General features: G+C 46.7%; 2 protein-coding genes and 1 pseudogene across 8 annotated transcripts; 2 read left to right on the top strand and 1 right to left on the bottom strand.

Annotated features, from left to right (window-relative positions):
• Positions 1–55479: 55479 nt before the first annotated feature.
• On the top strand, positions 55480–55597 carry LOC123928507 (annotated as a pseudogene).
• Positions 55598–71629: 16032 nt separating this feature from the next.
• WDR26 (WD repeat domain 26) lies at positions 71630–116957 on the top strand. 4 transcript variants are annotated; one of them, XM_045983672.1, is made up of 14 exons: positions 71630–72740; positions 74570–74669; positions 74766–74822; positions 80824–80960; positions 84798–84895; positions 85991–86147; positions 92900–93038; positions 99223–99363; positions 102580–102699; positions 104636–104781; positions 105126–105204; positions 105472–105601; positions 109884–110069; positions 112432–116957. In XM_045983672.1, exons 1-14 carry the CDS (start codon positions 72340–72342, stop codon positions 112455–112457), a joined length of 1917 nt encoding a protein of 638 aa, XP_045839628.1. In that variant the 5' UTR covers positions 71630–72339; the 3' UTR covers positions 112458–116957. The 4 variants fall into 4 exon arrangements, with proteins under 4 accessions (XP_045839628.1, XP_045839627.1, XP_045839626.1 ...); XM_045983671.1 differs by having other exon boundaries at positions 105108–105204; XM_045983670.1 differs by having other exon boundaries at positions 74766–74870.
• A 6373-nt stretch (positions 116958–123330) lies between these two features.
• On the bottom strand, positions 123331–142163 carry CNIH4 (cornichon family AMPA receptor auxiliary protein 4). 4 transcript variants are annotated; one of them, XM_045983517.1, is made up of 5 exons: positions 142011–142161; positions 138468–138536; positions 132638–132750; positions 126621–126761; positions 123331–123522 (listed from the first exon to the last, which is right to left on the bottom strand). In XM_045983517.1, the coding sequence occupies exons 1-5, from the start codon at positions 142077–142079 to the stop codon at positions 123495–123497; spliced, it is 420 nt and encodes a 139-aa protein (XP_045839473.1). In that variant the 5' UTR covers positions 142080–142161; the 3' UTR covers positions 123331–123494. The 4 variants fall into 4 exon arrangements, with proteins under 4 accessions (XP_045839473.1, XP_045839474.1, XP_045839475.1 ...); XM_045983520.1 differs by lacking the exon at positions 123331–123522 and adding an exon at positions 131788–131789 and having other exon boundaries at positions 126621–126712; positions 142011–142163; XM_045983518.1 differs by lacking the exon at positions 126621–126761 and having other exon boundaries at positions 142011–142162.
• Positions 142164–144179: the final 2016 nt, after the last annotated feature.

Below are 144179 nucleotides of genomic sequence, written 5' to 3'. Positions count from 1 at the left end.
CATGCCCCTGGTCAGGATTTTCCTCTGGCAATCCTTGCCTTCGAGCCAACAAGACCACAATGATCTGCCTCATTTTTGTAAGGTTGCTCTCCCTCCATCTCTGCCCCATGATCCTTGAGCATTCGAAGAGTCTACATGACAAAGAGTCCACCATATGCGCCACGTTCTGGTGACTTACACCAACAGAACTGTGTTCTCCTCCCGTCCGCCAGCCAGGGGTGTGAAATCGAGGTGTCAGCAGGGTTGTGCTCCACCTGAAGGAACAGGGATCTACCCTGGCCTCTTCTGGCCACTGGCATTTGTTGGCTTGAGCTTCAGTGCGTGGGTGTCCACGCCTCTTGTCACATGGCCTTCTCTGCGTGTGTCTCTGCTTTCACGGGGCCCGTGGAATCACCTCTTCTTACAGGGACACCAGCCATGCTGAATTAAGGCCCAGCATGGTGACCCTGTCTTAACTCTTATCACATCTACAAAGAGCCTATTTCCAGATAAGGTCCCATTCTTTTTTTTGGCCCTAGGGGCTGGAATTTCAACGTTATCTTTGTGGGGGGCACAGTTTGACCAATAGCAGATGTGTTCCGAAGAACAGGCTTGTGGGTGTCTCTGATTGCCTCATTTCTGAGAAGGCCGAATCCCCAAAGCACGTGAGGAACTGCCAGCACAGTAGCCGTGCCTGCCACCGAGGGATCCGCACGGGGAGTTCTGAAGAAACCAGCCTCCCGGACCTTTCCATTGCAGATTCTCTCCTATCTGGGGGGCAAAATTCCAGCCTCTCTACTAGCTGTGAGAAGGTGAGAAACGTGACAGATCATGTCTGTGCAAGGCTTCACGAGGCTCAGGGGGAGGACACTGCCTACGGTGATGACGAGTTGTCATGGAAGCTGTATTTAGCCTCTGTCATTCCAGAAGATGACACCACACTCATGCTGCTCTTACCGCTGGCCTTTTCCAGGTCTGCTCTCTTGAGTCCGCTACTGCTTCTAAAGACTTCCATGCAGGAAAACTCATCTCTGTTCTGAGACCGCAGACTCGTTACTTGGGTATTCCAAGCTGGCAACTGGTATTTTTAACAGTCCTTTTTTTTTTTTTTTCATAGAATAAAGGGACAAAATCTGGTGACATCTGTAGACAGATTGAAGATCTAAAATTCTTAAATCTCCAACTCTAAGCTATAACTCTCTACTGCCTGGCCTCATCAAATCAACTCAGTATTTGAGTTAATGAGCCCTACCCCCCCCCCCAGAGACAAACTGTCCCGACTCCTCCATGAGCACGTGAGATCCTCGGTCACCCGGCTTAACTGTGCCCACGCCTCAGATCCAATCCCAAGTCACTCATCCGTTTATTCATTCAACAAGTAATAATGAACCACCTACTATCTGCTTAGCAGGTGTTACAGGTTGAACTGCGTCCCCCCAAAAGATATATACCTATAAGAAACTGTGCCCGGTACCTGGAAATGGCACCTTGTTAGGAAATGGGATCTTCCCAGGTGGGATAGAGTTAAGCTGAAGTCATACTGAATTAGAGTGGGCCCTAATCCCATCTGACTGGTGTCCCTATCTGAAGAGAAGAGTCAGATCAGACATGGTAGAACACACCTGACAACCAGGAGGCAGGACCACAGCGAGATGCCTGCAGGTGAGGGGACACGCCAGGGACGGTGGGCAACACCCAGCGCTAAGAGGAAGGCATGAGGCAGTTCTCCCCTGGAGCGGGCGTGGCCCTGCCAACACCTTGACTTTGGACTTCTACATCCAGAACCAGGAGAGAATTTCTGTGGTGTTAAGCCACCCAGCTTGAGTATTTGCTAGGGCAGGCACAGGAAGCAAACTGCAGGTGAACCCCTTGGTGTAGGCCGATGAGGGCCCTTTTCTCCTCTAATACTTTAATCTCTGTCCCAACTCCGTGACTTTGCAAGAGCATCTCCCTCCGTTTGGAATGTCCTCTTCTCTACTCTCCTATCTGGAAAGTGGTGAGATCTAACCTTTGCTTGGAACCTAATTCAGGTCCCTCTGCTCCTTGAAGTTCCCTGGATGATTCCAGCCCACGTAAAGCTCCCCTGGATAGGCTAGGATCATATTCACTATGCAATAATACCGCATAGTCCTTAATTATTCCCTGTGCTTCCACCACGTACGATCCACGTATCTTCCTGAGCCTCAACTCTCTCCTCTGTAAATAAGAATAAAGGCACTCAAAAAAAAAAAAAAAAAAAAAAAAAGAATAATGGCACTCAATGCCCAAGGTGTTTGCGATGATCACATTTAGATGTTCAACTGAGTCCCCTAAAACCGCGAAACAGTGCACCGAGTACCTGTGAAGTCTCCGACAGAGCACTCAGCACACAACAGGTACAATTTGGTGGTGGTATTCTTGCTCCTCCTACTATTACTGGCTCGAATATTTTAGTTTTATCTCCAAAACCAGGTCATTTGAGAGGTTTTTAAAACACAAATACTTCTCTTATCTGCCTCTGTGACCAGGATAGGTGGATTCCAGTCCATTTAATTTAGCAAGCCATAACTCTATAAACACCTGCCAGTTGCCTTGGGCTCCAGGCTACACATCAGGCCCAGAGTCCGAGTCTCACCCCACCTCCGCTGCCACCACCCAGGTGAGAGGTTCTGTCCCCTCTCCCCCGGACAACTGCCTGCCCATTCCCAGCACAGCAGGCAGGGGGACCCTTCTAACTTGTCACGCCATGTCACCCCTCCTCCTTGGATTTTCCATCGGTGCCCATTTCCAAGGAAGATCCGAAGCCCTTTCAGCTGTCCCAGACCCTCTGTGCTCAGATCTCTTCTGGTCTGTCTGAGCTGCCCTCCAGCTGCAGCCACGGAGTCTCTGTCTGCACGTTCCCCACTCAGAGGTGTTCTCCCAGGGCCCTGGTCACTGTTCCTACAGGAGATGCTGTTCGTGTCCATGCCGGTCCGTGGTCCCAACCCCAGTTGGGACCTGAAACATACCTTAAAAGCACAGGTTCTCATCTTGTGTCTATTATTGGTTGTGTGACACCCCCTCCCCACTTTCCCTTATAGGCCCCAGGAGCCGGTTTCTTTGCTTTTTTCATTCTGCTGCCCAAGTACCTTTGGCACACAGTGGGCAACAGGCGTTTGTGGAAGGAATGAACTCCTTCTCCCCCAATGGGCTCTAACCACTCTTTTGGTTTCATTCACACCGAACCCTCTCCCTGCTGCCCCTCAGTCATCTGATCATCTCCCCATCCAAACCTCACATGTGTATTCTCCTCAGTGTGGCTAGAAGAATACTTGGAAATTTTCATTCTGATCAAAGTCACACTCCTGCTAAAAATCCTCCAACTGTTTCTCGTTACTTTCAGGATAAAAACCAAAGTTCTCACTTGGCCTTTACAACCTGGTCCCAACCCACCCTCCTCCTCTCTTTACTCACTCAGCTGGACTAGACTTTGAGTTCTTCGAAAGTACCACATTCTACCTGGAGCTTGGCTAATGTCCACTCTCTCCGGGAAGCCCTAACAGATCCCCAGGAGGGGGTCTTCCTGTGCTGGACCCCATGCCTCCTGAGGGAGCATGGCACATCTGTTCCCCAACATTCAGTAGAGCGGAGAGGGACCTTTCATTCCCGTCTTCCCTGCGAGGCCCCAGGCTGCACGAGGGCGGGATCCACCCCCCACCTTATTCCCCACTGTACCCCTGCGACTAGATCAGAGCTTGGCGTCGAATAGACATTTAGTAAGAGCTTGTTAAACTAATGGGGAAACTGGTGTGCCTTCCACTCCACTCCTGCTACCCTCAGTCTTCCTCCCTGCTCTCTGAAAATCATCTTCATAAGAAGAAGGAAATGGAAGCCAGAGGCCTGCCCGCTCCAGGTATACAGAGGAGAACGTGTTTGCCCAGAGGGAGAGAGCAGCAGGGGAAGGGCCACCCGGGACCCATGCCAGGTTGCCGGGAGGTCAACATTGCAGCTGAAGAACTGTGTGGTGTTCAGTGTGTCCCACCCTCCAGGCCCCGCTCTGCTTGTCTGCAAAGTGTGGATAACAACTTGCTTCCGGGGCTGGCAGTATCAGGTGAGATGCTGAATGTGAAGCTGATTCATAAGCTTTAACACCTGTAACGCACACTCGTTAACACGGGTAACGGTGACCTTGTGAATCCTTGCATCGGACTGAATAACAGTAGTGCCCGGGAACAGAGGCATAGGTAGAAACTTCGGCAACTAAGTAAAACGATATGTAAACGATCATTCATGTAACCGGATTGTGCCTGGCATCTCCCCACCTCTCCCCGCGCCCTGCCTTCCTCCCTGAATGACCTCACTCCAGGTTGTGGATGACTGCTGAGGATGGGCTTGGCAGAAACTGCCCGAGCTCCAGACAAGCCGAGGGTACCCCAGCAGAGGGACTGCTTTCTGTGGACACACAGGTGCCCGGCATCGCCAGGCTGGCTCCCCTCCACCTCTAAGCCCTCATAAAGCCTATCACAGCTGGAAGGACATGAAGGTAGGGTCTTTATCAGAAAAAAAAAAAAGTCTTACTTTGTGCAGATTAGGCATAACTACGGAGTTAAAAGGACACTTTCTTTTTCACCATGGAGTCCCTTCTCGGCACACACACAAAGCACTCCTTGGATGGGCACTGGGAGGTCATCTTGCCTCTCTGCTCCTACCTCCTAGGCTGTGGAGTCCCCTGTGTCCTCTTCCAGCAAGTGTCCTTCATCGTGTCCAACCTTCCCCTTTCAGGGCAGCGAAGTCCACGGAGGTCCTGTGTGAACCTGGACGAGGCCCAAGGTCCTTCTAATCACTCAGGGTGGAAACAACCATTTCTTCTTGCAAATATCGGGCATGTTGATAGCTCTCTTGTCTTCTTTCAAGTCCCTGGCCTGATACAATGGAACAATAATTATGCATCCCTCTTCTGTTCATAGCTAAATTGATTTACTCTGCCATTCTTTCCTCTGCATTCTTACTTTCTTGTAAACATGCTAATATATAAATACACGGGCAAGTTGACAGACTGATGTGTCAACGTGGAAACGCTGGGTTTCTCTGTGCCAGCGAGCGATGATCATCGGTGACCATCGGATCTCAGCATTAAAACAAGCCAAGTAAGAACAAAATTTTAAAACAAAACACGCTGGTGAGCAATATTCAAGAGCATGGGAGTCTCCAGACTCATCCAGCTCTCCCATCTGGGCGGGAGTGGGAGGGCTGCCTGGGACTTGTTTCCCAGGACCATTGCCCTGCAGTTCCCACCTCCCACCTGCACCAGGCATGGACACCACCAGGCAAGAGACAGCAGCAGTCTGTCTCCCTGGGACCCAAGGACAAGGGCTCTCAGGAGGGAGCAAAGAACCTCAGAATTCTCCAAACCTCGTCTCCAAGCCACCTGCTGGCTTCCTGGGTGACCATGAACTAGGTGAGTAGTCTCTAAGATGCAGGGTATTTGGGACATGACCCACATGTGACAACATCAAATACATTAGTACCATTTCTAGGTTTCAGCTCGTTCTTTTTTAAAAACAATTTTTGTCTCCATATTCTGCTCATAAAATATGTAATCAAGTAGAAATATAATATGTAATCATTATGGAACATTTGGAAACACAAACGAACAAGATCCAAATCACCTATAATTCTATGACATAAAGGAAACCACTATTTACACGGGGCATTTCCTGTTAGCCTTGTGTGTATGTGTGTGTGCATGTGTGTGCATGCATGTGTGCGTGAACATGCCGTGCGCGGTGTGTGTACATGTGCACAGTGTGTGGCACATGCGTGTGTGAATGTGTGGTGTGTGCATGCACATGTGGTATGTGTGCGCCTGTGTATACGTGGGGTGTGTGCATTTGTATGTGTGTGCGTATATGATGAATGTGCTTTGCGTGGTATACATGTAGATACAGATAAGTGTGTACACATGTGTGTGCATACATATATCCATACATAAAATTTTTGTAAACTCTATGTGTTATGACCTGTTTTCATTGCTTAACATTATATCAAGGTCAATTTTCTATGACTTTAAAAGTCTTTTCAGGAATCACTTGGCACGAAATTCCTACTAACCCACCGTCACAGGCCTGCAGGAAAAGCGTTCTGTGCTCTGGCCCAAGTGGCTACTAGCAAGGTGCCCACCAGGCTCTCCTGCTGTCCGCCCCTGTCTCGGCAGAACCATCCCCTCTCCTGGGGCTTGCTGCCTCCGTGACAGCCATCAGGCAGAGTCCACAGTTGTACCCAACAGCTGTTTTGCAGGTGCTCTTGTGACGCCAGGACAGCCAAGTCTCCTCCTGGAAGAAATGGTACTTTCTCTCTGTCAGGATTAGGGAGTCATGTCAGGGGCTCACACAACTCCTGGAACAGACAACAGGGAGTAAGTGCCCTCGTGGTCATGGGGACAGCAGGGCCGAGCCCCTCCCGGTCATTGCCACCACAGGCACAGACCCCAGGGCAGGTCCGCTCTGACTTGCGTCGCCTCCTTCCAGGCTCCTGCCCCATGGACAGTGTGGACATGCACACAGAGAGCTTGCAAGTTCATCAGGCTTTATGAGTACCCACTTTGGTCTACACTGTGCCCAGCGCCAATTTGGTGGGACGATAAAACACAAGCACTCATGATAGGAGAGCAGAGGTAACCATGGCAATGGGAAGTGCTTTGCCCCCAGCCTGTCTCGCCATGTTCCCAGGCACCTGACCACACCTCAGTGGCAGCCTGGAGCTGGGGCAGACCCTTCAAACAGTCTGGAGCAGCACAAATCCCACCCCCGGATATGGCAGGGCTCCCCACTGTCCCCCATCTCCTATGCCTTGCCAGTTTCTGGTGATTCTGCTCCTGTTCTGGTACATCTTGGACTCACCTTCTAGCACCTTCCACCTAGGAACCATCCTTTTCCTCAATCCCACAGTTTACTCCTCATTCCTCAGCCTGGATCTGCAGCCCCAAAACCACACACCCCCCCAAACACCACTGGTCTTCTAGTCTTCCAATCTGCCAACCTAGGTCTATCTAACGCTGATGGCAGCCAAGCCACAACCTTCACCCCTCCTCCACAGAGGGAGCATGCTGCTGACATGTGCGCGTGCAGACCAGAATGGGCCGCCATCGCCATGATGTGCATGCACCATGCACTGACTCAGCTCTAGGTCCGCGAGGACATACTGGCCATCGAGGGTGGGGCATCCATCCTCGGGGCGGGGGGTGCAACAGCACCAGATAATGTGCAGTGAGACAAGTCCTCTCAGGCTTTGGAAGTCAAACAAAAGCACGCATTTGATGAGGCCTTCCCTTTACTATGTTAAGTTCTGACCATCAGGTTTTCAGGAAAGGCTGCTGGCCTCTCATTTACTGAAAGAGAGCTGTTGCGTCAAATGTGCCCAAGGCTCATGGTCCTGATTATGCATTTCTCATAGCTGATCGTGAGCACAAGCTTCTCATCCACAAGTTTCAGGAACCTGACTAACGTGGCCTCAACCAAAATATAAGGGGTTTTTGTTTGGTTGGTTTTTATTTTTTGTTTTTTAGAGAAAGAACACAAGCCAGAGCAGGGTAGGAAGGGGAAGGGAGGTAGAGAGATTGAGAGAGACAGAAAGAGAGAGAGAGAGAAAGAATCCCAAGCAGACTTCATACCCAGCACGGAGCCTGACACAGGGCTGGATCTCACAACCCCGAGATCATGACCTCAGCCAAAACTGAGTCAGATGCTTAAATGAGCCAAAAATATGAGGTCTTTGGGGCTCATGCCACTTGTAAGGACCTATTTAGAAACTGTCCCTGCTCCCCTTCCCCCAGGGGATTTACTTGTCCCGGAAATCAGCTCCAGATAACAAAGCCCAGATACAAGGATGGGTCAGGCCAGGTGGAGACATCCGATCAGTGGGGGGGTTGCATACTGTCTCCTTAGCTACCAAGGAGTAGGGACCCCCGCCCTTTGGGAGCCTTTTTGGCGCCAGTCCTAATCAAGGTGTAATAGGCTGGTTCTAATATCTACTAGGGTAAATTGTAATGCAATTGGTCACCTAGAATCACTGTGGAGTTTCCTGTGTGTGTTACAATTTCATTGGCCATCTGTGTGTGGCCAGGCCCGACCGCATGGCCTCTGTCCTTAAAAGCTAGTCTGTGAAACAGAAGGGTCGCCGATCAGTTAGATTCTTGATGCTTGACCCTCGCTTTATATCAGTCTCGCTCCTTTAATCACGGACCCATTATTGGGGCATAATACCACTAAGAAGTACAGATGTGTAATCATCTGTAATCGGACGTGTAATCTGAGCATGGATGAGGACATCAAACCTGGTCTCTCCGTCTCCTGCCCTGTTTTCAACTTGCCTGGCTACATTTGAGCAGATGCCTCCCATGGTGCCATTTCGGGCTTATGTCCCACCACCCCAACCACTCTCTCCTCCTGGGGGGAATTCTCAAAGGCTCAGAAATGGAATCTCATGGCTGGGGAGCTGGTCTGCATCTGGTGTCTACCCTTGAATCCACCACTGTGGCCAGGGAAGGGAACAAAGCACATGGAAGACAGTTCTCCAAAAGAAAATCAGAGCATGATCACCGTGAGAACAGGAAATTGGCATCCGAAGGCACTGATAAAAGGCACGCCATAATCCACCCCATGGCCTCCTGCGATCTCCTTACACATGGCTTTCCATTCATACAATCTCAGCAAAATCCCTGTAACTATGCCACATACATCCCCAAACTAAATCACTCCCTCTCCAAACAACCTAAAATTACGTCCTCTGTTTGTGTCCAACTCCAAGACCAGAGTCTCTGGGTCACACAGATTCCTCTCAGTAAGGTCTGGCTGCACCCCAGAGTTTGACAGAGTTCAATATTCCCAACACGTACAAGCGCTCTCATGTACCAGAGTGGAGAGAAAATGGGATAATGCAGTAGCATTTCCCATTTGGCAATGAGCAGGGGAACAGCATAGATGATCAGCTGTCCTTTGCCAAATCCTGCTCCACTGGACGAGAATGCCAAAGATGCGTGCTCCAGCAGGCAGTGAGGTCCCTCTCCAGCCTGCAGCCCTGCTTCCCTCTCCACGTGTGTCCCTTTTGCCCCTTGTCCATTTCCACATCCAGGGAAGATCCATTAGTGACCCTCTCTAGGTGGGGCAGGTTTGGGCAAAGAACCCCTCAGAAGCCTCATACTTAGTACTCTGTCAGCCCATTTGCATTTAGTCATTTCATGGGATATTAACCAAAGCAAGAGAAGTTGTCCTTACTGCAGGCTCTGGCCTGGGAGTTCCATCTCCTAGTAACCGCCTGAGGGTTCTACCCTCCCCTCAGCTTGCCAGCCTCCCCCCCCCATACCTGCTACCCAGCTGTGAAATTGGGAATAGACCTGCCTCCCGCCCGCAGCTCAGGGTGAGTGTTCTGTTCATGAACCAGTGATTTGCACTCTCACCCCAGATCTCTCCTTTTCCACAGTTCGCGAGTCACTGGAGGGTTCTCAAAATGTTGTTGACAGACAGTGAAGTGTAGAAGTCACACACCTTGAAGCCCCGTGAAAATCACAAAGTTTGCACACCAGGGTCACCATCGCCAGGCCAGGAAACGACACCAGCATCCTCCCAGTCACCACCCTCCCTTCTGCCCAAGGGCTCCACTCAGCCTACATTAGTTTGGCCTGTTCTTAAAGCTTATATAAGTGGAACTTTACAGTATGTATCCTTTTCTGTCAAGCTTCTTGCACTCACCTTGGACCTATGAGCTCCGTTCTTGAACGTAGCGATAGTTGGCTTCTGTTCATTGGTGTATAGTGTTTTGCACAGTGTACTGTTGATGGACATTGAGTCTTTCCAGTGTGGGACTGTCACAAACAACATCGCTAAAACCACATGTGTACCCAGGAGCGGAATTGCTTGGATATGTGCACATTCAACTCTTCCAGGGAGATATTGCTCTGTTCTGCTAAGTCCCTGCTCATGTCCCACCAGCAGGGGGCAACTGCTCCGGCAGGTGCACCGGAGAAAAGGCCTGGGTTTCTCCCCATAGGGATTCCAGTGGAAGATGTACTGAGGTCTCCTACTGCCGCCATCGTGTTTTCCTGATGACAAGTGAGGCTGAGCATCTTTCCATGTTGATTTTCATATCGCCTCTTGTGAAATGTCCACTTTACTATGGGACTGGTTATCTTCTCTTATTTAGTTACAGGAGTTCCGGACATAAGGTGTTTGTGTGTTACATGGGCTATGGCGTCTTTGGTCCTACAGCTCTTCACCCTGCAGTACGGTCTTTGATGACCAAGAGGACGAGTGGCCTTGGCTCCTTCATTGGTTTGTCTTATCTTCTGCTCTGTTTCTGGTCTTCCTGCTTCTTCCAGAATGACCTTCATCGCAGGACAGAAAACTCACTGCTTCCTGGATCTCAGCTACCAAGGGCAGAAAGGACCTTTTTTAAACCAAAGACAGATGTTTCTTCTTTTTCTCTCCCAAATGGACAAACTTTGAGAGAAGTTTATCTCTTTTTCATAGAAACTCACTGGGAACTTCCAGTAGGAAGTCACTGTTAGGCACTGACTCCCAGTAGGAGTCTTCCATAGCTCAGACGGGCTTACAGATGCAACAGAACACAGGGAATCGGGGAGGGTGGACTAACCAGGTCATGTAACCGAATGGTTCAGGCAGAAGTCTGTCCAGCAATTTCATCTGGACCCATCTCTCACCACCTTCCATTCCCCTCTCCTCCATGTTAGCTTCACTGATTCATTCGGCAGACAGCCATCAGTCAGTCTGGCATGCTACCTTCAAAGACACCCCATGGTGAGGCAAACACATCTCTTCCCAAAACTCAGACAGAAGTCTTGACACTGAGCCCCACCACCTGGCTTGGATCACGTTCCCACCCTTAGAACGATGGGAGCAGAATCCTCTCCCACTATCCTCCACACCCGAAGGAAAGCTGTGTGCATCACTGAAAGAGGCAGAGTGGATGTGGGGCAGGTGCAAACAAAGTCATTTACGAACTGGAAATGTGTTAATAATTTGTGGGGAATGTTATGACTTGCCCACCCCGGGTCCATTCCTTCTACCTCTTCTTCCTGGCTGGTGGAATCTCAATTTTGTTTGTTTGGCAATGTGCCTGGTGTCAGGGCATAAATCACCACATCAAAATTAATAAACACATTCTCTTTTTTCATGTTATTTAATGGATGGGATCATAACAAGCTCTGGTCAATAAGTGAGAGGGAAAATCTGCTGTGACATATGGCTTGGGGAAAGATTTTCTTCTCTGAAAGTAAGAGGTTCGTACAGAGAGCCGACATGCTATTCTGGCCCACTCCCAGTACCTGCCTCTGGGCACAGTTGTATGGGGACATGATGGCTGGAGCTGTTGCAGCCACCTTGTGAACCGAGAGGGGAAGGCCAGGATAAGAGCAGAAATGCCAACCCAGAGCCCTAATGTCCTGGAGCTACTGACCCAGCTCCAGGATGGCCATCCCCGGGTCAGGAAAACCATCTGCACAAAGCAGGCTGTCTTAGAGCTGTACACATCCTAACTATTCCACTACACTCCACGGACACACAGGCACCTCTCCTCATGCAGCAGTGGCACACAAGGAACAAACGGGCTGTCAGTCAACCACCCTTTGCTGAGATCAAACTCTCTCGGTTATCATCAATCCATGGCATTCAAAGACATGACTAAAAGAGGAAAAAGCCACAGATGCTCCTCCTAGCCCTGAATCTCTGTCACTCTTTCCCTTTCCTCTTATATGAAGTTGAGCCTTACAAAACTGATGCCATTCAACCCATTCTAACCTACAAACAAGGCAATTTCATGTGGTTCCACCTAATGCAACCTTGTAACAAGTAGGGATGCCCTGCGTCTCTGCATTAACAAGTGTAGGAGCAGAGACACTATTCCCCTCCTTTCCCAGCCACGGTGGGAAAAGTTCTCCTAGTCATGGTGCAGAGGGGCTGTGACAGGTGCCACTGAGGCTGAGCACCCATGGGAAGAGAGCTTGCCACTCATCAGCTGGGCATGCAGCCCTGGGCTCTGGGCACTCGAGACTAGCAATACCCAATAGAACTTTCCACTGTGACGCACATCTTCCATTCTGCGCCGGCCAGAAGGGGCATCGCTAGCCATGTGTGACTACTTGAGTCCCATGAGCACTTGAGCTCTGGCCTAGTACGAATGCGAAACTGAATTTAAATTGCATTTCATTTTAATTCCTTTCCAATTCTACTGCTGTACACTGGCTTGTGGCTGTCATAAGGGATAGTGCAGCTCTGGACTTGAATGACCGTCCCCACTGCCTCACTGAAATCGCAGCAACTGACCTTGAGGCTGTTCCATCATTCCTGGTAAAAGCGACATCTTACAGCAAATTTGACCCAAGCTGCTGTGGGCGGAGGGCGTGATGACCAGGCTGAAGCCTGAGTGAGGCCTGGGTGGGGAGGCCCGAGTCAAGCGTGTGACGTTGCTGTACGGTCGCTTGGTAGGGCTGGCACCTGCTGCTGATCTGGGAATACTGTATGGAAGCTGGGAAGCTGGAAAGCTGTCAAGCATCTTGGCTGATTTCGCCCCAGAAGCTGACCTTGGGGCAACCTAATATCATCTCTCCAGTTTGGGCATCTACTGAAGGGTGAAGAGGAAGGCTGGTGGCCTTTGGCTCGCAGTTTGCCCACAAGCCTCCCAGCCTCCACTAGGTAGAACCAGCCCCGTCACCAGAAATGACAGTGTCTGGAACATCTGGGGCGCGCTTGCCGGCTCAGAGCTCTGCCTGTTGCAGGACTGCTGGGACGGCGCTAAGAAGCTCAACTACCAACCTAAGGCTCTAAGTGTCTCCCGCCCCCCAGCCAGGCACTGCTGGAAGCCCCCCCGAGATGAGCAAGTTGAGCAAGACAAGGTCCCTCCCTGCGTGCACTTCACCTTCACACGGTCCTAAGAGGGCTCTTTGAGAACGATCGTTGGAACGATCCTGCAAGGTCCATGCCCATTTTGAACAAGGCACCCTGGCAGCTTCCCACTGAAAACTAAGTGCTTTTGGAGAAAAGCTCAGTGTTCCAAGTAGTTTGGCCTACACCCCAGTCCCGTGCAGCCCTTTCCACATGGGAATCTGTCCTGAGCTCCCACAGCAGGCTTCGGGGAATCCTGAGAGAAGCCACACGCACACGTCATGGCTAGGACAGAGGACATGTTGCTGGGCCGGACCCAAGAGCCGTGTGACACTGAGAACGCCCAGGGAGGCCGAGGAATGCCTGGAAGTCTCTTCCTGATGAGAGCTCAGGACTCCAGCGCTCACTTCTGCTCCGTCCAGATTCTTCAAGAAGTCATGCTTCTCAACTCCAATCCCAAGACTCTCGGGACAAACGTCTCCACGACATACATAAGACTGCCGGTTCGTCCTGGGAAGAGTCCTGAAAAAAGAAACCATCAGAACAGATCCAAAAGTATGATTATGGGACTGCCCGACTTGCAAATGGACCACTGTGACTTCTTGGTCAGTTCATTCACCCACTCAACCAACATTGGTGCTTAGTGCCCAGAAATATGCTAAGTATTCAGGGAGTACAGAAATTAAAAATATACCTGGTGCCTGACCTTGGAAAGTTTTTACAGCAGCTAGATTAACAAACAAATCATAACACGGGAGGCCAGTACTAGGAACAAGGCACATAGGGCCGGGGGCACAGCTGTGTGCAGAGAAGAGGCTTGTGGGCAGAGGGTGTCAGAGAAGCTTCCCCAGGGAGAAGCAGCCTAAGCTGGGTCTTATAGATGCTCTGAAAACGGTGTGGGTTTTTGGGTTTTTTGTTTGTTTGTTTTTTTCTTAAGATCTTATTTATTTGAGAGAGAGAGAGAGAGAGCCCATGCATGTGCAAGTGAGAGGATGCACAAGTAGGAGAGGGGCAGAGGGAGACGCAGGCTTCCCACTGAGCAAGGAGCCCAATGCAGGACTTGATCCCATGACCCTGGGATCATGACCTGAGTCGAAGGCAGATGCTTAACCAACCCAGAGGCCCCTAAAAACTGCATGGTTTTAACTCTCACGACACATCAGAACCACCTGAGTCCACTCCAGACCAGTTAAATAAGATCCTTTGAAGGTCAAGCCCAGGCCCTGGCCCAGGGTTTTCTAAGTTCCCAGGTGGTTTGAATGTGCAGCCAGGGCTGTGATCCACTGTTCCTCCAGCTCCAGTGAGAAGCAAGTGGGGCGTCCCTGACCAGTCGCATTCTCAGGTCAACTTGCCACCAACACACAATCCAAGCTAAACCAACCAGCAAGATGTAGCTCATATTTGTTACAATGAACTAGAAATAGACACAGTAATGAAAGCAAGACCCAGGATAATTCAGCTATGGATGCCTTATGTGGGGAAATATGGCAGAAATCAAACAAGTCCAGAAATGACTTCCCTTCCTTTGGAGCGGATGCATCGCGATTAGAGGTACTTCAGGATCAACCCTGACCTGAGCCTCACGTCAGGAATTAAGGCAGCATGGAGGCAGAGAAAGAACCGGAAGCCCTGACCCATCTCCATACACACCACAAGCCCCCACTCTCTGCCCCAAGGGGAGAAGTGACAGTCACACACACACCCCCCAGCAAAATGCCTGTTGTTTCACAGGAGGGACAGCAAGGAAGGAATGAAGAAAGGGGCACGATGAAGTACAGTAAGACATTAAGAGAAGGATCTGCATGTAACCCAGCACAGCCCTCTATTTTCTACCAGGCACCTTTCCAAAAATGGAATTTGCCAGCCGGGGCGGCTGTGGATCATGCTGTTCCGAGCCCCTGCTCCTGTGGTGAGGGCCCCAGCTCGAGTGACGGAGGGAGAGAAAGACAACTGTGCCAGGGAAGATACAGAAGAGCCAGGATCTCAGGCCTCCATGGAGAGCTCCCTCCTGGACAGGTGTCGGTCACACGCAGGTCACCCACCCCCAACCCTAGACGCTAACAGGCCTCCAAGCAGTACTTCCTACCCTGCTGGCCTCTCGGCCTGCCTCTGGTGAACGCTTGTGGCTGGGCTCTGACTAGTCCGCTGCTCTTCTCGGCGACAGTGCCTGGTTGCAAATCACCCGTTTGCCCGTCTTAGTCCCTGCGCTAGGCCTCCTCCATCTCTGGTCAATATGAACCTTACCTTTCTGGGACTTGTCGTCTGCCTCGCAGTGTTCTTGTTGTGGGCCACATTCTATCAGGGAATCAAAATGCCCTCTCAGTGACATAAACTCAGAGACCCTGAATAAAAACATCGGATAAGCCTCCCTTAGTCCTTATTACTTGCGGTAAAGACACGAGCAGCATTCTCGGATCGGTGAGGACGATACCACTGACACGCACAAGGTTGTTCTGCTTTCTCCGTGTAAGTCACAAGCAAGAGCAAGCGATCGATGTCAGCAACGGTGCACATCCTCCAAGTCTGCAGGCTTCCACCCAAGCGTGTGTGGGACAGCAGGCTGGCTTCTAGCCCTCCCTCTCCCACTCGTTGGGCCCTGGGCGGGGTGTTCCCTCCAGGTGAAATGAGGCTTGTCCTCTCACCCTGCCTGGGTCACCCAGTGACCACAACAACTGCATGAGACAGGCTGGCTCTGGGGGCAGGCACCAGATTCCTTGTGCAGCTTTATCCATAAATGTCTGTTAAAGTACTCACTGCAGCCAGAGGGCTGGGAAAGCCGCTGGGCATTGTGCAGCATGGACCTCCCAGCTACAGAGGGCACGGCAGTCAGCGGCCACCTCTGGGAGAGCCACCTCTAGGAGAGCCACCTCTGGGAGGCCGCCGTGGCAGCCTCCTCGAGGGCGAATGCGTTTGCTTCCGTCACGGGTGCACACCTCCCTCCAGCCTACAGGCGGCGACAGAGGGCCATCATCATGCCCAGCAGCCTGCAATGAGCGCTCTGGAGCATGTCCCTCAGCCCTTCCCAAGCCACCAGCGCCCCACCGCTAGCAGTCAAGTCTGCTTCACTGGGGTGCCAGGATTTCTCCCTTGCAAACATTTGCTCCAAAACAGAAAACCAAGAACACACCTCCCATCAGAGAGACATGCCCTAGCCACTGAGCTACCAAACACCAACCCAGGGAGATGAGAAAACCCTCGGGGGGCTGACAAGAGCCCCACCCCAGCCTCGCAGAAGCTCGGGGTCCAACTCCATGCACCCTAGTTTGTGGGACAACTCAGCTAATAAGCTCCCAGCCTGTGGGTCCTGCACACCCCCACGGGCTAACACCCTGAGAACCAAGCATTCCTCCCCAGGAGCTCAGGTCTGTGGGGATAACCCTCCATCAGCTTAAGAGAGCTAAGAGGACTGAGGGAAGTCACTGAGATGCACACACGTGATGCCTGTCCCACATCTGCCCGTCACAATTGGCAGGTGCAGCTGCTCTGGGCCCCACGTGGACTTCTGCCCTGGAAACAAGCCAGGCCTGGGGAGTGGAGAGAGCCATCATGTTGCACAGCCGTGTCTCCGAAAAAACACAGAGGGTGCCCAGGACAGCCCCGCGAGGAGAGGACATGTCATCGTAGCACTGTGGAGGGACAGAACCAGCAGGGACGTGTGGTGGTGGCAGAGGGTAGGCAAGCGGGCCGCAAGGTCCTCAGTCGGTGCGGCCATGCTCTGTCTGTGGCAGTTGCCACACAGCCCATCAGCTTCTGCTGCACAGGACCACGCTGCCATCCATGTGCCCAGGGACAGCTGTGGAGACAGGGCCGGGGGGCCCCACTCTCTGGGGTGGGGGGAGGGCTTGCACCCACCCAACCCAAAAGGCAGAAAGCCCAGGACTCTTCCTGGTGGCACCATGGCTGTGAGGTGTAAGAATTTGCCGTCCGTGGCACTGAGCTGAGCTCTGAAAAGCAGCAGGGAAGAGGATGCCACAGGTGCCCTTGGAGGGCACCATCTTGTAGAAGGAACCATGGCTGTGGCCACAGGGTGGTAGGGTTTATAGTTGAATATGAAGCTGGAGAGATAAAGCAAGGCTGGACCATGAAGGGCTTGGTGTGCCGACCCAAAGTGCCTGCATCATATGTCTGTTTGTGACCTCTCGATCTGGGGGGCAGCAGGAGTTGATCCAGAGGGCGAAGGAGGAAAGTACTAAAATTTCCATATGCAGGTATCCCCCTGATTTTTAGAAGTTCACCATAAGCCGCTTTGCTGTTGCAGAGGACCTCCATTAGTACCTGTTCTTGCTAACTAAAGGACGTCCAAAGAGGATTTTCACCTTTATGAAAAAAGTGAGAACGTAAATCATGTTTGGCATCCCTTTCTCAGCGAGCTGTTACAGGGGCAGCGCCCAAAGCAGCGAGAGGGACCCCCACAGCTCCTTCCCCAGGACCCACACTCAGCATCTCAGCATCAGGCCACCAGAGCTGTGGACTGCGTCTCTGAGCATCAGTTTGTTTTGTGTGTCCATCAGCCAGATGTGCCCTAAGGTGTGTCAGAAAAGCCTAACACAGGTTATTTTTCAGGTCTGGGAATGCTTAAAAAATTTTTCCCTGTAAATTGATGCTAACTGCTTCTTCTCTGTGCCATTTCACCTTCCGGAAGTTTTCACACTCCACTGTCTGATATTGGGGGAAACCTGCAGTTATTTTTATATAATCAGATACAAAATAAATCAAGCTCTCTTAATATTTGCTACAGGCAATGCCTTCACCTGGTGCACACATCAGCAATCCATCGTTGAGGCGTTGAGGGATCGGATCCCGGGTGACAGTGGTGACTTCCTCCCTGGGCTCTCCCTCCACACAGTGTGACCTACAACAGATGAGCCTCTGTAAAATGACATTACAGATCTAGATCTAGATGTTCACTAACCACCCAAAAAATGGGCAAAAGGTTGAAATTTTTTTCTAAAAGGAAACCATGGGTTATATAATAAGGTAAGACAAAGTGAACAAGAGAAGCAGTTGCGGTGAGCGCTCAGTCAGCCACATCGTCGGGGAAACAGCGATAATATAATCAGATTTTACACGTCACCCGGGAAGTGTCCAAATTATCAAGACTATCTGAAATGCATCTTTACATCCGGTGTTGGGAATGAGAAACCGAATCTGAGCATCGGCGGCGCCTCAGATATTAGCTGACGACAGTAATGAAACCGTTGCAATTAACGAGACATCTGAAAGTACTGTTCACGTCCTCTTCACCTTGTGTTTTTTGAATTTTTGTGCATTCCTCATAACGAGCATAACGTACTGGCAGCGTAACATGCGTATGAAATTACACAGGAACGAGCGCACACAGCTGCTGGCGTCCACACTCCGCACTCCCACCGCCTTGGGAGCCACTGCTCCGAGTGCTCAGAGGTGGCCCAGGGCCCCTCTGGTCTGACCCCGTGCTTCCTGAGACTCTGTGGCTTTCGTGGCCCGCCACAGAGCAAACCCTTCCAGAGGGAGGTCGAGCACGGCTGACTTCATGGCTGAGTCAGAGACCACCCCAACCCCAAAGACGTCCAGGCCAGACTAGACTCTCCCCGGCCACAGCCACGGGCCCAGGAGGCAAATGCCCAGCTGAATTCCACGCTGCACACCTGGCTGCAGGGCCCTGGCCTCCGCCTGTCCAGGAACCCCAACAACCTCAGAGCAGCTTTTGGTGTTGGCCTCCAGAAGGAGGGGGTGGGGTTGGTCTGTCTAACCATGAGCTGGGAATCCAACTGTGACTGAAGAAATGATCAGATCCCCGGAAAGAGAGTGAGGAGCAGAGGAAGGAAACGGCAGCCTGAGCCCCTGAGGCTCAGCCAGGCTCCGTCTTCAACCACAAATGTGCGGGTTTGGCGCCCCCTGCTGTCCCCTTCCTGCCTGTGTCTGCATCCTGGGTCCTCTTTGTCCCTGTGACCTGTTCCCTGTGTTCTGTGTCCAGTATTTCCCATGTTCTGCCAGAGACAGACGTCCCAACCATGGTGGGTTGTTCTGGAGGCAAGGGAGGGGGGTACTGCAAACTGAGCATTTAGCAGTGGAATGAGAGCACAACATTGCAAAAATGCCCCCAAATCATCAGCCATGTCACATCCGCGATTTAAGAGTATGAAGGGCACTAAGGTGGTTCCACACCCCTCCCTCACTGCGACACTGGGTTACTATGCGGCTCGAAGAGTGGCTGCAGAGCCTAGTGAGTGTCCTCGGCTCAACTGTCCCCATGCCACCCCAGGTGCACCGGCCCTTGCGTCGGTCTGCATTGAGGTGGGAGTGGGGCTCGGGCATTTCGATCTTTCCAGAACAACTCCTTAGCTTCTACAGTGAGCCAGGAGGCATTGTCAATAATACAGAGGGTATTTAATACAGGCTGGGGCAGGTGCCCTGCTCTCAAAGGGCTTTCCACCCAGGAAAAAAGGGTGAAAAATGGTTGAATCATACCAGTTCCTTTTAGCCTTATCTCCAATGGCAACAGTGCAGTAGACTCATCCACGTCAGATTATAGCAGGGAAACTGAGGCTCGGAGGCCAGAGGACCCAGCCCAGAGGTGGCGAGGTCCACCTGACCCCAAACTCTATGCTCTGTGCACCCATGTCTTTCTGTGGCTGGTTCTGTTGTACGCAGGGGTAGCAGAAGCCACCTGCAGCTGCACACGGGCACATATCCATGACAGCGTCACCTCAGCGGCTACAGGAAGATAAGGGGGGGGATGGAGGGGACATACAAATATTTTCTTTCCTTTATTTTAAAAACAAACTTCTGAGGCATGTGGGTGGCTCAGGCGGTGAAGCATCTGCCTTTGGCTCAAGTCATGGTCCTGGGGTCCTGAAATCGAGCCCCGCATCGGGCTCCCTGCTCCATGGGGAGTCTGCTTCTCTCGCTCCCTGTGCTGCTCCCCCTGCTTGTGCTCTCTCTCTCCCTCTCAAATAAATTTTAAAAATCTTTAAAAAAAAATTTAAAAAAACAAACTTTTAAATCCACATGTAACTCATGAGGCATTGTTAAATAAAAATATTTTCAAATGCTTAAAAATTAATTGTATTCAATTAATACAATTAATTAAACTTAATTAATTTTAATTGCATTTAATTAAAATTAATTTAATTAATTGCATCAAATGCAATTAATTAAAATTAATTGTAGAAAAAAGTCAGTATTTGTTCATTCTGGTTGGGGGGTACATGGCTGTTCAGCTCCGCATTCTCCAGACAGCTCCATATTTTTTAAAATGTTTTCTAGGGGAGCCTGGGTGGCTCAGTGGGTTAAAGCCTCTGCCTTCAGCTCAGGTCATGATCCCCGGGTCCTGGCATCGAGCCCCGCATCGGGCTTTCCGGTCCGCAGGGAGCCTGCTTCCCCTTCTCTCTCTCTGCCTGCCTCTCTGCCTACTTGTGATCTCTGTCTGTCAAATAAATAAATAAATAAGTCTTTAAATAATAAAATAATAAAATAAAATAATAAAAGTGTTTCCTAATATTTTTAAAGAAGAAAAAAAAGAAACTGAAAGGAAGTAAGTATCCTCCGAGAATCCGAATATGAAATCATGGACCTAGTCTATCCGCTTAGCAATCATGCATGAGTATTACTCTAAAGACCCAGGCTCAGTCCTCACGGAGAAAACCCAGCTGTATACACAGCGCTTTCACCCGGGGACCTCTGAGCATGTTGCAAACAGGAATTAATTGCCCCTCCTGTCACCTCCTGAAAGAGAAGGAGTGCTTCACACACTGTTAAATCGCTTCTGGGGAAGGCACAGCATGGATGGGGACTGGAGGCCCTGGGCAGGACTGCAGCTGTGACCATGACCTTGCCAACCCCCCCCCCCCCACTCCCCACACTGAGATGTGCCACGCCTTTAATGGGCAGTTCCTACAAAGGACAGCCTCCTGTCTTCACATGAAGCCCCATCTGAAAATATCCTTCCACATATAAATAGAGCTCTTTTTCAGGGACAACACAAACCACATCCTCTGGCTTTTATTTTACATAATCAGCCAGGCTTTTCCAAGCTCTGGGCCTCCTTCCCTGGGTCCCCTCCCCTCAGCAGACGGGGGCCGGGAGGAGCAGGGACACCTGTCAGCAGCAGCTCCAGAACTCCCTGGACTATGGGTCCTGGCGCCCAACTCCTCCACAGCAACACTCCCTGCCCACCTGCCTCTCATGGCACCCGGGGCCAGTGACCGGCCGAGACACTAACAGGGCTCTCCTTGGTCATCCCCCTCACTGCCTGGCCTCCCTCCAGACTGACTGCCTTCTGCAGTAATCCTAGAACATAGATCTGACCACCCCACCCCCCGCTGAAAACTATGCCTCCCCACCTGCTGGAGGTGGGTCACCTACACATGGCAGCCTGGCCCCCACGAGCCTCCAGCCTGTCCTCCCTTGTCCCTCTTTTCAGAAGCAGGGCACACCATGGGGCACTTCCTGGAGAGCACCTGCAGACTCCCCCAAGCCAGTCCAGGGAAGGAGTCCTGAGCTCGGCTAATTTACTTTACAACAGATACAATATACTATCTATACATACATATCCTGCTTTTCAAGTTTGTTTAGGCAATTTGCTTCTACGAAAGACCTACATTAGTACTTGCTCTCGCCAAACAGAAGGTATCCCAAGAGGATTTTTGCTTTTACAATGAAAGGCTTAAAGTGAAAATCATGTTCAGTGTCCATTTTGCAGCGAGCTGTTGTGGGGGCAGCGCCCAGAGCAGCAAGAGGAGCCCCCCCAGCTCCTTCTCCGGAGCCCACACTCAGCATCTCAGCATCAGGCCGCCAGAGCTGTGGACTGCGTCTCTGAGCATCAGTTTATTTTCTGTGGCCATTAGCCAGATGTGTCCTAAGGTATCAGAAAAGCCTAAGGCAGGTTTTCTTGGGTCTGGGAATGCCCAAATATTTTCTTTTTATTATTATTATTATTTTATTTGACAGACAGAGAGAAAGCATGAGCAGGGGGAGAGGGGAAAGCAGACTCCCTGCTGAGTGGGGTGCCCAATGTGGAACTCGGTCCCAAGCCGAAGGTAGACGCTTTACCATCTGAGCCACTCAGGCGCCCCCAAATATTTTCCATATAAATGAAAGGTAACTGCTTCTTGAATTTACACCTCTTGAGCTTCCAGAAGCTTCCAGAGGAATGCTCCACTTTCAGATAGCGGGGAAAGCCTGCCTCTGCAGCAGAAATGGCAGGTAGACTGAAGTCATGCTTTAGAGGATGCTGAAGTAAGGGTATATTTGTATATTTGATACCATTAGTAATGGGAGTCATTGATGCTTGACGAGGAGAGCCACCTGATCTGAGCTGTACTTGGGAAATTGAACTGGCCCTGTGTGTCCAATGGGTCCGAGCAGGGAGACGTAGGAAGTGAGAGCACCCAGAGCTGTGGAGTCCCTGCCTCACGCAGAGCCCCTGCAGGGAGTGTCCTGAATGGCCCACAGCCCACTTCACAGAGCGCCAGCCACTTCCTGATCCTCATGCTGAGAACCTCAGAGATTAAGACAGACACGGACACAGCACAAGACCCAACTGCACGAGCACCAGCTCCTCTGTCTTTGCTGGGAAACCCTGTGCCTTCCAGGGCCAGAAGCTTCCACAGCACCCCCACCCCACCCCACCAAGGCTGAGCTGGTGCCATCTCACCAGTGTGCACTGGCCCATGTCTGGCTTTAATGACCATTGTCTAAAAGAAACATATCCGGAGAACTGGACAGGAAGGAAAAGCTTGTGTTTGGGGGGAAAGGGAGGAGGATGTGTTTTATCTCAAACCATCTAGCTTCTATTTAATAAAACCCTCCATTGCCAAAGGCATGTCAGGCCAGGATTCTCACAATGCTCATACAGAAGAGAAAACCAGGGCCTGAAATGGAAATGCCTCTGTTGTTGCTCTGGCGTGGCAGATGGCCCTCTCCTGACATTCGGGGAAACAGACTTTGCTTCCAGAGAGAAAAGCCTATAAAACATTGGGTGGCATGTGCGGAAATGCCTAACCCTGGCCACGGGCATCGAGCGTGTCTGTGGCACATGAAGGGCATTCCTGAGCAGGAACCCGGTGTTGTTCCATGGCACCCTTATCACAGGGCACTGCACAGAGCAAATGCCTTCCAAAGATGAGCACACATATAACCAGTCGGATGAAATGTCTCAGTCCCTGGTATAAATATGAATGGGTCCCTCACACTGGGAAGCCTACAAGCTTCTGCAATTCAGCAGGAAGTCGAATGGGAAATAAGATGCCAGGTACTCATTTCTTACAGAGAATGGATGGAGGTGAGTTTTGGTATACCACCGTATGCTGTGGTATACTATAGTACATGTGGTATGCTATAGTACATGTGGTATGCTGTAGTATGCTGTGGTACACTATAGCATGCTGAGGTATATTGTGCTATACTGCAGTATGTTGTGATATATTGTGTTATGTTGTGGTATGCTGTATATACTGTGGTATACTGGGCTATGGTGTGGTATATTGTGCTATGCTATGGTATACTATACTATACTGACATATACTGTGCTGTGCTGTGGCATACTCTGGTATACTATCATACACTGTGGTATGCTGTGCTATACTATAGTATACTGCAGTATACTGCAATATACTCTGGCATATTGTGCTATGCTGTGGTATGCTGTGGTATGTTGTAATAGATCCTGTTATGTCGTGGTATGCTGTGCTATATACTGTAGTATACCGTGGTATACTGCAATATGCTGTGGTATACTGTGCTATACTATGCTATACTGTGCTATACTGTAGTATACTGTGCTAAACTGTGGTATGTTGTGATATATTGTGTTATGGTATGGTATGCTGTATATACTGTGGTATACTGGGCTATGCTGTGGTATATTGTGCTATGTTGTGGTATGCTATGGCATATTGTGCTGTGCTGTGGTATACTATGGTATACTATAGTATATGTGGTATGCTATGTATCCTGTGGTATACTATGGTATACTCTGATAAGCTATGGGACACTGTGGTATCTGTGGTATATGCTGTGGTATGCTGTAGTATGCTGTGGTACACTACAGTATACTTAAGTATATTGTGCTATGCTGTGCTATACTATAATATGTTGTGAGATTGTGTTTTGTTGTGGTATGCTGCATATACTGTGGTATAATGTGGCATATTGTGCTATGCTGTGGTATACTATAGTATACAACATATACTATGCTGTGCTGTGGTATACTGTGGTATACTATCATATACTGTGGTATGCTGTGCTATACTGTAGTATACTGTGATATGCTCTGGTATACTGTGCTATGCTGTGGTATACTGTGGTATCTGTGGTATATCATGCTATGCTGGAGTATGCTGTAGTATACTATGCTGTGCTGTGGTATACCATGATATACAGTAGTATATTATAGTAGTATAGTAGTGTGTGTGTGTATATATATATATATATATATATATATATATATATATAGTAGTATAGTAGTAGCATACTATAGTATGCTGTGGTATACTGGAATATACTGTGCTGTGCTGTGTTATCCTATGGTATACCCAAAGCCTTGGTTTAATGATGGGCTCTAGTGGACAAGTCAGCCTGTAGTATCTCACATTATGGGGATATATATATATGAAAGATTCTAGATATATATATGCATATTTAGCTAACACTTACCCAGAATTTCTCACATGTTGGGCATTATCTTAATCACTTTTAAGATATGAATTCATTTAATTTAATGCTCATAAAAAACCCAAAAGGCAGTTAGTATTATGATCCTCATTTACAGAGGAGAAAACTGAGGCACAGAAAGGGTGCCCAACCTGCCCAGGGTCACAATGTCATGAAGTGACAGAGTTGGCACTTGAACCCAGCCTGTCTGGATCTTTGTTCTGTGAGAACCCCTGGCCTCACACACATCTCTTTTCTGGGTTTCTACAATTCCGAGTGATTCTATCTGGAATGAGAAACACTTGATATTCTAAGAACTGGAGTACACATGGTGTTATGAACAAGAGTACTTCTCACGTAGATGTTGAGCATTACCATGCAATCATCTTCTCCCTAGTCCTGCAGGCCTAGCCTGATGGCTAAACATGCATAAAATTCCAAGAGAAAAAGGGTCTGATGTAAAAACAACTTGCCCATGCCCCAAGGCCGCTAAACACAGTCCCCTTGGGACCCCACATTCCTCCCAAAGGGCTAACTGGGGTTTGACTTCAGGGAAGGCCTCAGACAGAAAGGTGAGGCAGAGCATGGTTGATCCGTCCCCACAGCCGGTGCCCACTAGGAACACAGTCTCTGACACCAGGCCCACGAGCAAGCGGCAGGGCGCTGGCTGCCGCAGGCCCTTTGCTCTGGGGCAGGAAGAGGTGTTGCCAGGAGAGCCAAGCCGGAAGCGGAAGGAGTGGAGACAGTACAGACGGAATGTAGTCGTGGAGCCCTGCCCGCGGCCTTTCACATTCCACTGCTGTTGCGCAAGGAGCAGAGGCCCTGTGTGCTGTGAGCACATGTGTGGGTGACGGGCACGCGGCCCTTGGCCTGGTGACCCACAGCAGCACCACTGGCCGCTGAGTTTTTTTGAATGCCTTCTGTCACTGGGGAGTTTCATTCCTGAGACATGTGCTAGGCCCAAAAGAGTCCTTCCTTAAAAGTTCGATAGAGGGGCGCCTGGGTGGCTCAGTGGTTTGGGCCACTGCCTTTGGCTCAGGTCATGATCTCAGGGTCCTGGGATCGAGTCCCGCATCGGGCTCTCTGCTCGGCAGGGAGCCTGCTTCCCTCTCACTCTCTCTGCTTGCCTCTCTGCCTACTTGTGATCTCTCTCTGTCAAATAAATAAATAAAATCTTTAAAAAAAAAAAAGTTCGATAGAGCTCAAAATTCCAAGAACCAAGATTCCTTAAATTAAGGAAACTGCCTGGGGACCAAGGACACCAAAGTCTCTCTAATGGTCGCAGGAGGGGGTGGAGTGGGGGGTCCTGCAAGCCAGCCGGTTCATGAGAAATCACCGACCTTCTAGTGCCAAGTACTACTTCCAGCTCAAGCTCTGGGCCTGCTCCAAGTACTCCGCTCCTCCAGATTTTTTATAATCAGTGGACGGTTTGCCAAGTTCATGAACACCCAAAGTTTCCACAGTATGGATATAACTGGTAAATAAGATTCAGGTTTCGCATTTGTCGTACCAAGACTGGGACCAACAGGCACAGATGATGGAAATGAAACACAGCGAGGGCCCCAGCCTCAGTCCGGCAGTCGCATACCCTGGATCACATCACTCAGCCCCTCTGAGTCCTTGTTTCCTTATTGGTAAAGTGGGGAGAGTTACGCCCACCCCAGGAACTTGATGTCCTCGCAAAAGTTAACGAGATACCACGAGACAGTGCCGAACACCATACCAGCCAGCTACATAGGCGGCACCTCTGTGCCCCGGGAACTCAGACAAACAGCAGGACTGATTGTGCACAAGCATCAGCCCACGAAATTCGGTTACGAGCTAACCACGGTGGGGGAGAGGGCTATCAAGGTACTTATTGATTATGCGACACATGTATGTCATGATGGGTGATGTGGCGAGAAGGCAGAAGACACAGCCTGCTTTTACAGAGCTAACCCTCAGGACCAGGAAGAAGAAAGAAGGCTCCTTCTTGACAAAATGGACATCTTGACAAACCTCAACTGAGCAGGTTCAAGGTGCCAAGCATGCTGACCACTTCAGGTGCAGGGTCTCCTCAGATGCTCCTAACGACCCCCAGAAGTACTTTCCAGGTTTGGGCCTCGAACTCGAGCAGTCTGGATCTATGAACACCGGCGTGCATGGGCTAGTCACAGCACTGTCTAGGGACAAAGATGGAGGTGTAGTTGGACCAGTGACCCAGACTTCTCGGAGGAGCTGAGCTGGGTCCCAGAGGAAAAATGGAATTTGGACTGGCAGGTGCCGAGGTTGGCAGGTATTTGGCCACAGTGGGCTTTGAACCCAGATCTAACTCTGGAAGGCATCATCAACCAGAGTCCTCAAAGTGGGGCAAGGACTGCTTCCATTTCATAGATGCAGACATGGAGTCTGAACAAGAACGAGTAACTGAGTTAAGTCTGCTCCACTCACGAGCAAGCCAGGCTTTGGGACGTCTATGCCCCCGGCCCCCTTCCCAGACCCTTCCTTCTCCTGTGACCCATGCAACCTGGGGTGTGTCCTCCAGCCTCGCCAGCCCATGGGGCCCCGAGCCCCACCCCAGGGGCCGGTGGCTGCAGCCCAGGGCCACGTTCGTGCTTGCTGGGCTGGGCCTATTCCTTGACTGGCACTCCCACCAGGGCCGCTGCCAGAGGGCCCCGCCGGCTTTCCTATCTCCTCTGCCGCAGCTGTGTTCTCAATAGTGAGAGTCACTCCAGCTCCCCTTATGAATCCCAGGCTCCCTGCGCAGCCACCAGGGTTGTGCGAGGATGAGATTAGGTGGGCGGGCCAGCCCCTGGACCCGGGACAGCCTGCCCATGGTGGGAACCAGGGGACAAGGGTGGGGACTCAGAGACAGGGGTCAGGAAGAAAGAAACACGGGAGAAAAAGACAGAGGGCCGGAGAGTCAGCACAGGCTTTCCAGCTGGCATGGGATCCTGGTCCCAGAGCCTGCTTAATGGAGGTTACCCTTAACCATTCAAAATTCTGTCACAGACAGAAGTTGGCCCCTGTGGACCAAGGGGTATACTGGGGTTTCACCCAAAATCAAGGCGGTCCTCTTGCATAGTCCCTCCCCAGGGTGCTGGCTCCAGCCCTGCAGAGACTCTCAGGGGCCTAAGCGGCTCCTGGCTCCCTGGAGAGCACCCCACCCCACCCCACGCCTCCTCTCCCCCCACCCTCCGCGGTTCCTACTGAGCCTTCTCCACCCGCTCCTGTCTCTCTGGCTCTGTTCCTTCCTCGCCCTTCCCGTGGTTCTTAAATCCACCGCTTCCTTTCGGTGGTTAGAGAAGGGATAAAAGCTTCCCTTTTCAGTCCGCCAGTGTCTAAATTCCTTCTGAAAACATCTAGAAAAGACTTATGTAAAAGGGGAACAGCCTTTTCCTACTGATGGCTCCAGTAGAACTTAGTAGGAAGTACAGGCAGGTGCGGGGGTGCCCAGGCTTGATGGTGCCTCTCAGCCCCCCAGCTCTTGGTGCTGGGGCTGCACCCCCTCCCCACGGCCGCCTAGACCAGGAGCGAGGCTCTGCCCTCCTCACCCCCAAAGCCCAGACTCCGCAGAAGCAGGCAAAGTGGGGTTGGGCTCTGCTGTTTTCAGGGAGCCAGGCTCTCTGCTCCAAAGGAGGCCCCTCTCCCTGCTCCATGGCATCCACAGGGACCTTCTATAAGGAGCGACTCTCCACGGACCTGCTGCCTTCTCAGAGGTCTCTTCTGGCCAACCGAGTAGCCCACACTTCATCTCTACACGCGTGTCCGTTCAGGAGCGCTGGCAGAACAGCCTGATCCCCGTTTCCGAGGACCCCGGGAGACAAGGGCCGCGGTCTCTGGGTGCCACACTCAGCAGCACTCCTGGGCCTAGCCCACAGCAGCATCCTGGAGGAGACTCTTCCCCTGCAAACCACTCTTGGAGTCTCTTGGGGAGCACCACGCTCCTCTGCACCCCAAACCCCCTTCTCCCCACCACTCACTTCGGTGGGACTCGGCTTCCAGGGAAATATCTCCTGGCTCACAAGTCTCGGTACACAACATGGTTGTGCCTAAGAACGTGTACTGTGGCTCCAGAAAAATCTCGGTTCAAGTCTAGAGTACCACCTGGGGACCGCATGGCCAGACTGAACGAGATTAGGTAGAACTTTGTGCGAAGAGATCGTAACAAAGAGCTGTAGATGCAGAAAGCCCAGTAATGATGCCATCGTTGCTCACAACCATTTATTCAACACTCACACTGAGCACACTACGAATCCCCATACCTCAAGGTTCTTCCTGCTAAATTAAGGACTCAGATAAATAAAAAAATATATAAAGCTATATAATAGTAAGAAATAGATGCACGTATATTGGTCTCTGCCGCCTTCCTACTTACATTTTGTCTTTGACCCCAGTTCGTGACACGGAGCTCCTCAGTCCTTCAGAATTTCCTGGGTTATAGGAACCTCTTTTGTTCTAATGAGGTGACTCTAGAGGGGCTCCTGGGGTTGGCGGGGGGCACTGGAAAGTCTAAGCTATGCTTAAAAGCTCAGGACTTCCAGCCCCACCCCCACTCTTGGGGGAGGGGGGAGGTGCTGGGGAATGAATGATTAATGTCACCGACATGTCGAAGCCTCCATGAAAATCCCTGGAGTGCAGGGTTCTGAGAGCTTGTGGGCTGATGAGCACAAGTGTGTGCCGAGAGGGCGGCGCAACCCAGCTCCACACAGACAGACAGACGCTGCTGTGTTGGGGACCCTTCTGGACCTCACCTTATGCACCTCTTCCTCCATATCCTTTATCATAGACTGGTAGATGTAAGTAAGTGTTTCTCTGAACCCTATGAACCATTTTACCAAATTATCAACACAGGGAGGGAGTCATAGGAACCCCAGTTTATAGCCAGTTGGTCAGAAGTACAGACGACAGTTTGGGACTTGTGACTGGCCTCTGACATGGGACAGTCTCGTGGGATGGAGCCCTTAACCTGTGGGATCTGACACCAGCCCCAGGTGGGTGGTGTTGGACCTGAATCGAATTGTGGGACACTCCGCGGGTGTCAGAGGACTGACACCAATGGTATGGGGAAGAAAGCACACATCGGTGTCAGAATGCTGAGTGTGACAATACAAGGAAATGGAGCGTTTTTCCTTGATAAATGAAGAATGAAAAAACGCCGTCACACATGAGACGGAGCTCTGGGGAGTGGTGGAAGGAGACGCATGAATTACAGTGGGAGAACAGCAGGGACGTGTACATGGCAGGAGAGGTGCCACCCGGGCAAGGCCATGAGGCATGAGTGGGACTGTGGTCAGCGGGAGCAGGCAGAGAACTCCAGGAAGCAGTAGGAGGCGGGCATGGAATTGTGAAGGGTGTAGGCAGAGTGTTCCGGGTGAACACACGCTGGATGCTTCCTTAGGTTTGAGCTCTCCTTCCTCCTCCAGCCAGCCCCAGTGGCCTCTTAGGTGCCTACTCAGTTCTGGGAAAACCAGAAAATCTAACATGAAGATGAGGCTTGCAGCAGAGTGATGATGGGCGAGGAGAGCTGGGGCAAGAGAATTCTCTTTCTTTGGAGACATGAACAGAGACGCACAAAGCCCAAGAGCTGTTGGCAACCACCCTGGGACCATGATAATCAGAGAGAAATAAACTTGACTCCTTAAAGAAATTGCTAAGCTGCTGGATCAAGCCTTGCCTGAAGCTCACACTGATAATGGACTTTTTTTTTAAGGAGTAAATAAATCCCTGTTTTATATAAGCCAGTTTGAGTGAAGCTAATGAAATGACCTGAAATCACATACAGCATGAATTGTGGGGGATCGAGGGATGTAAACAACACTGAAACTAGAAGGGTATCCGAGGATTAAACTACGAGAGTCTCTCCTTATTCCTCACTAGGGTGTTGGACTTCATGTAGGCAGCAGGGAGACCCACTGAAAATTGTTGAGAAGGGAGGTGGGTGGGATGGAATCTGCTTTAAGAAATTAGCTTTCATTGCAGAATGAGTGGTAGGCTGGAGGGAAGGGAGATTAGGAGCAAAAAAAAAAAAAAAGTGATTAGTAATGGGGTCTGGGAAAAGGACATTTTATCAAACATCCCCAGATGTCAGCACTGAGCTGGCAAAGTCACTCCTGCAGCAGCCTCCCCTGGTGTCAGCATTCAAGGCCTACCCTTCACCCTGAAGAGCAAACAGTACACAGTGAGTAGGTCCAAATGCTAATATCGCAATGCCTCCCAAAGCTTTCCAGTTGTCTTAGAAATTTCATAAGAACAGGAGAGTCTTTTTATTTTAAAAACTAAAACAAAGTTCCCTTTCATTAACTTTTAGATTAACCATACCTTTACAGAGAGGGGAAAAGAATACACCCAAAACAAGAAGCCGTAAAAAAGCGTCCCCACTCCCAAAAGTTTGTGAGTCACCAATCTAAATCATGGGGCTCCCAGCTCCCCTCCCTGTTGGGAGCACCTGTCCTGGCAGCTGCCAGAGTGCTAGAGCCTTCCAGGGCCTTCCAGAGGCCGGCAAGAGGCCTGCAGAGCTCACGTGGCTCCGTCCCCACATCCACGAGGAAGGTAAGCATCTTCATCTCCTCCTAATGTGCCCAGAGAGTGCTCCGGCTGCCCCACAGGTCACACTGCCTGAGGCTCCACACCCCACACCTCACCCCTGCCTCGCCCTCCCATGGGTACCCCGCACTCCCTGACCTGGCTGTTACCAGTCTCGGCCCCCAGAGCTTCCCAATAGGCAGACTGCCACCTGCGTCCCAGGCCCACTGTTTAATTTACATAATTCCGATGGTTTTCCCTGCCAGCTTCCTGTTTTTGTAAACTCCTGTCCGGTTTTTTTACTCTCCCAAGAGCCCAGCTCACAATAGCCTTCTGCCAATCTGGTTCTTCTGCATCGAAGGAAGACAGAGGGAGCTTCTATCTGATGATTTCCCTTTTTGTTGTAGAAACAGGAGCTTAAAAACAGCCAGTGGTTTCCAATCCAGAGTTTCCTACAAGCTTTTGACTCTGCTGGTTACTGGCTTCCTGTTAGCAGAACAAAGTTTCAGGCTGAGTCACAACCGAGAGCCAAGCCCAGCAGTGATTCACGAGTGTGGCTCATGGCACCCCTGCCACCATCAGCGACCACCATCAGCGAACCCTCTGCTAGTGCTGCGGCAGCCCCCAGTTCTTCTGATCCTCAGAGCACAAGAGCCTGAGGCCATGTTCCTGATTTTCTCTTCGGGGTGGTAGAGGAGCGCCAGCAGCCGGCACAGGCCCAGCAAGGCTGGCCTGGAGATCAGGGACGAGATTGGGGACCTGAATCAGGGCAGTTCCAGGGACACTGGGGAAGGTACCACTGCTTCAAAATAACGCCCACCCCCGTCCACCCTCCCCTGCACAGGGCTGAGGGTTCCTCCCTCTGAGCTTTTTTGGTCCTTCTTCAAGGCACAATCAGGCCTCTCACACCCTAATATAATTAACGTGATGAGCTCACTTAGGAAAACACTCATTGCTGCAGAGAAGCAGATGGGAGAGAAGCAGAAAAAAACCCGAAGCACGAGCAAGCCGGAGACACAGACAATCTCGCCCAGGACCAGGCTTGGCTGCAAGGTCAGCGGCGGGGAAACCCGGTAACCTTTGCCAGGACTCAGTTTGGGGGTATCTTCCTATTCCAAGGTTCTCTTGACAGGACTCAACACTTCGCAAGCCACACAGAAGCTGCACTCCAAACACAGGGGTGAAACCCAGAGGCTGCAGACCGTGCCCAAACCACTGCAACAAGGAGCAGTCCGTGGGGCGGGGGAGTCAAGCACATTGTCCTCCTTGATCTTCACAGACATGTGGGAAGGGCGGCTCCTCCTGATTCCAGAGAGGAGGGTGAAGAGGGTTTCTGACCCAAAGTCGTGATGAATTCCTAGACTTATGAAAACTCAAGACCTCGTCCCCTACCATGCAATGCACCATTTAAACATCTGCAGCGGGCTGTAGCAGGTTCACAGTGCGTGTGATCCCCAGGACTTCGTGGCTCCGCATCCCCGGGGTAGGTGACCAGGGCAGGCGTGAGACCCCCGCCCTCAAGCCCCCAGGAGGGGCTGGGGACACCAAAGCTGGCGAAAAGCAGAAGCTCCAAGGCCCTGAGAATGCACCATCTGTGCTCGCAGGAGCTGAGAGGCAAGCGAGCCCTGTGCAGGGAGGACCTCTGGAATTCTAGAGATGCAGGACATTTCTGACTTCCCAGATGATGGCCCAGTCCATAAGCAAGAAGCAGTGGGAACTGCTCAGCTAACATGTCTCTTGCCATGGGCATCTCATAAACCTCTTAAACTTGGTGAAATAGGGCGAAAATGCTCCATTTTTCTCCTTAAAGTCTGTTCCCTTGATCCCTGGCCCCATTTCTGTCCTCCCAACCCACTGGCTTCCTGTCACCTGCTGGGACTCACTCTGCTCCTCTTGCCCCAGAGACTTGGCGCAGGCTGCCCCCTGCCCTCCACGTGCTGAACCTGGGTTTCCACAGGCCCTCTCCACCACCACCCCCAGGACCCACAGTGCGCACCGCTCTGGGGACCTCCGAGTCCCTGTCCAGGGAGCACCCCTCGGCCACCAGCCACACGGCCGATCTTCCGTGCCCTCCTGGCTGCATCAGCTCCTGGTGACTGGCCACCACTGTGGCCAGGCACATGCAGGGTGATGGCTTCGTCAAGGTCCACCCCACAGACACCCATCTCTTCCAGTACCCCCAGCAGCTGGCACAACCCTGTTAGATTCAGATCTGACAAACAAATGAAGTAGGTTTTCTTTGTTTTTACTTACCTACTTATTGTGGCATAACTGACATACACAATGACTCAATATTTGTATGTATGTTGTGAAATGATCAGCACAATTAAGTCTAGTGAACATCCGTCACCATACATAGTTACCAAACATACTGTGTTCTTGTGATGGTCGGGAAGAAGCCCTATGAGCTCTCCAGATCAAGAGGCTGCAAAAAGAACCTCGAAAGAACCCAGCACTGGTGATGGAAACCAGTGTTTATTACCATCCGGCTGCTTCCCGAGTTGCTTTGACCACAGGCAAAGGTTTGGCAGGAATGCGCCTTCAAGCACAGGGACGGGCAGGCAGACAGCTTGATAAACCGGTTCCTACCTTTGGTCTTTTCTATCCTGCTTGCCTTCCTGCTCTAGAACACAGACTGGAGGAGGGCCCGGGTGGGGAGCCTGGCTGCTGTCAGGTGCACACACCCCCCACTGCCAGGGTGCGTGGGGGAGGACACAGGGACAAGCACCAGGGGAGTGGGAGGGGCCCAGTGCCAGGATGAGATGTCCATTCCTTCTCATCCCTGGGACTACATGGCATTTCAAGGGCTTGGTGACTTCTGAAATTTCATATGAAAATGACAGGAGATCTCATTTTTCCAAGTCCCTTCAGTGAATTTTATCAATAAGGATGTGAAATACCGACATTGCTGATACAATATTCAGAAATCACATTATCACAGCTTTTGACCCCAACACCTGGGATGAGATCTATTTAGGAATCAGTCCTGGGGGCTTCTAGCAGTCAGGAAGACATTATTACTGATTGTGCAGTTACTTTGAAGAGGCACACCTGATCTGACACAACCCCTTCTCATCAGATCAGTCTGTTCAAGTGTACCATCTGCTGAGATGTGTCGTGTGGCTGGCTTACACAATGTTTGGCTCTTGAGCCACCACTGTAGAGTGGTGTGGATGGAGGGATTCTGGGTTGCGTGCAGACTGGGTGTCAGTATGGGGTCTCCGGCGGAGGGTAGAGAGGAGCCATACTCCCTCCTTCCATACCCCTCACCTCCACACCCTCATCACCCGGCCTCCCATGCACCTGCAGCTGCCAGGTAATGAGAATACCCGAATTACTGCTGATACACAATACCAGCAAATCATCCCCAAATGATAATGTTTTTACTATAACCAAAAAAAAATCCCATGTGATACACCTTCCAGCTCATCTGGACACCTAGGTGAGAAACTCAGTAAGGACTGATTGCTTTCCTGGAAAGCAAGGCACACTGGTTTTCCGGCCCACATCCACACATTTCCACCCCTGAGAGCAGAGGGTAGAGTCCGGCCTCAGTCCACCTTCTCTGTGGGTCTGTCGCACTTCACACATAACTGTGCTCCTGAAAACCTGGGTGCATTTAGTTTTCTACAAATAGTCCCACATTTGAAAGGTACTAAAGAAAGCTTCTTTTTTGTTTGTTTGTTTTTTTGTTTGTTTGTTTTTTTTAAAGATTTTATTTATTTATTTGACAGAGAGAGAGATCACAAGTAGGCAGAGAGGCAGGCAGAGAGAGAGGAGGAAGCAGGCTCCCTGCAGAGCAGAGAGCCCGATGCGGGGCTCGATCCCAAGACCCTGAGATCATGACCTGAGCCGAAGGCAGCGGCTTAATCCACTGAGCCACCCAGGCGCCCCCTAAAGAAAGCTTCTTATGTAAAGGAATTCCAAGGGCGCCTCGGCGCAGCTAAGTGTCCCTCATGCTTATGGCTCAGGTCATGATCTTGGGGTCACAGGATTGAGACCCACATAAGGCTCCATGCTCAGTGCAGGGTCTCCTTGAGATTCTCTCTCCCTCAGCCCCTCCACGCTCCCATGCTCTAGCTCTCTCTCTCCTTCTAAAATAAATAAATCTTTAAAAAATAACAAAGGAATTCCATGTTAAGCAAATACCAAATTCTGGCTACAAAGACCGTGGCAAAATGAAAAATGCTTATGCGTCAAGTTAAGAAGAAAAAATCCTAATCAAAACTGTGTGTCTTGGGGCTCCTGGGTGGCTCAGTCGGTTAAATGTCCATCTTGGGCTCAGGTTGTGATCTCGGAGCCCTGGGATCGAGCCTGCATTAGGCTCTCTGCTCAGCGGGGAATCTGCTTTTCCCTCTTCCTCTCCTGCTTCCTCTGTGCTCTCTCTCTCTCAAGTAAATAAAATCTTTAAAAAAAAATCTTTAAAAAAAATTGTGTGCCTTGTGTGGTGTGTCTCCCTCACCTTTGTGCCTTGCTCTGTACTGGAAACTGTCCGCTCCCCTCTGCACCTCTCCTCGTTGATGTTTACTTCTCATTACGTTTCCTAACAGCAATCACACCCCTTCCTTGAGCCCCTGGGACAGACTGCAACTGCTTCAGAGACCACCCCAGTTCCACACACTCACACATGCACACTTGCTCGCACACAGGCACACACTTCCATACACACCACTCACACTCTTGCACATGCATGCAGATCGCTCACAATCACACTCACATACACACACATACTTGCACTCACCCATGCTCACACCATACATGCACACTCACACACACACACACACACACACACACACACACACTCAGTGTCAAACCCTCCAGAGCCTCTGGTAGGTTTCCCTGGCCTTTTGGTTTGTTAAGCACAACTTTAAAAGCTGCCCCCCAAAAAGGCTGGAAACTGTCCTTTATGCTCAGCAACTATAAAATCACCACCTGTTACACAAATCAGCCATCTACCCAGCAACCTATTTATTACCCACCCTCTCGAGTTTATACACAAAGACTAACCAAATAACTCTCAACAAATTCCTTTAAAAAATAAATAAAAAGAAGAAAGATCTTATTTCTCAGCCCAAAATGCCCTTGTCAACTGGCGACAAATAAAACACACATTATGGGATAAATTAAAGGCCCTGGGGTCAGCGCCCTCACTCTCCAGGGAAATCACTAACTAAATCCTTCTAAATTGATTAGATGGCTCCTCTTCTCAGTTCTGACGTCGTTGGATGTTACAATAAAAGAGCCCAAGTCCTTCAGTGGTGCCATCAACAGACGACGCCAGCTTTTCCCTTCCTCTGGCCTGAAGGCCTCTGCTCTAAACTCAGAAATAAAATAGAAACTTTTGGAAATAACCTAAAAAAGAGATGTAATAAAACCTGTAGCAGGCACTCCTAACTATGGACACCACAGCAAACAGACCCAGGCACGCGGGCTTCCCTGTCGGCGCAGACGGCATGTCCCGAACCCCTGTCCAGTCCCTACCAAGGCACTGAGTCAGGATTGCCAGGGCTCCGAGCACAGAAACAGGTGACCTCTTGAACGCGGGCTGCTCAGCCCAAGGTTGGCAAAATAAAAATCAATTTCCTGGGATTGAGTGAATGCATTTAACTCTGGTTAATGTTCTATTTTGAGTAAGTATGTGAGGAAATGTACTTTTCTTCCTCCTTTATCTCTAACCTTCTGTTTAACATGCTTCCATAAACTGGACTGGAACATTCTGCCAGTGATATAATATTCCAACATCCCTCCTTAGAATTCAGGAGGGGAAAAAAAAAAACTTCTTATGAAAATTCATAGTATGGTGTTGAAGTAAGGAAATTATAGAGAAACTTGAAAATACTGATTCTGTAGAATATATTAGTAGGCTTTACAAGCACCTGAAATAATAATCAAAATGGTTAAATATTACTCAAAATGCTTTTACTAAGTTCCTTTACTTTTCATGATTATGTAATTATTTACTGAGGACCAATAAAAATCCACCCTCTTTCCTGTAAGATTGAACTGGAAAAATCAAACTCGCAACCATCAGCAAGACACAAACCTCATTTAATCCAAAGTGGCAAAACTGTTCTGGGACCAAGGGCTGTGCTTTATAGGGAAGGGAAATGCCCACAAGCACTGAAATGTTGATAACCAGCTGTTGAAATGTTGACAACCAGCTCTCCAAAGAAAAGGCACTACCTGGCCACACTTGCCAACTTCTACTTTATAAACACTCCCACGACGGCCAATGTCAACATGATGTCTCTGAGCACAGAGCTGGGTGTGGACACACCATAGCATATCCCTACCGAGTGTCTCCACCACGAAGATCCAAGAGATGGGAATGACCTCAAGAGTGTAAAACAAAATCTCATACAATAATTAGGAAGTATGGGTTTTGAGTATTTATTACCACTGCCTTAAATACAGTGCATTGAATTGTAAGTGATAAAGTTAAAAATTTCTAGTAATGGCCTTGCTTGATGCGCAGCTTAAAAAATTCCTGCAGATTTAACAACTCTTATGAGCCAGGATGAAGCTCTAGCACACTGTTCCCAGAAAACGGTCCAGGAACCTCCCGCACAGCTTAGAGTATCAGCTTTACAGGTAATGAAGCTTCCCCGCAGGCCAGGAATTTGACAAACCTGAGCGTCTCAGACAGAGAGTAACCCTTACTCTAACCCTTACAGGCGACTGCAGGCAGACCTCTGGAAGCAAATTGGATGGTCCTTCTTCCTTAGCTCAGGAGATGCTGATAAGGGTAAAAATCATTCTGGTACATAAGAGTGAATTACAACTGTAGAGGATTTACAAGTTAACTCTGGAAGCAGAAGTGGCCTGGTTGTATTGATATGTAACAAGGATGCTGACTGTACAGATGGTCCCTGACTTTAAAAACCCTTACTGGTTTTCAACTCTATGATGGTGATACACTTTCAGGAGAAACCCTGCTTCCAATTGTGAATTGTGCCCTGATCCCAGGCTAACGATCTGTGATACTCTCCGGTGATGCTGAGCAGCGGCCCCCACTCCCTGTCGGCCGGTGATCACAAGGCTCGACACTGATACACTTATAACCATTCTGTACCCGTACAACCGTTCTGTTTTTCACTTTCAGTACAATACTCAATAAATTACATGAGATAGTTGACACTTTATAGGCTTTGTGTCAGATGATTCTGCCCAGCTGTAGGCTAATGTAGGTTTCTGAGCAGTTTTGAGGTCCGCAAAGCTAAGCTGTTTGGTAGGATAGATATAGTACATGGATTTTCAGCTTAACAATATTTTCAACCGACAAGGGGTTTATTGGACATAACTCCGTTGTAAGTCCAGGAAGATCTGTGTATTAATGTCTCTTATGTACTATATAAATAAAACCAGTGGGATAAAACAAAACAGCAGTTGAGTTACACTGAATTGGAAAAACTCAAAACAGTCTGTGAGATCAAATCTGAGCATCATGGTAGGGCTCAAAGGAGAGATGGCAAAGATCCAACACTCTGCTGACCCACACTTACAGGACACATGCACACCCATCCCCTTTGTACCCAGAGACCAAACAAACAAAACCAAAAACACAAAAACCAGGATCACTCTGTGTCACTCTGGACCCCAAAATATGAAAACTTGAGCCTTTCCTGCATATTACTGACCCCCCACAAAAACATCTCTCTCCCTACCTTTTGCAGTGTTGGTATCTGGAGACATGCCTATCCTTTGTAAGGACTAAAATCATGCCAAAAAACAAAGATTTTCCTACCACACACAGACCGACTGTAAACTCAGATATTTGTTCATTTCTTTCAATACCTGTCACATTTTTTTCCTTAATGAGCCCGTCTTTCCAAAGCCTGGTCTCCCTTACAAACCTCTGTAGAAGTTATTTTCATCTCTGAGTCTTTCTGTGATAGTAACTTGCTTATCTGTCCCGATCTCATGGTCCTAGATGCCGAACAAGGTTCTCCTTCCAGTCATGGCCACGTGGCTCCTGTGAGACCAACCTTCCTACAAATAACAACTATCAACTGTGGGCAAAATATAAAAACAACTATCTGAAGACATTGAAGATGAACCAAAAACAGGTGGATACTGGAAGGAAATCAACACTTGGATGAAGGGAAAAGAACTGGGAGTGTTTCCCATTTTTTATGGCTTTTTTCTTGAGGTAAGGCCTCACTATGCAAGGCAGCTAAAAGTCAGAAAGAAAACCCAAAATTTTACTGACTTGAAGAACCAAAGCACAGAGTTGAGAGAGACACAGCTGCTGTAAAACAAAGGGGGAAATCCTGAAAAGTGGAGACCCATAAAGGGGGAGCCCCAAATTGTGTGTATAAATTCTGCCCAAATCTCTTGCTAACTCCAGAGCCACACATGTATGAAGCAGACTTCAAGCAGTCCAGCAAAGACTAAACGAAGTGAGCAGAAATTTCACCTACCATTCATAGCAGGGAAGACAAAGTTAGCAGTCTAAATTCAACAAAGTTAACTGCCTACTATACCCACCCCCCCAAAAAAGTACTCTTCAGGAGAACACAGCAGACCTGAGAATCTTTACAACATATTCACATTCACAATGTCTAGGACAAAGTTCAGAATTACTTAATATTCAATGGGCACGTGGGTGGCTCAGTTGGTTTAGCGCCTGCCTTTGGCTCAGGTCATGATCCCAGGGTCCTGGGATCAAGTCCCACCCTGGGCTTCCTGCTCAGTGGGGAGTCTGCTTCTCCCTCTGCCCCTCACCCCGCTCATGCTCACTTACTTGCACTCTCTCTCTTTCTCTCAAATAAATAAAACCTTCTAAAAAAAATTATTTAACATTCAAAGAAACAGGAAGACATTATCTATACTCAAGAAAAAAAAATGAAGATCAACCCTGAAATAATTCATGTATTGGAATTAGCAGACACAGGTTATAAAACAATTATAACTAAGCTCAAGGACATAAAGTATGCTTACAATGAATGAAAAATAGGAAATATCAGCAGGTAACTAGAAAGTATACAGAGAACTAAATAGACATTCTAGAGCTGAAAAATATGTATTGAAATGTTCAAACTCATTGCATGGGCTTAAGAGCAGAATGAAGATAACAGAAGAGTCAGTGACCTTGAGGACAGATTAACAGATTTCTTTTCTAATCTGAAGAGCAAAAGGAAAAAATTAACAGAGCTTCAGGAACCTGTGGGACATTAACAGAAGATTTAACATATGTACAATTGGAGTCCCAAAGGAAAAGAGAAATAAAACGAAGCAGATATTTGAGGAAATAATGGCTAAACATTTCCCAAAATTACTATGTCCCATCGAGATGGCAAGCTCAGTGAAAGCAAGAAATTCTGGGTTATAACCTCTTTAGCAGTCCACACAGCACCTAACAAAGTCAGGCCACACAGCAGATTTGCAACTAATACGTATTTATACATTCAGCATCCAAAATAATTACCTGTTGAGTGCATACTGTGCAAAAAGCATAATGAAAGGGGCTAGAGACACAGAGATGATGTGATTATAACCACTGTGCTTAGTGGAAGGCTGAGCTATTGCACAAGGTAAGAGGGAGAAGCCCCACTGCTTCAGGTTTCATTCTTTCGTAGGCAATTCGTCATAATTTGATTTGTTTGTTAACGGTGGTCCCTGCCAAAAGGAAACTATGACATTGTGAAAAGGGATCTCGAATCAGCAGCTGATGGTTACAGGTCTCTCTTTCTGATCCTCTTCAAATGCTCCTTGTCTCCCCTAACTTTGTTCATTTAGGACAAAAGGGTGAGGCTCTCTACACAATTTTCACTGATTTCACTGGCTAGTGCCTTTAGCTTTTAGACAGAATTTATACCTTCAAGACACCTACAGATGATTAGCCACAACATATTTTGATACTTCTGTAATATACAGGGAGAAATCTCTGAGAAAAACCATCTCTCCACTTTGGAAAGCTTTTAGACAGAATTTATACCTTCAAGACACCTACAGACAATTAGCCACAACATATTTTGATACTTCTGTAATATACAGGGAGAAATCTCTGAGAAAGACCATCTCTCCACTTCGGAAAGAGGTGTATGAATATAAGATCAAAAGGACCAGTGTGTGTGTGTGTGTGTGTGTGTGTGTGTGTGTGTGTGTGTGTGTGTCAGAGAGACAGCGAGGCAAAGAGAGTCAGAGAGACAGAAACACAGAGAGAGAAACAGAGAAAGTGAGACTCTTAATATTCCCTTCTCTGTGTGAAACCGTGAAGCATTTCCCTCAGTCTGTTTACATGCTGTCCACCAGCAGTCCATGATTCTAAGAAGCAGCCTGTGCACAAATACACTCAGCAAAGCACCCCAGCAGAGATGTGCTGGACTGATGTGCTCGTTTCCAGTATCACCGTGGATATAAGGACATGGTTTTGGGCATTGGGCCCAAAACCAGATGCCTGAGCCCATCAATTTAGTAAATCCCCTTGAAATGAGCTTCTGGAAATGTCTTATTTCTATTATAAAAAAGAACTCATCCATCAAGATATAAGCAGAAATTAGATTTTGGTGTGTGTGCAGGAGCCTCTAAGCCAGGAAGTAGTATTTATGAGTTTGGTTATGGCTCTGTCACTGACTCTCAGAGTGACTTTGGTCAGGATTTTAGTCTCGCCGGTGCCTGTGTACCCAGCCAGTTGGGGATAATCCCCTCTGTGATCCATGCCACAGCCGGCCACATCTGTCACAATAGCAGAATCGTCATCCACGGTTCGCTCCCGTGCATTGGGCATGGCGAGGAGCACTCTGCTTGTGTGATTTCTGACCCTAGCAATCGTCCGCAGGTGGGCACTACTCAGTCTGCAGATGATGGCACTGGATGGCACTGCTAGATCTTTAGAAAGATCTAGCAAATCTGGAAAAGTCCCACCAACCAGTAAGCGGCAGCACCAGGATTCTATCGGATGCCTCTCACTACAGGACATTAGTTTGCTTTGACTCATTAGGCATAGTTGATATATGAAAGGACACTCTAAGTGTGTGTGTGTGTGTGTGTGTGTGTGTGTGTGTGTATACACTCAGAAAAGAAGAGGAAGAAGAATGCTTAGGAACTGCACTCATGGAGTGTGAATCTAGATGAACAAGGAAATATGGCCTAAATCAACTAGAGACTATAAACAACACACAGAGTGAGAGCTGCAGGCTGCACTTAGGGACTGTGCATACAACAAAAAGTCAGACAGTGTTTAAGATGCTTGGTGGGCCCCTTGGAAACCACTGGAGACTCTCAATTCTCAGGCTGTATGCATCCTAACCTGGATGGTAAACCAGGAGTCCCACCGCCACACCATGCAGGACAAAAAGGGTTGTGCATCCCCTACCATGTGATTCCAGATGCAACTTGAAGAGAAGTCCCTAATGTTTGCAAATCCACAGCTTTAGAAAAACGCACTTGCACGAGTGGACGATTGTTGATGAAGCACGGAAGCCCACTGTACCATTATCTCTCTCTGTTTTGGCAGGCTTAAAATCTCCCATAACTGAAGTTTTAAAAGATGCAAGGAGAAAAGAGAAAGAAAAAGAAAAATGGCGGTCTGCCTGAGATGGAAGAGAGTGCTTGAAAACAAAGAAGAAATCAAAGAAGAAATCCTGATAAAATAAATGACATGTGAAGGGGACTCTTCCCTTTGGTGGCCAATAGCTATAGCGTGTCAAGGGGAAAAACTCAGGGAAGGAAGAGAAAGTCCTCCTGTGAAAACCTGAGCGTGTTCTTACAAGAAGTGAGGGATTCTGAATGATCAAGAAAAGCCTGGTTGTTGGAAGAGCCACCGGGTGGCCCAATATGGCAGAGCTGGGAGCAGCTGCACGTGGAGCTTGTGAACGAAGGGCAGGGTTACAACAGACACCTCCTTACAATGAACTTAAATGCATCCCAGCACAAAATTCAAAAACATCACTAAGATATATTAAAATACACATAACGGGCGCCTGGGTGGCTCAGTCAGTTAAGTGTCCATCTTGATTTCAGCTCGGGTTGCGATCTCAGGATCGTGAGATCAAGCCCCACATTGGGCTCTACACTCAACAGGGAGTCTGCTTGAGATTCTCTCTCTCTCCCTCCCTCTGCCCCTCCCACTTGGGCACATGCTCCTCCTCTCTCTCAAATACAAATAAGTCTTTAAAAAAAAAAAAGTACACATGAGTACCTGGGTGGCTCAGTTGGTTAAGCGACTGCCTTCAGCTCAGGTCATGATCCTGGAGTCCCGGGTTCGAGTCCCTCATCGGGCTCCCTGCTCGACAGGGAGTCTGCTTCTCCCTCTGACCCTCACCCTTCTCATGCTCTCTCTCTCTCTCTCTCTCTCATTCTCTCTCGCAAACAAATAAATAAAATCTTTTTTTTTAACTTTTTTTAAAAGTACACATATCAAAGACATATATATATTGATGTCTCAATATATATCAATATATAAACTGTTTGGGGCTTCCACACAGTCATTTATTTTTGTCTAGTTGATCTTGTTTGCTGCCATCGGCATGAGATGGCCAGCAGCTGGGACTGTGACTGCTGTTCTTTTGTTCAGCGATAAGCTGTAAACCAGTGATTCCCAATCTTTTTCAAGTTACCGTTGTTTATTTGACTTGATGAAACTTGTTCCTTTTTTTTAACCTCCCTAAAGGAAAAAAAGCTTTATGACAATTTATTTTTTAATAAAACAAAGCAAAAAAAAAAAAGTCCTGGTAATTCTTCTCAAAAAATTGTTTTCAGGACACCTGACTGGCTCAGTCCACGGAGCACATGACTCTTGATCTCTAGGCTGTAAGTTCAAGCCCTAAGTTGGGTGTAGAGATTACCTAAAAATAAAATCTTCCAAAAATTTATTTCACATTAATAGGAATACAAAAATACCCACCATTCAATATGGTGACATTAACAATATTAGGCATCCAATCAAAAACTACTAATCATACAAAGGAATAGGAAAACCTTACCGTTAACAAGGGGAATGATCAGTCAAGATGAACTGACCCAGAACTGGTAGCCCCAGATGTTAAAATTAACAGACAGGTACATAAAAATTGTCATTAATGTTGTATTAAATATATTCAGGGGTGCCCAGGTGGCTCAGTTGGTTAAACACCTGCCATCTGCTCAGGTCATGATCTCAGAGTCCTGGGATCGAGCCCAGGTCAGGCTCCCTACTCTGTGGGAGTCTGCTTTTCCCTCTGTCTGCCACTCCCCCAGCCTGTGCTCTCTCTCTCTCTCTGTCAAATAAATAAATAAAATCTTTAAAATAAATAAATACACAAATACGTTCAAAATTTAAGTGGACAGGGGCACCTGGGTGGCTCAGCGGGTTAAAGCCTCTGCCTTCAGCTCAGGTCATGATCCCAGGGTCCTGGGATCGAGCCCCGCATCGGGCTCTCTGCTTAGCTGGGAGCCTGCTTCCTCCTCTCTCTCTCTCTCTGCCTGCCACTCTGCCTACCTGTAATCTCTAGCTGTCAAATAAATAAATCTTTAAAAAAAAAAAATTTAAGTGGACACATGAAACATATTTCTTAAAGACTCTTATCAAACTTCTAGATAATACAGAACAATAGAAAAGAACAGAGAGCCCCAACATAAACCCATGCATATTTGGTCAACTAATTTATGACAAAGGAGCCAATAATATACAATGGGGAAAAGTCAGTCTCTTCAATAAATGGTGCTGGGAAAATTGGACAGTTACATGCAAAAGAATAAAATTGAATCCCAATCTTACACCATATACAAAAATCAACTCAAAATCAATTGAAGACTTTAATTTCAGACCTGAAGCCATAAAACTCCTAGAAGAAAACATTGGTGGTAAGCTCCTTGATATTTGTCTTGGCAATGAGTTTTTGGATTTGACACCAAAAAGCAAAAGCAACAAAAGTAAAAACAATATATCTATATATATTTTTGATATATTATGGGACTATATCAAACTAAAACATTTGTGCATTGTTGGAAGGAATGCAAATTGGTGAAGCCACTATGTAAAACAGTATGGAGTTTCCTCAAAAAATTTAAAATGGAAATACCAGATGATCCAGTGATTTCACTTCTGGATATATATCCAAAGGAAAGCAGGAAATCAAAGAGATATTTCTATCCCCATGCTCACTGCAGCATTTTCTCAATAGTGAAGATATGGAAACAACCTAAGTGTCCATCAATGAACGCACGCATACACACACGCGCACACACACACACAACAGAGTATCATCATGGACCTTGATAGCACCACTAAGTGAAATAAGCCAGACAAAAGATTGCATTACAATTCAAATGTAAACGGTAAAATTATGAAATTTTGAAAAAAGAAAAAACATGGGAAAAAATCTTGAAGACCTTAGGTTAGCAAAAGTGTTCAGACTTGACATTAAAAATATGATCTATAAAAGGAAAACTTGACAAATTGGACCTCTTAAAAATTTTTGCCCTTTCTGTGAAAGACCCTGTCACAAAAACAAAAAGACAAATTACAGACTGGAACAAAATTTTCAGAAACCACATATCTACCAAAGGACTTGGTGTCTAGAATGTATAAGGAATTCTCAAAACCCAACAGTACAGGGGCACCTGGGTGGCTCAGTTAGTTGAGTATCTGCCTTCAGCTCAGGTCATGATCTTGGGGTCCTGGGATGGAGTCTCACATTGGGCTTTCTGCTCAGTGGGGAGTCTGTTTCATGCTCTCACTCTCCCTCTCTCTCCTCTCTCTCTCTCAAATAAATAAATAAAATCTTTTTTAAAAAATACCCAATAGTACAAAAGTAAATAATACAGTTAGAAAGAGGGCTGAGGACAAGCCAATGAAGGTGGCAAGTAAGCAAATGACCTACTCTAAAACATCAGCAACCAGGGAAATGTACATTAAAACCCCCAAATCAGGGTATCTGGGTACCTCAGTCAGTTACGTGTCTGACTCTTGGCTTCAGCTCAGGTCATGATCTCAGGGTCGTGAGACTGAGCCCCGAGTTAGTCTCCATGCTCAGCAGGGAGACTGCTTGAGATTCTCTCACTCCTTCTGTCCCTCGCTCCACTCGCAAGCCCTCTCTCTCTAAAATAAAGAAATAAATCTTTTTTTTTTTTTTTTAAGCCACCAAGTAAGAAATCCCAATGCTGGCAAGAATGTGGAAAACCTAGATCCCCTATACACTGCTGGTAGGAATATAAAAGACTATAGCCACTCTGGAAAATAATTTGGCATTTTCTTCTAAAACTAAAAATGTACTTACCATGCAACCCAGCATTAACACTCTTAGGCATTTATCAAAGGCAAATGAAAACCTACAACACTCAAAAACCTATACAAGAATGTCCATAGCAACTTTGTTTGTAATAGCCAAAAACTAGACTCCACAGGAATGTTCCTCAATGTGTAAATAAATACATTGTGGCACATCCAAACCATGGAATATTACCGAGCAATTAAAGGGAACAAACTACTGATACAATGAGACCTTAGACTAGCCTCAAGGGAGAGCAAAAGATTATATACTGCATGATACTATGTAAATTATTTCATTTACATAACACTCTTGAAACTACTATACTATGAAAATGAAGAACAGATAAGTGGTTGCCAGATGTCATGAATTAGAGGAAGGGGGGCAGACTGACTATGAAGGTACAAGGGAGCCTTGTGGTAATAATAAAAGATACTGTATCTCACTTGTGGCAATTACACAAAGCCACACAAAAAGTAAAATTGCACAGATATAAATACACACATATTACAAATGAGTATATGTATAGCTGATGAAATGTGAATAAACTCTGGGTTGTATCAATGCCAAATTCCTGGTTTTGATATGGTCCTATAGTTATGCAAGAGATCAACACTGAAGGAGGCACAGGTGAAGGGTACACAGGACCTTCCCATATGTTTCACTGCAACTTCCTGTAAATATAGTTATTTCAAAATAAAGAGTCAAAAATAAAAGAAACTTATTATTTAACATAAGAACAATAATATAGGGTTACTATAAACTAGGGTTTACAGTAAATATATAAGGAAAACATATGAGCAATGGCAAAAAAAAAAAAAAAAAAAAAACAGGAGGAGAAAAGCATAGGTATATTCCATAGGCCCTTATACTACACTTAAAGTGGCCTAATATAACTTGATAGCAGGCTGATGAGTTAAAGATGATCCCATAAACCTCAATATAACCACTAAATGAGCAAGATGAAGAGATATAACTAACAACACAACATAGAAGATAAAACAGAAACACAGAAAATATTCCATCCAAAAGAAGGCAGCAAAAGAGGAAAAGGGGAATAAAAAACAGATGAAACTAAGAAAAAACAAATATAAATGATAAATTTAAATCTAATCATATGAATAGTCACTGTCACCAATAGGAGCAAAATACAGTCAAGTGCACATGGAACATTTACCAAGACAGACCATATTCTGGGCCATAAAACATGTCTAAATAAATGTAAAAGGGCTTAACTCATACAAAGTATATTCTATGATCACAAGGAATTAAATCAGAAATCAATAACAGAAAGATGTCTGGAAAAATCTTGAAATGTCTGGAAATTAAATAACACACCTCTAAGTAACCCATGGGTCAAAAAGAAGTCAAAAGGAAAATTAGAAAGTGCTTTTAATGAGATGAAAATGAAAATACAACATATCAGAGTTTATGGGAGTCTGCTAAATCAGTTCTTACAGGGAAATTTATAGCACAAATTGCCTATATTAGAATAGAAGAAAGGTCTCAAATCAGGTCCTCCCATACAAAATTAGAAAAAGAAGAATAAATGAAACCAAAGTAAGCAAAACATAGGAAATAATAAAGATCAAAGAGGAAATCAATGAAACAGAAAACAGAAAAACAACATACAAAAATCAATGAAACCTGGGGGCGCCTGGGTGGCTCAGTGGGTTAAAGCCTCTGCCTTCGGCTCGGGTCATGATCTCAGGGTCCTGGGATCGAGCCCCGCATCAGGCTCTCTGCTCCACGGGGAGCCTGCTTCCTCCTGCCTCTCTGCCTGCTTCCTCCTGCCTCTCTGCCTGCCTCTCTGCCTAGTTGTGATTTCTCTGTCAAATAAATAAAATAAAATAAAAAAATCAATGAAACCTAAATGTCATTCTTTGAGAACCTCAGTAAAATTAATAAACTTCTAGCCAGACTAATCAGATAAAAAGAGAGAAGATACAAATTAGCAATATCAGGAGAGAAGTAAATAACATCACTATAGACTTACAGATACTAATAAGGTAATAAAATATCATGAACAACTTTATACCTTTATGTAAATTTGACAATAAAATGAACAATTGATTGAAAGATGCAAATTACCAAAGCTCACTCAAGAAAAAATAAATAACTTGAATAAACCTATATCTATTAAGGACATCAAATTTATGGTTGAATCCTTCTCACAAAGAAAGCTCCTGGCCCAGATAGCTTTACTGGTGAATTCTTCCAAACGTTTAAGGAAAAAGTAATACTAATACTACAGAACGTCTTTCAGAAAATTGAAGATTGACAATTTCCCAATTCATTCTATGCGCTAGCACTTCTCTGATACCAAAGCCAAAAACATTATAAAAATTACAGACCAGTATCTTCAGGAATATGGACACAAAATTTTAAACAAAATTTTAGAAAATTGAATCCAACAATTAATTAAAAGGCTAATAGATTATGACTAAGTATGGTTGATCCCAGTAATGCAGCCTCAGTTTAACATCTGAAAATGAATCTAAGTCATTCTGTTTTCACAGGTAAATAAGAAAAACCATGTGATCATTGCACATGCAGAAAAAGCACTTGATGAAATCCAACACCTTTTCGTAGTAAAATGACTCAACAAACTAGAAAGAGAGGGGAACTTCCTCAACCTGATAAAGTGTCTCTATGAAAAGCCTTATAGCCAACACCATACTTAGTGGTGAAAAACTGAACACTTTCCCCCAAGATCAGGAAGATGACACCCATTCTCATTACTTCTGTTCAACTGTGCACTAGAGATTCTGGCCACTGCAATCAAGTGAGAAAAAGAAAAAAAAAAAGGCACTGAGATTGGAAAGGAAAATATAAAATTGTCTTTAGTTACAAACAATATGATCACCTAAGCAGAGCAAGTGACGCAATCTACAAAAAAGCGACTAGAACTAGTGAGTTTAGTAAGTTTGCAGAACACAAGATCAATATAACAAGTCAATTGTATATCTGTATACTAGCAACGCAAAATCAGAAGTTGAAATTTTTTTAAAAATAATATTTAAAACAGCATCAAAAAAAGGAAACTAGGAATAAACATAGCAAAAGATACCCAAACAGGTACACTGAAAAGTACAAAACACTGCTGCAGGAAATTAAAGAAGAGCTTTTTAAAAGGGGGAGAAATACACATTTTTTCTTGAGTCAGAAATCTCAATATTGCTAAGACATCAATTCTTCCCAAATTGTTCTATAGATTCAGTGCAGTCCCAGTGAAGATCCCAGAGGGATTTCCTGCATAAACGGGCAAGCTGATTTTAAAATTTATATGAAAATGCAAAGAGTTTAGAATAGCCAAAACAACTATTAAAACAACAACAAAGTTAGAGGACTTACGCCACCTGACTTCAAGATTTATTTAAAGGCTACAGGAATCAACAAGTGTGATGTGGTGTAAACAAGCAAATAGATGAATGGGAGAGAATAGAGAACCCAGAAATATATCCATACATACATGGACAACCAGTTTCTGACAAAGATACCAAGGCAGTGGATCAAGGAAAGTGCTGGACTGACTGGATACCCGTACACGAAACCAATGAATACCGGCACCCCACAAAACACGGAGGGGTTGACCAAAGAATACATTCCAAAACACACACAAATAACACAAAAACATAACATAAATTCATCAAATTTCTTTTACTTGTGATCTTGACTTGGAGGTAAAACAATGAAAGTAGAAAGTACCTTCTATGCAAATATTTTTCTATAGAATTTTGGCACGATCATCTCCCCATGGAATAAAATGGAGTAAAAGTCATACCGGGTATGAAAATATCTTCCCTTCAGAATGTGTAAGGACTCAGAGATAATGCTGTATTAAACAGCTTTCATTTAAAACATGCAGTGAATCAAGGGTAAGAGTGTAAGCACAATAAGAATATCTGATTAGGAATAAAAAGTTAAGCATACTCCTACCATACAACCCAGCCATTCTACTGCTTGATATATGCCCAAGAGTACAGAGAGTCTGGTACACAAGTGCTCTCAGCAACTCTAAGAGCCAATCCAACAAATTACCCAAACACACATGAGCTGGAGCATAGATATTGTGGTGCACCCACAACACTATCTACGAAGGAGCATTCCACATTAAAATGAAATGATACATAAAACGAGATAGATGAATCTTAAAAAAAAATATGCTGATACAAGACAGACCCCAAAAAAGAGAATATATGCTATGCGATTGCATTTGCACAAAACTTTAAGAACACAAACTATGGCCATAGCGACAGAAGGCAGTGCAGATGGAGCCTGACATGGGGCTCGATCTCACAACCCTGAGATCCTGACTTGAGCCGAAACCAAGAATGGGTCACTCAACTGACTGCGTGCCCCAGGTGCCCCATTAATAAAGCTGTTTTTAACAAAAGGTGAGTCCAGGATCAAGAGAGACCTGGGTCCTAGGGCTGGGACAAGCCCCAGCATCTCCATGCCCCTGCAACAGAAGTGGGCTTTTCAGGATTAGGACCAGGACTTCTCCAACACCAAATGTGCACTGCACCAAGGCTGTCAGAGCAGCCTGCCTCTCCCCATTGCACCCTCATTCCCCTCCTCCCTGCTCACCCCCATATTTAAGCAGAAGCCGAGATACGCTGCAACGTGCTTATGAAATCCAGCCCCACCCTACGGCAAGAACACTGAAAACTCCATAGTTCTAAGAACAAGAGCACAAACAGATCTATTTTATTGTGTCCACAGGGTCCTAGCAGAGATTCGAGTTGTGGGATTTGCCCCCATGCTGTAGTGTGTAGATAAGAGCAGGAAAACAGCTGGGCAGGTCCCTGCATCTGTTCCAATAGGTTTGGCTTCATGTAACGGGAAACCTGATTATTGACACCCCCGCATTTATTCTTCTCCTTTACTGGAGACTAGAGGTGCATCCTGGAGAGCACCTCTGTGAGGCCATCGGGGTCTCAGCCTTCTGCTGTCTTCCTGGTCATGTGGCCTCCACCCTCCGGGTTCCATGAAATCTGCCAGAGACCTGTGATCCGACCAGCAGGAGCAGGATGGGGAAAGGCAAAGGGAGGAGCTCTGATTGTCCTGGAAGGCAACAGGGGTGCTGCCCAGAGGAGGGAGAGGGCAATTGCCAGCAGGTCAGGGGCCTGGCTGTTTGGAGTCGAAAAGACAGCAGACACTGGAACCAACACTGGGACAGCACTTGTGCTATCAGTACCCTGAAACAGCCAGTCCCTGGAGCTGAAACATGTCCTCTGGGTCTAAAGACCAACCATTGAGTGTTGCTACAATTTTCTACCCCTGAAGAATGGCTGCCAAGGAGCTCTGCTGCGGTACTCTGGTCCCAGCCTTCAGCGACCACAAGGCAAGTGCAAGAGGGAGCTCCCCTTGGCGTGGACCCAACCCGGCACTGGGGGACCAAGGCTCTGCTCCTGAGTACCTTGAATGCTCCTTAAGGCACTCAGCACCCAGGGTTTCTGGGCTGCCAGTGGAGAGCTGGAGGAAGAGACCCAGTCAAGCGAGGAGTGTCTGCTGTCCCCGAGCACATACTCGAAAAGTGGGAGCCCTCAACAAATCGTCAAAGCAGGCATGTCGTCAGTGGGGGCCCAGTGGGAAAGCAGCAAGTCCGTTCACCGGGGGAAGGACCTATTGGTATCGGACAGTGAGAGGCACAGGGAAGGTGTGCCTTCCCTCTCCTGCCAGCCAGCCACAGGCCACACCCACCCGCAGCCCTGTTCCCTGTGTCAGTGGGGTGGGGGTGGGGGGAAGGAATTGGCCTCTCCCGCCTGTGACATTCCAGGGACCTGAGTGAGGGCTTGGCTCTCCACCTGGAGCCCCTGCCCTGAGCTTGCCCCTGGGGGTGAGCGGCCCAGGCCCAGCAGGAGAGCCCCTGCGGGAGCTGCCACTTGCTTCAGGACCAACTTCCATCGTAACCAAGGTCAGAGTGAGTCCAGCCACACCGTGCTCCCTCCACATGCACGAAGGCACTAAAGGTGCCCAAACAAGGAACGGGGAGGGAAAGGGGCACCCCAGGGAACATCCTGCACACTGGGCCTCCAGCCCCAGCGCAACACCTCGGCTACAAGCACTAAAGTAACACACCCCTTTTTGTTTAAAATAGATTTCAGAGAGAACGGAAAGGTACACAGTCAAAGAAGCCCCCCTCCCCAGACCTGGCTACGCTCCCTTTACAGTGCTGGTACATCTTTGTAAATTTTCTGTCCATGTGTATTTGCCAAAGGATGTTACTTATAAATAATCTGATTCATAATAATAACATATAAAGTACATCTTACATTATTAAAATTAGAGGGGGGAGCACCTGGGTGGCTCAGTGGGTTAAAGCCTCTGCCTTCGGCTCAGATCATGATCCCAGGGTCCTGGGATCGAGCCCCGCATTGGGCTCTCTGCTCTGCGGAGAGCCGGCTTCCTCCTCTATCTCTGCCTGTCTCCCTACCTACTTGTGATCTCTGTCTGTCAAATAAATAAATAAAATCTTTTTTATAAATAAATAAATTAGAAGGGGTTGCGCCTGGGTGGTTGAGTCATTAAGGGTGACTCAGGTCATGATCCCAGGGTCCTGGGACCTGAGTCCCACGTTGGTTCCCTGCTCAGCAGGGAGCCTGCTTCTACCTCTCCAGCTCCCCCTACTTGTGTTCCCTCTCTTGCTGTCTGTCATAAATAAATAAAAATCTATCAAAAAAAAAAAATCAGAAGTAGGGAAGCTACCGCCACTAAATATGATCCAAACAGAAGGGCCTCCTCCCAGGGCGCAGTTTCCGGGACAGCCAGCAGGTGTCAGAGCCACCAATAGTATTCCCACACTCCCGCAGGGAAGCTTCAGGAAGGGAAAAGTCTGGCTGGAAATGAGATGGGGAGACCCCCTCCCACCATTGTTTGCCCCTTTGGCCCAATATTTTGTCCACTACTGGGGTTGGGGCAGGAGGAGTAAGGGCAGCTGCAGAAAGCAATTAAATTCTCAGACCACAGATTCCCATTCAGCTGGGGAGCCTTTGATCCTTGGAGAAGCTGTTGAAACGCTGTTGGAGGGCCTCCCACAACTGGGCGGCACTTCTGGAAGCTCAGGGAGACCCGAGGTGAGCATGGAGGGGAACACGCAGAGGAGGGCTCTGCCATGGCAAGCCTGGTCTCACAGTTTCTGTATGCGGAACTTCCCCGACTTAACCTCGGGGTCATAGCCTCTTGGGCACTTCCAGCCGAGCCCCTCACTGGCCTGCCTGGCTGTCATCTGGAGCCCCTGACCTAGAAGGCCTTTGCCAGACTGGAGCAGGCCTGGGTCCTGGGGCTGGTGGCCTGGGCTCGGCAGGCAGACCTGCCGTGAGGGGCTCTATGTGGCACCCCACCCCCACCCCCTAGGCTCACCCTATAATTCTGGGATCACCAAAGCAGGCCGGAACAAAGGGGATGTTGAGGCAGGTACAACACCTCATTGGGGAATTGCGGGGAGGGGGACCACAACCTTGGCTCCAGAGGGGCAGACCCTTCCCTGAGAGTGTAGGAATGAAGGGAAGGGAAGGGATCTTCACCACATGTCCCAGCTGGTACACGTCTGGGCAGCTCCCCGGACCACACCCCACTTCTGGCCGTGGGTCCAGGGAAGGGCTCAGACAGGGTCAGACCCACGGCACTCTGGGGCTTTTCACCGGTGGGACTTTACTACACAGAATGATCCCCAGCCTGCAGGAGGGGGTAGGAGGTGGGGTGCAGGGAGGGAGGGCAAGAAACGAGTTCAGCATCCCCTGGATGGTGCTGCTGATAGTTGTGATTTCCACACATTCTGACAGGTAGGCGAAGGTGACCTTTCTGTGTGACTCAGATGACCTCATCTGCTAAACTGGTACCTCTTACCTAGGCCCCAAGAAGCAACACTCATTATTTAACTCACTCTGCACCTCACGTGTCATCTATGTCATTTAAAATAACACACCTGTGCTACCATACACATAATAAAAATGGCAATTATCATGAAAACACAGGTGGCATTCACATCCAAATATGACCATGCATTTTGATTCTCGATGTTTCAAGCACCTATACAAGCCGAATGCTTCATTTAAAAACAAACCAGGCTAAACTGCTGCCTGTATTGGGATACACATTCATTTACCACGACTGGTATAATGACCATAGCTTTGATGTCTGGCCATTGAGGGGTTTTCTTCCATTACCCTCTTACATATGACAGAAGAGGTATGGAACGGGAAGAATCTCTCCTCGTAATGCTAACCAGCCCACTCTCTTGATCATGTCAGAGGGAATAGTCTCTCTGAGGAGTGTCAGACAGAGCCAAGGGGAGGGGCCACCCTAATCTGCTCAAGGAAGACTGGTTAACAATAGTTAACAATGCCTCCCCTGCAGGCACCGTGGAATGGGTTGACTCCAGGATAATCCTGGGCCCATTGGATTCCTGATAAGACAAATAGCCTCACAAGCCCCCTGAAAAGTCGAGCTAGTCCTTGCTAGTTCTACTTCATCAGGCTGCTCACGTGACAAGGCTACACTAGGCCAAGACAGACTTCACTGGTCAAGGTCTATCTCGAGATACTCAAGTTTCCAGCTCCCTGGAAAAAAGCAACGAATGGGATCTTGGGGGTGGGAAGGGATGGGGTTCAGGCCCCGCCCACCTCACTGAATCAGATCCCTGCTTGCCACACGCCCCCTTCACTTCAATCATGCTTTGGGGGTGAGTCAGAGAGGAGGTGGGCGGTTATGCCTGGTTTTGCCAGGTGTCTGGTCCCCTAAAGACCATGACTCCTCCCTCGACTTAATCCTTCCTGTACAGGGACTCCAACTCCAAGCCCTGCACTCAGTCAGGCGAAAGGCCTGATTCAGAACCCCGCCTCCTCAGCAGTACCTGAGGCTGTTTCCCTTCCATAAAGCGGTAAGGAAATCACCCACATGGATACACAAAACAGATCACTTCCTGAATCACACCTGATTCGGGTGCAGAGTTGGGGCACAGAGTAAGGCCAAGCTTCAAGCTCGAGGTCACTGGCCATAATTATCCCTCCCAAAAGGGCAGCCTTCCTTACCTGTAGCCAAGCAGCTTATGAGGCATGACAAATAGCCATGCCCGTGGAAACCCAGGAAGGAAGCATTCCTCAGCAGGTCTCCCAGCCCAGGCGTCAGGGACGCGCACCAGAAGAGTAAACAGACTAAACCAATAGAAGCAAGAGAGAACTGGTTCTCCTGCTCTCTATATGGCTCGTGGCATTTCAATTATGTGCAACACAATACTGCAGAATTATTTTCAAGCTTTATGGAGTCTCCTGGCTTCACAAAAGGAATATTAGTTGGTGCAGTTGAAGGACGGCTAGAGCTTTGCGCAGTGGCAGTATCGTAGCCAATGAGGTTTATCCGAGGCGCGATTATTGCTAATTGAAGGACGGCTAGAGGCCGAGACCAGAAAGAAGTTCATGGGCAGGGATGAACCCCACAGTGGCACCATCCATGGGACTGGGCAGGTAAAGCACGGCACCTTTTGTCCCGGGGAACCACAAGTGTGGGACGTTTGGGCTGTTTGGGCTGTTGCTTATTTGCAATTTATTTCTCTGGATTATGTGTATGTCCTTGAGGCAACGTCAGTGTCAAGTCAGCAAATAGCAGAGGAGCCCTGAGTCCCAGCTTCCCCAGTAGCTCTGCTGCATGATGGCCCGTGGAACAGATGGAGGGAATCTTCCTGAAAGTCAGTGCGGAGAGTTCCCAAAGCACAACTGGACTCAGGATCTAAACAGACTGATCTTTCTTTTAGAAGCTCTGCTGTGGGGCAAGAGGAGAGAAGGGTCTCATGTCCTCTGGGTCCCGACTTCTCTACAAAAATCTCCTTTCAAAACTTGTCAAGGGCAGACCGCAGCCCCCCAGTGAAAAGACATACCCAGAGTTCTTCCGATAATGATGGTACTGAGAGTTGCACCTTCTAACGCCTACAGGTGCCAAACAGGCCTGTTTCATAATATCACCTCAAACTGTATTCCTCTGGCCCTGAAACACTTTACTTTTAAAAATACCCATTCGTCTTGAAACACAGCCCATGTTTAAGAGAGACATGGATATGAGAGATCACTTGCTTCTTAATTCTACTGTCAGAACCACGACAGCACAAGTTTAACCCTAAATGGCCATTGGCCATCAGCCTCGATGTTGGGGAGGACGCAGGGAGCAGTGGAGACCATGCTGAACTACAGCATTCATGACCTCATGAAGGCAGAAGCCACTGTCAACAACAGTTAAGTCTGGCAGAAGCATGGGCTCGGCACTTCTCAGAGAAACCAGAAATCCAGATGCTCACATGTAATCTCTCAGTGTTTAAACAAGGACTATAAGCTTTAAAAAAAAAAAACCTCAGGTCACCAGTTTGCTACCTCCCCCTTTAATGACTGAAGGCAGTCACTGGGAACAGAACTGACCTGGAAGCCAGGAACACAAGGCTGTTAGACCTCGCTCTGACATGTGGGCAAGACACCTGGTTGTCATGGGTCTCTGTCACCTTGGCCAAAAAGTTTAAAGGTCCAAATTCCTCTCGATACTAAATTATTATACGGTATAATTACGTAAGTTTTCTAGATGGTCAACTCCCACAAGAATAACCAGGAACCTAATTAAAAGGGAAAACACCCGCAGAAATAGATCACTGGACCCTAGCAGGGTCTGCTACACTGTCTAGACATGCCCTCGGTGTGGCCAAGCCCCTGAGTTAACACAGCCACAAGACATGAGCCCTTCCACGGGGTCCGATCCTCTCTCTGAGAGCCACCCCCCAACCCACCAGGGAAAAGAAAGAGTGGCTCTCCTCCTGTTATCTTGGCTGTGTTGGGGAGCACCTCTCTAAGAAACAGAGCTAGTGTGGGTCTCCTGACCCTAAACTCAGGGTTTCCAGAGGACATTGGAGTCAGAAAGCGATGCTGACCAACGGGCTGTTGAGAGCCCCAACTCCAGCTTTCCATGGTCACGCTTGTCCTTCCTGCAATGGGCTGTGTAGCTGCCACACCGACGGTCTGCATAAGCTGTCCTCCAAGCAGCTCTGATCACTGAACCTGAGGCTATGGCTCCACGTGCAGACAGCTCACCCCAAGCCAAAGCACACAGAAAAGAAGTAAGAGAAGAAGAACTGGTAAGGGAAGAAGAAAAAAGCAAGCTGGGGAAGATGACAGAGGGGTAAGCTAAGGGCTTTTCCACCACAAAAGGTAAAAATCAGTATATTTCAGTCCCAGTAGAAATATTCACATTCTTGAGGCTACCTGAAGTGTGTGTGCCTTGGGCAAATGAAGGCCCCACGAAGAGGAGGAACTGAAACAGCACAGCTCCCTCACACGGGCCATTCTGACCTTACAGAAAGACTCACAGACAGACTGCCAGTATCCAGTATGTTTCGGAGAACGACTGACCTTTGACTCCAAAACCAGCTATGACCTTTCTCTCTACTTGTCTCTTGGAGACATTTTCTCCACCTTGCCCTGTGACCACCCTGGCCTCAGGTCACCAGTGCTCCGTCAGCTCAGTGTTAGCCGGAGGCCTTTGTATTATCTGTTGTCACTGCCCGGAATGCTCTTTACCTTGATCTTCCTGGGGGTGGCTGGCTTAAGTCACAGCCTCCAGGATGCCCCTCAGACCGGGCCCTCTCTGGCCCTCCGAGGATTTACCCACGCTTGGGTCACATCACCCGACTCTGCTTCACACCACCCAATTTGTTTCTGTCTTCCTTGCTTGCTTTCTCTCACTAATATACGAGCTCACTTTGCCAGCCGCTAGAGCGATGCCTTGCGGGGAGCAAGTGCTCGGGGAGCATGAGTGGAAGGAACGGATGGCTGGCTGGCTGGCTGGCTGGCTGAAGTGGGGGAGGCCTCCAGCAGATAGACACCTGCGGTTTGCTGGGCATGTGGGGAGGAATGAACCCGCACAGACTTGAGTCCAGCGGGAAGGCAGACCTTTATCCCATGCTTCTGGAAGTACACCGTGCTGTCTGCCCAAGACAAGTGTGGGAACAATCTCTAAGGAAAGTGAAGGGCTGGCCAGATGGGCAAAGGCACCCCGTGGGGGAGCAGCACAACAAGGCGCCACGTCTGAAAGTAGAACATGGGCTCCAGCAGCCCGGGGTGCAGGCATGAGGGAGACAGAGCCTGAAAGGAAGGCAGGGGCCAGTTCCTAAGGAGCTGCCTCAACCCATCTCTGAGCTGTGGGAGCCATGCACGTATTCTTAAGGAGGGAGGTGACAGGATGGCTTTCTGTCTACAATGATAATTCTGAAAGCAGCAAAGGCAACTAAGAGAGAAAAGAGCAAAACTTGCCAGAGGTCCAAACCAGGTGAAAACATCTGGGATGGCAACTCCCCGGAGCAACAGAGGAGGAGGAAGAAGAGACAGATGGAAAGCTGTTGAAAGGGTAGAATCACGGGAGCCCTGTGACACACAAGATGGGGGAGACAAGAGAATGCATGGGGTTAAAGGAAATCCCATCAGAATCAATGGTCTTGGCGTGGGGGGCTGTGAAGCCCTGAACGCCTCATGCGCAGACACGACAGGTACCCCGTGTGTCTGGGACCCTGGCCCAGCTGGGAATCCTTGTCCCCGTGCTGCCGCAGTGCACCTGCTTCATCATGAAGTCTGCAGAGAAGTCCCTCTGGTGCGTGTGCATCAAGCCTAGAGCACGTTGGTGATTTCTCTGCTCCTAAAGCTACATGTGCACTTCCTTACCACACGACCGTGTTTGGAGGCACACGCTGATCCATCACCGAAGCATGACTATCACTCTAAATATAGATGTGTCTGTCACCCCAGAGAAAGAGCAGACCACAAGTCATGACTGCACTCACTTCAAGGAAATTTGCAGGTGATAAAATTAAAAAACAAATCAATGTAAGGTTTCATAAGTCTGGAAATCTGATCAGGGGGTCAAATTATGATGGCCTCACCTGCTTCACTTCTCTTCATCTTAAACTGCTAATTTGGCCCCCACTAAAGCAGCCCCCGCCCCACCCTAAGCTATTTCTCACAGTCCTCAAGGGAAATCTCACGCCGGAGGGTCCTCGCTCCATTCCCACTCTCCTACTCTAGACCCTCTCTGCCACCATCACCTGTGTGGCCACATCCTGTCAAGAGCACGGGCTCTGGGACCTGCCAGCTTGGCTCTGAATCCTGGCTTGGCCATCTGGGAGCTCTGAGACCCGGGGCAAATTATCCAGCCGCTCTGTGCCTCAGTTTCCACCCTGGTAAAATCATGTGACGATTCAGTGAATTAGTATTTGTCAAGCACTCAGAACAGTACCTAGCACGAGGCAAGTAGCCCACATGCGGAACCTGCTGTTCCTACCACTGCTGCCCTGGGAAAGCCTCTGCTAACTCCCACCACACAGAGCCAAAGCCACAGGAGCTCTGCTGTGAGGCAAGGGACAACACCCTCCTGGTGTAATACACTGCCCCAGAGAGTTTGCCCCATGTTTTCTGAAATTTTCACTAAAAGAGTGATTTACCAACAAAACGGATGAACATATGGGAAGGGTAGAGAAGAGAAGAGAAAGAGAACAAACTGAGGGTTGATGGAGGGAGGTGGGTGGGGAATGGGCCAGATGGGGGATGGGTATTAAGGAGGGCACCTGTTGTGATGAGCACTGGGTGTCATAGAAAAGTGATGAATCACTGAATTCCACTCTCAAAACCAATATCACACTATATGTTAACTAACTAGAATTTACATAAAATTTTGAAAAAAAAATAATGAAAAAAAAATCCATTTTTTACCTGTAGCCCTCCCTTCTCCAGTGTCCTCCCAGGACTAAGACATGAGTTGTGGACACCCGAGCTAGAAGACAAATGAGTGACAGATGCCACACGGTCTCCCTCCCTCGGGGAAGGGCTTTGTTACGGGGTCAAGTGGGTCCAGCCTGGCTCCCGCTGCCTTAAGATGGATTCTTCCCAGGAGAATCCTTCGTTCCTCACCGAAAAAGATTTCTGGAGTCACCCTGGTCCCAATTCTTCCAAAAGCAGAGTTTGAGTCTGATTCTTTAAAAGAATGGAGGACCAACTGTAACTGTTAAATTATCTGTAAGTGGAAAACAAGTATAAGCTGTAAAAACATACTAAGTTCAAGGCTAAAAAATAGTTCTGATATAGGACTTTGCATTTGCCTTTTTTTCTTTTAAGATTTTATTTATTCATTTGGGAGACAGAGAACATGAGAGAAAGAAGAGTGAACAGCAGTGAGGAGCGGGAGGGGCAGAGGGAAAGGAAGAAGCAGGCTCCCCACTGAGCAGGGAGCTCAGTGTGGGCCTTGGTCCCAGTACCCTGGGAACAAGACCTGAGCCAAATGCATACACTTAACGACTGAGCCATCTAGGAGTCCCTGAATTTATCTTTCATGATGAACTACCTGTCAATAATCTTAACATTAGGACAGGGAGAGGAAAACAAAATTTTAAACATGATACCACTTAACATTAGCATTTAAAAAATCCAACACATAGGATAAATCTGATAAAAGATGTGCAAGACCTCTCCAGAGAATCCAGAAACAATGTGAAGAAAAACTGAAGAATGGGGCACCTGGGTGGCTCAGTTGGTAAGCATCTGCCTTCGGCTCAGGTCATGATTCCAGGGTGCTGGGATCAAGCCCCACACCAGGCTCCCTGCTCAGCAGAAAGCCTGCTTTTCCCTCTCTCATTCCCCCTGCTCGTGTTCCTCTCTTGTTGTGTCTCTCTCTGTCAAATAAATAAATAAGTAAATAAAATAAAAAAAGGAAAACTAAAGAAGACCTATGTTAATGGAAAGCATGCATGCTCCTAGGCACAAAGATTCAATATTACAAAGATATTTGTTTTCCCCAAATTGATCTATGGATTTTATTCAATTCTAGTCAAAAATCTCAGCCATTTTTTTGCGGAAATTGACAAGATGACTCCATTTTTTTAATGAAATGCAAACGGCCAGAAGAGTCATGGTGATGTTGAAGAAGAAAAACACAGTTGAACAATTTACACTACCAGATGGCAAAACTTATTATAAAATTACAGCAATTAAGCCAGTATGGTATTAGCAGAAACTTTTGTCGCCAAAAGCATAAAGATACACAAATGGACCAATAGAACAAAGAGGGTTTAGAAACAGACCCACAGATGTACAGGCCTCTAATTTTTTATAATGACACCACACTGCACGACAAAGAGGAAGGAATGGTCTTTTCAAAATGGTGCTGGACCATCTGGATATAAACATGGATAAACAAATGAGCCTTGATCCCTACCTCATACCAGTTCCAAAACTAAATTTTAGGGTCACCTGGCTGGCTCAGTAGGAAGGGCATGCAACTCTGGGTCTCAGGGTCATGAGTTCGAGTCTCACATTGGGTGTAGAGATTACTTAAACAAATAAACTTAAAAAAAAAAAAAAAACTAAATTCTAAGAGGACTGTAGACATATCCTGGAAAGACAAGACACTGAAACTTCCAGACAATATCTTAGAAGCATATCTTCATGCCCTTGAGGACAGGGAATGACTTCTAAAGTAGGACACAAAAAGCACAAACCATAAAGGGGACAATTGATGAATTGGATTTCATTAAGAACTTCTGCTTATCAAGGCACCATTAAGAGAGCAAAAGCAAACCACACAGTGGGAGAAGAAATTTGCAGTACATGTATCTAACAAAGCACTCATATTCAGAATACATAAAGAATTCCACAAATCAATAAGAAAAAGGAAACACAATTTTAAAAGGAGGGAGAAGCAAAAGACTTGAAAAGGCACTTCATAAAAGAGAATATCCCAATGCCCCTGCTAAAAAAATATTTTAAAAGGGCTCAACATGATTCATCATCAGAAAAATGCAAATTAAAACTACAGTTAGATGCCGCTGAGGTCCGGGCAATGTTCTATTTCATGACACGGGTGGTGGGCTCACAGGAAACAATTCACTGAGTTGTACCTGTAAGGATTTGTGCACTCTTCTCTGTTTATTACATTTTCTTAACAATGTTTCCTAAAAAAAGAGACGTCAGAAATATCAACCAAATTTAATTTGTAGACCTTATTGGGTATTGCTGCACACAAGCCAGTTGTTAAAAAAGAATTTGCAAGACTTGGATCCATTAACTGCGTATTTGATGATTATTAATAATTGTTTGTTTAGGTGAGATGATGGGTTTGCATCAACTTTTGCAACAAGAGTTCTCATCATTTAGAGCTACATACTGAAGTATAAATACACATACTATAAATAAAATAATGCTTTGGATTTGTTTCAAAATAGTCCAAAGAGGGAGGAGTAGTAAGTAAGTAAGTAGTAAGACAAGAACGGAGGAGTTGATGGCTGGTAGAGCTAGACAGTGAGTACATGGGGATTGCTGTACAGCTGGCCCATGAACAACATGGGGGTTGAGGGCGTTGACTCCCCCCACAGTCAAGAATCCATGTATAACCTTTTTTTTTTTTTAAGATTTTTATTTATTTATTTGACAGACAGAGGTCACAAGTAGGCAGAGAGGCAGGCAGAGAGAGAGGAAGTGAAGCAGGCTCCCCGCCGAGCAGAGAGCCCCATGTGGGGCTCAATCCCAGGACTCTGGGATCATGACCTGAGCCAAAGGCAGAGGCTTTAACCCACTGAGCCACCCAGGTGCCCCCATGTATAACCTTTAACATCCCTGAAGCTTAACTGCTGATAGCCTGCTGTTCACCAGAAGCCTTACCGATAACATAAATAGTTAATGGACACATATTTTGTATATTATATGGTCTTATGCATTGTATTCTTACAATGAAGTAAGCTGGAGAAAAGAAAATACCATTAACAAAATCATCAAGGGGGCATCTGGGTGGCTCAGTGGGTTAAGCTTCTGCCTTCAGCTCAGGTCACGATCTCAGGGTCCTGGGATCGAGCCCTCTCTGTTCAGCAGGGAGCCTGCTTCCCCCTCTCTCTCTGCCTACCTCTCTGCCTACTCATGATCTCTCTCTCTCTCTCAGTCAAATAAATAAGTAAAATCTTTAAAAAAAAAAAAAGAAGAAGAAGAAGAAAAAATCATCAGGAAGAGAACATACATTTACAGGACTGTGCTCAATTTATCAAAACAAATCCGCATCTAAGTGGACCTGCACAGTTCAAGGGTCAGCGGTGGTGGTCAACGGTGAAGCTCTACTTCTGTGTGTGTTTAAAATCTTGTATAATAACACTTTCTAAAGCTATAGCAAAGCCAAGGTCTTATGCTTTGGGGCTGTGACTCCTCTCTTCCAGCCCTCCTGAACCGAATCAAATATTATATAGTGACAATGAAAACCATCAACATTGCACCTCTAGGCTACCAGGACCTTGAGACCTCAAGAAGTCATCTTGACCACTCCCTCCTCATCAAGCAGAAGATCTGAAACAGGAGGACTCACACCACGTCTGCGCTGAGCCGCAGAGAAAACAGTGTGCCCCCTCTCAGAGAAGGGGTTAAATAGGCAATATTTATTAGGGCCTCGGGTATGAAAGAGCAATCAGTTATCCACACCCTTTGGGGGGTATGCCAATGGAAAGTCTCTACACGGCCAGGTGCCCTCCCTGGAAGAGCAGACCCCGAACAGGAGCCCCTGCAGCCTCCCTAAGCTAACCCTTCCTCTCTATCCCTAGATACTGACGCTGTGCTATCCAGCCTCATTTGGTGAGAGGTCTGGGGCTCCCTTAGCCCACCGACTGGCCTGGAGCGGCTACTGGAGGAATCAACATTCCTGTATAAAACAAGTCTGGCTCTTTCTTACTCCAGGATCCTGGACTTATATGAGCTTTCAGTCTAGAAGCCCTCATGAGACAGACAGGAACAGTTGCACACATAACCTGGCTGGGCCTCCTGACCCACTGTGGTACCCAGGAAGCCTCTGGGGCTGGGGCTGGCCTCACCACCTCTCAGGGAAGCCACTTGATTGAGAAGCACATCTCCAGGTTGCACCTAGCTCACTCTGCTTCCCTTCTGGGCAAAATGCAGCATTTCTTTTTTTTTTTTTTAATTATTACTATTTTTTTAATATTTTATTTATTTGACAGAGAGAAATCACAACTAGGCAGAGAGGCAGGCAGAGAGAAAGGAGGAAGCAGGCTCCCTGCAGAGCAGAGAGCCCGATGTGGGGCTCGATCCCAGGACCCTGGGATCATGACCTGAGCCGAAGGCAGAGGCTTTAACCCACTGAGCCACCCAGGCGCCCCCAAAATGCTGCATTTCAACAAGGCCCTCTCAGAGAAATGAACTGGCTCTCTGATTCCTGCTGTGACTCCTGAAGCCCTCTCTCCAGGCTCATCTGTGAAGGTTTCACAGGTGGGGAATAAGGATTCATACCCACTAAAAGGGCAAGGATAAAAAAATCAATTTAAAGGACTTCCTCCATTTCTCCTTCTGATCCCTAAGAACCTCAACAGTGGGTACTTTTCAGACTAATGCCAGGCCTCTCTGAATAGTGTAGGGGTCACACACCCAGCTCTCCCTCCACGTGCCAGCCACATGACCTCTACTGTCCCATGCTTCAGTCTATCACCTGTGAAATGCAGGTAGGTAACAGTACACACCTCACAAGGTTGTTGAGATTAAATAGTACAGTCTGTGTAGAGCACTTAAAACAATCCCTGGTGTTGGCCCTTAGCCGTGACTCTAGGACTACAGAAGCCCCTGCTGAGAAGCTATGCCACTTACAGAAAGAAAGAATAGGGAGGGTGGGATCTCAGAAACCAAAGGAAGGAAATGGTTTTGCTGAAACTCTGTGGCTAAACCTTTCAAACACACCTATCTCCAGCTGTTAGCATATTTGCCACAGAATAGTATTTGTCAATAATTTGGGGATAAAGAAAAAAATATTCTAAAAGGTCAGAGGTGTTGCAGGAAAAGTGGACATCCTTATATTTCAGAAATGCATACAGAAAGGCTGCTCCTCTGTACAAGGATAAAAACCCTATCTGTACTCACTCAAAGGGCCAGCAAGGCCCTCGACTGCCAGTCTTTTTTTTAAGACTTTATTTATTTGAGAGAGACAGTGAGCACAAGAAGAGCGGGGTGCAGAGGGAGAGGGAAAAGCAGACTCCCCACTGAGTGAGAAGTTGAGGGATCCCACGACCCTGAGATCATGACCTGAGCCGATATCAAGAGTGAGCCATCCAGGCGCCCCTCAATGGCTAGTCTTGATTTAGCCTAGCACTGCTCCACACATCACAAAAAGAAGCTAAGAGCTTCGATTTTGCTCTTTTGTTATTAGTGACTGGCATCCACGGGCTCATTCAAGCAAGTTTTTTTTTTAATTGAGGCTATTATAATGCTTCACGTTTGCCTACACGGTTAGTATTATTTAATAAAAAGCATGACTTCCAAATAAAAATAATTAACTGAAGAGATCCAGAGAATTAAAATATTAAAAATTTTAAGTCTTGCCATTAGACCATTAGTTCTATATGCCCTGTGCATATATTCTGAAAACATATTTTCTCATGATTAGAATTTTTCTTGTTAACACTCGTAATTGTGTTCTACCGTTGACTATTCTTTATGATTACCATAATGCCAGACGAATGAACAGCATATATGAAACTGAGAATGGGGAAGGCTGCCCAAAGGGCCTGTTGTCTACCCTGCAGACTCCAGGGGCTATTAATTATTTAGCTACTTTTCAAAGTTAATAAATAGGAATGTCTTTTTGCCCTTTATTCCCCAGATGAATTTAACCAAATGAGGGAGAGGGTGTGTGTGCACAGAGCAAGCAATCTGAGGACACAGGGGTAAAGGTAATGAAAAGATTTGAAATATATATATATATATATATATATATATATATAATGTCAATTAAATATGCACAACACTGCTTTATGTGGCACATTTTTATTATGACTAAATTCTCATGAATATTTTGATGGTTTTTGAATATACTTCAAAAAACATGAGCACTTAAAAAACATAACATTAATACAAAAAAAGAGAGCAAAATTAAAATGACACTTGAAAAAAATACTTATAGTTAGAAAATGCAAACACCGAAGTATCAAAGAGAAAAAATAGCCCCCTTCTCACCACTGTCCTACCCCCCCAAAGCTTTATGCTTTTCTATCCTACCAGGAAAATAATGTATGCATGTACATTGATTTATTTATGAAAAGGAATCCTATTATGCAGTTTTGTGACATGCATTTTTTTACTTAATAACGTGTATATATCTACATATATATACTTTTTTTTTTTAAGATTTTATTTATTTGAGAGAGCAAGCACATGCGGGTGGGAGGGGCAGAGGGAGAAGCAGGGTCCCAGCTGAGAAGGGAGTCCGATGCAGGGCTCCATCCCAGGACCCTGGGATCATGACCTGAGCTGAAGGCAGATGCCTAAAGACTGAGTCACTCCAGCGCCCCCTTAATAATGCATCTTGATGCTGTTTCCAGATCAGCACAGGCCCCTGCTGCATTCTTTATGCTCTGACACCCAGTGCTTCAGGGAAGATCTTTGCACACGAAGCTCAGCGTCCTATTTGGTGTTTCAGTGTGGCTGGCCACCAAAGAGAGAGCAGCAACCACAAGCCACTCCAGGCTAACCCAGGTGCATGGTTGGAAAAGGACCATCTAGTTCCCTTGGCTCACTTCGGTTCCTTCAGAAAATCTCCGGAGACACCGCCTTGAGAAAAGGGCTGCTTGCAGCTGAGGAAGGCAGACACTGCTCTCTGTTCATGTCTGAGAGGAAGGGTTCCTGTGGCAAAACAGGAGTCCTGTCCTTCCACTTAGATCTGCCTACTGTCACCCCCTCCACTGCCAGGCGTGTCCCGAAGGCTGGCAGAAGGAACGGAAGGTTTGGAGACGGGGAGCAGGCGTGGGCACCGGAGACGTGCGTGGGACGGCAGGCCGGTAGACTGCCAGGTTATTCCGCAGGTACTGGAAGCTCCCACTCACGAAGACCCAACAGGAAGTATGGCATTCAGGGCTGCTGGCCCTGGGGTGCATAGAAGCACAGTCCTGTGGCCGAGTCAGGGTTAAAAAATGACCACGGAGCCCACCGCTCAGAAATATGAACAATACAGCCATCTTACATTTAGCTGCCTCAAATCCTTTTGGAAATGATGGAGGGGTTAAACTCTATTTTGACATCTTTCAACGGAGCATTTTTCCAAATATCTGTTCTATTTGTTCTCTCATTGGACCCCCACACCAACTCAGCAAGAAGGCCGGTGTCACCTTCTGCACCTACAGGATGGGATGCGTGCAGGGAAACGACTCACCCAAGGTCAGCGGGCCAAGTGTTCAGACTCCGAGCGCTGTGCTCTTTCCTGCATTCTCCCTGTCCAGACCCACCGGCGCCCCCAGTTCCCCGGCCTGCTAGCCAAGCTCAGAACCTTCAACAAAGAGCCAGGAGAGAAGCTAGAGAGTGAAAACATGCCCTCCCCGGGAATACCTGAGATCATGAAAACTACCTTTTCCTAAACAAAACTTTAATGAATTGAGTAATATTAATGTTGCTAATTACCAGGCTGAGAAACCAAACTCACACCGCAACAGAACAATAGTCTTTACTAGTTTTACAGAAACCTTTGTGAAAGGGGAACTCGGCTGACTCAGTCAGTGGAGCCTGAGACTCTTGGTCGTGGGCTTGTGAGTTCAAGCCCCATGGTGAGTGTACAGCTCATTTAAAAATTTTAAGAATCTTGGGGCGCCTGGGTGGCTCAGTGGGTTGAGGCCTCTGCCTTCGGCTTGGGTCATGACCTCAGGGTCCTGGGATTGAGCCCCGCATCGGGCTCTCTGCTCGGCGGGGAGCCTGCTTACCCCTCTCTTTCTGCCTGCCTCTCTGCCTACTTGTGATATCTGTCTCTCAAATAAATAAATAAAATTTTAAGAAAAAATTTTAAGAATCTTAAAAAAAAAGATATTTCTGGAGCACCTGGCTGGCTCAGTTGGTTAAGTGTCTGCCTTCAGCTCAGGTCATGATCTCAGAGCCCTGGGATTGAGCCTTGGGTCTGGGCTCCTCAGCAAAAAGTCTGCTTGTCCCTCTCCTCCAACCTTCCACCAACCCCTGTCCCCTGCCCCACCATCATGTGCTCTCTCTCAAATAAATTTTTTAAAGAGACTTTTGTGAAAATGTGGTTTCACATTTTATTATAAACACACATACCACCTCAGCTTTTTTTTAATCTAGTAGTTCTTTAATTTTTCCAGTTAGACACTACCTTGGACAGTACTAGTAATCTGCATTTCAGTATCTAACACTTATGTCTTGTCTTTTTGTTAGGGCTGCCCTTACTGAGTATTTTCTAAACTTTTTTGAGAATGTCCTACAGAAGAAATATATTTCAATCTGTGAAGCATGTATGTCATTGAAACAAAACTTTCACAAAATCATAATTACCTTTCCTGTGCTTTACTTAGATATTTCCTACGCTTTTATACCTTTGGGGACAGAAATCAAGAGAGGCTCCTCTCTGCTTACTAAGAAAGGGTCTTAGTAAATTAGCAAAGATTACAAACAGCCTTCAGAACTGAAGGCCTTCGTAAGCGATACTCACACTGAGGGCCAAGAGGCTGGAAGTCAGGCAAGGCTCCCCTGGTGAGGCCCCAAAACAATCCGGATCTTGAAAGTTGAGCTGGAATCAGAAGGGTAGAGACTCAGAAGTTGAAATGAACCCAGCACATGGAGGGACACTCACAAGGGGTTCATAAAGGGAGTGCTAAGGGATAAAGTCAAAAAGAAAGCCTGAGCAATGTGTCCTTAGTCTGTTCGGACCTCAGTTCCATCCTTCGGTCCTGGATGTTTCTGTTTTCAGAAATTCTCTTGGCTTTATTTTCTGGATCCACTCATCAATTTTACCACTTTTCCTCCCACTCCTTATGGCTTCCCACCAAGCCACAGGGATTCAGGAGAAGTTGATGACTGACAGCTCATGTGCTGTGTAGATTATAAATCTGGTTTTGCTCAAGTACTGAGCATATTTTAATAACAACCAGAATATTTCAGTTTGGATAGGAATGGATACCTTATCAGGCAGACTGAAATAACACAGTACTTGTCCTTTAGGAAGGAGCAGTTAAAAAACCTTGATGTGGATTATGGATTGGCCTACAGAAAAATAACCAGGCAGAAATCAAGAGTAAGGGTAAGACTAACGGGCATTTCACTTTACATAAAGAAAACATGGATGTTTCAATAAGTGAAGCTCAATTTTCTCCTGGATCCCAGAATCCACACCATATTTATAAATCTACAATCGAGTTATTACTTGATTTTAATGGGCTTGTTAGACTAGTCTGGGAAATGTGATTTTCACTATTTTCTACAGAGAAAATATTTTCCAATGTATCAAACTCGATGAGTTTTTAAAATACAATCCATTTTTACGTTGGAGCTATCCGTGCAGCAGTTTCTTTACAACTGTACAGAAAAAAATTTTTTTCTTATAAAATTGAGTTAACGTATAAAATACTGCTTTATGCCAGGATAAAGATGTTAGTATTTCCTAAAACTTTTTTTTTTTTAAAAAGTTGGAAAAGAAAAGAAAGCAAGCCTGAGGTCAGTCTACAGAGAGCAAGACAGACTGGATTTCATCCTGGAGGTAATAATGCTGACAGTCTCTGATTGTGCAAAGTGCTATTCCATAATTGTGCATCTGCACGCGGACTTGAAGCTGGCTCTAAAAATGCCCGGAGCTCAGTCACCAGGTTCTCCAGCTCTATTTCATCACGGAGAGAAATGTGTGCACACAGATGTCATAAACTCAGAATTCTAACAAGAGGAGTCTGGATCACACAAAAAAATAGAAAAGCTGGGACATACATATTAACTTTAGACAGCAACTGAGCCATTTCTGTTTCTTTTCATCCTTTTACTTCTGTTAATGAAGTGTGGGCCTTATCTGCAGCAACCACTAAGTAATTATTTCCTTTACGAAACTATACACTTTATTGAGAAGCGTGTCCTCAATACTGTTAGGAGCCTATCCAATAAATAACTTTGCAAAAATTAAATTTTGTATCAGCAGTAACACTTTTAATAATGAGGCTGTAAAGCACGCAGACACACAGGGACCTCTGAAGGTGTCCAGCATCCAGTAATTCAGGCTCTCCTGGACACAATGACAGTGTCCTCTGATCCTCACCTAGCACTCCGTTGGTCTCAGGAGAATAAAAACATCCAGCGTGAGTCATCTTGCAATTATACTGCCACCTGGAAGCATATTTAAGAGATGAGAACTACAAAGGTGTATGCTCCTGCATCAGACTTCCTCTCCTCTCTTCCAGTCTGAGGATCAATAGAGCTCAGGATTCTTTCACTAATTTCTCATAAGCATCATTTTTTAAATCATTTTTCTAAATTTAAAAAGGACTATCTCCTAAGGCCTTCCTAAAGTTACATTGAGTTATTAACACTGCAAATTTCAGAACTAGAAGGCGCATCAGTTCAATTTACGTTTTTTCCCACACGGAAACTACTTCAAAGGAAGATTTTAATTTCAGAGAAAATGTTTGTACACAGGTGTACATGCCACCAGCCACAGATGCATACCCCATCGTCTGGGGTAATGCAGACCCTTCACCCATAGTCAGGGTTCAGCCCAGTCTTTGTGGCTGCATTTCTGCATGCACACAAACGGGCACGTCACAGTGACACGGAACCATCACGTTTCACCTACAACTGTCAAGCCGGGATCTCAAGCCGAGTCCAAACCCTGCTCGGGATGCACGTTCGGTGGAGGTGGCTAAAAGGGAAAGGGGCTGCCCCCGGGCAGGTGCCCGAGACGTGGTGTCCGCGCCCATCGTCCTCTCCCGCAGTAGCCCACCGCCCCTGGCCGCAGGGCGCAGGCTCCCGTCTGCCCACCGCCCCAGACCTCGGGGCGGGGGCGGGGGGGGGGGGGCGGCCCGGCCGCGACGGCAGGACGCCGCTCAGAAATTCGGGTTTCTCCACACTAAGACTAGGAGGCTGGTCACCCCGATTTCGGTAGAGGTGACCGCTGGGTGAGCCGCCGGGGCTGCCCTCCCTGTGCCTCCGTGGCCGGGTCTCGAAGCCCCACTGCCCCCGACACTCCGGACCCGGACCCGACGCCCTCGACCGCAACCGCGACCTCGACCTGGCGCGCGCGGACCCCGGCCTCCGCAGACTGCGGCCTCCCTGACCCCCAGCCCCGACGGCCCCGACTTCGGCCCGCGCCGACCCCCAGACTCCCGCACCAACCCCGGCCACGAACCCCTCGACCCGCCCTGGCCCGCGTCGGCCCCGAACCCCCACTCCCGGGCCCCGACGCCCTCGACCCGGACCCCCCGGACTCCCGCCGCGACCCCGACCCGCGCCAACCCCAGCCGGGCCTGAGGCGGCCGCACTTACTCCTGCCAAGGCGGCCGTCGGGGAGGCCGGGGTCCGGGGTCTGGGGGACCGGGTCGGGGCCGGCGCGGAAATCGGGGTCGCGGGTCGGGATTGGGGCCGCCCGCTGCCCGCCGCCCACCCCGAGGCCCCGCAGCCGCGCGCACGTGCCACCTGACAGGCCCCCCATAGGTTCCATACCTGCCACCGGAAGTGAGTGAGGAGGGCAGTATAGGCATTTCCTGTGACGCGAGCGCCTGGACTCCATTAGGCAGCAGCTGGGGGAAGAATCAACACACCAGGGAGCGGAGCGCAGCCACCGAGCGCCGAGGCGGCCGCTGCCTCCGCCGCCGCCCGCCGCCGCCGCCACCAGCGCCGGGGCTCAGCCCCGCGGCGGGCCCCGCGCCCCCGCCGCCGCCCGCGGGGCCCCGGCGCGCCCCCCACCGCGCTCCGAGCCGCCTGGGGGGGGGGGGGGAGGAAAGGCCCGGACCCTCCTGCTCCCCCTCCTCCTCTCCCTCCTCCCGCCCCGGCCCCGACCCCTCCCGCCCCCGGCCCCCTCGCCCCGACCCTCCCCCGGTCCCTGCCTCGCCCCGCCGGCTTCCCACCACGGCCTCTCTCGGCGAGGAAACTCTGGCCTCCGCTTCCTCCTCCTCCGACTCGGACGCCGGCGGAGCCTCCCCGCCCCCGCGGAAGAAACCCCGAGCCTCGGCGGCGGAGGGAGCAGGAGAGCCCGGGGCTTCGGCAGGCAGAGCAGGCCTCTCCCCTCCGTCCTCGTCGTCCTCGTCCTCGTCGTCGTCGTCGTCGTCCTCCTCCTCCTCCTCCTCCGTGGTGGTGGTGGTGGGACTGCCCCCGGCCGCTGCCCCCGCCGCCGCCCCCCACCGAAGTAGCGGCCACAGCCTGGTCAGCGGCAGCATCATGCAGGCCAACGGGGCAGGAGGAGGAGGAGGAGGCGGCGGCGGCGGCGGCAGCGGAGGGGGCGGCGGGGGCCAGGGACAGACCCAGGAGCTGGCCTGCCTGTCGGCCCAGAACGGGGAGTCGTCCCCCTCGTCGTCGTCGTCCGCGGGGGACCTGGCCCACGCCAACGGGCTGCTGCCTTCCGCCCCCTCCGCCGCCAGCAACAATAGCAACAGCCTGAATGTCAATAACGGGGTCCCCGGCGGTGCCGCCACTGCCGCCGCCTCGGCCGCCGCCGCCGCCGCTGCCTCCTCGGCCACCCCAGAGCTGGGCAGCAGCCTCAAGAAGAAGAAGCGGCTCTCCCAGTCCGACGAGGATGTCATTAGGCTAATAGGACAGCACTTGAATGGCTTAGGGCTCAAGTAAGTGTCCTTTCCAGGCGGCTGGTGTGGACGGACCGAGGGCCAGAGGCCGCGTGGGGGAGGGGGGCCGGACGGAGCTCGGCCCGGGAGAGCGTTGGTGCTGCGGGCCCGGGGAGGACGGGGAGGAGCAGCTGACTAGCAGGGGTTAGAGGGGAGACGGAGACGGGCGGCGGCGGGCTCGGGGAGGGGGACAGGAAGCCCGGACATTGCCCCCTGCCCGCACACCTTCGGAGCTGAATTGTCTGTCAATAAAGACAGATGCGGGAGTGTGTCTTCGCGTTGTGGGGGAGGGGTGCGTTCGAGCTGCTGGAAATAATGAACCTTGGAGGATTTGTTTTTCAAGTATATCTCAGAGGCATCTTTGTGGGACACCTCCCCACCCCCAACTATGACAGACAACCCAGGCCAACCACCAATCAGGAAAGACAATCGCCTACAAGTGTTCATGGGAACTGAGAGGCTGGGAGAATTTGGAAGGAGGTTGTGGAATAAATCTGATGGGAGCGACCGAGTGAAATGCCCTGTTGATGTCATTTAAAGGCCCTTGTGTATGTGCGAGAGGCCTACCACTAACCGATCTGAAATCCCACTTGAATTCCAAGAGAGTGCCTGTGAAAAAGAGAACTCTGATCTGGGGAATCGTTTATTTTCAAATTCAAGGTCGGTGGCCTTGTGCCCCTAAAATAGGATGAACCCACCAATCCGTATGCACAAAGGAAAAGCGAGGGTGGTGGTGGAAGGTAGGACCAGGATGGGGAGTGCCCTGGAGTCCTGATGGTGGAGTGAAGCTTAGCCAGAGGAAGACCAATCGGGGGAAACATGCAACAGTCCCATTCCTAGCTTCAAATCCTAGGCCAAAAGCAGCTCTTAGGGCTAGCCTAGGTGTAGTTTTGGATTTACAGATTTGTTCTCTGGGAAAGGGGAAGTGAGGGGAGCACTTTTTAAAAGTGACGGAAGTATTCTGATTCTCTGGCAGACTGGCACTGTTTAGCTGAAAAATAAACAGATGAATGAGAAAGCATTGAAACATAAATAGGGAAAACTGGTGAAGATTTTAGGTATCAAAATATCTGATGAGACAAACTGCATTTGGTAGACTTTTTTCAGCTCTCAAAGAGAAATAGGTCTTTGAAAGATTTCACTTTGTTCCATAAGGAGAAGAATTAGTATGAAAACAGATTTTGTAAATGCTAACAGAACATGTTATTGAGACAAGAAGCAAGCTGACAGCAGCAGGAGAAAATAACTCGTGACTGTTTGGAACCTACACCATAGTAAATTTGCTATTTTTAGTATAGAGAGAAAGAGAGTGATTTTTTGATGCTGAATTTATTTTAATTTTGAAGATTGACCTAGTAGAATATCTGTGCAAACATCACATCTGGATGTAAGGCCCTTCCCTGACCCAGGTCCTCTCTCTTTCCTTGTCTGGAGCTAACAATTTCTGTCTTTTGAACTGTTGTAATGTGGTTAGTAGGGAAAGCCTGGTTTTTATTTATTTAACCACTAAGTTACAACGTGTTCTTGGAGATTTTATACCTCACTAAACTTCTGAGGCGTTAAATGGTAAAAATTGGAAGAACTTATTTTGAAACTGGTTTCAAGAAGGCTTTTAAGCTGACTAGATAAAACTCCACGGTGGCTGTTTTAAAATGCAAGTTTGTTGAGCCAAGCACAATTTAAAAAAAAAAAAAAAATTATTTCTTTTTTTTCTCCATCATGAGGTTAGCTTGAAAACTTTTGCAACTGTTTTTATGGACATGAGTTGATATAGAAGAGTGAATCCTACAAGTTGGCCAGGTCTTTTTTACACTGTATCTCTCCTGCAGCCAGACTGTTGATCTCCTCATGCAAGAGTCAGGATGTCGTTTAGAACATCCTTCTGCCACCAAATTCCGAAATCATGTCATGGAAGGAGACTGGGAGAAGGTAAAGTAGGGCATATAGAGCTGTGTGCTGCTAAAATTATATATTGGAATGTGCATTTTGTGACATTTTTGTTTTTCTTTTATGCCAATTTTGCAGGCAGAAAATGACCTGAATGAACTAAAGCCTTTAGTGCATTCTCCTCATGCTATTGTGGTAAGAGGCGCACTTGAAATCTCTCAAACGTTGTTGGGAATAATTGTGGTAAATACACTTTTGTTCTTAGTTTCACATTCATGCTTATTTTCATAGGTTATTGATAATCCTAGGTTTCTGTCTCTTACAAGAGATAAGGCCTAAAAATAGTTAAAATTCATGTAATTAAGTTTGTAAACCAAGATGAGTGTTGATGTTTTAAAGTTTTGAGTTTTATCTTTTTAAAATCATGTTTAGTAAATGTGTCATTTGAACCTACTTCATAAATTAAGCTTCTAGAAATTAATTGGAAGATCTTCATGCTTTCAGTGCTATTAATAGCAGTTTTATATTTGTGGAATCAAAGCTAAATTATACTTTCACATTATTTATACTGACTGTGCTGGCAGAGGAAATGTATATGGATGTGTGTGTATCCTATAGCCTTAAGTAGCTGGTACATGATTTGTCTTGGTCTTTGGTTTTTGTTTCTTTTAATCTTTGGGAATTAAGTTAATTCAAAGTAGCTCCTTTGGTGTGCTCACCATTTTCCACTCTTGCATTCCAGTTGTGTGCATTGACAGTGTCCAAGTGTGTACATTGAGGATGTGTGCAGATTTGACCATTGGGCTGTGCTCACAGTCCTTATTTCCCCGACAAGATCAGTTCAGTAGTCCAACCTGTTAGCCTCTTTCATAAATCTTACTGAATCTTTTTTCTACTGGTAGGCTTTAATTCTTCTATAGATGTCAGTGAGGGAAAGAAGGAGGATAAGTTTTTCTAAGTGCCTACGATTGGAAACCATGAAGAATCAGCTGCTGGCTGCTGGCCTTTTAACTTCTAGCTGATTCATTTGTTGTCAGAAGCAGTTTCCTGTCTGGTGGGGGAGGGAAAGAAGGCCAATAGGAAGTCAAGTAGGGAAACTAGCTGTTTGTTAAATATTAGTAAATGACTACTGTTACCTTTTGATTTTTTTTTTTTAATTGGGTCAAACATTAATCTTGCTGCCTTTGTCTATAAACCTAATAGAGCCTCTTGTTTTTGTTTTTCGGGCTTTTTTTTGTTGGGGGGGAATCTTAATTACAAAAGTTTTCAAATTCATAACATAATTTTTTACCATAATGTATACTTCTAGAGAATGGACCTCAGGCAAATTGAAGGTGCCAACAAGTATGACATATAAACAAACTAAAATTTTTACTTACTGTGGAATCAGATGATTGATAATAAACTTATGGAATGACCAGTTCCTTGTGAATATTAAAAAATGAAAACACAGAAGTTAAAATAAACACCTACATTTAGAAGGATTATACATTTCTCAGCAACTTAAATTTTTCCCAAACAGTGTGTTTGGGGTTTAAAAAAAAAAAAAGGAATCTAAGTATATTTTAATTGGGCAGTTTCTCATAAATTACTAGCTCTGATGGAATGGAAGGTGACCTGATAATAAATACAGAAACTAAGTGTGTGAGTTTTGGAAGAGTTGTCTACTTTTTTTTTTTTTTTTTAAGATTTTATTTATTTATTTGAGAGAGAGGCAGTGAGAGAGAGCATGAGTGAGGAGAAGGTCAGAGGGAGAAGCAGACTCCCCGTGGTGCTGGGAGCCCCATGTGGGACTCGATCCCCGGACTCCAGGATCATGACCTGAGCCAAAGGCAGTCGTCGAACCAACTGAGCCACCCGGGCGTCCCAGAGTTGTCTACTTTTTTAAAGCTTCACTTCAAATTGTGCTTGTAATTTAGTAGTAAAAATTTAAATAGGGACACTTCCTATTTTTTCTTACTTGTTTATAGAAATGTAGGGCTACTGTGTTGGTTTTAGATTATGACTATCTCACCCAAAACCTTCATTAGAAGCAACATGTAAACTCAGGAAAGGCAGTTTGTAGATGATGAGGAAGAGTCCTTTCTTTTTACAGCCTGTTCGTCTATAGAACATTCCAGCATCTAATAAAATGAAGGTTAAATCTCTGGCTAAGCCTCACACCATCAAACTGTTTAGGTATTTGTACAAAGAAAGGGGTTCCAGGTTTAAGATTCAGTTCAGCATTTTTTTAAGCCTTCTGGTTTGTGTTCAGATTTACTCCTTTCTCTGACTCTATCTCCAGAAAAGAACCCAATCCCTGGGTAACTGTAATAATACCATAGAAGTCAACTATTTGGGACTTTTTTTTAGCATAATTATTTTAATTGTATGCCCAGACACATTTGATGACTTAACAAGTCTACAATTATATTTTCCTTTTTAAGCCCGAACATTTTTATTGACCCGATCCACTCTCTGATCTCCCCACCTACCCCCCATATTTCTTAGTGATATCCAGTCAGGTGGTACCAGCAATAGCAGAATTTGCTCTGAATTTTTTGGAAAGTGAGCTCCTGAATCAACATTTTCAGTTTGGGTTCAGATGTGCTTCACCATGTCAGGGGAGTTTGGATGGCTAGTAGAGGCCAGTAATATGGGAAACTCCTCTGTCTAAAATCCGTATTTATTTTTTAGTATAATAGAAATGTGTTCAAATACTAATTTCATGGACAGACATTAACCACTGTTTTTAAAAATTAAATAGGGCTTTGAAAGCCATAATTTAAATATAATTCATTTCCCCTTTCCTCTGAGTCATGGTTTAATTGATACAACTTGGTTATAACCCTTATTGCAGAGTTAGTCAGAACCACTCCTGAGTTAGCTGGAAGGCCCCCCCGGATAGTCGGTATAGCCTTGGACTTTTCCTTAAAATAGGTCAGGACAGGGGCGCCTGGGTGGCTCAGTGGGTTAAGCCGCTGCCTTCGGCTCAGGTCATGATCTCAGGGTCCTGGGATCGAGTCCCACATCGGGCTCTCTGCTCGGCAGGGAGCCTGCTTCCCTCTCTCTCTCTCTCTGCCTGCCTCTCTGCCTACTTGTGATCTCTCTCTCTCACTGTCAAATAAATAAATAAATAAAATCTTTTAAAAATAGGTCAGGACACTTCAGTGGGAGGAGAGGGTACAGCGGTCTCAATATTGGGTAGAATGAGGGATGGCGCGACAGCAGCAGGACCTACCACGTGGAGTTGTATTTCATGGTCCGGCTGGATAGTAAGAGACAGACGGACACCCTGGGCCGAAAGACGCTGGGAGATGATCAGAAAACAGAAGTGCTCTCGCAGAGGTCTCATTGGGAGCTGGGGGCAGCTATAAAGGGCAGTTTGTTTTCTCAGCCTCTTTCTTCTTTTCTTCATTTTGGAAACTTGCAGTCTTTTTTTTTTGTTTGTTTTGTTTTGTTTTAAGATATTTATTTATTTATTTATTTGTTTGTTTGTTTGTTTGACAGAGATCACAGGTAGGCAGAGAGGCAGGCAGAGAGAAAGAGGAGAAAGCAGGCTTCCCGTGGAGCAGAGAGCAGGGCCCTGGGATCACAACCTGAGCTGAAGACAGAGGCTTTAACCCATTGGCCACCCAGGCGCCGCCCAACTTGTGGTCTTTAAAAAAAAGGGGGGGGGTTCATTAAGCTCTGTCCCCACCTCAACAAACTTCAATTTTGCCTGATTTTTTAAAACTTTAAATAATTAACATCATTTGTGAAAGGTGTTTATTTTCTTGAAATTGTGTTTACATTTTGGGAAGTAAAATGCAGTTTTACTCTCCATCTGTACCATATGTGTCAAATACAAACTGAACTGATTTTTAGGAGAATCAGCATTTTATCTTTAAACCAAATCTCTAGCTATGCTTGGCCAGCAACCTCTCAGCTGCCGTGCACACTACCAGGATTCCATACCCATGTGAGGATATTCTTTGTCTTAATCTGGGAAAAAATGACTCCTAAAAAAATGTCTTCACACCGTCTTTATAGTGTGCCCTCTGTGTCCAGAAATGCCTTGGAGTCGGCTCCCCTCACAGTTTCCCTTGGCCGGCTCCCGCCCTGCCCTGTAGAAAGACAGGAACATGTTCCAGCAGGATCTTGGTGGGGAAATAGCACTTGGGGCACTGTCTCTACACACACTGGAATGGGGGCTGTACCTAGGACCTCACAGTTGACACCCCCAAAAATAAATAATGGAAAATAATTTTCTCCAGATTTCCAATTACTAAGAAAATGAGTGAAGAAACCAAGTACACATACTGGCCAGTTCCATGTGACATTTAAATGAAAAAATAGTGCAGCTAAACATGATTCTCAGGTTTGAATCAAACACTATATGAAATGAAAATGTGACAGTATCAGTAAAGGGAAATCTATAAATTCTACCTTTCATAAAGAGTGCAGGTTGTTTTCAGGTGATAAAATGGGGAGGATATCCAGAAGAACTTCAGATGTAAAATCCTTTGATTCTTAAATTGTTTTATTTAGTCTTTGGTTTTTGTCACAAGACGGACGTCAGAGTATATTTTTCTTTGACATAATACAGGTTAACTTTGGGCCCCACATGCAGCAGCACACTTCACAGTGCATCTTGATAACTGATCTGTTTCTGAAGCGTTCATTAGTCTATCTAACGTGATGTATAAAATTTGGTAAAGGTAGTTTTTCTAGAGTTACAGGAGCTCATCTGATAGTTTGAAATTTTTTCTGTTCTTTAGTTACAGATTTAAGTTTAGATTACCCCAAACATATGCAATGCATCTTACAAAAGAAGTGTTTAAATGTCGGCCTGCCTTAACTGACGGGGTTTGTTTTGTTTACTTTCCCTAGAAACCATTTTCAGAGGCTTGTAGGTAGGCCTTTGTTCTAAATACTCCCAACTAGAAACTCTTGCAGAGTTCATGGTACTCTGAAAAAATGATCATTTCTCCACACTATTTTGGAACAATATATGTATACTAAATGTTTTACTGAGGAAGAAAAAGCTCTTGTTTGGTGTTTTCTTTTAAGGAGGTTCAAAATCTTGACCACTGTATGCCTTGGGGTCTCTAAATATGGCTGACATTTTCCATCCACTGACATCCGTAGCTGCATCTGTTGGCTTGCTCCAGAGCCGAAGGTAGCAGATCAGATGAGAGAGTCCCTCCGGGCAGTGGTCTTCTATTGTAGAAAAGTTTCTACTTGATAGTCATAAGTATTTCTCTTCACAGAAAAGCAGCTAAGATCATGATGATTGTTTTCCAGTTAAAAGTATCATAATAGAGTAAAGGGACATTAAAGAGTATTAGAGCCAAACACATTTCAGGGAAAAACTCAGTGCGAAAGTGCTTCACCACAAGCTAGAAACAGTTTGTCCTTTTGGGAGAAACGAGTTGGTCATAATTGTCTGTGTCCCGTGGTTAAATGCCTCAGTGAGCAGGCTATGAGCAGAACACACAGATGAATACTCCTTTTGCAAACTTTAGAGTTCAGCCTTCTGTCATAGACCTCCTAGCAAGGGCAAGGCCATCAGACTCACGCTGGCCCACTCTGCGCATGGACCTCTAGGCCTTTTGCTGGGCAGCTCTTCTTCCATAAGCCACTCCTGATGCTTCGTGACCTCTGCCCCAAGCCTCTAGTTCTGCTTGGCGGTCTGCTTAGTCCTTCTGACACATTGCAGGTTTTAAGTAATTGTACTCCATTAACCAGTGTTTCTGCCCTCTTTTCAAAACTTGTGTCATAGCGGGCGTTGGTGGTATAGTGGTGAGCATAGCTGCCTTCCAAAACTTGTGTCATAAAACCCCTTAAAGCCCTATTGTAAGAGTCAGACTTGTAAAACAAATTTAGAATACCTGGAAGGGTTCTGAATTTTCATGCAAGAATACAATTCTAGGTGAATGTTCTAAGGGCAGAGTTCATTTTTCCCTCTGGTGATGCCTTGGTTGCTAATGGTCTTACCTAATTTGAGATTATTGGTTCAAAGCAGAGTTTTATTAAGATGTGGAATTGAGCAAAGTCAACATTTAATCTACTGTGACTCTATTAAACCAAAATAGTTTGAATCATCTTAAAGCGTTTTAAGAAGTGATTGTCAGAGGGCATAGTAGAATGGTTTCTACTGTTCTGTTTAGGCACAAACATTTTCTGAACCTTCCGTCAGCTTCTTTCCCCTGACCGCTGCTTTCTGTCCTGTCAGAGGATGAAGTTTTTGCTGCTGCAGCAGAAGTACCTGGAGTACCTAGAGGACGGCAAGGTCCTAGAGGCCCTTCACGTTCTGCGCTGCGAGTTGACGCCCCTGAAGTACAACACGGAGCGCATTCACGTCCTCAGCGGGTAAGGGCACTGCTCTGGACACCCGGTGACTCCGGATGCCAGGTGACAGAGGCACCGCCTGGTCCGACTTGGCTGCTGCTCCTCCAGAATGCTCCAGGGTGGGAATCGGGCTGCGTCCCGGGACGGTGTTTGTCTGGATGCACTCATTTAAACACATTCAGGCTGCTCTTGTCCTCCTGGGAAACAATGCATATGAGACCAGGAAGAAGAAATAGGTTATCACCATTTCATAGTCTTTGATAAAAACCTTGTGGCATCCCCTTCTGTGCAGACAGTGAGCAGAGAACCTTCCAGTGCACCGCATCTCTGCCTAACGTGCGCCTGTCCTTCCCCGAGTCCTTACTGAGTGAGCATATCCTGTACACGGTCTCACTTGATCTTCACGTCCATTCTTTCCATGTCAGGGGACCAAGGCCTCGGATCCAGACCCCACTTCTGTTCTCTGTGCACCCCGCTAGGACCCCTCATTCTATGCCGCACCCTCACATACTGTTTCTGCCAGAAGCTCTCACTTCAGGTCCCAGTGTATGTATCCAACTGCCTCCCTGACGGTCTCCATTTGGGTGTCTCAGAGGGGCCCATCCACAGTGAGCTTCTCAAATCCAGTTGTTTCCCCCACCCCGCCCCACCCCCACCTGCTTCTCCCCTAGTTTTCTCATTTCGGTTAGCGATAAGACCTTTGTCCAAACAAAAAACAAACCTCATCCTTGCATTTCTTATATCTTTTAACTCTGACATGTATTGGCCTTTCTAAAACATTCCAGATTTGTCCGTTTCTCTCCATCTCCACAAATTCTGTCCTAGTGAATCCATAAATGTGTCTCCTAGAACATTTGAGTGGCCTCCCATTGCTTTCCTTCTCACTCCCTTAACGATGCACATTTCACACAGCAGCTAGATGAATACATAAATACATAAGTAATACCATACATTAAACCATTTCTTAATGGTTTTCTTAATTTATTTAATTTCTTAATACCATACTTAAACCCTTTCTTAAAACTTCTCACTGGCTTTCTAGCCCCCTTAAATCCAGAATCTCTGCTCAAGCCTGCAGAGTCCCTGACCTTTTCCTGCCATCTTTTCCTTCCTTCATTTACTCTCTAGCGATATTAATGTTTCTTCTGTTCCTTAACTGGCCAAGCTGCTCACACTTCCCTTTATCTTAACTGCTCTTCCCCTGATCTTTCCATAGCAGGCTACTAGGTGCTCAGGCCCCAGCTCAAACATCCTCCCCTAAAACCACCTACCAGGTGTTCTCTTGTGACATCGCTGTTTTTAATTTTTTCTTTATATCATTTTTTATTACATGATATGGCTCCGGCCTCTAGAACAACATTGACACATAATAAGTTTTCAAATACAAAATAATGGACAAAACAATGGACCCAAGGAGGTGCAAGGTTCATTTTTAGGGTTTTTGAGGAAAAGGAAACAACCTCAGAGAAGTGAAGTAACCAGTCCGCTTGGTAAAGCAGAAGCCTGGCTTCCAAGCCTTGTCTGACTGATGGCCGAGTCGTGGTCTGCGCACACGGCATCTTCGGACACTGGAACATGCCGAGTGTGTTATGTCTGTAGTTGACAGACGACCTGGTTCTGTTTATCTCCTTATTAAGGTGTCTGATTTCTGTGTTGCCTAAAGACCATTCCCATGACGATTTTTTTCTTGCTCTGGTAACAGAACATGCAACTTAATCACCTAGTTTTTTTTTTTTTTTTTCCTAAAGATTTATTTATTTGACAGATAGAGATTACAAGTAGGCAGAGAGGCAGGCAGAGAGAGAGAGAGGAGGAAGCAGGCTCCCAGCCAAGCAGAGAGCCCGATGCGGGGCTCGATCCCAGGACCCTGGGATCATGACCTGAGCTGAAGGCAGAGGCTTTAACCCGCTGAGCCACCCAGGCGCCCCTTAATCACCTAGTTTTGATTCCAAAATGAACTTCACCCAGTGTGTCCCTTGACTGTTTCCCATAAGGAAGTTGCATAAAGATGGCCAGATGTGGAGTTGGCATGAGGACCTAGGGGTTTTTCCCACTGGCAGAGCATCTTTTCAGTCATGCCACACAGCTTCCCATAAGCAGACATTCTTGTGAACCCCTTAAGGTGTAATGTGTATTTTTAAAACTGACAAAAGCAATCATAGGTGTCTTTAGCCAAATTTAAAAAGTGAACAATTTTTTTAAAAAAGTGAACAATTTTTCTGTGAAATTACTGATAATAAATTTTACGCCCAAAAAGTTATTTTAGAAACCAATAGTTTTGCAATACCTGCAATAGTTCTGCAATACCTGCAAAAGCTTCTTTTATATTTTGTATTTTGAGTCAGGTTACTCACGCCATTAAAACAAAGTAAATTCTCATCAGCTAAGACACCATACACAAGTAAATTGCAAGAGAGCAGGTAGTCCTCTGCTCCAGGGTAAGAGGCAAGTAACTTACTCAATGCTGAATGCAGTTTGCTTCATGCAAGTGAGAAAAAGAGAAGGTGACACTCAAATCAACTGAGAGGTTTTTCATACTTCTATTATCATTTCTTAAGCTCTACCTGTATACCAGGTAGTGGACCAAGTACTTCGTATACTCTTAGTTAATCCTTACTTCCCTATTTAATACCCTTTTTACGAGTGAGAAGAACAGGTCTGAGAACAGAGTACCAGACAAAGTAGGACTCGCCAAGTCTAATCTCCATGTCTGAATAATGCCTTCACTTCTTTTACATTAAAAGCCAGTTCTTCTCTAAGAAGAGCCAGAGCAAGGTCAGGGGCACACTTCCCGCAGGGGGCCTCATATTTGCTCCAGAACCCATGACTTTTTAGCATTTATGCCTCCTTCGGCACACATAGTGATGAAACAGTTCCCAGAGTTTCTGCTTTGGGATCTCAGTACCTTTCACAGGATGACCCAAGGATGATTATCCAGTTGTACCATTTCTTGAGTGACACTTATAATAAACTCTTGCAGGTATGTTGTTTTTGTTTAAATTAAGTTAGTGTAAATGTCTTTGAAGGGTTTTTTGTCTTTTTTTTTTAAGATTTTATTTATTTATTTGACAGAGATCACAAGTAGGCAGAGCAGCAGGCAGAGAGAAATGGGGGAAGCAGGCTCCCTGCTGAGCAGAGAGCCCAATGCAGGGCTTGATCCCAGGACCCCGAGATCATGACCCAAGCCGAAGGCAGAGGCTTAACCCACTGAGCCACCCAGGTGCCCCTGGAAGTGTTTTTTTCTTATCTGAGTTTTGGGCGGGGGGGTTCTGTTTCCCTCCTGAGAAGTAATTCAGTTAGCGTAATAGAGCAAGTTTTGCAGCTAAAAATGCCTGAGTTTAAGCCCCTATTTTGCGTCTTAACCCTCACCTGGTTACTTAGGCTTTCTGGGCCTTGGGTGGTTCGTTTGTGAATCAGTCTGTCAGTGCAGGGCCTCACCCAGGATTTTGGTGCCCAGCTGGTAGAGTAGTACACATGCAGTACATGGGGCCGAGGCTGGCGTGTTGTGAGAGCGACATGCAGAGCATGACATGGGCTGGCAGGAGAGGAGACGTGTTTTACTAATGTGATCATATGTCATGACAGTTATGTTATATACTTTGGTAGTGGTGCTTTATTAATCTTAGAAATAAATACATCCACATGCTGGGTTGTGTTAATGAATTGGGTCCACGGTAGAAATTGCTTCTTGGTATGTATTTCTTAGTAAAAACTTGATATATGTTTCTTAGTAAAAGTATGGTTAATATTTTTCAATTATGAAAAATTATATTATTATTATTATCATTATTACTGTCATTATCGTTATGTTACCCAAGGAAAAGGGTTTGATATTTGGTGCCTCTGTTCTGTTGTTAGGTATCTGATGTGTAGCCATGCAGAAGACCTACGTGCAAAAGCAGAATGGGAAGGCAAAGGAACAGCTTCCCGATCCAAACTGTTGGACAAACTACAGAGTAAGAGTCTTATCTTTTGGTGTTTCTGGGTTTTCTTTTAATTAGAAATAGATATTATGAATTGATCAGGAAGACTTGCATCCAGACACGCTCTCAGTGAGTGGTTATGTAGGGAAGAAGGGAAAATCCAGTAAGCCTTTTAAAGTTTTCCAAATTCTGCCATGGAGTCTGAGAAGCAGCTTACCTCCCCATGAATCGGGGGGGGGGGGGGGGGGAGGGCCCAGGTCCCAGAGCAGTTCTCCCTTCATTTATACTATGCGGTAATGCTCTGGTTAAGATTTTGTTTGGGCGAGAAGTGCTGTGGTTGGAGGAAAAAGATACAGAGACCAGAACTATAATCTACAAGTGTTTTAAATAGTTGTTGATTTCATTAAGAAGGCCGAGGTTTATATAAACTGTTTTCCTTTCCACCCTCCCCCCAGCTATGCTATACATAGTTTCCAGATTAGAGTAGGGCTTTTATTTTTGCCACTTTTATACTTATATTTTACACACTTTTATAGAGAAAAATTTTTTTTATTCCCTCTCATATTAAATCATGTTATTCTATGTGTTTCACATTGGGGTATAGCAGTAGAGATCCTAAGAATCAGAAAACTGTGTGGTTGGGGAGATGTGAGGCCTGGAAGGATTGGAAGAGATGGCTATCCACGTCCAAACGCCAGTCGTTCCCTGAGTTTTCACAGGATCCTTGGCATTAGAAGCAATCTGATGAGACCTGGAGCTTTGTTGGGGGGAGGTTCCTCTTACACTGCCAGGGATGCATGGTCTCTCCAGGACACAGTCTTCTGCAGATTTGCTCTTCATCATCATTGGCTTTTGGGGGGGGGTTTCGGTAATAGGGTTTTTGGGCAGGGGGTTGCTTTGTGTTTTTGGAAATTAACATACAAACTAAAGCCCTCCTGTCTCTTCCATTTTGTGGTAACATACCTGTAGCTGCTGTTCCCACTGTGTCCCCTCCCATCACTGCTCTGAGGGACATGAGATTTCTAGGGCAGGGACAAATGGAACAGAAGGGGGCGAATTAAGGTTATACTGTCTTGGTTTTTTAATGTTTATTGTTATTTCTCTTCTTAAAAATGTCTTCTCTTACAGCGTATTTGCCACCATCAGTGATGCTCCCCCCCCGGCGTTTACAGACCCTGCTGCGGCAGGCGGTGGAACTACAAAGGGATCGGTGCCTATATCACAATACCAAACTTGATAATAATCTAGATTCTGTGTCTCTGCTTATAGATCATGTTTGTAGTAGGTAAGAGACAAACTTCTTCTATAGTTTACAGACTCAGTATGAACTCGGTTAAAATGTTCCTTTTTTTGGAATTTTGTCCTGTTGCTGTGAAACCATTCATGTCCAATCTGGCATTCCTGGGCAGAGTTAGAACTTCCTGAAGTGGACATGAATGGTACATGAATCGTGTAGCGGACCGCATCTCAAGATGGGAAGCTGAAAAGCCGAGCTTTCCTTTCTCATCTGGGTGTCAGTTGGTCATTTGGTCTGTCTGGCCATCTTTGTAAGGGCTTGTGAGTGGTGTTGGGCAGGGACACCAGTCCCCAGAGGCTCTGCTGTCCTTGGATGCCAGGAGTCACAGAGTGACTTTTTCTGGACCTTATGGCTATTTTGACAATGGCCCCAATTATTTTCTGCCCATAAAGATCATGGAAATACTTGGTTCTTCATGGAAGTTCTGCTTTTTAGTAGAACCTGTCCTCTAAACTAAAAATGGTTAGAATGACAGGCAGTAACTTTCTGGGTTAGGTTTTGTCATTAACCCTGTCCATGTCCATAATTCAGCTCCGCCTTAGATATTGGGAGTAATAATGTTCCTGCTATTTTGATAACGATCTCCAAAATTAAAGCCGAACTTCAGTTTTTAAGATACTGAAAATTAATTCTGAGATGTTTCAGACTTCACAAGGGAAATGATTTGGGTCTGGTGAACCGCACATGAACAGTTATAGTACGCATGCCCAGTTTCTTTAGCAAAAATTCATAGACGAAGTACTGAAAGTGGTACAAGTAGGCAGGACCAGAGTGTAGACCATGTGCGACCTTTGGGAACAACCGTAGATGCTTTGTGCGTGAGCACCGTGACTGCAGGTGACATTGAGGAGGTGTGTGCAGACTGCTTCCCGAGTTGTTGAGTTCTACGTCTCCCTCCCCAAATGCACTGAAAACCTGAGGATGATTGGTAGAGCTCTTGGCTTTAAGTGACTGAGTGCCATTCATCTTAACGTAGTTACATGGTTTATGTCTTAAATGTTCTAAAACAGGAATACCTGGGTGGCTCAGTGGGTTAAAGCCTCTGCCTTCGACTCAGGTCATGATCCCGGGGTCCTGGGATCGAGCCCCGCATTGGGCTCTCTGCTCAGTGGGGAGCCTGCTTGCCTCTCTGCCTACTTGTGATCTCTGTCTGTCAAATAAATAAATTTTTTTTAAATGTTCTAAAACAAAGTCACTAGAGATCCTCTTCCTTTTTGTCATTTTTTATTTTGTTCTTAACTTGCTTATGAGAGTTTTTAAATCTTTTCATTTGAGTTCAATTAGAGGTAGGAAATATTAGATTAAAAGGGTTTATGGCTTCATCCTTCATGGCTCCTTTAGGGAACTTGAGACCAGTGTTGAAATTAAGGCAGATGCGACCCCAGACGGTCTTCTGGTTCCTCATTGTTGCTGGCGGAGTGCCTTGGAGAGTATTTAGGGTAGACCTTAGGATTCAGGGGGTGTCCGTGGAAACTGAAATCGAGGAGAACGTGACCTACGTGTTTCCTGAATGCCTTGGTTTCTGTTACAGTATCTGTGAAAGGAGTGATGGAAAATGTGTAGTCTGACTTTTTCTAGCTCAGAACAGGGACCAGCCTCTCCGGTAAAGCTGTGTAGAAAGCACTCCTGAGGATGGCGTTCATGCTCTTTACAACTAACTGGTGATAGGCAGGTCTTCCCCATCATCTTTTAAAAATGGAACAAAACTTTGACTCTGTGCTTCTGCAAGTCACCACTGCATGCATGCATGCACACACCCGCCTTAGAGACTGCTGCTTGAAGGGACGCCCTACTGTGCATTCACATATCTGTGTCCTTCACTCTTGAGATTTCTGCAGCCAGCACAACACCACAGCTGTTGCTGGTGTTGGTGAGGAACAACTTCTTCATTAAATCCAGTGACTGTTCTCCAGCCTACATCTAGACCTTTCTATAGCATTTCACTGCTTTGCCGTGAATCTGTTTGTTTGACTTCAAAAACATTGCAGACTCTGTTTCACTGTTGGCTGCTTCTCAGGCTCCTCCTCTGTACCTGTCTCTTCAATAAGGATGTGTTCCAAAAGGTTTCTCTGTCTTCCCACCCTCCTCCTCTAGGTTCTCATGTAGGCCAGGTCTGGGCTAGAGCCACAGAGTTGATTTCCTAAGCCTTCGACCTTCATACAACTATGTGTGTAGCTCGAGGACCTTAAACGAAACATAGCAGAAGTAGAACTCCTCTTTCTCTTGCTGTCCCCATAAAGGCTGCTTTTCTTCTTGGATTCCCAATCTCTGTGAGTGGCTGCCATCTCCTCTGCCTGTCCGAGACAGACCCTGAGGGAGGGACATGTCGGGCAAGTAGGTAGTATGCGCAGTCTCTGCAGTTGTTGCTGAACTAGAAGAAGAAAACCTGAATGTGATTTAATTCCTAGTATTCTGCTTTCATCTAGAGATCTTCAAAAGAAAAGTTGATGTTTTTTAATATCTGCTTTATTCTCTTGAAATTAGATTAGCATTGAAACTAGAAAACTCTATTTGTGTAAAGTAATTCTTAGCATTGAAATCTAAATACCAAGTTTTCTCTCTTTTCTCTGGAGAATAGAGAATTGATTATGAATAAGTGAACTGTAACTTTTTGTAAAATATATATATATATTTTTAAAGGTTTTATTTATTTACTTGACAGACAGAGATCACAAGTAGGCAGAGAGGCAGGCAGAGAGAGAGAAGGAAAAGCAGGCTTCCTGCCGAGCAGAGAGCCCGATGTGGGGCTCGATCCCAGGACCCTGGGATCATGACCTGAGCCGAAGGCAGAGGCTTTAACCCACTGAGCCACCCAGGCGCCCCAGAACTGTAACTTTTTAAAACCCTAATCAGCACTGATGGGTTTTCATTATATTGTGTATTATTTGTATTTTTCCATAGTGTATACATATATTTGGTTAAATTTATGGGGTTTTTTTCACCAGCAACCAGTGGAAGGATATTTCCATAGATGACTTTATAGTATTCATTTCTTAGTAAAGAATTGTTAAGAAATATTTATGAAAACTTGAAATGTTAAGATTCGGTTTAATTAAAATACAATATGCACTTTTATTTGGGAAGGTATTTTTAACACCATCTTAAATTTTAAATTTACTTGAAAACAAAGTCATCAACTTTGATTTGTATACATCTAAAATTAGGCTTTTAGTAAACAGGGTCTGTTAATTACTCTTTTTCAAAGATTTAAGTAATAAACAATGTTAATTTAAATACCCTTTTAATGACTTTCAGTTACAACTCATTGTCAGTAGACTATATGACTTGCCCTCAATTCTAATTATGAAATGGTCCTTCCTTAAGGACATTTTGCTACTCTGACTTTAGATCTGTCTTTTCATGCATGATCAATTTTACCTATTTGAATTATTGTGTATTTTGTGCCTAAATATAAAGTGTTTCTCACTCAGTAAAAGACATCATTATTGATTACTATCCATAAGAGGCAGGAAAGCATTGTTGATATTGAAAGTACTACTTGGACTGAAATTTTATCCAACAGGGTCTTGAAAAAGGCAGTTTAAAAAAATGATATTTAAGGGGCACCTGGGTGGCTCCGTGGGTTAAGCCTCTGCTTTCGGCTCAGGTCATGGTCTCAGGGTCCTGGGATTGAGCCCCGCTTTGGGCTCTGCTCAGCAGAGACACTGCTTCCCTCTCTGACTCTCTGCCTGCCTCTCTGCCTACTTGTGATCTCTCTCTCTGCCTACTTATGATCTCTCTCTGTCAAAGAAAATCTTTTTTAAAAAAATGATACTTGAGGGGCGCCTGGGTGGCTCAGTGGGTTAAGCCGCTGCCTTCGGCTCGGGTCATGATCTCAGGGTCCTGGGATCGAGTCCCACATCGGGCTCTCTGCTCGGCAGGGGGCCTGCTTCCCTCTCTCTCTCTCTGCCTGCCTCTCTATCTACTTGTGATCTCTCTGTCAAATAAATAAATAAAATATTAAAAAAAAAAAATGATACTTGAAAGAAAACTGATGTTAGAGAATCAGGCATAGGTTTAAACCTAATTCAGTTACCAGTTTATGATTTGTTAAGTTACTTGCCCTCTTTGAGCCTCATGAAGATGGAGATAGTATTGCAAGGTAGTTTTGAGAATTAGCAGTACTATTCATAAACGTGTAGCACAGGGATTGGCGTATCTAGAACATTAATAAATGTCAACTGGTATTGATTCTGTTTAAGTTCACATATAGAATAATAATTTAAAATTAAAGCAATTTTTAGACAATCTGAAAATTGAATGTAGCCTCCAAATAGCCAAGTGCCAAAGTAGATGTGTGTATGTGCCAGAAAAAGTAAATAATAATTTAGTTTTGAGTATATATTATTTATAGGCTAGTGAATTGATAAAATAAATTTTTAAGTTATAGATTGGGGAAGAAACAGGGAAGATCATTTTTCAGGCTAAACTTAAAAGTTTATCAAGTCATGGGGATGAAAAGTACAGCGTAGGTAATCTTCTGGATGATACTGTAATGCACTGTGGTGTGCGTTCTGGGCGTGTATAGAGTGGTAGAGTACTATTGTACAGCTGAAACTGATTTACTGTTACATGTCACATACACTTTTGGTTCAAAAGAGAAAAACCTATGTGGGGTACCTGGGTGACGCAGTCAGTTGAACATCCACCTCTTGGTTTCAGCTCAGGTCATGACCTTGGAGTCGTGAGATCGAGCCCCATGTTGGACTCCACACTCACCACAGAGTCAGCTTGCGATTCTCTCTCCCTCTGCCCCTTCACCCCCCAAGAAAAAAGTTTATCCACTAATGTTCAAATAACTTTTCTATGATCACAGGGATTCTAATAGAGAGCTGTACTATCCAAAAAGTAGCCACTAATTACATGTAGCCATTTAAATTCAAACATAAAGAAATTAAAGTTAGATTTAGAGATCCTGTTCTCAGGTGTCCTGGACACGTTTCAGTGCTCGGCAGCATGCACAGCGAGGTCTTCTGGGCTAGGCAGTTTGGCGTGTAACCTTCCAAAGTCAGTGCAGAAAGCTCTAAGAAGGCTGCTGCCATAGAGTTGGAGGAGGATAGAATGGGGTATGTTTGTTTGTTTGTTTGTTGTTGTTTTAATAAGATTTTTATTTATTTATTTGACAGAGATCACAAGTAGGCAGAGAGGCAGGCAGAGAGGGGGAAGCAGGTTCCCCGCCAAGCAGAGAACCCGATGCGGGGCTCGATCCAGGACCCTAGGATCACGACCCAAGCCGAAGGCAGAGGCTTTAACCCGCTGAGCCACTCAGGCACCCCTGTTGTTGTTGTTGTTGTTTAAGATTTATTTATTTATTTGACAGAGATCACAGTGCTTGCTTCGGCAGCACATATACTAAAATTGACAGAGATCACAAGTAGGTGGGGGGGTGGGGAAACAGGCTCCCCTCCGAGCAGAGAGCCCGACTCGGGGCTTGATCCCAGGACCCTGGGATCATGACCTGAACCAAAGGCAGAGGCTTTAACCCACTGAGGCACCCAGGCACCTCATTTTGTTGGTTTTTTTTGTTTTTTTTTAAAGACCTTATTTATTTATTTGGCACATAGCACAAGTAGGCAGAACGGTGGGGGAAACATTCTCCCTGTTAAGCAGAGAGTCCGATGCAGGCCTGGATCCCAGGACCCTGAGACCATGACCTGAGCCGAAAGCAGAGGCTTAACCCACTGAGCCACCCAGGCGCCCCAGAATAGTTTTTAAAAGTGGGTTTACACATGGTTTGAAAAATGCTTCCTGGAAATAGTCACTCGTGATCCCCTTTCCTCTCAGAGCCAGAGTCATAGAGTTCGTTGCCCTTAATCTAGAGTAGCAGCGGCCACTGAGGACGTGCCAGCGGGGACTTGGGCTCCATGTAAATGCTCCACATGCATCATCTCATTCTTGTGTGTCCCCGTACAGAGATTCCATAAGGCAGCTACCGTTCTCTTTAGTTTATGGTTGGAAAACTTGAGACTGGGATTGAACAGGGTTCCCAATTTCTGGGAAACGACCTAGTAAGGGGCTGAGTCAGGATTTGAACCTAGGTTTCTGACTCTGCTGTCCCTCTTCTTAAGGCTTTATTCTTAGTCCCTGCAGCCCCTTCCCTCTGTTGCACTTCTTCTCTGCTTGCACCGAAATATCTCAGTAATCACTTGTATCTGTTGCGTTCCAGGAATCGTAGATGTTTTTCTCGTCCTGAGAAGAAGCCTGTTAGGTGTATATTACTCTCCTTTTCTAGACAAGGGAACTGAGGCTCAGGAGTGAAATAACTTGCCAAAGACATGAAAGCTTGTGACCCAAGCTTGTCTGACAGGAGTGCCTTGTCTCTTTTTGTTAAGTCAGGTTGCTTTTATGTAAATAAAAATGCACATTCCTCGTGATGCCAGCCAACTTAAACAAACCTGAAACCCTGATTATTAATTTTTATTTATATGAGTTGACTTTAATGAGACCAAAAAATTCTGTGATAGACACATACTTTTACTCTTGTTTAATCTTGAGAAAGGGAAAAAGAATAAATTGTGCATTGAACTAGACTTCAGATTACTGATTTCCCCTGAGATTGCCTTGACTGATGTTGTAATAATCTTTTTTCAACATACCACTATAAACTTGATGAAGATCTGCAAAGCATTCATATCTTATTTTTAGTTTTTATATCTAAAGAAGTTTCATTTGTTCACCTTTTTCATTATTTGATTACTCTACTTTGAAAGAATAACTATGTGTGGACTTCTTTGTTTTAGGAGGCAGTTCCCATGTTATACTCAGCAGATACTTACGGAGCATTGTAATGAAGTGTGGTTCTGTAAATTCTCCAATGATGGCACGAAACTAGCAACAGGATCGAAAGATACCACAGTTATCATATGGCAAGTTGATCCGGTATGTACTCCAGTGTGTGTGCGTGTATGTGTGTGTGTGGGTTTGTAGACTACAAAAAGGTAATTTATCTAAAACCTAATTACATCGGTTTTAAGTGTGTATATATAAGTGTCTTCTTTCCTAAGAGCGTCTCGCTGTCATTTTTGTCATGTCTTTCCTCTTCCTGTGTTTTCTAGATAGCATATGTAGATAGATACAGAGTGTGTGCTGGTGATTATGTTCATAATCTGTGTGCAGTCTGGTTTGGTCCTCAGAATACCTCTGTGGGACACTCACGTCTCTTGTTTTCAGATCAGGAAACTGAGGTAGATGTTAAGTGCCCAGGCTGTCCGAGCTAGTAAGTGGTATAGATAGACTCAGATCCAGGAAGAACTGTACTTCAGACCTACTGCTCTTCATGCCCCTTGCCAGTTTGTACCTTTGTTGATAATATTCAATTTACCGTTCTGTCACAAGGTAGGAAGGACTCATTACCATTTGCCTTCTGAAATCTTTCATTGTCTTGTGTGATTGTTTTTTTTTTTTCCACAGACAGAGATCACAAGTAGGCAGAGGCAGGCGGCGGGTGGGGGGGGGAACAGGCTCCCTTCCGAGCACAGAGCCGGATGTGGGGCTTGATCCCAGGACACTGGGATTATGACCTGAGCCAAAGGCAGAGGCTTTAACCCACTGAGCCACCCAGGCACCCCTGTCTTGTGTGATTTGTGAAACTTCTGTTAAACACCCCCTCCACCTTATATACAAAAAATACTGTATTTTGGATTTAAAATTTTGAGTTCTCTCTAAAATCAGATTTTTGTCATTGTTTATAACAAGATAACTTACAGATTTGTAGAAAAAAAGTATTTCTTTTTCTTTTAGCCAGTGGCTATTTATTGACCTATCAAAAGAAGTACATGCCTCTAAATAAATTAAGGAGAAATATTTGGTTTAAAACATAACTAAGTAATCTTATTTTAAAAATTTAGAATTAGAAAAAAAAAATTTTAGAATTAGTGGCGCCTGGGTGGCTCAGTGGGTTAAGCCTCTGCCTTCGGCTTAGGTCATGATCTCAGTCAAGCCCTGGGATCAAGCCCCACATCAGGCTCTGCTCAGCAAGGAGCCTGCCTCCCTCTCTGTCTTTGCCTACTTGTGATCTCTCTCTGTCAAATAAATAAAATCTTCCCCAAAAAATTTAAAAAAAAGAATTAGAATATAATATTTGTCCCTAAAAAGTCGTGGACTTTTACATTTAAAAAAAAAATAGACAAAACAGGCCATAGAAGGAAATATTTTTTTAAAAGAATGGTCAGGGGGCAGGTGCAGGGCACCTGGGTGGCTTGGCTGGTTAAGCCTTTGGCTCAGGTCATGATCTCATGGTCCCGGGATCGAGTGCTGTGTTGGGCTCAGTTCTCCTCTGCCTTTGCTGCTCCCCGTGCTTTCTGACAAATAAAATCTTTAAATAAAAAAGAATCAAAGGTGCCTAGCTGGCTCAGTCAGTAGAGCATTTAATTCTCAATCTCTGGGCTGTGAATTCAAGCCCCAACACTGGATATAGAGTTTCTTTAAAAAAAAAAAAAATCGAGTTGAGAGCATGCCTTAATTTTTGTGTACCTGTAATATCCTATGAATGATGAAAGGTGATAAGACCTATTCTTTGCCGTGAAGCAGGTGTTCTTTCCTTGTACCGTGTAGTATACTCTGACACTCTGATGGCTCCAGGGACAACCCCCCCCAGAGTAATAATAAATGCTTAAATCAAAACATATAGTAAACCCAAGTGGGATAATATTATCTAGGAAACCCAATTATTGAAATATAGTTATTAAATAGTAAAAAAACAAATCCGGTATAACAATTGTGTTGCCTTTTTTTTTTTTTTTTTTTTTTAAGAATTTATTTATTTGACAGAGAGAGAGATCACAAGTAGGCAGAGAGGCAGGCAGAGAGAGAGGGGGAAGCAGGCTCCCCGCTGAGCGGAGAGCCCGATGCGGGGCTCGATCCCAGGACCCTGAGACCACGACCCGAGCTGAAGGCAGAGGCTTAAACCACTAAGCCACCCAGGCGCCCCCCTTTTTTTTTTTTTTTTAAGATTTTATTTATTTACTTAACAGAGAGAACATGAGCAGAGGGAGGAATAGAGGGAGAGGAATACTTCCCACTGAGCAGGGAACCTGATGCAGGACCCAATCCCAGGACACTGGGATCATGACCTGACCCAAAGACAGACACTTAACTGACTGAGCCACCCAGGCCCCCCCCCCATGTTGCTTTTTTATTAATACATTAAACAGCAAATTCTAGCAAGAGCTCTAACCACCATCAAATTTTGAAGTAGTGATGAGCATAAAGATTTTGAGATAGCTGCAATAGCTGTGATATTGTATGAAAGTACTGGAGACTTCCTCTATTAACAGTCCCCTGATATATAGAAGGCTGATGTACCTATGTCTCACCTGCTGCCACCTATCGATTGCACTGAATTTCAGCCTGTGGAGATGTGAAATGAATGAAAATAGAGATGTGCGTTTTTCCTCACATTTAAGTTCGAGCATCCCTGCCTCTTCCCTAAGTGACTGCTTGTAGTCTGCAGAGTAACATCTGGGAAAGGAACACACAGTGTAGAAAGGGAAGTAATTTACACCCTGAAGTACGTTTCACACAGGATGTGCAGAGTGTTGTGAAAGTGCAGAATGCTGCCCAGGTGAGAGCACCTGGTCTGAGCCTTGATAGGCACAACACAGGTGGGGACAGGAGAGGGCATTCTGGGAAGGGAAGGACCTTGCCCTCCCCCACCGTCAGATAAGAGGATAGGATGAATAAGGCATAGAGTGGGAAATCAGACTAGAAAAACAGTGTGTTGGGAGCCTGGTGGCTCAGTTGGTTAAGCAACTGCCTTCGGCTCAGGTCATGATCCCGGAGTCCCGGGATCGAGTCCCACATCGGGCTTCCTGCTCCACGGGAAGTCTGCTTCTCCCTCTTATGCTCTCTCACTCTCTCAAATAAATAAATAAAATCTTAAAAAAAAAAAGAAAGAAAAACAGTGTGGATCTAGTTGTGGCCTCTGAACACTGTTCTGAGGAGTTGTATTTCAGCAATTATTTGCAAGATGTCTGAACAGAAAGCATACTAAACTGTGCTTTATTACGATTTCTTTTGGCAGCAGTGTATAACCATGCCCTTCACTTAGCACATATTTGTTGAGCGCAAGCTTACGTGAGGCTTTACCACAAGTTCGTGACAATTACTGTGTAATTATAGAGCAATTACTCTGTAATTGTTCTGTGATGGGTGCTACAGGGGCTCAAAGGAGAAATCCACTGGAGCTGGAAAGTAAGACAAGTGAGTCCTAGCAGAAGGAGTCAGCTATTACCGAGGCAAACCAGTTAGTACTGTCCCCTGCAGGACATGGGAAAGGAAAACGTGGCTGGCATTTGGGCAGTCTCGGGGTTACAGTGCAGAGTAGGAGGTAAGGTTAGCAGAGTTGGAGGCCACCAGTCCAGAAGGATCTGGTGCACTTGGCTAAGGAGTTTAGACAGAGTGCCTTTGTCAGAGTAGGTGTTAGGAGTAAAGGGCTTTTGTGGCTAGATTAGCTTGGGAAATGTAGAGTTAATGCTTTCACTCCAATCTGAGATGCCATGGATTTGAGGGTTTAGTATGATAGTATTTATTATGTCAAATACTGTTTGAAAAACTTGTAAGAAAATTGGTGATCTTTTTGAGTATGTGTTTGTGTGTGTGTGTGTTTTTATGGATGAAAAGCAATACATGGAGAAGGACATTGAGATTTGAGATGATAGATATATCTGGTGGCTCAATTGGTTAAGCATCTGACTCTTGACTTTGGCTCAGGTCTTGATCTCAGGGTCGTGGGTCCAAGCCCCGGGTTGGGTCCCATGCCTCCTTAAAGAAGAAAAAAAGATTTGAGGTGATGTGATCCCAAAACCTGGTTTCTTTTAACAGGTTTTTTTACCTTTGCCCCCAAAAAACATTTTGCCCATTCTCTGACCCAAAATCTTAGCACAGTTAAGTGGATTCCATGAACATGGTATTTCCACTTGACATAGGTTAGTGTAGAGACACTGTACTTGTGAAGATATAGCATTCATATTCCCATTTATTTTCAGCTTTAGTTTTTTACAGGATTATATTAATGTGCTGAATTAGTGTTTTAGTTAAGTACTTCCGAAGTCGTTTATCGTCAGTTTAGAAGAGACTTTGCGGGTCCGAAGCACCACTGTGACTGAGCCCGTCCCAAAGCCTAGGCATCCTGCTCAGTGATGGCGGCCTCTCTGACCAGTGGTACCACACTCTCGCACAAACCCCTGCCTTCTTTGCCTTCTCCTGGCGAGGGGTCAGAAGCAGTGGCAGTGTTAGCTAGTTTTTATCAGACATGGTGGTCTGGACTAGGTGATAGAATAAATGATAAATGTAGGGTCGGTATATTAAACACATCCACTTGTTAGTGACATTTCTGACAAAAAAATTCCCAACCTAGTTTTATCAGAGGAGTTCCAGTCCCATCCCCCCCCCCCTTTTTTTTAAGATTGTATTTGAGGAAGAAAGAGGCATGAGTAGGGCAGGGGGCCAGAGGCAGAGGGAGAAGTGGACACCCACTCTGAGTACAGAGCCCAACTGAGGGCTCTGTCCCAGGACCCCGAGATCATGTCTTGAGCCAAAGTCGGATGCCCAACCAACTGAGCCACCCAGGCGCCCCCCCAGACCCATTTTTAACTGCTTCTGGGTCCTCACCATCAGAATTCCACAGGCACAGTACCAGTCTCAGTCCGTGTTTAACCAAAGTCTAACACTTACCTCAGTCACTTTTTGCTACCTCCAGCCAAGTCCCTCTTGTTCTGTTTGCTGTGCACATCCTTGCCCCGTACAACAGAAACCTGCAGGTGGTCTTTGGACATTTCTTGTCTCGTCCTGTCGTATGTGTTTTACATCCCCAGTACATTCTGGTCTGACCTCTTGGAGTCTACACTGTCTTAGGTTGGGACCTCGTTTCTTGTGACCGTAGTGGCTCGTGTCGGCCCTTTCGGGGTGTCCGTGTCCTGCATCTGTTCATTCTGATTCATCTGCCACATCATCGTGCATGTTCTCCACCTAAAACCAGACACCCTTGTTATGTATCCACCAGCTTAAAATTCTTCAGCAGCTCGCCCCTTACAGGGAAATTGAGCCCCTTAACCTCAAGCAGAGGTGTCCGCTCTACCAAGAGGCCAGCAGCTCTTGCCAGGGTGGTGTTGGTCTCTGTCCCTAAAATGTGTGGCAGGGGAAGGACACGTAGCCTTCGGGTTAGCAGACCTGGCCGAAGTAGTGTTGGTGGCCAGCACTCATTCCAAGGAGCAACTTAGCAGCAGCCACTCGAGAGGCAGTTGGCGGTTCCTCAGAATACGACACCTAGAGCCTGTGGCTCCACTCTGGCACGTGTGCCCAGAGTCTGTGCAGTCCTGGCAGCATTGTGTATAGTAGCTGAAGCTGGAGACAGGCCAGATGCTCATTGGCTGCTGAATGGATGAACAAAAGAGGGTAGATCCATGAAGTGGACTATCGCCCAATGGAAAGGAGGGAGATAACGCACACTCCAGCATGGATGAACTCTGGAACATTCCGCTGAGCGAGAGAAGCCAGTTACAGAACGCCCCAAGTTGTAGGATCCCGTGTGGCTGAAATGTCCTGAACGGGCAAGTCTGTGGAGAAGGGAGTGTGGGGGACGGGAAAGAACTGCTAACAAGTGTGAGCTTTGTGGGGCAACGAGAAAGTTCTCAGCTTGGATAGCAGTGGTGGCTGCATAACTCCATGAACATACTCAAGGTCACGGGATTGCATACTTGGAAGGGTGCATTCTGTGGTGCGTAAGTTTTATCTCAGTCAAGTGTTTTCAGAAATAAATAAGAGGTTGCTCTTTGTGCTTTTGGTTTCCTCAGAAGCCTCACGGGCATAAAGCCTGTGTCGTCGTTAGAGTTCCATCTGGCACACTGTGCCTGGCGTGGAGTAGATGCCCACGAGATGTCACAGCGTGAGTGAGGCTTTATGATGCGAGCTGTCGGACCTTCGGGGAGGGGACATTGGTGAATCTGTGAGCGCCTCCTCAGAGTCCATTACACTGTCCAGATAGATCCTTACTGCTGTTCCGGTTCCGATGCCAGAAAACTGTGGACTATAGGGACTCTAACCAAGTCATGTCCTTCCCTCCTAGGATACACACCTGCTAAAACTGCTCAAAACCTTAGAAGGACATGCTTACGGCGTCTCCTACATCGCGTGGAGTCCGGACGACAGCTACCTTGTTGCTTGTGGCCCAGACGACTGCTCTGAGCTGTGGCTTTGGAATGTCCAAGTGAGCACGTTCTGTCCGTCCTTGAGCCTTTCCATTTGGTGGGCCTGTCCTGCACTCATTCCTTGTAGCCTGATGCTCGCTAAAACACAGCCAGCCAACCAGCCTCAGCGACCAGAGTGGATCCCATGTGACAGAGCTCGGGTGTCCATGCTGAACAACCCAAATGTCATACTGACCATAAGAGAGTATTTAAAAGAAGGACGAAAGAGTATTTTCAGGAATGTTGTGCTTTGTGCTGTGGAATTCCTACTGTTTACTGTGGTACTTTTACTACAAGCAGATTTTTATGGTGGTCTCATAATTTGATGATTATATATGAAACTTGATTGTATATGAAACTTAAACTTTCAAGTATGCAAACGTCTGCAGGGAGCCAGAGCTCTCGTTTGGGTGGTGGTCATACTGTCGTCTCCTTAACTGTTCCATATGTTGATCTAGTTTAGGAAAAGTAATAATGTTTCAGTACTTTTAGTAAGGGCTCTCTTCCTGTTTGTAAACCCAAACTTGACCTTCGTCCAGGATCCCTTTGTTGTTGTTGTTGTTGTTGTTTTACAAAAATTAGCATTTAGTTCCATTATTTTTGCACTGTGTTTTGAAGACCTTAAAATTCCTATTTAATTTTTTTAACTTCTTTCTGTAAGGTGGCTGGTTAGATGCTGTTCTTTTCATTTTTCTGCCCCGAGGCGAGGGCATGGTCCAGGCTGTGGTCTGAGGGTACTGGTATGCACTGACAGGGTAGGACTGTGAGTTCGGGGACCTATACATGACTTGGTTTGTACTGAGAGAGTAGAGCTGAAGCTATGCACAAGCGTGCAGAGGGCAGAGCGAATACTGAGATGTCCCTGAGGGTGATCCGCTGTAATTCCTGCTCTGCTGTTACATAGCACAGTCTTCTTACTGCTCACTTACTACTTACATTTCAACCCTAGTTTTTCAGTAGGAAAGTTGTTGAGTATTAAGAAAAGTGGAAGAATATAGTGGTGACCCTTGCCCACCACCTGGGATTCTGCGATGACCATTCTGTACATTTTGTGTGGACACGCATGCATGCATGCATGGAGACACATACACACAGACATCCATGTCCAAAACATTTGGAAGGAAATTACAGATGTGATGTTTGATACCAAATACTGAAGCATGTACCTTCTAGAAAATAACAGCTTATTCAAGAACGTTAGCTATCATTCTCTAATATCTAATTTTCATTTCGTAGTTAAAAATCCCCAGTTGTTCCCCAAATGCCTTTAGGCCATTTTTATCAAACCAGCGTGTCATTGGTGTTTGTGATTGGGTTCGGGGAGCAGCAAAGCCCAGAGGAGGAGACTGCTTTCTCTCAGTAGAACAGACTGGGATGAATCTGACCTAAAAGATAAAATGGGTGGTGGTGGTTGTTGTTTTTCCCACTAAAGCTTTTTATTTGCCCCTCAAGAGAAGATGTGTGGAGTCCTGATCCTCCAATAATAGACTCGAAATTGATGGTGTCTGTAGTCCTCCTGTCAGTCAGTTCTGAGTTTCTGGACAGTTAGAGGGTGTTCTAGCTGAACTGTTTGTGCGTTACTTTACAGACTGGGTTTTCAGTCAGTTTGCACATTGTTCCTCCTATCGTGAGGTAGTTTCCTCATGATCGACTCCCTCATATACCCACTGTCGTCAGCACAGCAGAAGAAAAGACCGTTTCTGCCTCAGCACTTAGTGTGTTAACGTGTGTGTGAACACAAAATGTGCAAGATTCAGCCTCTGCGTGTGTACGTGGGATTCTGAACTTTTAACTGTTTCTGTCCAGCAGTCCAAAAAAGATAAATGGATGAGACCTATTAGCAGCATGGGGAAAGATTTTTAAATTGCTGATATTTTTTTTTTTTTTTCCAGTGTAAAGGGAGAGCTCTGGCTTTCTGTTTTCATGCCCTCTTTGCTTTAGTACTTGGCCGTGTTCCCTGATCATACACTTTGTTTTTACCTTTTTTTTTTTTTTTTTTTTTTTTTTTTTTTTACTTTTGATTACCCATTTCTCACAGGAAAATTATGCCTATGTACTTTTTATAATGCCAAGGGCAGCTATTATCTCTCAGAGCCTGTTTCTAATCCATGAACAAAATGGAATCAAGACTAGATTAAATGGTATGTGTCTACCTTCTAAGTTCAGTAACTTAGAAAAAATAACAGGTGGGTATCTTAGGGTTGTAACCAGTAAATAGTCTTTCTTACTTGGGAATCCTTTAAAACAGCTGTGCTAAACTGTACAAAAGCCTCTTTTCTGTACTTTTAGTTGAGATGAAATTAGATATCAGAAAAATAATTGTCATTTCTCTCTTCCCATCTTCCCTACTACCTTTCCAGCATCTCAGATTTCACATAATTGAGAACTGCTGCACCCTTGCCTTAGTTCAAGGACCTAGTTTTTCTGTCCATTCATCATGTTCTTGAGGAACTGCTAATGGCAGTCTGGGACATGGACAAGTAGGGGGATCTCGGAGGGAGTAGGGTGTGTAGCGCTGGGCTGCTTGTCATTTTACTTGGAGAAAATATGATTTGATTTATAAATGTAATTGAAAATGAGAGTTTTATTAGAGGTTCTGTCATCAGATCTATTGTTGGAGTTGCCTGTGCTGAACATTGTTGAGCTCCCAATTCTTCCTCTGAGCACTGCAGTCTTGTTGTTTGGTTGGTTGGTTTTTTTGTAAGTCCAGTTAGAACAGTTCGTTTCTCTCACTAGGAACACCAAACGAACCTGATATCCCAGTTACTATTTTTTTTCTTTATACATTCACTTTAGAAGCCTATCTTGAGGGACACCTGGGTGGCTCAGTGGGTTAGGCAGCTGTCTTTAGCTTGGGTCATGATCCCAGGGTCCTGGGATCAAGTCCTACATCGGGCTCCTTGCTCAGCAGGGAGCCTGCTTCTCTCTCTGCCTCTGCCACTCTGCCTACTTGTGCTCTCTCTCTGACAAAAAAAAAATAAAATCTTTAAAAAAAAAAAAAAGGGGGCGCCTGGGTGGCTCAGTGGGTTAAAGCCTCTGCCTTCAGCTCGGGTCGTGATCCCAGGGTCCTGGGATCGAGCCCCACATCAGGCTCTCTGCTCCGTGGGGAGCCTGCTTCCTCCTCTCTGTCTGCCTGCCTCTCTGCCTAGTTGTGATTTCTCTCTGTCAAATAAATAAAATATTAAAAAAAAAAAGCCTATCTTGAAGGTCTTAGCCACAGTTTTATTTCTTTGTAGACGGGAGAGCTAAGGACAAAAATGAGCCAGTCTCATGAGGACAGTTTGACGAGCGTGGCTTGGAATCCAGATGGGAAACGCTTCGTAACTGGAGGTCAGCGCGGCCAGTTCTACCAGTGTGTGAGTACCTCCTGCCCTGTCCACGGCCTGCTCCATTTGTTGAAATAAAAAATGTATTTGACTCGCTATCTTTTAGGAAATAGATTGTATGAAGACCTACTTAGCTATCTTCCTAATAAGCACCGTCCAGTAGAACTTTCTGCAGTTTTTTCTGCAGTTTTTTCTTTTTGTAACCATTTTTAAATGCTTATACAAAGTCTAGACTTCAAGTTTAGTAAAATGTTAAAAAGTTATTTTACTAAATATTTTGTCCTCATAAATAAGTTTCTAATGTTACAGGATTGAAAATATTTAGCACTTCTTTTGAGGCTCTAGGTTTTGTATCCAAACTCTGCTGAATTTCATGAGTTGACTGTCTTTAAATATGTGAGGACTAAAAGCGGTGATGGGCACTACCAGAGAACCTTCCAGTCTTTATTTGAAGTAACTTCTGATTACTCTCTGCCCCATTAATCTTGGGCTCATGGGTGATGAAAGTAAGGACTCAGTGACCAATCTTGTGACAAGGCAGACTCTGCCATGGCCATCCGTCTGGTGTCCATGTCGCGCATCACAGCCTGGCCCCCTGCCAGTGAGCGCTTCCACGTGTGGTCTTAAGATTAAACAAGATCATGAATCCCGTAAATCATTCAGTGTAGCTAAAGATCACACATCATAGAGGCCTCTGTGTGGCCACTGCAAACCACTGGTATCTTGATAAGCCAGCCATGGGACTCGTGGAACATCGTGTCCTGTCCCCAAAGCCTGGTTATGAGCCTTGAGTTCTTTTCTTCCCCAATTTGTCTCAACACACTTTATTGGTCTATCTGTGATTTTCCCAGTAGTTTAAAAAGTTACTTCTGGAGTTTCTATCCACGGGCTAATATACAACTTGGATTTTTTTATTTATTTTTCCTTTAACATAGGTATAATAGACATATAGCATTGTTAGCTTCAGGTATAGAACATAATGATTTGATATTCATATGCATTAAAAATTACCACCACAGTAATTAGCTGTTCCCATACACAGCTGTGATGAGGACTTTTAAGATTTATTTTCTTAGCAACCTTGAGATACACAGTCCCGCTGGTCCCCATGCTGTACTTTCCAGCAGCGAAGCCATTTACTCTTGAATCCTTGGCTGCAGGATGACCCTGTGTATCTCTGCTGACCCCACCGTCCCCTATGGTGTTGACACCATCAGGGCCCAGGACTCAGCAGCTCCCCCATCTGTGGAACAGAAATGGGATGCCTCTTGGTCTGTAGAACGCATTGCAAATTTGGTGATGTTTTTAAAATGTCCTAACGGGGCCTGGGTGACTCAGTGGGTTAAAGCCATTGCCTTCTGCTCAGGTCATGATCCCAGGGTTCTGGGATCGAGCCCCGCATAGGTCTCTCTGCTCTGTGGGAGCCTGCTTCCTCCTCTCTCTCTGCCTACTTGTGATCTCTGTCTGTCAAAAAAATTTTTAAAATCTTAAAAAATAAAAGAACTTGGATTTTCTTTAAAAAAAAAAAGTCCTAACAGCTTCTGAGTTCTGTAAAGCTGTAGTTAACATCATAGTAATCTTTTCCATATCCCAACTTCTGAATAGTAGAGGACAGATCCCAGTATAGTGCATTTTAAAGGAATATTTGAATTCTTTCCCAGTAGAAGTGAGACCTTCACTTGGAACTTGGGATTCTTCTTTCCCTGTGTGTATTGTATTTATTTGTGCCTGGCGGATTATTGAAGGGAAAATGGATTTCCCAGAGATTCTGTCCCTCTCCCCCGAGGTATTGTTGTAATGAAATTGGACCTATAGTCACATTTTCATGATGAAAACCACTTTATGGAACAATTAAGTGGAGCAGGAAAAAACAGACTTACTACTAAAAGATGCTACTGAGATTCTTTTGGTTCTTTGCTTTCTGAGCACTGTTTCATAATGGGGTTAATAGTGAATTTCTCCTCAGGATTTAGACGGGAACCTCCTTGATTCCTGGGAAGGGGTGAGAGTGCAATGCCTTTGGTGCTTGAGTGACGGCAAGACTGTTCTGGCATCAGACACACACCAGCGGATCCGGGGGTACAACTTTGAGGACCTTACAGATAGGAACATGTAACTGTTTTTTTATCCGTTAAATAACTATTTGATTTATATGAAAATATGTGGTGGAACTCGCTATTTGATCCAATTTTAGTATATGTGCTGCCGAAGCGAGCACTGGAACTCGCTATTTGAGAAGAGTTTTTATGTTTTGGTTTGGACTTGACCCTAAAATGGATTGGTGGTCGGGTGGTGCTTCGTAACCATTAACTCAGATTTTTTTTCTTGATTGAAATACAGTTTGTCATACTGATTATAGACAAAATTGCAGTGTTTAAGCTAGAACATTTTATATTTGATCATTTGAATGTTCTTGATTCTTATGTTGCTTTTGACAGATTATTTTCTGGTTACAGAGTACAAGAAGATCATCCCATTATGTCTTTTACTATTTCCAAGAATGGCCGATTAGCTTTGTTAAATGTAGCAACTCAGGTAAGTTTATTATAATTATAAAGTTTTAACTTAGTTCAAAATATATGATTTTTGGTATATACATATATAAATAAATATTTTTACAAATTCTTAAACTTCACCTATGTGTTTGATCCTTAAGTTTGTAAAGTCAACCTTAAATGTGTCAGAACGTTGTCATTTTGTGTAATGGAATTGAAAATGTTCCATCAGGCAAAGGGATATTCACAGTGTAAAACTCTTTTGAGTTGAGGAAGAATAAGTGTATCTATTTTCTTTTGCCTACAGGGAGTTCATTTATGGGACTTGCAAGACAGAGTTTTAGTAAGAAAGTATCAAGGTGTCACTCAAGGGTTTTATACGATCCATTCATGTTTCGGAGGCCATAACGAAGACTTCATCGCTAGTGGCAGTGAGGGTGAGTTGTGTGCACATCACTATCGATTCGTGTGTCTGGACGGCATGGGGGCTCTGTCCTTGTCTCAGTGCATGAGGGTAGCCATGTCTCCGGGCAAATGCAGATTAAAAATTCTTTGAGTTTTATTTCTCAAGTACACTGTTTATTTCCCTGTTTTGGAATGCCTGAGTCCTCTGTATCAAACCAAGATTTAGTTAAATCAGTACTCTTTCGTGGTGGTGTGCAGAGGCTTGTTGAATCTATGAAGTCAGTGTCAATTATGATGTGTTACCTGATTGTAGACAAATCTGACTCTAGTTAGGATCTGCAGTGTTTCTTTAGTGGCCGAAGAGAGTAATTTAGTTTCATGATTCTTCATGGTCTCAGAAAAGCTGAAATTCTAGAATTGTCTCTACTACTTTCAAATACATGTGCTCTCCAGCCTACTAACATCAGTATTCCAGGCAGGCCTCTTCCCAAAGTCATCAGTCTAATTTAAAATAGAAATTGCTTAAAATCGAGGGACCCCTGGGTAGCTTAGGTGGGTTAGCATCTGCAGTGGGCTCAGGTCATGATCCCAGAGTCCTGGGATCAAGTCCCAGGTTAGGCTCCCTGCTCAGTGGGGAGCCCGCTTCTCCCTCTGCCTCTGTCTGCTGCTCTGCCTACTTTGCTCTCTCTCTCTCTGTCAAATAAATTTTTTAAAATCTTTAAAAAAAAAAAAAGAAAAAGAAATTTTTTCAAATAGGCAACACAGATAGCTGAGCATTAAAAGCGAGTGTGCTTTTCAAGGCGCTAGAAGCATAAATAATGGCAAAATCTCATTCAGCACATTTTTCTTGAGTACGCTCTGTGCTGCTCTGAACACTACAGCAGCACATTAATTCAGTCACTTTTAAAAATACTGAGTTTAGGGGCACCTGGGGATCTCAGTCATTAAACGTCTGCCTTTGGCTCAGGTCATGATCCTGGGGTCCTGGGATGGAGCTCTGAACTCGGCTTCCTGCTCAGCAGCGAGTCTGCTTCTCCTTCTCCCACTCCCCCTGCTCGTGTTTCCCCTCTCGCTGTCTCTCACTCACTCTCTGTCAAATAAATAAGTAAACTTTAAAAATAAAAAAAAGTGCTGAATCTAGTTTTACAACATAGACCAGGGAACTGGATTCTTTGCCAAGTGTTCCATTCATCATCCAAAGTGTTGACCACGCCTATCTTGACAAAAAATTGATCTCGATGGATAAGAGTAACACATGAGTTTTCCCTTTGTGTATAAGGTACTTTTAAAAATTAGGACAAAGACTTTTAGGGAGTCATATGAAGCATAGGAATTTATCTGTTATTTCTTTCTCTAAAAAAAAAAATCTGTCAGGGCACCAGGGTGACTCAGCCATTTGAGTGTCCGACTCTTGATTTCAGCTTGGGTCATGATCTCATGGTCATGGGATTGAGCCCTGCGTCAGACTCCATGTTCAGCGGGGAGTCGGCTTGGGATTCTTCTCTCTCCCTCTTCCTCTTCCCCTCCCCTCCGCTCACACTTCTTTCTAAAAGAAAAAAAATCAGGTAAGATTGAAGAGAGAGGAGAGTTGGTTTGTAGGTGACACTTTGGAAAAGTTCACATCTTTTCAGTTATTTTCTTGCAGATTCTGCAATGGCTCCTCTTTTGGCACAGTCCAAACACCAAAGCCTTCTGCCTGCTTGTTAGGCGCCCTCCCCGCCCCCACCAGGTCTCTTTCCTGAGCTCCGTTCAGCTCTGCTTCTGGGGGGCTTCCCCTCTTGGTTATGCCCCCCAGCCTTTCTAAACATTACATCAGCCCTAGAAGAGTTTCAGAATACGTGTGGCTACCATTATCCCTAGTGATGTCAGTGCTTTTGTTTTAAAGCCCAAACTGACTTTGAACTAATGATGAATCATCATTAATCAGACCACATTATATTCTGTTTCGGGCTAAAAATGAACTGTGAGGTGAAGAGATGAGCTTTCTGACGACTCAGGTGCCTTAGAATGGTCCTGAGGAACATTTTCAACACCAACTGGACATGGTGAATGCATCATGTCCCAAGATGATCACATTAATCCATTTGTCATTTATTTGCAACGAATTTATTCTAAGAACCTTCCAAATCACCAAGTACATGAATGTCAGTGTAAAATAGAGCAATTTGAAAATGTTTTCCCAAGAAAGTTATGCCATTATGCCAGCTTTTCCAGTGGGCAGGCAATGTGTAGAAAACCCTGCTTTTTCTTTTTTTTTTTTTTTTTTTTAAGATTTTATTTATTTATTTGACAGAGAGAGAGATCACAAGTAGGCATAGAGGCAGGCAGAGAGAGAGGAGGAGGAAGCAGGCTCCCCGCGGAGCAGAGAGCCCGATGCGGGGCTTGATCCCAGGACCCTGAGATCATGACCCGAGCCGAAGGCGCGGCTTAATCCACTGAGCCACCCAGGCGCCCCCCTGCTTTATTTTTTTATTATAGCACAAGCCGTGGGTTCCACGGACCACAGCATCCATCCAAGTTCAGTCAGCAAGCCTGTCACTCTGACCCTGACCCCTTCAGTCCTTGGGCTTGTGCCTCTCCAGCAGACACCGTCCTTGGGTGTGTGCACACAAAGCATTTCCCCCTGGCGGTGAGCAGGTCCCCACTCACTCACACTTTTTTTTTTTTTTTTTAAGATTTTATTTATTTATTTGACAGAGATCACAAGTAGGCAGAGAGGCAGGCAGAGAGAGAGGAGGAAGCAGGTTCCCTGCTGAGCAGAGAGCCCAATGCGGGGCTCGATCCCAGGACCCTGGGATCATGATCTGAGCTGAAGGCAAAGGCTTAACCCACTGAGCCACCCAGGTGGCCCTCACTCACACTTTTTAATGTGATTTTCTTTGAGAACTTCCTCGGTTCAAGGGGGAGCGTAGCTAATCTGCTGTTTTGTCTTTCTCTGGGGTTTTTGGTTATTGTTCGTTTTTTTAAGATTTTATTTATGAGACAGAGAGAGGGAACACAAGCAGAGGGAGTAGGAGAGGGAGAAGCAGACTTCCCGCCGAGCGGGGAGCCCAAACCAGAGCTCAATCCCAGAACCCCAGGATCATAACCTGAGCCGAGGGCAGACGCTTCACTGACTGAGCCACCCAGGCATCCCCTTTTTTACTTTTTTTGCTTTCTTGATTTTATGCAAGGGAAAATGATTGAACAACATACACCTTCTAAGAAAGTATAATTCAGTTCTTCAGTGAGTGTCTTGGCTCTTGCTTCCCATACACACACAGAATGCTCAGAGGGAGTCCCAGCCTTTCATCTTCAAGTTAGACACTGTGAAACCAGGACATGCTCTATTACCACAAATGAGCTACCCCGCAGCACGCTGAAGTTTGCCCAGTGGGAAGCTTGTCCCCGGGGGCTTCACGTCTCCAAGCGGAACACTCCTGTGCCTCCCGTGGGATCTGCCCTCTTTGTGCCCTCGTCACCTGCGATGACGCCTGGGGTATACTCTGTGCCAGGCTCTTTTCAGAACTCTTCATACACAGGGGCGCCTGGGTGGCTCAGTGGATTAAGCCGCTGCCTTTGGCTCAGGTCATGATCTCAGGGTCCTGGGATCGAGCCCCGCATTGCTCTCTGCTCTGCAGGGAGCCTGCTTCCTCCTCTCTCTCTCTCTGCCTCTCTGCCTACTTGTGATCTCTCTCTCTGTCAAATAAATTTAAAAAAAAAAAAATCTTAAAAAATAAAAAAAAAAAAAAGAACTCTTCATACACAAACATGTTGGACCCTCACTACATAGTGGGTGAGTCCGGTCCTTCTGTACAGGTGAAGACTCACCAGTTACGGGCCACTCAGCCTGGGTGGGTGGCCGCAGCGCTTCGGGCCCCCTCCCCAGGAAGGACAGGAGCATGGTGCCCACCTCGCGGCAGCAGAGCCAAACACGAGCACCCGGCCACAGAGATTGCTCGGCAGAGAGTTGACTGTGGCCACGTTCCTGCTGCCGTTGGGTTGGCGCAGTGCGGCTCAGGCGCCACCCATTGCCAGAGCGTTTATTGGCTCTGTCCTACATCTGTTTCTACCAGGAGATCTTTACTGTGATCCACCTCTCAGGTACTAAGGAACATTGCAGAGTTTGTGACGACTTGTGAGAATCAGTCACTGTTAGCAGGGGAAAAGTTTGTTGGGTCAAAAAGGTGATCATAAGGTGATTTATTCCAACTATGTCATATTAAGGTCTGATAATTGAGTCCTGTGTCGTGTGTGTGATGATGATAAATTTCAGATCAGTTGGTTTTGCTGAAGTCAACTCCCTGACTTTTCTCTGAATTCCTGTTTGTTCAGATCACAAGGTTTACATCTGGCACAAACGTAGCGAACTGCCAATCGCGGAGCTGACAGGGCACACACGCACAGTGAACTGTGTGAGCTGGAACCCACAGATCCCATCCATGATGGCCAGCGCCTCAGACGATGGCACTGTTAGAATATGGGGACCAGCACCTTTTATAGACCACCAGAATATCGAAGGTAACACCACCGCACACCATCCCTGTGTTTCCTCCTGGTGACACCTGGCCCAGCAGTACTTGGAAGTGTGGGATAGAGTTCATTTCCTCCCTCTTTTAGAGACTGTGTACTTTCTCTCCTCAGAAAGAGTTTCAGTAACCTGAGATACAGGTGTGTGTGTGTGTGTGTGTGTGTGTGTGTGGTGCGTGTGTGGTGGTGTGTGGTTGTGTGTCTGTGGTACACACATGTGTGCCCGTGTGTGACACTGGGGAGCACGAAGGGGAGCGTGCCACCACGTTCATAGCTGTGTAGCCATTTAGTTTTTTCAGCTCAACAAATCTTGAAAGTCTTGCTTCGTGATGCAGGAAGCGTTTTCTACTTTCACACCCATAAGAACTAGCTAATACTACAAAATTTGAACAACTTCAGAACGATTTGCTCTTATGAATAAGTCCCCATAACACCGTGTGGCCCCCTGTGCACCGGGCGTGACCGGGAGAGAGAAGGACACTGCGATCTGCCCTGCGCCTCAGGGCCAGGCGGCGTGTCCAGCCAGCTGGCACACCGTCATCACAGCCCTGTGACAGCAGGGTCCACCCTTGTTTCCATGGGGGAGAAGACAGGCGCAGGCCAGGTGGAAGGGTTTTCCCTTGAGGACATGGCTCGGTTGAGCCAGACAGCGGCACTGGAGGGAAGACGCCGTGAGAGCTCATATGGGAAGGATGCGCTGCTCTTCTCTGAAACAGAGCAAGCGAAGTGTTTGGTTTCCTTAGAAGGAAGCGAGTCACCCAGAAAACAGATGAAGAGGCTTTTGTTCCCCACGTGTCCCACCTAGACATCAGCGAGAAGGAGCACCCGCGGTCGGGTGAGCGTGCCAGGCCGGAAGAGGACGCGAGTGAGACTGAGACCCGCTGCACGCATGTGCAGAGCCCAGCAGGCCCTCGTGCGTCTGCGCATCCCCACGGGACCGGCCCGTGTGCCTCTGGGACCACCGCTGGAACCAAGACCCTCTGGACAACTGGTGTTTTACAGATCCATAACCATGATTCTAGCTCCTTCTCTCGTTTTATCAGTCATTTGGAAGTTTGTTCTTCAAGGAGCCATGTTTGATTTGGAGACACAGAGAAGCATTAGGTAGCTAGAGAATTTCCTGGTGAGCAGGTACTCCTCAGACCTGGCTCAGAGGCCATGCCTGTGCTGCCCCGCCGCTGGGTGGAGCAAGTAGCCGTGGACACCGAGGCAGCAGGGGAGCCAGAGCTGGGCCTTGTGGGGTCCACTCCACCGCCACGGCCCTGCCTTGTGTTCTGGCAACGCAGGTGCAGCCCCAGAAATACATTCACAGATACCTGAAACAGGAGGACAGTTTCTGTAAAACTTAGGTACTTGGCTGTATGCCTTTTACGTAGGTATCTTCTGGGTTCTTTTCCCCTACTTGAATTTTTTTTTTTTTTAACTAATTAAAGTAATACCTGTTTGGAATAGAAATTTTGGAAAACATAGATGAGGCTAAAGAAAATGACATTCAAAAATCATGACACCCTAGCATACTGTAAGTCATTTAAGCAAAAATATTTGACTCCCATTTCAAAAACGAACTTGCTGACCTTTCATTCTAACAGTAGAGTTCGATACGGTGTCATTTTAAGGAATGTGTCGAGTAGGTTAGGACCAAGCAGGCCAACACTGCAACGCGGGTCTTTAGATCAGTACGCCAAGTGAAAGACACTGGACTCAGAAGACCACTTAGTGCAACCCCATTTCTGTGAAATGAGTGGGCAGGTCCATGGAGACTGAAAGTAGACCAGTGGGGTGCTGAGGGCTGGGTGCTGGCATTTGTGTGTGACTGCTGACAGGTGATGAGATGGTTGTCCAGCCCATGAATGTGCCCGTACAGCCGCTAAACTGTGTCCAGGAGGCTTGTTGACCCATTCCCCAAAACAAACAGTTGGAAGATAGCACAGAATTCAGGCCGAGTGAGTGAAGCACGCGGTCCCAGATGCCCTTCTACCTTGGACCGCCAGGTCGGCCACCCCTCTGACTTTGTCATCTCTTCATAAAGATTTCCTGTTCCACAGAACTACTTGAAGTTTCATTTTTAAAGTATGAGATTCTAATTTGATTATTCACTTGGGTTCTCCAATAATCAAAGTAATGAATTTAGACTATAATATACAGGCTAAGACACGACACGGACACATTGTTCTAAAGATGATGGTGGAAATAACCAAGAACTTGCCATGGTGTGATTGTTCTCAGTGGTAGTACATTTTGTAATATCATGATGCTGATATTAAAACTTTCTAACTGGTGACTTTTTTCTTCCCCTCCCCTCTTCTCCCCCCCCACCCCCTCCCGAAACACATTTCATCCCGTCTTCATTCAGAGGAATGCAGTAGCATGGATAGTTGATGGCGAATGTGGAGCAGACGACTTCTGTTTAACTTAAAATTAGTCGTATTTTAATGGCTTGGGATTTGGTGCAAACAAACATGATTGATAGCTGAACAGACATGCTCGTCATGAAAAAAGAACCATTTCTGAAGCCCGATTGGGGCCAAACATTTACACCTTGCTTCATAGTAACCAGTTGAGATGAAGCACGTCGTTAGAACGTTGTTGGACACCATGTTGAATTACCCCCCATCGGTTGTGAAGAACTGTGCTACATTCAGGCTTACCCACTGAACTCAGTATATATATTTTTTTCCCTCCTGCCTTTTGTCTGGTGGGATACCATTCTTGTTGCTCTTCTGTGTAATGAAGTTTAAATGCTTGTTTGGAAAACTTTATTTAACAGTTTAGAAGGCTTGATAGAAGGAGTGCATTAGTCTGAAGAGTATACATTGGATAGGAAAGAATTTCCTTCTTTTGTTTCTCCAAAATCTTTCCGCCTTATTTAGCTTGAGATCTTTGCAGCTTGGTTCATGGATTCTAGCCTTGCCCGTTGCGCAGTATATACTGATCCAGACGATAAACCAGTGAACTATGTCAAAAGCACTCTCAATATTACATTTGACAAAAAGTTTTGTACTTTTCACATAGCTTGTTGCCCCGTAAAAGGGTTAACAGCACAATTTTTTAAAAATAAATTAAGAAGTATTTATAGGATTAAAGTGACTTCATTTGTATACATTTGGAATCTAAACCAGCTTCAAAAAGTTTCCTCTCTGATTTAGATATGCAGTATAACTGATGCTCTTCTGGAATCCCATGTGAGACTTGCCCAGAAACAGTGCTTGAAGGACATTGCCCAGGAAATCCAGAGTCCTGCCGTGAAGGTGTCCCCCCTTTTGTTTTATTCCTAAAGGAACATCAGTACCTGATGTTGAAGAAATTCAAGATTCAAAAAGAGAATTTTAAATCTCTACCAACAGGAGAAATCAGGAGTCAGCTTAGGTTCGCAGCAAAGCCCGTTCCAAGCTGTTCCTGGCTTGGGAAGGTGTTCTGGTGCGATCCTGCGGGAGAGAGGAGATGAGGTGTAACCACTGGGGAAGTTCCTAGTCTCCTTGAGCTTGTCAGAAGGATTCAGCAGGTTCCAGACAGACTAAAACTGGGTTTAAAACCTCACAGTCCTTGATCTTAATGGCCCTTGATATTCTGACCTGTAGAGATACATAAATTGACAGAACGCTCCTTCTCCGTTTTCCCGATATTGCCATACCAAGCCTCATTCAAACTGGTGCTGTGGGTAGTCCTTGCCTCCCCTCCCCCTTCAGTTCAAAGAAGGTCTCCTTCGAGGAAAAGCACTTTGAATCTTGAGGATTTCACATTTAGAATAAGCCAAAAGCCTGATGTTCACATTGTGCTTTTAAACCCTATTAACAGCGGAATGCAGCTGACTTGGTCTCCTTCCAGACTCCCTCCCTTCTCTGCAGAGGCTCGGGGAAGGGGGGGGGGCACAGCTGTTACACTGGGAGGAGTGGGAGTACCCTGAGATCAGGTTCTGGTGAAGAAAAAGGCTTGTACTAAGTCCCCTTTGGGGTCCAGCCACGCCTGCAGTCTGTCCAGCACGGGGAAAGGCTTGGGTGTCAGGAACCCTCCTGTGGGCACGGGGCAGGGCCAGCCCCAGAGACAGGCGGGCAAGTCAAGGAGGGGAGAAGAAAGACAAACACAATTGGCCTTAAAATAGCACGGATTCTCCCAAAAGCTCATAGTAAGAGAAAGTGACAGACCGTGGTCGGCAGATTATTTTATCAAATTGGTATGTAAAAGATTTCTTTAAGCTCCGTTTTGCAGAGACCACCACTTAGAGAATCAAGAATTCCTGTTTTGATACTTCTGAGTTACAAATAACTATATGTTACAGTTTATCTGGTACTTCACTTTTCTTAACTCAAATTACTTTTTACTTTGAGCTTAAATAAAAGTCTTCATTGGTAACTGTATATAAGTAAGTGGCAACTTCTCTTTACCTCAGTGCAGTTAAACCCACTCGTGTTTTCGGTGAGTCCCCAAACCCTGCAGCAATCCCTGCAGCCCAGTCGCTACAGCAAGGTGGGCACCAGCGGTGGGCAGAGCCAGCGCAGCATGCCTGGGGCCCCACGGACGCTCCCCGAGACTGCTGCCTGCTCAGGGCCAGCCTGGCCCCCATTCTGGCCTGGGCTTCCCCCAGCCAGCCCCACGTCAGAGTTTTTCTGTTAAAAACACTGTAAAAAACAAAACCACAAAAGGTGGCATAGAGGTGAGGCACACTTCGCAGAGAGTGTATCTCCTTGCCGTGGGGTGACGAGGGCGCAGGGGCCCTCAGAGTGGCCAGGGAAGAGCATGCCCCGGGCAGGCTGAGGCGGTGGGCCCCCCAGGGCTGCGTGGGGACCATGCTCAGTGAGGTCACAGGGCAGAGACCTAGGATCGCCTGACAGTGCTGTAGGTTGGAGAGTGAGGACGCCGGCCGGCCAGCGCAGGACACTAACAAATGTATAAACTGAAAAGTACCAATACTTTTTGCACGTAGATCAAAACAGAGTGGAGAATTTGGGCTCCACAAATCAGGTTAGTAGGCTCACTTCCATGTGCTTAAAAATGTTTTGTTGTCGTTCATTGAGGGCTGGAGCAAGTATGAAATTAAATGTCTTCTTCCTCCAAACAATAGTTATGACTTAGTACAGCGTCAGACTTGAGCAGGACTGGGGCAGGGAGGGGATGAAGAGCCAGGGGTGAGGGTCCAATGTGGGCGGGGGGCCGACATAGCTTCCCTAATGGGCTCCGTTTCCGATACTGTCCTAGACCAGGCCAACGTATCATATAAAACCAGGTAAGTCATCTCAGAAGAGGAAATTGGCAGGCGTTCCAACAGATGGGCCCATTTTAGTGGGTAGGAGAACAGACGGGGTTACCTAGCTCTAAATCCACACAAGGTGATGAAAGGAACCTGCTAGTTGAAAGGAAGAAAAAAAGTCCCAGTTATGGTCTGTGTTTTCATCTGCACCCAAACCCAGAGAGAGCGGTTTCTGTTCTTGGGTGTGTTCTCCCTCCAGAACGACGTTCTGTGACATTAATAGAAAACCCTTCTTTCCCACCCCTCCCCATCCTGAAATTTTCTTTTTTAGGCTCTTGTTTCCTGCACACGAACTGACCCTATCACCTCTGCTCAGTGCTAATTAGACTGCACATCTCTTGAAAGGGCGCTCTGTGTGTGCGTTTCTTTGACAGCAGAAGAGGGGCTGCTTTTGAATGGGTTGGAAAGAAGACCTTTCTCTTAATCTCCTTTGTGTCCCAGCTCTACAATGTACCAACATCCTGGTTTAATTTTCCATGAGCCTCTCATTTAGACTTCAGCAGCTCTCTTTTGGCCTTATTCTCCAAAACACTACTTGCATTTTCAAAACCATATCTGATTTCCTACAAATGGCTAACTTTAAAAGAAGGGGTGAATCTGCATTATTTACACTTAGACACTTTCTAAAAACAGGGTGAATTGAAATTTCCAGTGTTGTTAAGCTATTGTTACAGTAGCTGCCCTATAGTTGCAGAAACAAAAACTATAAAAACCCATCCCCTGTCTATTTAATCCAGATAGGCTGGATTTAATGAAACTAATAGTATAAAAGTGTGTGAGTGTGTGTGTGTCGTGTGTCCGTGTGGGGGAGAGAGCATACGTAAGTCATCAGAAGTCCTAGAAACCACTTTCTGGGTTCTTGTCAATTTTACTAGTCTCATGCACATGTGAAGTGCCCTCTCTCGAGTTTAGGGTCTGATTAATACTGCTCTATTTTTCTAAGATTGAGATGTGTCCCCATCTTTGACTCAAGCATTTTCATTATCAGGGTCAATGTGCTAAAACTGAATCGTAACATTTTTAGGCACAGATGGAAAAAATATGTCATTGGCTCCTTGAAAAAGTGTGTGTTTGTGTGTGGCGAGGGGACAGACCCATAGAAGCATGTTTGTACTTACAAACCAAGCTGGAGAGATCAAGAAAAGAACTTACATGCTGATCTCAAGATGCCTAAACTGTCCAGATTTCCATGGCGTTGTGGTGGAACTAGCTGACACTTAGAGCTTTTGGTCTGTAATAACTATTTGCTATGGATGGATTCACTGTTTCAGAGAATTGTGTTCTTAAATTTAGGGGGTTCTGGTATTTTTTTTAACTGCCTCTCAGATTATATTTAGTAGTTTAAATTTCTTTGCTTTATTATTTCATTAAAGCATAAAAACTTCAGGTCTCTGATATTTATTTTCACTTGTTCTACTAATTATTTACAAAACACCCTGTTAACTTTTATTTTATAAATGTGTAGTATATTAAACGTCTTTAAAATTTTGTTCAATTGAAACTCCATTAACTTTGATTTGCTTTACTGGGATTTTTTTTTTTTTTTAATACACCTTTTCCATGTCCATGCGTCGCACTTACCCACTTGTTTGTATTCCCTTCAGTCCAATAAACAGAATGAGTAAGACCTTGCACTGAGCCTCCTTGTGTCCTTCCAACCTCAAATGGCTGATTGGCTGAATCTGACGCCCACACCCCTACCTGCATTCTCCACTTCATCGCTTCACCTGTTGCAGTGTCTTTTTCAAAGGGCTATTGTGTCAGGGATGCCTGACTGGCTCAGCTGGTGGAATGTGTGACTCAGTCCTTGGGGTCGTGGGTTCGACCCCCATGTTGGGTGTAGAGGTTACTACAAAATTATGAAAAAAATAAAGGGCAATTGTGCAATCATGGATTACTTTAGGAGAATTCAGGGAACACTTGGATTTTACTTGTATTTTGAAGAATTATTTATTCAGAGGAAGAGCAAGCACAGGGGGTTGGGGCAGAGGGAGAGGGAATCCCAAACACACTCCCCACTGAACATAGAGCCTGATGTGGGGCTCAATCTCAAAATCCTGAGATCACGGTCTGAGCTGAAATCAAGAGTCGGATGCCTGACTGAGCCACCAGGTGCCCCAGGAACCTGATTATAAAGGAATCAAGTGCCTGCCCCATTTTGCTCAAAAATATTACTGTATCTAACACCATGTATTAGAAATTGCATATGGTGATTGAGAAAATATACTTTCAGTTTGAAATGAAAATCTCTTTCCTAATAAATAATTATATAATTACTTTTAAGATTTTATTTGGGACCGTGTGCAAGAGCAGGGGAGAGGGGCAGAGAGGGAGAAGCAGACTCCCCGCCAAGCAGAGAGCCAGACCTTGGGCTCAATCCCAGGACTCCGGGATCGTGACCTGAGCAGAAGGCAGACACTGAACTGCCTGAGCCCCCAGGTGCCCCATTACATAGTTATTTAGAGATCTCCATGGAAAGGGCCACCTAGGTGACTCGGCTGGCTAAGTGTCCAACTCCTGATTTCAGGGTTGTGAGTTCAAGCCCCACTTTGGGCTCAGCACTGGGCATAGAGCCTGTTTAATTAATACAAAAACATCTTGGAGAAAGCATTGAGTGTGTACAAACCCACAGCACATTTGTGTTTATGAGAAAAGGGAAAGAAAAGCAGTCGTCCCGTTGGGGAGAGTTCTTGCAGAAGTGAGCTTGAGGAGGCTTCCCGTCAGCAGCAGAGTCCTGCCCGGAACGCTCCCCAATGGAGAGCCCATGCCGGGTCGGCAGTTGGGAGTCTGCAGCGTCCTGAGGAACAGGTGGGAGAAGTCTTTCCACTTGTTTTCTTTAAAAACAGCTCTACTCTGCGGACTTGGACGTGCAAGACTATTCATCTACACTAAGCTCTCCTGCCAGACCCCAGGACCTGGGATGCAGAATTTTCCAGCCTTAACAAATCCCAGAGTTGGGGCCTGTGTTTGGGACGGGGGAGTGGGGGCGAATCTCAAGCAGACGCCATACTCAGCATGGAGCCTGAAGCGAGGCTCTCACAGCCCTGAGATCACGACACGGGACGCCATCCAGAGTCAGATGCTTAACCACTGAACACCCAGGTGCCCCTGTAGCTGTATCTTAAAACACAACTCCGTTCCTCCCACTTAAAAGTGGATGATTTTTGGCTACATCGTTTAATGATGTCTTGGTTTTCCAAAAACTTAAAACTTAAGGAAGTCTTTTTTTTTTTTAAGATTTTATTTAAGAAAGCATGAACAGGCGGGGACGGAGGGAGCAGGAGAAGCAGTCTCCTTGTGGAGCAGAGAGCTAGACCTGGGACTCGATCCCAGGACCCATGACCCAAGCCGAAGGCAGATGCGTCACAGCCTGAGCCCCCTAGGCGCCTCTTCCTGGTGGGTTCTGAGCCACAGGACTGTGTTCTACTCCTCAGCCAGGAGCCCAGGAGTTAAAAGCAGGCAGGCATGAGGAGGGACTAGGCACAGCACACGTTTCTGGCCGTGGAGGAGCATGACGTGCACGGTTTGCCTCGGCATCCTGGGTGCTCACCTCAGGCCGGTCGCCTCTTAGCTGCATGGGGCAGACACCCCAACTCCAACTTTATAGAGGGCAGTGGACTGAAATAAAGCAGCTGGTCTGGGGGTGCCTGAGCATCACTGACCACAATGGCGAACTTCCCTTGGTCACAGACAGCCAGTCACCTCAGGCTAAAAACCGATCAAACTTGTCCAAGACGGAGAAGGGCCCACTTTACCAATCCTTCTTAACTGCATAGATCAGAGAAGAAAAGGACACTTTTGAAATTGTATCGAGACCTTTGCCCACATGATGAAAACAATAAAACAGACTCACAGAGCTCCTTAGAGGAAAGCTCCCACAATAAATTTGAGTATCTTCAAATTGTTCTGTGAATATTGAGAGTAGCGGTTAAAATCGTGGTTTTGGAGTCCTTGGGCCCGACTCGATCCTCTCACTCGATGCAAAGCTCTGGGCATGTTCCTCCACCTGCCAGAGCCGGGTGTCCGCATCCACAGCGGCAGCTGATGGCACCGGATGCTGGGGTCTGTGGCCTCAGAGGACACGCGGCAAATCAGCAAACGAGTTTTGAAGACCAACTGAATCCAGAATATGGGGGCTTCTATGACTTGACGGCTAGGTCACACGACCCGGTTTCTGCAAGACCGCAAGGAAACCAGAGGGAGCCCAGTACATGCAGGGACATTAGCCAGATGAAATAGACACGTCCGGGTCCCAGGCCCAACAAACCAACCTCTGAGCCAAGGGAGATGTCTGAGGACCACCTGCAGGCTCAGTCCTAAGAATCAGCTAGTTTATGTGCAGTGTTGCTGTTGGTACCACGGTCATGTGTTTCAAGGACGTTGTCTTACAGAGACGTGTACAAAAATATGACAATACTGCAGGTGTGATGACGTCGACCTCGGGGTAGATCGCGGATAAGCCAAGGACGTAGCTGGTAAGAGCAAAAGGACCAAGCACCATTAGAGTCCTATTACTGTCTCAGTGGAGCCTCGTGTGGCCTGGCCCTGCCCCACAAGCCTCCTCGAGATGGAGAGGACACTCGTCGCGCGCTGGGTGCAGCTTCGCTGGGTGCAGCTTCGCACAAGCCGTGCCTGCCCTCTGTGAAACAGGCTCCTCCTATCAGCGGTAAGATCAGCCCTCCGAGGAGATTCATTCCTCATCTGACTTGATTCCACATCACGTCCTCACTGAGAGATTATCAATTTCCATGTATTGAGCTGTGAAAACAGACAAAGGAAGGACTCAAGCTCCTTCCCGCTCAAGTGCCAGACCCTCGCCCCAAAAGCATGTGGTCCCCTGAGCAGCCGACAGGGGACGAGATCGGGTCCCCTGACCAGCCACAGAGGGGAGGCGCCTTCCTGCGTCACACGGACTCTTACCACGCCCTCTCAAGGTCGTGCACATAGGAGCCCAGATGGGAGTGGCGCCTTGTCTGCCAAGTGGACATTCTGATGAGGTGCTAACATTCAGTGGGACCTGGTGCAGATGACAGGACTGCTCGGTCACAGGTCCCCAAGGAAGAGTCATGCCGGACCATGGCTACCAGCCTCCAGAGCAGCGACTGAACACAAAAAGTTCTTGCTACAGGCTTGAAAGAGCAGCCCAATGCGGGACTGAGTACCCCGTGAACAACCCCCGGGACAGCGACAGTCTAATGTCTCACGTGATAACCGCAGACCACAGCGCCAACCCTTCAGCTGGGAATGACCTTCGTTTGGGAATTCAGCTACTTCCGGACCAAAGATATTTAACTAAAGTGAAACACATTGACCATGGACTCCTAGAACTCTCACAAGAGGCTTGGCTGAAAAGCACAGGCCTCACTGACTCGAAGCCACAGGAGCCCACGCAGCACAGCTCCAGGTGCCCGGGTCTCTATGGCCCTTCCGCTCGCTCGCTGGCAGGATCTGCAAGCCAGGCACGAACCTTCCCGGCATCTTGTCACCACCACGACTCTGGTTTCCGTCATGAGGAAGCAGGCGCACTGGTCTCCAATCCTGGCCACGCAGGTCTCAGTGGGATTTTCTTGAGCACAACAGGGGCCCGGACTGTGGCGCTCCACCGTGCCTTCCTTCCTTCCCAGTCGTACTTCTTTTTTTTTTTTTAAAGATTTTATTTATTTATTTGACAGACAGAGATCACAAGTAGGCAGAGAGGCCGGCAGAGAGAGAGGAGGAAGCAGGCTCCCTGCGGAGCAGAGAGCCCGACGCGGGGCTCGATCCCAGGACGCTGAGATCATGACCCGAGCCGAAGGCAGCGGCCTAATCCACTGAGCCACCCAGGTGCCCCCCCAGTCGTACTTCTTGCCGGAGGAGCCATGGAACCACAGTCAGACCCTCTGGTTCATCCAGCAGTCACTCAGGGCCTCTGTGTGGGAGCCATGGAGTCAGGTGGTGGCAGCGGGAAGAGACTCCCGACCACAAATGCTGACCTCGCAGAGGACCCGCTAGGTGCCAGCGAAGTCAGGTCCATGGGAGGCATCCTCAGCTCTCAGCTGCAGAGAATGACCCCGGAGAGGAAGCAGGTTCAGACTCCCACAGTCTTGTTGTCTACAAGGCAGGAGACCTGCCGGAGAGACTGCCGGGCTTGGAGGAGCGGGCCGTGTCCCCTAGTTTCCTCAGCACTTGGCAAGGACAGCAATAGAGGGACAGGATGCAATGCAGGTGCAGAGGTTGCAGGCAGGAGCACCCTGTGGGTGCTGGGTCCTGCCCACACAGAGATCCCAAGGACACATCCAGCTTCCCTTCCCTCTAAGCAGCAGTGAGACGGAAGGAACCAGAAGGTCTCTGCAGGGTTCCCCTCAAGGGAAAGCACAGAGCATGAATCCCGGGCACCTTAATCCCAGCTCCTGAAGTCCGTGCTTCTCCCCTCTTTTCATCATTTGTACTGGCACCCTGAGAAAATACAAACGCTAGTCACCCCATCTCCTGGCTTTGATGCAGACCAGCAATTCAAGATTGGGGACTTTGGTCCTTTTCAACCACAGTCTGCGTTTCAGAATGGGGGACAGCCCGGGCTCGCCACTTATGTGGCTTTGCGCTCGCCTCCTAGAAGACTCTCCTGGGAAGAGCAAACCCTCTACCCCCTTCAGCGGCTTGCAGCGACCTGTCTCTCGGCTCTTGGGATTGAAGTCCCCCCATAGCTTCATGGCTTCAAAACCCTGAGCAGGGCCTTGCGGGCACTGGAAAAGGGGGAGAAAGCCAGTGAGAGATTGATTTGTTTTGGGTTTTTTAAGGCGCAAGAAGTTGGCTCCAAAGGAAAAGGTAGGAAAGCCACCCCCACCCCACCCCCGCCCCAGTCACTTCCATGTTACAGCTGCTCGGCTCTGGGCATCAGCTATGCCCATAACCAGGAGGAGGGGCTTAGGAGGCCCTGGAGGCCGACAGCCACAGTTTCCCTCATCTACCAGTCCCCATTCTGCCACATGCGGCCAGCTGCTCCAAACGGGGGCCCTTCTATCCAGGGAGTCAGGCTAATCGGTCTCGGGACTTCTGCCCAGGCCGTTCGGAGTCCTGGACTGAAAGGACACATGGCACCTGACCTCTTGGTGACCCCACACCTTGCATAGCTGCCCACTTCTGTCCGGACATGGGTAACTCCCCCGGATTCTGCTGTGAAACAGCCCTGTTTGGCCTCGAGGCCAGGGCTCCAGATGGCGACACCAGGGCAAGAAGCAGGACCGAGAATCAACAGCTGGGTCACATTGCCCGGCAAACAGAGCCCAAGAGCTCAACACTCACGCCAAGCCCAAGAGGAGGCCCGGCTCCAGGGAACGGAGTTTGGCTGGGGAGCGCCACATCCGTGAGACGGCCTGTCCCTGGTCGCAGAGTGGACACGGGTATGGCAGGACAGAGGCAGCGTGGTAATGGCTCCATGGTCACTCGGTTGACTGGGCTATTCCTGCTCTAATCTGATAAGCATCTTCTACCAAATCACCTCTCCAAACCCATCAGGCAATGTATCTGAGACCAGAATAGGTTTGAAGGTGATTTTGAAGGCAATGGCTTTAAATGAAAATTCTTGATAAAATTTTGAATTTTTTATTTATTTTCCTTTCTAGAAGCAGGAATTACATCGTACCTGGACAAATGGCTTATGGGGTTTCACAGATTCTGCAAAGAAATATATTTTTTGAAATGCCATTTTCTGTTAACATTCTTGTGAAAAGACTTTCAGCTGACAGTCCCATACATCTTTACTGAATTAAATCAACAAAGCCGCCGCAAGAGGGATAATTTCTCTCTTCCTCTGCCCAGATTAACAGCACTGCTCTGCACTCTGCCTTCTCAGCAGAGCATCTGGAGGGCTTTCCCTTTGACGTGTGTCCTTTGTCTCTCTGGCGCGCGAGGCCAGCGTGGCGCTCCCACCGCTACGAACGAACGACAATCTTCAACACACAGACGATGAGAAATGGGTCAGGGTTTGGGCTAAAGTTGAGAACCAGAAATCTACAAAAACTCAATTCGTGTTTTTTAAATACTTTATATGGTAAAAATACAGCAAAAATATTTTTCTTTTGTTCAAAGAGGAAAAAATATACTGCTATGGTCGCGGTTCTGAGGAGGAGGTCGGCCGCCTGTGGCTCCCGGGCTGCGCGCTGCAGACGGACTCGGGCGCGGCTCCTCGGGCTTCAGTCGTTTATCAAAGCTAAAATCATACTGCGGAGAGAAGAGACGAGCGTTAACCAGCGTCTCCCGAGCACGGCGCCCACAGGGCCTGCTCTGTCCGGGCTCCCATCTCCGAGGCTCAGCAACCACTGGCACATTTTTTTAAAAAAAAGAATATCTGCTTAGGGCCTCTCAAAGCCCTGACTTTTTTCATGTAACAAAATAAATAAATAACTGGGGAGGGGGTGGCAGCGTAACCTAAAACCAATGTTGGGCCATAGCTCAGAAGCAGCCACGGCCAGAAAACAAACCAAAATTAGTTGTCTAGCCGGACCTCACACATGCCATCCCGAGGCCTGAGCACTGGCCCCTGTCCCCCCGGGACGCCCCTGCACAGACTGCACAGTGGCCAGGAGGGCGGGCTCAGGACTCACCCCTGCAGGCACTGAGCACTGAGCTTAGCGGCCCCCCGCTTTTGCGCCAGGCTCTGTGCGGCCCCCCAGGCACCATGTCGGGACTATGGCAGTCACCCAGTACACTCTGCTGAAACCACCATGGCCAACATGGCGTGGTGGTTTCAGGACCACCATCATGGCGACAGGACCGCCATCATGTCCTTGTACTGATGTCAGCCTGGCTGTGCTAAGAGCAGAGGACCAGAGCACAGAGCACTAATGGTGTCCTTACTTGTCCAAGTTCCACCACATCAGTGTACGCTGCACACAGCACAAACTAACACTCCAGAAAGATGGTTGCACGTTAAAGTTAGGTCAGCCCAAACCCAAGTGCTTTATGTGTGTTATCTCATTTAGTCCAGATCATGACCCAGTGAGATAGGTACTGGTTACAATCCCATTTCCAGACGAAGAAACCAAGGCACAGAGAGCTCAGAAACTAGCCCTGTAGCAGAGTAAGTGGCCAGGCCCAGCCTGCACTAGGCTGGCCCCCAACCCAACACCAATGGCATGGGCTCCAGCACTCTCTAAGAAGATGGGTATTTCCCCCTCTAATTCCACGGGACAAACCTTGAGCGTCCACCACGCAGCAGGCGACCCGGAGAGGACCAGCTGGAGGGGCCTGCATGAGGGACGGGACGACAGGGAATAAAGCCACCGGACGCAGCAGCAGCCCCGAGCGGGAGAAAGTGTGACCAGCGTGTCCTCTGAGACCGCTCCCTCATCCAGGGCGCAAGCTGTGAGTGGCGACCAGGGGTGAGGCCACAGCAAGGTGGAAGACACACCAAGCTCAGAACGCGAGGCAAGAAAGAGGGATGCGGCGTCTCCCAAACCAGCCTCGAAGGCTGCCTACCTAACACTTGGTTGTGCGGGGCCCCTCAACCTGCCCCAGCAGCACCCCAACCCCTCCGCCCACTTCCAGTCCCGTCCAACTACCGTGAAGCCAACCACCACCCACCCGGAGACTCATGCACACTTTCAAATCCCAGGACTAGTCTACTAGGCAGGATCCTCCTCCCAGACCCGCATGCCCCAACCCCCACACCCACACAGGGCTCTACTGGGACCAACGCTGCTTCCAGCCCTGCCCACAGCCTCTCTCTCTGACGGCCCAGACACCTTCAGGTAGTTTCATGTTACAAAGTCAGAAAAGGGTGTGTCATCGTGTTACTAGTACATTTCTTTGCTCTTTATTCTTCACCTTTAAAGTAAGGATTGAAAATTAAACACGTAAAACATGAGGTGCAGTATGAGAATCAGAAAACGATACCAGTGTGCTTTTTTATCCCAGTTTTTAAATTATTTTTATCTATATTTAAATCCAAGTTAGTTAACATAGATGTCTATAGATATCAACGTATCTAAATGTCTATATAGTTTTTTTTTTTTTAAGATTTTATTTATTTATTTGACAGAGATCACAAGTAGGCAGAGAGGCAGGTGGAGACAGAGAGGGGAAGCAGGCTCCCTACTGAGCAGAGAGCCCAACGCGGGACTCCATCACAGGACCACAAGATCATGACCTGAGCCGAAGGCGGAGGCTTTAACCCACTGAGCCATCCAGGCGCTCCCTTTTTTTTTTTTTAAGATTTTATTTATTTATTTGATAGAGAGATCACAAGTAGGCAGAGAGGCAGGCAGAGATAGAGGAAGAAGCAGGCTCCCTACTGCGCAGAGAGCCCGATGCGGGACTTGATCTCAGGACCCTGAGATCATGACCTAAGCCAAAGGCAGAGGCTCAACCCACTGAGCCACCCAGGTGCCCCTCTTTTTTTTTTTTAAGTAACCTCTATTGCCCAACATACCTGCTTTTCTGTATTTTAAAAACCAGGACAGGGGCCCCTGGCTGGCTCAGTTGGTTTCAGACAAAACAGCAATTTTTAAAAACTGCCATCTCTATGCAGTTTCTAATTACTGGAACCCTCCGAATGATAGAAATTTAGCTCAACACAAGTTCTTCCTAAGAGTCCTCATGCCTGTGTGAAAATTTAAATTTACCTAGGGAAACGAATAGGCATGATCTAGGTAAGCTTGCATACAAAGGTTAAGCCTAACTTCTGGCCTCTGAAAGGTTTCATCAAATCATACGTGCACAATGATCTTGTTTCTCTTCCTTGCTCTATCCATCGACCTGGGACAGATAAAGGAGTAAATGGCATGCTTATCTCTACAACACAGTTTAACACGGGACATACGAGGCATCCCATGTCTGAGGGCCAGTCCCTGCTGGTGGCCCTCATGTCCCATGTGCCGCGATCGGAAAGCTGACGCGGTTCCACCAGAATGGGCCGCCAGGGATGCCGGTGAGGCACTGCCATGCTCAGGTCCTCACCACGAACAAAGACCAGGCCAACTCTCAGCTCTCCGTGCTTGACCCCCAGGAGACCCGCAGCGGGCCGGTCCCCAGGAGGACGGCCTGCAACTGCTCATAATCAGCAGTGAGGCCTGGACATGGGAAGAAGAGAAAGCATGCGACAGCCTCGGAGCCAAGGCGTAACGAACACCACAGAGCAGCTCCACTGCAAGTCCACGGCACACGGATTCAATGACACATACAAAATGCACACAGCCACCAGAATTCCGCAGGATCCCCCAAAGCTCTGCGTCGCCCACACTAAGGCCCACAGGCCTGTGGCACCTCACCCAAGAGCAGGCATCGCATACATGGAAATGCCACAAGACCTCTAAACTCACCTATAAAGATACATGAAGAAACAGAGCAGGTGGAAGCCGAGCTTGATCATGGCTTCCTTCATGTGTGACTTCAGCTGCCCCCGGTTGTGTATCTCCGTTGGATCAAACACTCCCATGTTCCCACTCGGCACCATAATGAACCTGGTGTGCACACGTTAGAGGGAAATCAGATCATCAGTATAAATACTCAAAAGTAAGTATCTAGGAAGAGCCAACCTTGAAAAGTGAACCAATCGTAGCAGCCTTAAGTCCAGACCATATGGGGACAGGGTGCCACATGGTTTTCCTTTAAAAGATATACTTGTTAATTTGTGCTACAATTTCCTGCTCTCTGAAAAAAATACAGTGACACGCTAGAGAAAGATATTTTATGATCGACGAGACCCTTTTACCCACCTATAGAAAACTCCTAATCTGGTCATACCTACAGCCATTTTCCACCAAACACACCTAAAGAGGACTCCAAACCAAACTAATCTTACCAAGTTCTTAGAAACTTCTTTATCTACAAAGTTCTAAAATAATAAATGCAACATCTTTTCTAAAAAAGATTTATTCATGAGAGCGAGCATGTGCAGAAGCAAGCAAGGAGAGAGGCAGAGAGAGAATGAGAGAGGGAATCTCAAGAACACTCCACAATGAGCAGAGCCCAACTGAGGGCTTGATCCCACGACTTGGAGACCATGACCTGAGCTGAAACCAGAGTCGGACGCTCAACTGGCTGAGCCACCCAGGCACCCCTGAGGCAACATCTTTATAAGAAGTAGTGACAAGCATAATTATTCCCATTTCACAGAAGATAGTGAGAGATTCTGTGTCCAGATTCGAGCCCTCCTCTGTGCTCCTACTGATCTGGAGATAACACGCCTCAGTCTGCAGGTTTATAAACGGTGCCCAGCTTATAAGCACAATTTAGAGAAGAAAGAACAGAAATGGAAGTGCCTCCATGGTGAAGACAGAACTCCTCTTCAGTTAAGACACTAGATAGCTCAGAGTCAACACCCGATGTCTAAGTTTATGGAAGTCTTAACAAAAACAGGCCAAATTCAAGCTATTATTAAGTAATGATAATCTCATGAGCCAAGAATGTACTTTTTATAGAGGCGGAGGCCTGGCCACAGTGGGACATTAGTGGGCACCTCCTTGCGACTCCGAATCAATTCCACCCAGTGTTCCCACACACTCAGAAGAATCTGTTTTTTAAAAATCCTGAAGAGGGCGCCTGGGTGGCTCAGTGGTTTAGGCCGCTGCCTTCGGTTCGGGTCATGATCTCAGGGTCCTGGGATCGAGTCCCACATCGGGCTCTCTGCTCGGCAGGGAGCCTGCTTCCCTCTCACTCTCTTTGCCTGCCTCTCTGCCTACTTATGATCTCTCTATCAAATAAATACACAAAATCTTAAAAAAAAAAAAAAAGAAAAAATCCTGAAGAGGGGCGCCTGGGTGGCTCAGTGGGTTAAGCCTCTGCCTTCGGCTCAGGTCATGATCTCAGGGTCCTGGGATCGAGCCCCGCATCAGGCTCTCTGCTCAGCAGGGAGCCTGCTTCCTCCTCTCTCTCTCTGCCTGCCTCTCTGCCTATTGGTGATCCCTCTGTCAAATAAATAATAAATAAAATCTTAAAAAAAAATCCTGAAGATACTATGTTCAACATACCATGGAGTATTTCATATTTATTTCATGTCATCGTGTATGTCACAGTCTTCTTCCCCTAATGATTCCCTTTCCAAGTGAGGAAACTGGGCCACTTGGGGAAGGTCCAGCAGTGTAAGTGTAGGCGGCGACACCCAGACTGCGCCACTAGTGCAACGATGAGTCCCAACTTTGCATTGTCCCCGACTCCTTCCTGCCACACACACAGTTTCTCAACAACAACTTCTGTGAAACCAAATGCCCTGAGTCCCACAAATCTGAAACCCTCCCCCAAATCTTGTAGCCCATCTAGAGCTGAGTGGAGGGTCTGACAAGTGAGTGTCCGGACAACATCTCAGCTCTGTCTCTGGTAAGTCTTGTCCTCCTCTGATGTCCAGGTCACCTAGCAGCACTGTCACCATTTTCCTGGTGGTCCTTACAGACTCTCTCTGCCCCCCCTTCTCCCTCCTCGTCCTGCTTCCACAGAGGTGGTCTTTCCACATTCCTGCATCCCAACCCCGCTCCAGCTACACAGTCTTACCCCAGCCTCTGAATGGGCTTCCCTACCCTCCTGGCTCTTCTCCACCATCCAATCAATACTACATGATGCTTCCAGAAAAGTCTTCGTAAAGATATTTGATCAATTTACCTACTCAAAACATGCAAAGAGGATACATGAATGGCTACTAAGCACATTAAAAGGTCCTCAATTCCCTTAGTCATTAGGGAAATATAAATCAAAACCACAGTGAAACATCACACCCAATAGGATGGCCAAATTAAAAAGACACAGGGGTGCCTGGCTGGCTCAGGTGGAAGGGCACACGACTCTTGACCTCTGGGTCATGAGTTCGAGCGCTATGCCGGGTGGGAGAGGACTTAAATAAAAACGCACAACAACAGCTTGACCAGGACGTGGAAACGATGGAACCCTCACACACACAGCCGGCGAAGGTAAACCGGCACAGCTGCTTCTGAACATCTAGGCAGTTCCTCCAAAGGTGAAACAAAGTTACCAGAGGACCCAGCAAGTCCACTCCTAGGAAAAATGAAAATGGATCTCCACACAAACACATGCACATGAATGTTCACGGGAGAATTACTCTTAACAGCCAAAAACAAACAATTCAAATGCCCATCCAGTGCAAATGGACACACAAAATGTAGTCTACCCATACAGCAGGATATCATTCAGAAACACAACGAAGTGAAGAACAGACATCAGCCACCCACGGATGATCTTGAAAACATGACAGCGAGTGAGAAAAGCCTCCCACAAAAGAGCGCGTACTGAACTCTCCTCTAGGATGCGTCTGTGCAGAACAGGTCACCTTGGGCAACAGAAAGTAGAAGGTGACTGCTGAGGGCCTGGGGAGGGGAGGGCAGGAAGGAATGGCTGCTAATGGGTAGAGGGGGCTTTCCTTTGGAGTAATGAACCTGTTCTAAAATAGACTGTGGTGATGGCTGCTGAAATCTCTACACGTTCTAAAAACATATTGAAAAGAATACTTTAAATGGGTGAACTTGGGGTGGCTCAGTTGGTTAAACGACTGCCTTCGGCTCAGGTCATGATCCTGGACTTCCAGGATCTAGTCCCATATCGGGATCCCTGTTCAGCGGGTAGCCCGCTTCTCCCTCTGACCTCTCCCCTCTCATGCTCTCTCTCATTCTCTCAAATAAATAAAAAAAGATAAAATTGAAATGGGTGAACTCCATGCTACCAGTACTCATATTTATATACCAAATCCATGGACCAAGATTCTGTGTGACCCATCCTGTGCTTCATCTGCTCCCACTCCTCATCTCCGTGACTGCTGCCAGATGTGTCCTTAAATCTGCCCTGCACATCTGCCTCCTGGTTTCCCTTCCAGCCCTCCCCACCTCTAACACGCCTGGGGGAACCCCTCACCCACCATGCACAGCTCCACTCACACAAGCTCTCCACAAGCGGCCCAAGCGCAGCCATCCGCCTCTCCTCCCAGCCGGAGTTCCCCACCACTCCTCCGGCACCTCAGTCCACCTCGAACTGAACTAGTGTATTCTGTTATCCTGTGTTTTGCCTCTTTGTCCTGTGGCAGAGTCCATTTCAGATGTCTGCAGCCCCAAAAGCATAAAGCACAGACATCCGAAAAGAGGAAACGAGCCATCTATTGATTTTTTTTAACCTTTTTTTATTTTCTGTTTTTTAAAAAGATTTTATTTGACAGAGAGGAAGAGGGAGAGAGTGAGTGCATACAAGCAGGGGGAACAGCAGAGGGAGTGGGAGAAGCAGGCTCCCCACTGGGAGACCAATGTGGGACTCGATCCCAGGACCCTGGGATCAGGACCTGAGCCAAAGGCAGATGCTTAACCGACTGAGCCCCCCAAGTGCCCCCACACCAACCTTTCTAAAGAGAAGCTAAATCTGTGAACAACCATCAATCTGTTGCAGCCATCATCAAGGCAATAAACCCACATGATCTCTATGATGACAGGAAACAGAAGCCATGGACTTTATCGTCCTCGCCAGTAAAACCTCGCAGAGCCTCCTGCCACAGTCCGTCCTCTGCACAAAGCAGCCGCACCCAAGCCTGCTCTTCCTCTGGCATCTGCTTGGGGCCTGCAGAGGAATGATGGGGTGCACTGAGGTATGGCTAAGATCGAGCCTCAGAGGGTCCCGCTCTCACTCCCCAATTCATGTTCTGCTCGGAGGGACCCCTGGGGCATGGAGCTGTGCACCAGGTCTGCGCGGACCTGCACCTCAGTAGGTAGGTGAGGAGCGCATGCTTCTTGCTGAACTCAGGTCAGGGGGCTGGACTATGGTATGACCACAGGAGAGCAAAAAGAAACTGGAAAGAAAAATTAAGTCTTTCCCTCCCAAAAAAAAAGGTACGGAGATTTAAACTCTCTTCTGTAGCTCAGGTTCTAATCTCACAATCTTTATGTATAAATTCATTCCCCCAAATCTACTCACTTCCTCATCCTTAGGACTCTCGTTACCACGTACTCCCTAGCCTCTTCCCACCCCTCCTTTATTATTTTCCTTGTCATTCTTTTTTTTTATTTTTATTTTATTTTATTTTATTTATTTGACAGAGAGAAATCACAAGCAGGCAGAGAGGCAGGCAGAGAGAGAGGAGGAAGCAGGTTCCCTGCGGAGCAGAGAGCCCGATGCGGGGCTCGATCCCAGAACCCTGAGATCATGACCTGAGCTGAAGGCAGAGGCTTTAACCCACTGAGCCACCCAGGCGCCCCTTTCCTTGTCATTCTTACTCTAACTGCACTTTTAAAAACTCAGAGGTATGGGGCATCCAGCTGGCTCAGCTGGAAAAGCATGTGACTCCTGATCTTAGGGTCATGAGTTTGATCCAGACCCACATGCGGTGTAGAGATTACTGAACATAATAAATTAACTTCAAAAAAATTAATAAATAACTTTTAAAAAATGAATAAAAATTAAAAACCACAAGTCAAGATCAGCTGATGATTTTACCCCAAAACTAGATAAAAGTAGAAAAAAAAAAAACACAGAAAACCAAACAAACCTAAAAATTTAGCAAACTACTAAAAATAATCTTAGGTTTGCCAAGATTATCCCACAGTTCTTCAAAGAAAATACATACTGTACAAGTGCTCAACTATAATATCACATCCAATAAGGGTTTACACCAAGCTTTTGAAAAGCTTCCTAAATTCATTAAGTTAGAATTCTGACATTATCTAGTCTGCAGACATTTTTTTTTTGATTGTTGCATATTTCTATTTTTTTTTTTTTATTAGTCTGCAGACTTTAAAATGAAAGTCTCTCTGGAGCATTCCAGATATACTCTAATTAAAACCTGCAGATATAAATAACAAGAATCTTATATTCTCAGGCTTTTGATCATTCCTTTTTTTTTTTTTTAAACAAGGTCTTCTGGTATTTTTTTTTAAGGCTTTTTTATTTATTTGACAGTGAAAGAGAGCACAGGTAGGCTGAGCGGCAGGCAGAGGGAGAGGGAGAAGCAGGCTCCCTGCCGAGCAGGGAGCCCAATGCAGGGCTCGATCCCAGGATCCTGGGATCATGACCTGAACCGAATGCAGCTGCTTAACACACTGAGCCACCCAGGCGCCCCAACTTTGGATCATTCTTAATGGAAACCACCACACTATTTAGACATCACAACTAAACATTCCATATTGTTTAAATTTATACCTGTAAATCTGTGTTTTTACCACAAGAGTAGACCATGCAAATTGCTATTTGCCCAGCATACCAAAGAAAACAAAAATGTATTCTGATTTAATGTAGCATCTGCGGAGATTTATTTCATGACTGGCACATATTTTATTGCAGAAGAAAAAGCTATTACATTTTTTTTAATGTTTCTTTAAATTGCCATGACACAAAGCTGTAAACAAATTATACTCACCGATATATATTCCAAGTGGCAACAGGCAAGTTGAGAAGGAAGATGAACCAGTGCAGTGAAACGAGCATTAATACCGTGACGATGGTATGGCCAATCAACTCTGGGATTACCCACTGCAAGGGAAGAACACAGTATTACAACTGCCGCTGTGCACTTCCTGAATGCTCCTGTTATTTGAAGTTAAATCAATGAATACACAGAGAATTTACAAGCTCATAGTTCAAGATTATTTTTAGACTCAGATGACCCAGATCTGCACACTGCAGAAACTGCGTACCCCATGCAAATACATCAGGGCACAGTTTAAAAATAACGCCCTTAAATTTCAATTACATTTTATCCTGAGCAAAGGTTCAGATTCATTCACGAAGGAGGCATGAATGACAACTAGGGGGAAAATGGAGTATCTTTTACTTTCTATTCCAACATCTGTGCTAAAGCCTCTTACTCTAATTTGGGGTGGTTTATATCCAGATATTTAATGTCTTGCAAGTCAAATATCAATCTTAAACATCTTCCAATCTCCAAAATCCTTAAGGAAATCATTTCTCTCTCTCTCTCTCTCTCTCTCTCTCACACACACACACACACACACACAGAGACACACGGGTTCTTTAACAGCTCACATTAACAGCTCAAAGTTGAGCAAATGTGGTAATGAACCAAGATGTCAGCTACTGGCTGGGCAGTACCCACTGCCCTCTGTGCTCCCCTTGTCAACTGTGCGACACTCTAGTTCTCCTGCACAAGAGAGCTATTTCAACAGGTCCTCCATTCACTAGTAATCTTCCTCCCCTAAGAATAGAGGGTTTTCTTCTAAAGGAAGCTAATATATCCATGCAGACACAAACTGGTAATCTGCACTTGCAGAAATAAGAAAAACTCAAGAGAGGTTAAATAATTTGCCCAGGGTTACAAAGCTACTTAGTGGTAGAACAATACAGTGTAAGCCCAAACCCACCTGCCCCAGGGCTCTCCGCATTAAGATTTTAGAAACTTGGGGCGCCTGGGTGGCTCAGTGGTTTAAGCCGCTGCCTTCGGCTCAGGTCATGATCTCAGGGTCCTGGGATCGAGTCCCGCATCGGGCTCTCTGCTCGGCAGGGAGCCTGCTTCCCTCTCACTCTCTCTGCCTGCCTCTCTGCCTACTTGTGATCTCTCTCTGTCAAATAAATAAATAAAATCTTAAAAAAAAAAAAAATTTTTAGAAACTTGTTTTTATAAACAAAAAGGGGATTTGCTAGGCCTTAGACCTAATATGAAATCAACAGGAACTTTTTATACGTAATACAGATTTTTTTAAAGTGTAACCAATTGCGCCGACTGCTGACAAGTGTGAGCTGCAGAGTCAAACCTGGAATGGAATTCATGCTCTAGTCTCCTGATGAGTTTAGCAATCTTAGGAAGGTCATCTGCCCTTTCTGAGCCACAACTTTCTCATCAGACTTTCTCATCTGTAACGCAGAGCTGACGATCCCCGCTGCACAGAATTAGGGAGAGCAGGCAGCTCCCCTCTCTCCCCGCCCACAGAGCAGGAGCTTCCAAACTCTATTTCTTACCTTGTTTTCCATAGACCAACTGGAAGCAAAAGTTTTAGGAGGCGATACTTAACAAGATGATGCTTGCTTTACTTCTTTCAACCAAGCCCTATGTTTTCATACTCTTCCCTCCTTAGCGATGTGCTGTTCTTCCCCTAATCAGCACTAGGCTTAAGGCCCCCAGCAGGAGCCTGAAAAATTCTCCCCTGAAGTAACTTAACAGCACAAGAGAGAACACAGACAAAACAACTGCCCTTCGGGTACCCCAACAAAAGCCCAGGAAGATACCGATTACCCGACAGTGGAGTCTGTCTCCCAGTTGGCCAGCAACCTGGAGCTCACACGGAGCTTCCCGTGAGCATTTCAGGGCTTTACCCTTGCATATGGACAGACAGCCAGTACCAAAAATTGAGGGACGCCTCCAATATGAGAGGGGAGAACACAGGGCGAAAGGAGCTTAGAGGGAACAGAGATAATGAAGGAAGCAGAAGGAAATTTAAAAAACCACTGAAATCAAGATTCTCAGAGAGCTAGGAAACTCAAACTTGAAATAAGAAGACAACAAGCTCTTAGAAACAAAAACCTGACGTAAAATGGTGTGCACCCTAGAAAATCAGTAGAGAGAGCAGAGGGAAGGAATCTTGAAACTAAAAGGTAGGAAAAAAAACAGAGAGATAAAATTTTTAAAACAGAACAGCAGATAATCCAGCAGATGAATTATCCAGTTGTTGAAAAAGAAGGGGAGGGAAAGGAGTGTGGGGGGCACACATTCTCAAAGAAAGAACAGATGTGCCAGGTTGAAAGAGCCATAGGAGGTGGAAACAGCACATGAAAAAAGCCTCAGGGAAGGCACAGAAAGGGGAAGCTCTGCAAAATTCCCAAACCCCAAGGATAAAAGATTCTAAAACTTCTGGAGAGAACAAGGAAAAGAAAAGACGGAGGGGAGGGGTGGGAAGAACACATCAAAAGGTAAGAAATCAAAAGGGCATCATACTGCCCCATGTGAATGACACTAGAAGTCGGGAGACGACTGACCAATGTCTTTCAAACTCTGACAGAGAAACTTCGCCAACCTCGAACGCTTTGCTCAGAGAAACTATTGCCCGAGGGTAAAGACAAGACATTTTCAAACAGGTAAGGCCTCCAAATTTAGTCCCCATGTACCATATCTCAAGAAGCTACTCCAGCAAAACAGAACAGTAGACTGGAAGGGAGACATGACTTCCAAGGAGGGCCCAGACCAGGTATCCCAGGATTCGGGCTATGGACGGGCCTGGAAGTGACCAGTCCAGACCACAGCAAGAGGAAAGTGGTGTCAAGAAGAAAGGTCACCTGGAAAAGAGCTCCCCTGATAGATTATTTTAATGTTTGACCCATGTAGAAAATAGTACAGAAGGGGCACCTGGCTCAGTGGGTTAAAGCCTCTACCTTCAGCTCAGGTCATGATCCCAGGGTCCTGGGATTGAGCCCTGCATCGGGCTCTCTGCTCTGCGGAGAACCTGCCTCCTCCTCTCTCTCTGCCTGCCTCTCTGCCTACTTGTGATCTCTGTCTGTCAAATAAATAAATAAAAATCTTAAAAAAAAAAAAAAAAGAAAAGAAAATAGTACAGAAAAACTTTAAAGATGTATCTGAAAAGACTTCATAACAGGTAAGTGAAAACTAAGGAAATTTTAAAAACATAGCAATTATTAACACTGAGAAAGAGAAAACTATCCAGAAAAACACAAAAGAAAGAAAAATATGACTGTCCTATCATGAGGTTCAATACTAAAAAAGATTTAGCATGTTATTTTAACACTACATAGTAACAATGTAAACACTGAATATCAATTTAACCCAAAAAGGAAAATAGAAGAGGTGATGTTCAGGGAAGGAGGTACCTAAGAACTAAATCTATCATATTGCCTCAGAAGTTCATAGGGGATACTTAAAATGATAAATCAACAAATAGCAGTTCGATGGGGCGCCTGGGTGGCTCAGTGGGTTAAGCCGCTGCCTTCGGCTCAGGTCATGATCTCAGGGTCCTGGGATCAAGTCCCGCATCGGGCTCTCTGCTCAGCAGGGAGTCTGCTTCCCTCTCTCTCTCTGCCTGCCTCTCTATCTACTTGTGATCTCTCTCTGTCAAATAAATAAATAAAATCTTAAAAAAACAAAAACAAAAACAAATAGCAGTTCGAGTATATAAAGGAAATATGGACATAAATATCAGAAAAAAATTAACAGCTCAAGTGTGGAAATCAGTTTCCCCTAAAAAGTATGACAGATATGATTCAAAGGGGTCAGACAGGGACTGCTATTTTTCAGTGTAAGATTTGTAATATCTTTGACTGTTGTGTGCAAGTATTACGTTCATAAAAATAAAATTTTACATTAAAAAAATGACAACTTCAAATTAAAGGGGTAATTTTCTCAGTAGAAAAATCCAGGTAATCTCATCTTTGCACTTCAATTTTTATTTTGAAAAAAGAAAACCCAATTAAATGCCCCCTAAAATATTGCGTAAGCAAGAAATATAAAAAGAAATACAACCCAGCTGGTAAGATATATATTTAATCATTCTTGTGAAGGCAAGGAGGACTGAAACTAATATAATATGGATTACATCTCTTTTTAGAAGTCTTTAAGTACAGCGGATACATACAAAATGTTTTATTTAAAATCTATCATTATATTAAGCCATGTTCCAGAAAATTCAAAATAAAGAAAGAGAAGTATCGTTTACTAGAAATTTTAATTTTTTTTTAAGATTTTTATTTATTTATTTGACAGAAAGAGATCACAAATCACAAGCAGGCAGAGAGGAAGGCAGAGAGAGGAAGGAAAGCAGGCTACCCACTGAGCAGAGATTTTATTTATTTATTTGACAGAGATCACAAGTAGGCAGAGAGGCAGGCAGAGAGGGGGAAGCAGGCTCCCTGCTGAGCAGACAGCCGGATGCGAGCCTCGATCCCAAGACCCTGGGATCACGACCTGAGCCAAAGGCAGAGGCTTTAACCCACTGAGCCACCCGCTGCCCCTAGAAATTTTAATTTTCTACATGTGACTTTTTCCCCTTGTTAAGTAGGTGAAGAGGTGAAAAGACACACAGAAATGATTTTTAGGTCAAGCCAAAAGCACCTCTCGGTATTTAGTGAATTGTTAACATAAACTTTTTTTTTTTTTAATTTATTTATTTGACAGAGATCACAAGTAGGCAGAGAGGTAGGCAGAGAGAGAGAGGAGGAAGCAGACTCCCCAGCGAGCAGAGAGCCCGATGTGGGGCTTGATTCCAGGACCCTGGAATCATGACCTGAGCCGAAGGCAGAGGCTTTAACCCACTGAGCCACCCAGGTGCCCCTGTTAACATGAACTTTTATCCAGAAAGCTCTTCTGTCTGCTCAGCCCACAAAATGAATCAGGACTAACTGGTTTTCCTCCATGCAGACAAACCTGCAACTCAGAGTATTCTTGGCAACATCAAGTTCTGACTACATACCAAAGGTAAAATGGCCTTAAAAGAAACCAACTCATTAATTCCATTTTTCAGCAAGCCACGAAAAGAAGACTGTCTTTTATGCAACAAAAAAACAGGCTGAGGTTGGGGCACCTGGGTAGCTCAGTGGGTTGAGCCTCTGCCTTCGGCTCAGGTCAGGATCCCAGGGTCTTGGGATCGAGGCTCGCATCGGGCTCTCTGCTCAGCAGGGAGCCTGCTTCCCCCTCTCTCTCTGCCTGCCTCTCTGCCTACTTGTGATCTCTGTCAAATAAATAAATAAAATCCTTAAAAAAAAAAAAGACTAAGGTTTTTTGTCATGAGCAGGGAGGATGGGTTTAGACACAGAAGACAAACACAATTACTCTCATAATGAACCTTTCCCTCGTAAAGTACTGGTGGACACAGCAAGAAGCACAGTAAAGAAAATTTCCAGGGAGGTCCTCTAGTACAGTTTCATGATCTAAAATACTGCAAAAACACAGCTCTACAAACATTCCAATGAATAAGCAGCAACACACACTTCAAAATCAAATATACAGGGGCGCCTGGGTGGCTCAGTGGATTAAGCCTCTGCCTTCGGCTCAGGTCATGATCCCAGGGTCCTGGGATCAAGCCCCATGTCAGGCTCTCTGCTCAGCAGGGAGCCTGCTTCCTCCTCTCTCTCTCTGCCTGCCTCTCTGCCTACTTGTGATCTCTGTCAAATGAATAAATAAAATCTTAAAAAAAATCAAATATATATATGTTGGTTATCTATAAGTAATCTCTGACGCAGAAAGTGCAGAACCACCTTCAGCGCCCGAAATGAGTAAAGAAATGTCTTACCTTGTTTAATTTTGAGCAACATGATCTAGCATTAATGTAATCACATTCTAAATCAGACAATGTAATTATCTGAGGATCAAGATAAGGAATTATAAGACTTCTTTGAGAACAACAATTTTTGTTTTAAGTTTCAGACAGAAACCCAAATGCAATGCAGAATGAGATTTGACTTGAAAAGACTGTAGTTATTTCCGTAAAGTTCACTCAATCGACAACTCAATTTTCTGACTTCTGTTCCTTCAACAAATTATTTTCACAAAATAATCTTATGCTCAATTCTAAAGTGACCCATATGAGAACATTCAATGGGAATTCCTAAAAAATCAAACAGTAACTGTTAAGAAACGGAAAATAATACCCTTAAAAACAACTTAAATGTGAATTTAAACCTGAATTCCCACTAGTAGGAAAAGTGTTTCTCTATGACAGATCCATAAACTGTCTTTGAAGACTCAAGATGTGACTAAAGAATAAGATACAAAACTATCCATACAGGGCGGTCTTATGTCAGCACTGGCCATGCCTCCTTCCAGATGATCTGTTTTCCTATACTTTTCACAATCAACGAAACCTTCCATATTAAACATAGTTTCTACTAGGATTAAGCAAAAAATGGTTTTTAGTACCAAATGTAAACTCGTTGAGGACGTCTGACTCGGAAGGAAAAGTCCTCAACGGAACGATACAAGGTCTGAGATTTGCTGTGAAATGTTCCCACATCCCTCCCCCCAGGAAAGGAGAAAGCAAAATGCTGAAAATCACTGTTGGTCACAGAAACAGGGGGTTTATTACACTATGGTCTCTACTTTCATTACTTTCATGCTTGAAAATGTCCAATGAAAGAAGTAAAAATAAATGTTCTCACCTAAATTCTAAACATTTCCATCTGGATATTCTAACACCTCAACACAATTCAAGTCAAACGCATCATTTTCTCCACAGATTGTCCCCTCCAAATGTGTTTTCTTTCTATCGATGACACAAGCACCATTTGCCCAAACTCAAAACACGGCAAGTTATTTCTGTCATCTGTTTCATATCCCACAACCAGCCTTCCGCGGGTCTAGGCAATGCCTTCCTCTTCACTCCACCCATGAATCCCTCCTTTCACCTGTCCACAGTCAGAACTATTTCAAACCCACATGGACCCCGTCCCCAGTGGTTTACCTTCCAGTCTTTCCCATTTCCAACACACTCTGCAGATTCATCTTTTTTTTTTTTTAATATTTTATTTATTTGACAGAGAGAAATCACAACTAGGCAGAGAGGCAGGCAGAGAGAGAGGAGGGAGCAGGCTCCCCGCGGAGCAGAGAGCCTGATGTGGGGCTCGATCCCAGTCCTGGGATCATGACCTGAGCCGAAGGCAGAGGCTTTAACCCACTGAGCCACCCAGGCGCCCCCAGATTCATCTTCTTAATACTCCATTTGTTTATGTCAAAAATGTTCAATGGCTAGAGGATAAAGTGAAAGCCTTCCCACCTTAACACACAACCCTTCAAAATCTGTTCTAATCCAGCGTTTCCCATCTGACCTTCTACTACCACCTCAATTAAGTATGTCCTCTCTTCCTTAACCGGTCATCCAGAAATGCCATCAACACATTTGAATCTTCACCTCTGCCCTGCCTGATTTTGAATTCCACCTGTTTCCGTCATGTTTCAAAGTCTGGGAAAACTTCTATCCCTACGGGGCCATATTCTACCATTCTACCTCTTGCCTCTAGAATTAAGCTGTTCAGCTACCCAAAAATACAGTAATATGCTGAATCCCATTGAAAGATATCCTAGGGGCACCTGGGTGGCTTAGTGGGTTAAGCCTCCGCCTTCGGCTCAGGTCATGATCTCAGGGTCCTGGGATTGAGCCCTGCATCGGGCTCTCTGCTGAACAGGGAACCTGCTTCCCCGCCTCTCTGCCTTCTTGTGATCTGTCTGTCAAATAAGTAAATAAAATCTTAAAAAAACAAAAACAAAAAACTAAATGTACCTGATTGTCTAAGTCAAATATTTCACCTAACGTTTTTTCCATACACACGAATTGGTACAAGCCAGGCCCATTTTAAATTATCAAGCCTAGTTTCCAAACTGCAAATACAGAAATTCATGTTTCATTTCTCTGTAAGTCCCAGTTCCTTAGGCCACAAGAGGGACATAGGTCGTCAAAACTTGGCCCTGTGATTCTGCCCTTTCAGTTCAGCAAACCCAATAAAACTCAAGGTTCTCCCTTGACTGTCTCATTTGTATAGCACGTGAGCCTTGATACTGGGGTTGTGAATTCCAGCCCCAGCCTGCTGCTACACTGATTACTTAAAAATCTTAAAACAGGGGCGCCTGGGTGGCTCAGTGGATTAAGCCGCTGCCTTCGGCTCAGGTCATGATCTCAGGGTCCTGGGATCGAGCCCCGCATCAGGCTCTCTGCTCCACGGGGAGCCTGCTTCCTCCTCTCTCTCTGCCTACCTCTCTGCCTACTTGTGATCTCTCTCTCTGTCAAATAAATAAATAAAAAAATCTTTAAAAAAAAAAAATCTTAAAACAAAACCAACTCAAGGTTCTCCTCATTAGAATTCATCAGTTCAAGTAAAAAGTGCAGCTGAAGTGGGGCGGGGGAGGCAGGCACCGTGCTGGGGGCTGAACCCTTATACACACCCAGAACTGGAAAGTAAAAGGTCTCTTTGTAAAGATAAGAAACCGCAGGTGGAGACAGGTGAAGCACTGTGCACAGCAAACATCTAGTAAAGCAAGCGGTCCTGACTGCAAATTCTGTCCCTCTCCTCTCCAACGGACCGCCCGACTACAATACAGCGTGAGGTCACGCTGAAAGCTCACGCAACAAACATCCTGAAGCCGGGATGCTCTGGCAAAAAGTTTACTTCCATCAGAAAGCACCGAGAGTGAAAAAAAAAAAAAAAAAAGAAAGCACCGAGAGTGAATTCCAAGGAAAGAAAAAACATGCAATTCCGCGTGTTTGTTTCCTAATTTCCTGAACTTAAACTGCAACTGGGGGACGACCAAGATTGGATGCAGGGTGCGGGTCCAACCCTCCCGCGCGCTGGCCTGGACACCAGTCTGAGGACCAGCACAGGAGCAAGTCTTCGATACGGGCGCCGTTTCCGCACGGACACACGGGCAGCCAACCCCGCACGGTCCCCAGCAGAGGGCTGCCCCGGCCGGTCCCGCACAACGCCCACGTCCTAGGCGGGGCCAGGCCGCCAAGGCCCGGGTGCCACGACGAGGGCGGCGGTGGTTGTCTCCCACAGACCGGAGCCCGCACGTCGCATCCCCTCGCCCGGGACCCCAGCGCCCCCCGCGGCCCCGCCAGGAAGGCCCGCCGCCTGGCCGCTCGGGGCGGGGCCGGTGCGCGGGGACGGAGGCGGCGGGAGCAGCGGGCTTCCCGACGGCCCTCCCTCGCTGGGCCGTTGTTCCTCCCCGCCCTGGTTCCGGTCCCGACCGGGCCGCCCTCGCCCCCGCGCACCTGCCCGGCCCCGCCTCAGCCCCGTCCCCCGGGCGCCGGGCTCGGCCGGCCTCCGCCCGCCTCAGGCAAGGATACGAAGTACACCGAGAGGAAGATGAGGGCGCAACAGTCGAGGAGAGAGAAGACGAACACCACCGCCTCCATCCTCCGCCGCTGCCGCCGCCTCTCCTTCCGTCAAACCGGCTCCTGCGCCCGCCGCGCCCGCCCACCCCTGATAGGCCCTCGCCCAGGCCGCTGGGGCGCGTAGTGCGGCCGCCACTGCGCGGCATGCCGGGACTTGTAGTCCGCTCCCCCCAACCAACCCAGCGGCCGTAGTTCTGATGCATGCTGGAAAGTGTAGTTCATCAGCACCAAGACCCGCGCGAGGGAAGGGAGGAACTCTACCCTCAATCTGATTCGTTCCAGAAATTATGACAAGATTTAGTCAAGGAGCATTTACTGAACGCTGGTAATCTGCTGGATACCTGGTACAATTTGTTATAGTGTGCGATTTTTCTTTTGGATTCCGCGCAGGCCCCACAGGATCCTCGACTTGGCAATGCTAAGACGTTTTCCTCCTGAAGCCCAAGTGTCCCCGCAACAATCCTTGGCTCGCATGTTGAGACTTGCCCTTCCTGATCTCCGTCTTTCTGGAGGTTTCACGGCCCCTTGTTTATTCTGTGACAGCAACAGCTCTCTCCACTCTAGATTGTAAGATTTTTGAAGGTGTTGCAGGTCATCTCATCCATTCATTCAACTACGTACAGACTCTATCCTCAAGACATGCCAGGACCTGCCCTACACCTGAGATACAGGAATGTGCGAGGCAGACAGGCAATAGGTAGCGAACAAAAATACAGGGTAAAGGTCATTTTAAAGGTACATTAAGTCAAAGTCATACATTCATTCAACCAGTATTTTCTGAGCAGCGAGTATATGCCAGTTACTGGACCTTAGGGATACATGATGAATAAGAGGGGGAAAGTCCTCGCGGTCCTGTAGCTCCCATTACAGTCCGGGAGACAGAGGACAACAAACAGTATTAATGACAGGCAGTTATAAGTAATTTGAAGAGGACAGAGGAGGGGAAACAGTTGCCGACTGAACCATCAGAGAGAAAGGCAGGCTGACGAACTGACATTTAATATTTGAAATCTGAACAGCTCCCTGAAGAGTTTCAGGCAGAGTGTTTGCAAACACCCCATTGCTCACAGATACTTTTAGTCTTTAAGAACAGGAAAGAGGGGCGCCTGGGTGGCTCAGTGGATTAAGCCGCTGCCTTCGGCTCGGGTCATGATCTCAGGGTCCTGGGATCGAGCCCCGCATCGGGCTCTCTGCTCTGCAGGGAGCCTGCTTCCTCCTCTCTCTCTGCCTGCTTCTCTGCCTACTTGTGATCTCTCTCTGTCAAATAAATAAATAAAATCTTAAAAAAAAAAAGAACAGGAAAGAAGGCAGTGTGGCCTGTAAGGGCCTGGTTGGCCAGAGGGAGTCATTCTGTGTTTATGTAGTGAACTTAGATTGACCCCACAATCTGACCCCACCCCTCCCAGAAGAACTTACTTGCAAAGCCTAGATACAAGGGCGGGTCAGGCCAGGTGAAGACATCCAATCAGTGGGGAGCACATATATCTACTAGGGTAAATTGAAATTCAATTGGCCACCTCTGTGTTACCTAGCCGTTTTTTTCTGTGTGTGGCAGACCTAGCCTGACTGTGCAGTTTTCTCTGTGTATTGCAATCCCATTGGCCACCTGTGTGTGGGCAGGGCTCAACCACCTCTATAAAAGCTGGTCTGTGAGGCTGCAGAGAGATATATAGCAAGAGGAGTCAGAGTAGCTGGTAGGAGAGCCATTGGGAGCAGCCTCATCAGCCTCGCTGCCCCAAGCAGCAGCAGCAGCAGCGCCACCGGGAGCACCCCGCTGCCCAGAGCAGCAGCAGCAGCGCCGCAGCGAGCGGCCCCGCCGCCCCGAGCAGTGCCACCGCCAGGAGCAGCCTCTCAGGAGCTGGCGGTGCAACCTCGTCATCGGGAGTGTCTTCGCTGGGAGCAGCGCTGCCCGAGCGTCATGAGCGTCACTGGGCAGCGGCCTCGCCAGCCGGGCAGCGCCTCGCCAGGGAGCAACGCTGCCAGAGTGTCATCATCGGGAAGCAGGAGTCGTTGGGTGGCGGGAGTCGTTGGGTAAGGGAAGTAATTGGGGTCCATGTCCTGGTCATCATCGCCTCTTTGTAAGAGACAGCCCCAACTGGTTGATTTGATTTTCCATGCTTG

This window comes from Meles meles, chromosome 17, assembly GCF_922984935.1.
Source record: "Meles meles chromosome 17, mMelMel3.1 paternal haplotype, whole genome shotgun sequence".
Classification (NCBI taxonomy): Eukaryota; Metazoa; Chordata; class Mammalia; order Carnivora; family Mustelidae; genus Meles; species Meles meles.
Note: the sequence above shows the minus strand (reverse complement) of the source record. Positions and strands in the feature narration are given on the sequence as shown.

Excerpts from the sequence above, each read along its gene's own strand:
- WDR26 (XM_045983669.1), top strand. The coding sequence starts at position 72,340 with ATGCAGGCCAACGGGGCAGGAGGAGGAGGAGGAGGCGGCGGCGGCGGC. Across the intron at positions 74,670-74,765 it reads TGGAAGGAGACTGGGAGAAG|GCAGAAAATGACCTGAATGA; the intron begins GTAAAGTAGGGC and ends CCAATTTTGCAG. Across the intron at positions 104,782-105,107 it reads GACCTTACAGATAGGAACAT|ATTATTTTCTGGTTACAGAG; the intron begins GTAACTGTTTTT and ends TGCTTTTGACAG.
- CNIH4 (XM_045983517.1), bottom strand. The coding sequence starts at position 142,079 with ATGGAGGCGGTGGTGTTCGTCTTCTCTCTCCTCGACTGTTGCGCCCTC. Across the intron at positions 138,537-142,010 it reads TCTTCCTCTCGGTGTACTTC|ATAATTACATTGTCTGATTT; the intron begins GTATCCTTGCCT and ends CTTGATCCTCAG. Across the intron at positions 123,523-126,620 it reads TTCTTCATGTATCTTTATAG|TATGATTTTAGCTTTGATAA; the intron begins GTGAGTTTAGAG and ends TTCTCTCCGCAG.